Source organism: Sminthopsis crassicaudata, chromosome 3 (genome assembly GCF_048593235.1).
Source record: "Sminthopsis crassicaudata isolate SCR6 chromosome 3, ASM4859323v1, whole genome shotgun sequence".
In the NCBI taxonomy this organism is placed as follows: Eukaryota; Metazoa; Chordata; class Mammalia; order Dasyuromorphia; family Dasyuridae; genus Sminthopsis; species Sminthopsis crassicaudata.
In genome coordinates, this window is record NC_133619.1 from 513,545,423 (window position 1) to 513,689,601 (window position 144,179).

The 144,179-nt window shown below is 36.6% G+C and overlaps 1 protein-coding gene across 2 annotated transcripts; it reads right to left on the bottom strand.

The window, feature by feature from the left end:
• Positions 1-6,586: 6,586 nt before the first annotated feature.
• MAP6 (microtubule associated protein 6) lies at positions 6,587-85,929 on the bottom strand. 2 transcript variants are annotated; one of them, XM_074304100.1, is made up of 4 exons: positions 84,268-85,929; positions 31,433-31,646; positions 24,116-24,318; positions 6,587-6,911 (listed from the first exon to the last, which is right to left on the bottom strand). In XM_074304100.1, exons 1-4 carry the CDS (start codon positions 85,176-85,178, stop codon positions 6,665-6,667), a joined length of 1,575 nt encoding a protein of 524 aa, XP_074160201.1. In that variant the 5' UTR covers positions 85,179-85,929; the 3' UTR covers positions 6,587-6,664. The 2 variants fall into 2 exon arrangements, with proteins under 2 accessions (XP_074160201.1, XP_074160202.1); XM_074304101.1 differs by lacking the exon at positions 6,587-6,911 and having other exon boundaries at positions 23,981-24,318; positions 84,268-85,922.
• Positions 85,930-144,179: the final 58,250 nt, after the last annotated feature.

A 144,179-nucleotide genomic window follows, 5' to 3' on the forward strand; every position in this document is an offset into this window, starting at 1 on the left:
ACAGGAGCGTCAAATATTTTACAATGCTGTCCAGGGCTAGCCCTGCTGCTACTAATGAAGTGGTTAAAATGACTCATTCTCTTGGGACTTGGGACATATCATGTTAAAATCCTAAAATCTTGAAATCTTATTTTAATTTGATGCCAAGTAATCACGTGGTAGTCATCCAGTCATCCAATCACAATCTCAGAACTTTCCTTGGCTCTTCCATTTCTCTCACCATGCGTAGTTGGTTGCCAAATCTTGTTTCTATTTCTATAATATCTCTCATATTCTCTTTAGGGTTAGTTGGTCTGTTGTTGTCCTTTGCTCTGGAAAGGACCAAAATGACATCACTATGTTACAGTTGAGTTACGGTATATCTAACTGTAGCTGATCAGAACAATATGAGCTCGGAGTGCTCTGCCACAAGTCGGACACAGATAGTCCCTTTGTTTCTTTAGGGTGTATGAGTATTCAAGGAGGACTAGCACCTCAGGGATGATCATCCATCTTTGGTGCCCACTTGTCCCCCACTTTTTAAGTGTAGCTCTGAAGTGCACAATAGCCACACCTGTAATAGCCACATCTATAAAATAAGGGGTTGGACTTGGTGAGATCTAGGATTCCTTTATGTTCCAAATATGGGATCTTATGGTCAACACGAACGTCTTTCTGCATTTTAAAGTGAATAGGTGGTACAATGGATAGTTTTGGATTTGGAGTTAGGAAAACCAGAAGTCCAATCCTCCCTCTTGACACTCAGCTTTGTGAACCTGGACAAGTCCTTTGACTTCAGCCTAAGTTTCCTCATCTGTAAATGGGGATAATGATAGCAAATGATAGCACCTACCTATCAGAGCTACTGTGATAAATGAAATGCCTTTTGCAGAGTGCTCTGCAAACCTTGGAGAGGTGTATAGATGCTGCTAAGTTTATTATGCATCTTGTTAGTAAATGGCATATACCTACACACATATACACCACACATATACACACGTGTGTGATAGCATGTATGGGATAAATGAAGTCCTGAACTGATTTCTGCTTGATTATAGAGGCTAGTGTGGGACAGCAGTTACATAATGGGAAAGTTTAACTTTCTATTCCACATCAGAACTTGGGTTAATACCTTTTATGCCTTAGTTTTCTCAGCCTTAAAATGGGTGTGTGTTCAACAATAATACTGTATGAGGATGTATTCTGATGGAAGTGGATATCTTCAACATAGGGAAGAGCTAATCCAATTCCAACTGATCAATGATGGACAGAATCAGCTACACCCAGAAAAGGAACACTGGGAAATGAGTGTAAACTGTGAGCATTATTATTTTTTTTTTCTTCCCAGATTATTTTTACCTTCCGAATACAATTCTTCCTTTGCAACAACAACAACAACAAAATTCAGTTCTGCACATATATATTGTACCTAGGATATACTAAAAGATATTTAATATGTATGGGAATGTCTGCCATCTAGGGGAGGGGATGGAGGGAAGGAGGGGAAAAATTTGGAACAGAAGGGAGTACAACGGATAATGTTGTAAAAAAAATTACCTATGCATATGTACTGTCAAAAAAATGTTATAATTATAAAAATTAATAAAAAAATGGGTGTGTGAAGGGACTGAAAAAACTGGGTCAAGTAGATTGCCTATGAAATAGCCAGATCCAAGGCCAGGCTGGTGTTCAATAAATGCTTGTTGAATTCAATTGGATTGAACCATGGATATCAAGGAGGAGGCACTTCAGACTTATCAGCCACTAGAGGGCAGCTGTTTCCCAATTATTCCTAGCATTGATTAATTGGGAATAGGGCTGTTTAAAATGGTATCTGGAAAGTTGGGCCAGATACTAGTGATTATTGTGTGGATCCACTGAATTGTGGGGAAGCTGGCATGGTTGACCATTGCAGAGGGTCATGGCTTGGGAGATTAGGACAAGTGTTGGGAATTTCTGTCAATTCAGGACTTCAGAATCATAGTGTCACAGATTTAGAGCCAGAAAGCAACCTCAGAGATTAATTAAATGAACCCCTTCATTTTCTAGATGAGGGAGATGAGGCTAATAAAGGTTAAGTGACTTGGGTAAAGTCATACCGAAGAGCAGGTCGCATAATGGTTAATTCTGCCATTTGCTGAATTACAACAGAGCCTGTGAGCTCCAGGCTCTGGGTTGACTCCATTTTGGGAAGCCAATCACTGATTCCTGAGGACTCAGAGTAAATAAAAGGCTTCCTGGCAGAGGTAAACTTTCAAATTCTCCTTCTCTGCTTCTGTTCTTTGGAGTGCTTGGCCCAATCTGCCTAGGTCTGGGGCTTTTTTCGAATCCCCTAGTCTCTTTGTTGATGGCTTGATGGGAGAATGACCCACTGCTCCATTTTGATAGTTAGTGAATTTCCTTAATGGAGACTTTTAATGAAAACTGGCTGATTGTTGCTCAGGTAGAATGGAAGACTGGCTGATCACAGACATGGCAGAAAGAGTCCAGCCCTTATGGCCATGCAGGGATATGTCCAGGAACAGATTCTCTATCTTCAATTCTTCTTCTAGTTATGAGATATGCTAAGCAGTTTTTGGTCGGCTTTGGTGCCAGGAAGACTAATGATGGAACTAGAGCTTGTGTGCATAGCTGAAGGTACATCTTGACAGTTGTCAGGGAGTGTCCTGGCAACTGGTATGACAGGTAGATCCATCAAGACCATCTGAGGTAGTACCTACGGTTGGGATCCTGGTAGCAGGCGAGTCTGGTGAGGATCTAATTAAACATTGGACAACCTCCTTAATTCAGTTCAGCCTATCAGAAGATTGACCTGAGATGGTGAATCTGACAAGAAACTAACCCAGTTGAACAAGGGAGCGATGAGATGCCAGTCTCAGAAGTGAGCTCAGTGAGCTCTCTAAGAAGAGAGGAAAGATTCCTCAGGCCAGGAGTCTTGAAGTGCTCCCTCCCCATTTCAGACAATGCTTTCTAGGTTGAGCTCAGGCTCCCAGAAGAATTGAGTACATGCAAAGGTAGGGTATGCTTCTGGGTTTGGGGAAGAAATTTTCTTGGCAAATTCCTAGTAAAGACTCATTGAGATCAGACTAATTGAAAATAGTGAGATTGATATTGTTCAGTAATTTCAGTCCTGTCTCTTTGTGAACCCATTGTGGTTTTCCTAGGAAAGATACTGGAGTATGTCATTTCCTTCTCCAGCTCATTTTATAGATGGGGAAGGTGAGGCAGACAGGATTAAGGACAGGGAAATGTCAACTAGTTAATTGATATTATGGAAGAGCACACCAAATGGGAACTCCTGAGGATTATCCTTAGAATGCTGAGGGGAGAAATTGTCAATAGTAGTGTGGATGGTAGTTTGGAGAGTCAGCCTAGAGGGGATACCACTAGGGAAGGTATAGAAAATATTCCTGCTCAGGTCTGTACTAGATGATCTCTAAGGGTCTTTCTGGCTCTGAGATGATTTTGTTCTGTAGCTTTCATATCCATAGCCTTGTTCTGGCTCCTACTCCAATGTTCCTGGCTAGTCACCTATCCTACCTTTTAGCTCTTCCTGGGGGGCAGCAAGGTAATACAGAGCTTAGTGTACTGTGTATAAAGTTAGGAAGACCTGAGTTCAAATCCACTTACTAGTACTGTGACCCTCAGCAAACCACTTAAGCTCTGTGCAGCTCAGTTTCTTTAATTGTAAAATGGAGATCATAATAGCACCTCCCTCTCAGGGTGTTTGTGAGGATCAAATGAGATAATTATTTTTAAAGTGCTTATCACCATGTCTGGCACATAGTAGGTGCTTAATAAATGCTTTATTTCTTTCTTCCTGTGATAAGAGAGGCTCATAATTTTAATAATGTTTTAAAGTTTACAAATACTTTCTTACAACTATGGTAAATAGTTTTATTTCTATTTTACAGAATAGGCTGGGAGAGAAAGACTTGATTTTTGAAGTATCAGAGTTAGGATTTGAACCAGATATTCTAACTCTGTTTAGTGTTCTTCCCCTTCTGTCAGATTGCCCCACAACCCTGGATTTCACCCCATTTCCTCCTTCTGACCCCATTCTCTCATCAAGCTTTGTTTTTTTCCTTCTGTAAAATAGGAATAACTTATCCTACTTATATACCACAGGGATGCCAAAGAAAAAGCATTCTGTAAAACTTAAAGAGCTAAAAAGAAATGTGAATTATTTTTTAAATATGGTTCCCAGGAGTATCAGACAGAAATCAGCAGCTGCTGAGCCCCTCCCTCCTTGGTCCATCCAGGTCATCAATAATGACCAGAAATTCCCTTGGGTCTTCTGTCCATGAATTCTTTGTGAACTTGCCTGATCCAATGGAATGAAGGAAATAAACATTTATTAAGTGTCTACTATGTGCCAGGCACCATACACACTTTATTCACCCTTGAAGTGCCACTGGGAGGTAGGTACTATTACCAATTCCATTTTACAGCTGGGAAACTAAGGAAGACAGAGGTTGTAACATGACTTGCTGAGGGTCATAGAGCTAGAAAAGTGTCTAAGGCTCGATTTGGACTCAGATCTTCTTGACTCCAGGACCACTGCTTTACCCATTGTACCATCCAGGTGCCTCAGTAGGTGGGAAATTCTTTTCTTCTTTTTCTTTCCTTCTTTTTTTCTTCTTCCTATTCTTCTTCTTCTTTATTTTTTTTTCTTTCTTCATCTTCTCCTCCTTTAAATCATACCCAGGAAGGCAGGAAAATTGAGCTGTAGGACAGGAAGGTAACAACTGTTAGCCTTTATGAGGACACCAGTAAGCCTTCCTGTTTGAGGCTTCCTGTAGCTTGCCTGTGAAAAGCAGACTAGTAGTGTTTTTCAATCAGCTCTAATAGACCAGTGTTCACTGAGCCCTCAGGAAGGCAAATGAGAGGAAACAGAAAACCATAAGAGATGAGGCCTCTTTGTAAAATGCAATATAGTTCTGGGGAGCCTGATTACCTATGTAATAGATGGACCCTGGCCAGTAGAGACAAAATCACTTGGGTGTGGGACATAATCTGTAGGACATATTCACCTGGGGAGATTTAAAGATAAACTATATTGGTTAGCATTGGCTGTTGGACTAGTGGTAATAGTGTAGAATTTTCAAGGTGAAACAGAAAATGAGATTATGACAACTAAGTGACAGGCATTTTCCTTGATGCTAGGGATACTATAGATGACTAGCAGATTGCCTCTGAGCTAGTATAGCCTGAAATCTTTTTACCTGTATCTGGTGGGGATGGGATATTGGCATGTATTGGAGTTAAAGATGAATAAAATCTTCTGGGCATAGTACCCAAATAAACGTGCTTTCTTTCTTGCCTACCAGTTTTGTAGACTACAAGATCCAGACTTTTTGTGTCCTAGGAGTTCTTCACACTTGCTGATGTGAAAGGGAATATAAAGAATTAAATGAATGCACTTAAAGAATAGGTAGAAATTTGAGAAGTGGAGAAAAAGAGAGAGAAAAAGAGATAGAGAGAGAAGGGGGGGAGGAGAAAAACAGAAATAGAAAGACAGAGGGACAGAGAGACAAAAATCTCAAATCTAGCTGCAGTTTTCAGTGTCTACATTACCATGTTAGATGCATTCTCTGGGTTCCTGTATCATACCAAGAGACTGAACCACCTGAGAAGTCTGACTGAGTGGAAAAGCTCTGGGATGATTACCTTGCAGATCCCTGTGAGGACAGCTAGAAGGGAAACTGCTCACAGATAAGAGGAGGAGGGGGAGCTATTGTGCTGGGTCATTGATGTTACTTTATTAATTTCTAATACTATGATAAAAATTTCAATAACATTTTTGGCAAGTGAATCAATGAAGCACATACTAATCCCTTCTGTATCTATGTTTCTAGCACTTGTAGTAGGTGCTTAAGAAACACTTGTTGATTGAATGTAATGAAAGGAGGTAGTTGGGGGTTGGGATGGGGGCTGAGCCAAGAGCTTGATCAAGGTTTTTTTATGTGTGAATTACTCAACCTAGAAGACAGATACATCCACAGTAGGGTAGAGCTAAGGAGAAAGAGGCAATCAGGTACCTGAGCATCAGAGAGAGCTGTTATTACTTTAGAATCCCAGCTATGCTGAGTGGTATATTTTTCAAGTAGGGATAATTTTGTTTAATTAATTGATAGCATCAGTGCTTGTTATTGACCATAACACTCCTTGCTGAAACTCCTTGGTAGCTTCCTCTATCTTTCTGTTTGTCCTTTCCTATGTTAGGGAGTCTCATATTGCTCAAGGTCTTAAGGCACAACATATTTGGGTAGTGTTAACTCTCATATTTTAAATGGGTAGTGTTAACTCTCATATTTTAAATATGACGTTCTTTTTTTTTTTTTTTTCTTTTTCTGAGACTGGGTTTAAATGACTTGCCCAGGGTCACACAGCTAGGAAGCGTTAAGTGTCTGAGACCAGATTTGAACTTGGGTCCTCCTGAATTCAGGACTGGTGCTCTATCCACTGTGCCACCTAACTGCCCCCAAATATGACGTTCTTGACAAACAGCCTTTTTGGTCCTTTCTTTCCTCAGGTGGTTCTAAATCAAAGATTGATCCCCTAACCCATAGGAATATCCCATCCTGACCAGACACATTTGAGCCAATTCCATCAATGTCACCAGTTTTATTGGACTCCAGCAAGACAATACAGCACATATTTCATGCAGACTATGAGTGTGTCTTCACAGGCCCTCAGAAGGAAGCTCTTTTGCTGGCAGCTCTTTAGGCGGCAGCTCAGGGACTGAGAGGTTGAGTGGCCCCTCATTATGTTCTGTCCTGGGTACTTCTGGGATCTCAGCCACAGCAGGCGGCTCCTGGCCTATGGGACCTTGATCCTTATCTGAATCCCCAGTGGCGGTGGGTTGAGCTGAGTTGGTGGGTTGGGCTGGGCTGCTGGATTGGGCTGGGCTGCTGGGTTGGGCTGGCGTCCTAGAAAGGAGAGAGAAGTGATCACTATGGGGTCACAGAGGAACAGCCATGACCAGGAACCAAGCACATACTGTCTGATGGGTTGTGGTCTAATGGGAGACACCCCAGGGAAACCCAGGAAAGTGGCCCCTAACTGGAGATCCAATTAGAGAGCTTTTAAGATCAGCATGTTCTCAGGGCTAAAATTGGGATTGGGGCCAAGATTTAGCTGTTTAATGCACTTGCCAATTGATTATAACTTGCCCGTGGCCCACAAGAACAGATTCCCAATGACATGGTGATGATACTGTACCGAGACTCAGCATTCTATGTAGGGTACATCTGGTCTTACCTCTTGGCTTAGGTTACTCCCTCCTGCTTTTCCTTTAAGCTAACTTGGCATATCCCCTTCATGCTGGATCACAAAACTCCAAGCAAGCCTAATACTACTGCTGTTTCCTCATTTTGTCCCACTTTCCAAGGCCACCAGGAACATGTTTTCTGAAGTGGTCTTCTCCCATCTTCTGATGCTTTATTCCTTTCCCTTGCAAAGTGGTGCGCATGGCAAGATCCAACCCTTTCATTTTACTGTTGGGAAAACTGAGCCCCAAAGCAGACAAATGGTTTTTCCAAAGTCACCTGATCTTCACAATAACCCTCAGGGAGTAAATAGAAGAGGTCTAATCATCCCTATATAACAGATAAGGGAACAGAGATTCAGAGTTGGGAATTGACTTTTATGTCATCTGATCTACATAATAATCTCTGGAAGGTGGGTATAGCAGAGGAATTCCCCCAAAGAAGGGAAAGAAATGCCCAAGTTCACACAGCGACTTCTGTACATTTGATGGCTTTGATTCTGGATGAGGTGAGGACTCTGAAATGATGGCGGACATGAGGAATTCCTTACCCCTGCTTTCCCTGACTCCATTGCCCCATTTCTGCGGTCTTTTAGCTACTTCTCCTCTTACCCTCATGTGTATTCCCCATTATAGAAGTCACAGTGCCCAAAGATGGTGTCACATGTCACTAAAGTGGAACCTTATCCATTTTCCCCTGTGAATGCAGAATTTCATAATGGTTTAGCACAGGCTGGGTTGAGATCTGCTTTGGCATGTGATTAAAAAGCACACATTCAACACAGGGATATAAAGACTTGAAGCTGGAACCGATCTGAGGCTAAACTATAAAATTCTATCTAAATATGAGTCATTACTATTGTTATAATATAGGGCATCAAGTCAGGCTTCCTTATTTTACAGATAGGGAAATCAAGGCTCATAGTATAAATGAAATGGGAGTGGGAATTCTTAGCCCCTTAGCAGTGATCTATGGCTTGATCTTTTTTTTTCAAAGCACATTTTCCCCATATATTTTCTCATGTAAAATTTTTCTCTAAAGTTGGAAAGGGGCCTTAGAATATAAAATATTGGAATCAGAATGGACCACAAATACAAAATATCATAACTGGGAAGGATGTTAGAATCCATTTCTTATAGCTTTAAAGTTTCTCTTACAATGACTATGTGGTATGAGTAATGCAAGTATTATTCCCATTTCACAAATGAAGAAATTGAGGGCTGGGGATACTAAATGATCTGCTCAGGGTCTCTCAATAAATGGCAGAGCTAGGATTTAAACCTACCTATTCTGACTCCAGTGTCACATTGTATTACATTCAAACTACCTTTCAACAAACCGCAATTCATCCATCCATCCATCTATACATTCATTCATTCCTTGAACAATTAGCGTGTTTGACTCTTTATTCAGCATTAAAGGAGAAAAAATGGATGAATAAGATGGAATCCTTGACCACAAAGAACTCCCAGTTTCATAGGAGGTGTAAGATACAGATGTGAACAATGACAAAACAGAATGGGATGGAGGGTTCTAAGACAGAGAAAGAATAAGGCATATTCTTATATGAATACATAATGTAGAATATATATGAATATATTAAAATATATTTGAATATAGAATATTCAGAATATTTTATAGAACATAGTATATTAAAGTCATAATGTAATTTATGGTCCAGTATGGTCAAATGATCCAATCACCCCATTTTAGAGTGGAAAATAGAGTCACAAAAATAGGAAGTGCCAAATCTGAAGTCACATACTGAGTTAGTATTAGTGCTTAGATTAGACTCCTGGTCTCCCGCCTCTCAGTCCAGAGCTCATTTTATCTCATTTTTTGATCAACGAGCACTAATTATTAGATATTTCTTTTCTTTAGACTGGAATACAACAGGAATAAGTAAGAGTGCTTTTTAGTTGATAGGATTCTGCACAAAAAGATCATTGATAGAGAACTGAAATCTCAAACCAGAAGCATAATGCTAGGTGAAGAGATCATCGAGGATGGGATGCTCTGAACCAGGTGTCCAAGCTATCCAGTGAATTATTTTACTTATACTTTGGCACAGGGAAAACAACTTATTAGTTATTCCCTCCTCCCCATAAAATTGTAATTCAGTAAGGATGATCAAAGAGAATTTTTCTTTTAGCTTTTGGCAAAAAAATATACATGTAGTATAAAGCTGGAGGAAAGCATCCAGCATTTTGGATGGGTACTTTACAGAAGATTTTTCCAGAAAATGATGAGACAGATGACATGATCTGAATCATTGGAGAGAGCATTTCTCACTGAGAGACACTGTATCCAACTAAGAAAACTAAAGTACTAAGCTATAATGTAAATGAAGTATTTTCTATTTGAAATTTGATATTTTCAAGCATCATATGGAAATTTAAAATACTGAACTCTAAATTCTCATTTTCATATTGGAAAATCTTTCATTTCTTCAAACATGTCTGTGACTCTCTGGATTCTATACATTTTTGTATATTCAATTGTTGTGTTTTGGAGTAGGCTTCTTTATGAGCTTCCTCACTAGAGGTACCTTCAGGAAGGTTGAACCATTAGCCTCATGGCAGTTGTAAAGTATAGTCACTGTTGTTTGGTTATGATTTCAGTCATGTCTGAGTCTTTGTGATCCCATTTTGGGTTTTCTTGGCCAAGATACTAGAGTGATTTGCCATTTCCTTCTCCAGCTCATTGCACGCATGAGAAAACTGAGACAAAGAGGGTTAAGTTATGTGCCTAGGATCATACAGCTAGTAAGAGTCTGAGGCTGATTTGAACTCATCTTTCTGACTCCATACTCTATCTAATGTACCACCTAGTTGCCATAAATTTAGGACAGCCATAGAATCAGTCTCAGAACTGGAAGGGAACTTGAAAATCATATAACCCAATTCATACTTGAGTAGAAATCCCGTCACAATTTCCATGATAATTGTTCCCTTTCTCTTGAAGATTTCCATTAATGAGGAGGCAATCAATTCTATTTCTGTTTGCTCTAAATGTTAGGAAGGCTTTCCTTATATTGACCCTATAACTGCCTCCTTGTAAATACAGTTGAGACATCCAGAAAAACAGAGATCTCCTTAACAGCCTCAACCTTTCTCTTGATCCCCAGTTTCTTATGCTTTTTGACATCTCAAACTACATTCATGAGGGCATCTTAAATTCAACACGTCCAAAACTGAACTTGTTATTTTTTTCCTACAAGCCCTCTTCCATCTTCCTTATTGTTGAGGGTACCACCATCCTCCCTGTCATGCAGACTCACAATCTAGGTGTCATCTTTGAGTCTTTCTCACTCTTCCATAACCAACCATTTGTTTAGTCCCAGCATTTCTATCTTTATAACATCTCTCTTATATTCTCCCTTCTTTTTTCTGACACTGCAACTCCCCACTTCCCAGCAACCCATGTAGACTCTCATCACCTCACACTGAATACTGGTTGATCTCCCTGCCACAAGTCGCCCTACTCCAGACCACCCTTCACTCAGCTGTCAAAGTCATCTTTTTAAATTTTTAGCAAGTCTGATTATATCACATCTTTATTCAGTAAACTTCAGTGGCTTCTTATTACCCCTAGGATCAAATATAAATTTTGTTGTTTGCCTTTTAAAGCCTTTATAATATCCTCTTGTTCCCCTTCTTTCTAGGTTTCTTATAATTTACAACCTCCATTATTCTATGATCCATGATATTGACCTTCTTGTTCAAAAAAATCAACCCATCTTTCAATTCTGACCATTTATTCTGTCATCCCTCCCTTCCTTCCTTCCTTCCTTCCTTCCTTCCTTCCTCCCTCCCTTCCTCCCTTCCTTCCTCCCTCCCTCCCTCTCTTCCTTCCTTCCTTCCTTCCTTCCTTCCTTCCTTCCTTCCTTCCTTCCTTCCTTCCTTCCTTCCTTCCTTCCTTCCTTCCTTCCTTCCTTCCTTCCTTCCTTCCTTCCTTCCTTTTTCTTTATTTCTTCCTTCTTTCCTTCCTTTTAAAAATCTTCCTCCCTTTTAAAATCTCATTTTGGGAATTCCAACTCCCATTTTTGTCTTCTTTTTTTGCTGAGGCAATTGGGGTTAAATGACTTGCCTAGGGTCACACTGTCTTATAATTTTCAACAAACAGAATGTGAGTCCATGGGAGTTTCTTCATCCAGTTGTTTTTCTTCTTATTGGAATTACTTTGTCTCTTCAAAATTTAATTCTTAGATATCCAATTCCTCTACATTCTGAAAGATAATTTTTTTGAAGTTCTTTTTTTGGAAAGAACATAAGCAGATAGATACTCAAGATCTCAATCACTACTCTCATACCATGCCTCTGTATCAGACTTGTAATGTTCCCCAAACTCAAAAAAGAAAGGAGAAAGGAAGGAAGGAAGGAAGGAAGGAAGGAAGGAAGGAAGGAAGGAAGGAAGGAAGGAAGGAAGGAAGGAAGGAAGGAAGGAAGGAGGAAGAGATGACAGAATAAAATGGTCAGAGTTGAGAGATGAATTGACTTTTTTTGAGGAAGATCAGTGTCACTGCTTCTCCTCTGCTTGTCAACCTATAACTTTTATGTTTTTTCCATCCAGAAGCATGGGGAAAAAAAAACAAAAAAACAAAAAAAAACGGCTTTCCCTTATTGCTTTACTCCTCAGTCTTTTGCATTCTGGCTTCTGACTTCATTACTAAACTGAAACTATTTTCCTATCAAATATCATGACCTTTTCTCAGTTTTAATCCTTAATTTACGTGTTGCCTTTCACCCTATTAATCACACTCTTCTCCTGTGTACTCTCTCCTCTCTTCATTTTCTTCCTACTTGATACTTGGCTTATTTCTTTTGATGGTTCATTCATACTATGACTACAACTATGGTTGTTCCCCAAGGTTCTATTCTGGGTTCTCTTCTCTCTCTAAATTCTCTTGATAACCTCATCAGCTCCTATGGGTTTAATTATCATCCTTATTGAGAAGGCTCACATTAATTTCAATTTATTTTGGTGGCTCTCTATTGCACCCCTATGTGTTCTCACCCCCACCCCATTCTTTCCTGTCCCTGCCTCTTTACCTTTTAAAGCTCTTTACAATCCAGGTTCATTTGGATAAAGGTTTTTATATTTCCTATTACAAACTGTTAGCTCTCTCTCCCAATCTTTCTTCTATATCTCTCATTTTTTCCCATTTTTTTCCTCTATCGCTCTCATTTTTAAAAAATCATTCTTGGATTTAGAAGGGATATTAAGAATTGCCTAGTCCAACTGGATCACTTTACAGAGGATGAAGGTAAAGCCTAGAAAGGGAAAATGACCTATCTAAAGTTGGTAGCAAGCCAGTGACTGAGATGGTACTAGAATGCAGTTCAATGCTTTGTTTCTAAACCTGGTGGTCTTTGTTTGTATCTAAGGTTAGACCATTTATTATTTGTTGCTAATGCACTTGTCTCTCTATTCTGTTCCAGTAACGTCTATTACTACCATTCACTTGCCAATCCCAGCTCGTATGGTATATGATAGATCATTTTCTAAAATATTCCTGTGAGGCCCAGAGAATATTTTGTAGCACACAAAAAACCCCAAACAGTTCTCCCTTATTCTTGTTCAGTAACAGAATGTTCTATCAAATATACACACCTCAGGACTGCAAGTGTCTCTTAACATTAACATGTCTCTGCTGTTATGCTTGCCAACCACACTGTTGGCACTGACAAAGTTCTTTCAGGTGAAGCTCCAAAAGATTTCCCTAAAGATTAAACTATTATTACCATATCAATAAGAAGAAACCAAGCAATATCTAAGAAAGCAAAAAGTTGCTATATTTTGAGAAAGAGCTTAAAGGATCAAAGAAGCTTGATTTTTTCCAATTTTCATTGTCATTTTTTGATATTATAGACAATGTAGGAGCTTAAGGGGAGTTTAGAACACAGAACAAGGAATGTTAGAGCTGGAAAGAACCTAAGAATATATCAGAGGTGGAAGGGAATTTAGAATATAGAACAAAGAATGTTAGAATGCATAGATATGTTGCAACACAGAATGTTAAAGATGTGGGTTTAAAATACAGAACAAAAAATATTAGAACTAGTAGAAATCTTAGAACACAGAATGTGAGGATTGGAAAGGAACTTAGAAGACAGAACAAATAATGTTAGATCAAGTATCACTCTTAAGACACAGAATGTTAGAGCTGGATGGGATATTAGAGCATAGAATATTAGAGTAAAATGTCTTAGAGATAATTGAATTCAATCTCCCCATTTTACATGTAAAAATGTGGGAAAGGAATTAAGCTCCCCATTGTTAAAACAGCAGAGATGCATGAGGGAGGATGAGGTAGAAGGTTGATCTTAACTCCTTCATCTAGTAAATAACAGAACAAGGAATCCAACTCTCACAGCTGGGTGTTCTCCATTATCTGATTGCTATCTTTCCTCAGAAACAAAATTTAAAAAATCATTCTATGTCACTGCTTACAATTATGGACCATTGGTTGGGGTAAAAGCTGATGGCTCCTTGTCTCCTTCAACAAACTCTTTAGATGTCTCCTAAGCATTTTGTTCCTTACCCTTGTGCTTGTTCTTTTGCACATGACGTGATATCTCTTTTTGTTCTTGTCTTCTCTTCCTCATGCCCTCGAGGGCATGAACAGGTAAGGGGAAAACTGAATTTGGGGTCAGAGGGTCTGGATTGGAACCTCAACCTTGCAGCTGGGATAAATCACCTCAGTTTCTTTATTTGTAAAATGAGAGCCTAAAAGATTTCTAATCTAAATGATCTAGACTTTTGTGTTTTCACAGCAGTCATTGGAGCAGACATTGACTCACTTCTTTGTGCTAACTCCTCCAGTGAAAAAGAGGATGACAATTAGTCCTTCTACTATGATCCACATGGATCCATTGTGAATTGTGCATGGAAAAACTTGAAATGTGATGGAAATGGAGGTAATTGAGTTAATCCATATGTAAAGTGCTTTGCAAATTTTGATGTGCTATATAAGTGCTAGTGATGGTGCCAGTGGTGATGATAACTTGTAATGATGGCAATCTTTGATGACAATATTTGTCTTTCTTAGTGCTCAGCAGAAACTCTTGAAAATATCAGTCACTTAAATAAATGCTTGTTGAATTGAAATTATTATTCCTCTTTTTTAACTTATTATTTTAACTTAATTCTTTGTGGAGGCATTCAGCCTGAAAAAAAAAAATCTCTTTTTTTTTTTTTTTTTTTTTTTTTTTTGCTGAGACAATTGGGATTAATTGACTTGCCTGGGTTCCCACAGCCAGGAAATGTTAAGTTCTGAATTCAGATTTGAACTCAGGTCCTCCTGACTTCAGGTAGTATCCACTACACTAACTAGCTACCCCCCTCCAAAAAATCATTTTTACAAAACTTTTTGGGGTTGAGCTTTAAAAAGAGAAGGGAAAGGAATAAAGCTTCATATAGAACCTACTATGTTTCAGACACTATTCTAAGCATGCTTTACAAATATTCCATCTGATCCTTATACAATATATAGTGAGGTAGGTGCTATTATCTCCACTTTAGAATTGACCTCTATCTGTCCATTGTACCATAAAAGAACATGATCTATTAATTTTCCACTCATGACATTTTCAGAGTTTGGGTCACATCATTAATGACTGTGGTACTCTTTAGAAGCAAGGAGTTGGAAGAGTGGCTCATGTCTGGTACATCGCTTAAACTTCAGGAATGAGCAGGAGGGAAGATAATTATATATCCAACAAAAAATACATTTGTCTAGAGTCATGTAAATCCAACCAAGAAAAGTTTAAACTAAATTTAAACTTTTTAAATAGATTGGACAACCTTGGAATCTTAAAGACTAGTGAGTATATAACAAAGAAAAAATAATAAAAGAGAGGATCAGTAATTCTTAGTAAACAAGAATCAAGAAGGTATCGGCAATTAAACTTATGGCCATCAATATCTAAAAACAAATGTACCAAGGATGGATATTAAAAATAAGATGAATTGAGATTATAATACAAGGACATACTTTTTATATCAAAGGTTTCTTTGAGACTTGGTGAGATATGACTAACAAATATCTTATTTTTAAAAATGACATTGGGGAGAGGACCATGGTGGAGAGCATTTTACATCAATAGAGATAGAAACTACTGTTATCAGAGTATACCATAAGACATCTGTGCAAAAGGAGGAATTTGAGCATCATGGGGAACATATCACAAACTAGGAATGGAAGCTTGATATAATTGTGATATTTGGGCAGCTAGCTGGTGCAATGAATGATATCAGGAAGACTTATCTTCTTGAGTTCAGATCTGGCTTGAGACACTTATTAGGTGTGTGACCTTGAGTGAGTCATTTAACTCTGCCTAAATTTTTTCATCTGTAAAATTAGCTGAAGGAATGACAAATCATTCTAATACCTTTTGTCAAGAAAATCCCATCTGCGGCACAAAGAGTCAAATACAATTGAAAAAAACGACAGTATATCACCACTTCAAATCTTTTTTTTTTTTTTTTTTTCTGTCTCTGGATGTCTCTGTCTCTGTCTCTTAGTGTATCTGCATCTGTCTCTCACTGTCATATACAGTTTGTGACTTGCTTTATTATTTTTAATGTGAAAGAAGAAACAAAGGGAACTGTTATTCTAGAACTAATGCTTGGGAATGAGATTCTAGAAACTAGCTGTTTTAGGAGAAGGAATAAGGATACCAAGAACAAGTGACTCCTAGTAGAAGTGCTAGACTAAGATAATGGAGGATGGTAAAAAAGCTTAATTAATTGGACTCTTTCCAACCCACCCCCACTGTGTTATCTTACACGGACAATTATCTTTGGACTAGAAAGATTGGGACAAAAATAATGAGCAGGAACTGGAAACTCAAAATAGGTGAGGAGGTGGTTAAAAGGTGGTTAAATAGCAGTCATTAATCCCATATGAGCTACATCTCAAGGTACAGGAAGAACAGTGAACTTAAAGTCTTAGAGAAAGGGAGAGGTACTATAGTACTGGAAAAGGATAACTGTTCCAAGTTTCAAAAAGGGAGAGAAACAGTCTACAAACTATAAGAAAATAAATTGGACTTTAATTCCTGGTTGGCTTCTAGAACACATGATTAAAAAGAGATGATTTGTGGATACTTAGAAAGGGAATCAGTAATTAAGGGCCAATATGGCCTCATTAGGAGTTCATAGTGCTATAAGAGACTCATTTCCAGTCTTGATGGGGTGGTCAGGCTGTTAGGTCACCAGAATGCTGTGTGTAATATAGTTATTAATCATTTGGATAAGGATAGAAGACACATTTACCAAATTTGTAAATGACAGGAGGAATAGTTAACATCTTAGATAAGATTCAAATCCAAAAGGATCTCAATGGATTGTGATGGTGGCTTGAATCTAATAGATGAAATTCATTAAGAACAAATGTAAAGATCTATACTAGAGTTAAAAAAATTAATTTCATAAATATGGATTGGGAAGGGATCATCTAAAAATATGATGTCTGAGAATGGGGTTTGGATTTCTGAACCACAGCTTGAGGTACAGGAATAGGGAATGATGACTAGAGTTGACTTCAAGCTCAATATCCATCAACATGGATATGTTAGCCAAAAAGGTTAATGCTATTTTAGTCTGCATTAATTAGACATAATGTCCAGAATAGAGGAGATAAGTTACATTATATGCTATCCTCATTAAATTGATTTGGGCTCAAAATTAGAGGCAGGACCACAGTGGAATGCCAAGGATGGAATCTAGAAGACCCAAATTACAGCCTTAGATATTTAGTGGCTTTGTGACCCTGGGAAAATTACTGAAACTCTGCCTTAGTTTCCTCATCTGTAAAATGGTAATAATAATAATAATAGCTACTACCTCCCTAGGGTTGTTAAGGGGGGAAAAAAAGTAATCTTGGCATACTTTAAATATAGAAAAGCTATTATTTTATAGGGGAGATTCTTGTCCAAATCTGGCTTAAACTAGGTGGCTTCTGAGCAATTCTTCCAATTCTGAGGTTCTGTACTCAGAAGACCTGGGTTCAAATCCCAACTCTGTTACTACCTGTGTCTATGACTTTGGGTGAACCATTTTTGAGCTAAGCCTTTTAGAACTTCAGTTCCTTCATCTATAAAATGGAGGTTAACATTTAGTTGTTATAAAGAGATTTGAAATATTTAAAGCATTATAGAAATGTAGATCTACCATTTAAAAACAACTTCCTTTTAACTCATAATTCAATAAGCTGAACATGTGCAAAGAAAGCTCTGTGCTGGGTATTTGATAGTCATAAGCTAAGCCATTTTACACTAACCATCATCCTGGCTTTTACCCTGAAAGCAGGGATGGGGAATGTTTGGCCCTTGACATGGCCCATGTCTAAAATTCCATTAGATAATGTCTTTAAAATATCTCAGAATATATATTTGTGAAGATCCTGTCATCTCTAAGTTATAATCCTTCTCTGGGGAGATCTCTTTTCTATAAAATCTTTCTCTAGGTGGGGTTGAAGCTTCTTCAAGAGAATCAGAGTCATCACACCCTAATTCCTCATTTAAATCCCCTTGCCCTTGGGCAAGATCTTGACCTTTCTTTTTTTCCTCACATTTTCTCCTCTGTTCATTTTTAAAACTTTTCCTTCTCCTACAACTTGCTCGATAGTTTAAGACTAATTTAACTACATTGTATATATAAAATACCTCTGTGGAAATTGAATGAGGCCCATTTTTTGTGTGAAATTCTTTCAATTGAAGTCCCATTAGCTTATATATATTATATAATATATATAAAATATCTCAGAAGCTGTGTTCTCAAGATCAATGGCCTTTAAAACTGGGATAACCTTTTCCATTATCAAATGACATGTAACCCTCTCCCAAAAAATCAGAGAGTTAATTTACTTCCAATTGAAAATAATTTCAATATCATCTCTATTCCCTGAATTTAGGTAAGAATTCAAATGCTTTGGCCCATAACTATTTTCTTTTACATTTAAAAGTCTATTTTTAAAGGGATAATTAATTATACTAGATTCCTAGAAATGTGGTATACATCAAAGCAGCATTTTCACAATCAGAGGTATGCTAAATTATGTATAACCAACTTCCTGCATATCATGAGTTATATTTGTTAATAGAACTTTCCACTTTTAAAATCATCTGCTGATTTTGTGTCTTTATTTAAGACACTCCTAGTCTCTGTATTTTTCTGACTCTTTTTATCTTGTTCTTTTTCTGTCTAGTGCTCTCTTTCCTATATCCTCACCTTCCTCCTAACACACACTTAAGGGAAGGTATGTGATACAGATTTATAGACTGTTAAAAGTTGAGAGGTACCTCAGATATAGCACCCAAATTAGAGTCGAGGAAAATGAGCTTTGGAGATGGGGACTTGGTCTGAGACCATAAAGTCAGTGGCCAGAACCAAGTCATAAGTGTTCTGATACCTAAAGTAGTTTTTTATGTCCTGTTTTGGTCTCTTCAATTGTCTCTGACAACTGGAATATGTATATGTAGTCATATAATGTATGGATATTTAAGCTATGTATATAGATACTTGTGACTTGTGTATATATACATTATGTATCCATATAATGTACATTTAAGATATGTCTGTAGATACTTGTAACTGCATACATGTACACAGTGCATATACACATGCACACATGTATATGTATACAGATATATACATGTATATATATACATATACAGACATACATGTACTAAAGTGAGAATTGCAGTCCAAATAAGTTGATTTGATATGTAGCTTTTCCCAGTGATTTTTACCATCTCATGGAATAAAAGCTGGCCATAAAAAACAAGTACTCTAGGATACATGTATATACATATACATACATACAAACATATATATTATACTTGACAAAGAAGTTTCCCCATAACTCCATTAGATAGGTTACTTGGATATTGTTTTTCCTGTTTTACAGATAAAGAAACTGAAGTTTGAAGGGGAAAGCAGCATGTTCTTTTCCCAAACTTCCATAATATTAGTGCCTTTCCTCTAATAGTATTTCCAGCGTAGCCTATATCTTGTTGTATATAATAAGCTTCTTGAGACGTTTTTGTTTTCCCTCTGTTTGTATCCCTAGTACTTGGCACAATGCCTAGCACACAATAGGTGCTTAATAAATGTTTGTTGACTTGTGAATGATCACATGACTAGTAAGCAACTGGATTGAGACTTAGATCCAAGTCTTCTGTCGTCCAAGTCCATTTTACTACACTAAGCTGACTCTTTATTAACACTTGATATTTTGGATATCCTAAAGGAAGTATGTAAGGAATCAGTCATACAGAAGGCAATGTGGTATAACAGAAAACTACCGGATGTAGAAATTCTAGGTTTAATTTATGATCATGGGCAAGTGATTTTTCCCTTTCTGAGTTTCAACTTTTGATCTGTAAAATTGGTATAATTCTCCATGTGCTACCTACCTCATAGACCTGTTGTAGAGAAAATGTTTAAGGTTTATACACCTTGGCATGCAGCATGATGATGAAAGCAGTCATTCCTTTACCAGTATTTGAAATTAAAAAAAAAAAATAAATCACACTACCTGGTCTGGTCAGTGGGCCTCAGGGTCCATCTTCATCTTTCCCAACATAGAGTTAATTCGTACAGCATATGTTTAGGATTTGGGTGTCAATCTACAAGAGGCAAACTGCATCATGATGAACCCGGGCAATATGGCACAGCACAGCTCATGCTGTGGGACAGGGCTCAAACAGAGAAGGTTGGAATCTCCTTCACTTACCCACTGCATCTCATCAACGAAACGAGATCAAGAAAATGGTATTTGTCTTTAGCATTTATTTATCATTGAAAAAAAAATGGTGTGTGTATTTTTTTTTTTTTTTGAGCAAGCAAAGACCACAAGCACGTCACAATCAATTGGCTATACATGGGTACTTTGTGTCATTTTCCTACTAACAGCAAGGACAGAAGGCTCAGCACAGTACATAGATAATCCATGAGAGGTGACAAAACCCAGGCCACAAAATAGTAATTAGATGCTTCCGATCTGGCGCAACAAGGCAAAAGTCCATGGGTCTGATGAAAAGAATGTAGCAAACAGAAAACTGCAGGTAAGCAAGAGCATGGATTTTTATTCAGCAAACTCTCAGGACAAACAAAAGAACAGCTTGAGCATGATATCGCAAAGGGAGGTAGCCAGGTACAAGGACAAAATCCCACATGGTAAAAAGCAGATGGCCAAAGCACCTCCATTTTCACATGGAGGAGATAGTACATTTTACATGGAACTCACATTTATTACAAATTAGCATGGAAGTTAAGCTGGAATGGAACCTGATCTGAGTCATACTGTAACATTTGGAGCATATGTGATTTCATTGGTGTGAACGTTCCCTTCAGTAAGACAGACTGCAACCACTCCACACTTTAGCTAACTCTTTCATGAGTAGCTGTGGCCAATGAAATTCATCATCTGGTGGTCAAACCTCTGGTGAGTTATATTTGGAAATGGGAGAAAGCAAGAGGGAACTGTTTTCCAAAGAAGTCTAAGTTTCAAAGGAAACTCTAAATGGCATGCAGTAAGTATTTAATGCTTGCTGAATGTTGAAGGAATGAATGAATGAGCTTTCTTGATGACACTCCTTAGTTATGTAGCTTTTTAGGGATGGATGCCTACCCCAAGTAACTGGTTGGCTGGCTCCCTTCTCCCTGATCAGTCACGGTACACAGCAAATACTTCTGAACTATCATCACCTAGACTTCCTAGATTGAATCACTTGGGGTTCTGTTCTGGAAGACTCAGGTCTGAATGCATATGAGATTATGTGCAATATCCTCTGCTAAATTCAATGACAAGAGGTCAAATTCTGTCCTTTGCACAGAGCTGCAGAAGCCATCTGTAGCTTCATGTCAAACTGAAGAGTTCATCTTCTATATAGAACACACCTACAATACATTTTAAACCATACCACTGTGCATAGTGACTTCCACAAATATAATCATGTTGTGCACTTGTGTAATAATAATGTTACTACTTATTAATTCCATTGATATAGTGCCATGTGCTCTCAGATAAATTGCTTAACCTTGCTGCGTCTCAATTTCTTCCTCGGTGAGATGGGATGACAGCTTGTAAATTATTTGTAAGCCTTATAATTTGTAAACCATTAGGGTGTTATGGCAACACTGGTAATATTATTTAAGGTTTGCAAAGCACTAACTTGCAAAGCAGTTTTCCTGTAAGGTGTGTTATTACCCATATTTTGCAGATGATGAAACTGCTCCTAAGAGGGAATGTGATTTGCATATTATTAGTAAATATTAGAGTTAGTATGTGAAGCCAGGTTTCCTCACTTCAGGGCTAGAGCTCTGGTTATTATATGATAGACACCATTGCAGATAATAGATATTAATTACCTGGCCCCAAAATCATTTGGTTGACTAAGTTTTCAAAATGGTTTTGTTACCAGGTACATAGAACTACCATGCTGTGGCAAAAAATGGGACCCATTGTTAAAATATCTTCTATGTTATCCATTAAAATATCTTCTATGTTATCCCTATATTGAAATATCAATTTGACATGTTCTAAAGCTTTAAAGGAATTCAAGATGACCTAAAAGTAATTTATATGATTGTTATATTATAGCTAAAATCCAAACTAGCTTGGGTCAACCTGTCTGATAAATGCTGAGTTTTGGAAAGAGTAATAGAAATTTGACTAATGTTAAGATCATCTGGTTCTCTCTTAACATTAATGTCTGGTTAACATTAAGTTTGGCCAGCTAACAGATGAGATTTGGACTTCATCCATAATGCATTTTGAAGTAAAGTTTCTTAAGTAGGAAGACCAGAATTTATGGTCTGATTTTGACAAACACTGTCTATTTACCTACCTCACAATCCTATATCCTGAGATAAAAGATGGATTTGTTGGTCCTTACAGGGCATTATTAAGTGTCACTAGGTATTTTAAGTTAATTTTTGAGGAGTTGAACAATCAGATTTATCATGACCCATAAACACACAAGTATAAACAGAGGCTTTGACTTTAAGGTTAAGAATCCCATAGAATTTTGTGAAGGTCTACTTCCTTGAAATAGGAAGGACCCAAGGATTTATTTGAAATGAGGAAATGAAACTTGAGGACTTTATTCTACTTCCATTAAGACATATCTAAATTTCCCTCATTTGCATAAGAGGGGAAAAAACAAAATAACCAACAGCAGATGCTTGCTGTCAAGCAGTATTAAGGTACTTTCCTTGGTCTGGGTACTTGAAGATTACTATGAGTGAGATCAGTGAGATGGGGGTCCATGCATGTTCAAATAGGTTATGTGCTCAAGTGGTTCCAAGGCCTTGTTTCCCTGGGTGATTTCCATGGTGTCGTCCTAAGTACTGAAGGTATTTTCACACCGACACCCTAACTAGTTCATACTCTAAAGCTAAGCTTGGGAATGATTCCCATTGTGACATCAAAAATGTGACCCTTAGGCCTGGGGCACAAGCCATACAGAAACATTATACAATACACCAAGCCCTTCACTGGGTCATTATTTAGGTCCCAAACTCTTGCTAACCACTTTTATCATACAACTCTCAATCTCCAGCTAAGTCCTAGAAACTTTCTGACAAAGTGATACTTCAGCAATATCCATCCTTCCCTGGGGAAGGGAGAAAAGTTTGGAAAGGAGGAATATTAAAAAAACAAAAAACAAAAAAAACCACCACAAATCTGATTACTATCCTTACATTATATTCTACCTTTTTCTAAGAGGTATGATGATCACTTTCTAAAGGCTCTAAAGCAATGACTTTTGGATTTCTCTTTTAGTTTCATTACTTTTTAAGTTGGTTTTGTCTGCAAAGTCTGAGGCACTGAGCCAAAATAATATCCTGAACTAGGGCAAACATCTGCTTCCATCTCTGTTCCCTAGTGAACTTATACTGACTTCCAGGATATTCTTAAGACATTCTTATATTGGCTCCTTATAATCAATCATTTAGCACATTGTATATTGACACAGAATTTCAAGGGTATTTACAGGAAGCAGACATAACTATCTTTCTAGCAGAGCCTTCTATAAAAACATAATGCATCTTGACATCTGTAACTAATTTAGTTTGATCTATATCAAGGCTGAGATCATTCATTATATTTTCACAATTACTGACACTTGTTGCAACACATGATAATCATCTGAATTTGAGAAATGAATATGTTTTCCATGAAAGATCTTGAAAATGAGCATGAGAAGGAGTTTCTGTGGATACTTTGAAGCAGCACCAGGAGATTTCTACAAGGGCCAAAAAGACCCCTGTGAAATCAGTAAATATTAAGGAATCATAGAAAGTCATACTCTTAAGGGCTTATAGAAATCATCTACTCTAGCTCCCTTATTTAACAGATAAGGCTCTGAAAGAATAAATGACATGTCCAACCTCAAGGTGGAACCAGACTCAAATCCAGGGCAGTGATCTGCCAATGGCACCCTGCCTCTGTGTTCTGTCTCGAACATTTTTTTCCCAACAGGGATGGAAAGTGATGGTTACTGACAGGCTTGCACAGGTAATTAGAGCCCTGTGCCCTTTCTGGTCCTATATGTTTATAGAGTGGATTGGAATGCTAGAAGCATGATGGAATCGGTGATCTTAGCAATGAGGCTTTCTAGCCAGCCATGAGAAAAGAAACCAATAACCCCTCCCCGCCTCATCCTCCCCCCAAAGCTTCTAACAGGTTTGCAACCAAAGCAGATTAGAAGCTCTAATTAATTTTGTGGCCTTTATTAAAAAAATAAAATAAATCAACTACAACAACCAAAAAAGAAAAAGAAAAAAAAAGGAAAAAAAAAAAACCCAAAGGAGAGAAGAGGGGGAAGGAAGGAAGGTGCAAGGAAATTTACTCTTTTGCCTCAGCCAGTTTATTGTTCATCTCTTTACTTTGCTCCTTGTCCTGTGGCCCAGCCCCACTGGCTCCGCTCGCTGTTGGGCCCTTTTTCTTGGTGCTCCGGCCAGATGTCAGCTGCTTCTCTTTGGCCTTTTTCAGCGGTTTATGGCTTGTCGGGGTCTTTTTTGGTTTGGGGGTTGGAGCGCTGGGCTTTTCCACCTAAATGGGTTAATGGACAAATCACATACACAGAGACATGGAAACACAGAAACATGGAAGAGAAAGGCAGGAAAATGGATTGAGAGGAAAGACATTAGACTTGTAATTTTCTTTCTACCTCTTGCCTTCCCATCCCCATTAATTATATCAAGTGTCTTGACTAATTTTTTAAGAAGAATCTGGAAAAACAGTAACAATATTTCACATTTACATAGCATTTCATAATTGATGATGTACTTTGTTTAAGAATAAGAGGGTGAAATAGGTAGTACAGATTTTTTGGCTCATGAGTAACTGGGACTGAATGGATCCATTGTCACCACCCATCAAAGTAGCAAGGACCATATTTTTCAATCCAAGAAGACAGAAGCACTAAATGAAATGTAGCCTGAGGATTCCTAGCTTAGTGAGTGCTGCCTTTGATATACTGTATTCTGCATTTTTCTTCCTTTATTGACTTACAACTATGGACCATATACTGATCTGATTTAGCTGAAGCCCTACTCTGATATTGCTATTTTCGGATAAGGTTGTGTCACATATAACAATCATCATCACTATCAGCAGCACTATTCCACTGCTATGATGCTTCAGGACAATCTTCTTTATTTCCTATATTATAATACCAAGATTCTTCTTTTTGTTGTAGCTTTTAGGTAGTCAAATTATGTTTTCTCTTCTTGATATATTCTCCAGATCTGTTGTTTTTCTTATGAGATATCTCACATTCTTTTCTATTTTTTCATTCTTTGTATTTTGCTTCATTATTTCTTGCTCTCATAATTTTGCTGGCTTTCCCTTGTCCAATTCTAGTTTTCATGGAGTCATTTTTTTTCTTAAGATTCTGAATTTCCTAGAAGTCAGTTGCCTTTCTTTACATAATCTTGTTTTTCTTAGATTGTTTTTTTTTTAAAGTTTTTCCTTAATCTCTTTAATTTTCAAAGTCTTTTTTGAGTTTTTCTATGAAGTTTTTTGGGGCAGGTGACCATTTGTGGTTACTTTTTAGGGTAGGAGGGTTTTTTTTTTTTACTTCAATATCCTCCTATGAAGATAAACCCCAGTCTTCCCTATTCCCATAGTAAGTTTGTATGATTGGGTTCTTCTTTGCCTGGTCACTTTGTAGCAGATTGTGGGTATAATCACCTCTATAATTGGAGTATGAGAGATGGTGCCTCAGGTCTTTTTTCAGGTCTTCCCTCTTGCCTGGAATCCCTCCTGTAAAGCAATCAGCAGTTTCTGCCCCACTGGCTCTGCATTCATCAGACCTGTGCTGGTTTCTTCTCACCCTGGGTTGTCTCTCAACAAAACAGCTGGGCCAAGTGTCCCTTATCAGCAGAGGGTCCTTCAATCTTCTCTACTTACCCCTCAGCCTCCACACTTTCTGGGAGATGAAAATTCCTTGGCTGGAGCAGAGTATCTCTCAGCCCAGCTAGCCCCAGGGCTCACTGTGGCTTGCTGTCTCAGTGGAACTAGTCTGGAGCTGTTTATATTTCCCATCAGTCAAACCTCACTCCTAGGGTCTTTCCTGGGATTTTCTTGGGATTGTCCCAGGAGAACCACTGTTCTGCTCCAACTCTTACTTATTTTTAACTGTTCTACATTCAACCTGAGCCTTGATTTTGTCTTCTTTATGGGGGAAATCTAGAGAGCTTGGAATTTTCTGACCTAATTCACCATCTTCCCGGAATTCTTTCCATAAAGCTAATTTCTAGAAGGTCTTATCAATTTAGGGCTTTCCTTCAACTACCCTGTGAGGTAAGTTAATACCTCCCCTCTTTTTCTTACCTCAAAACATTGTTTTTGAAAGTTAACTGTACATCTTGGCCTCTGGCCCCCCCGTTGCCCAGGGGCTTCTGCTCTCCCTCCAAAGTAGACTCCACAGAAGTCTATTAGTTTCTGTGTCTGGTGAACCCTAGGACGAACTTCAGGGGACACCTATAGTCATTTGGAGAAGTAGTGGCAGAGCCAAGGCAAGGTCTCCTGACTGAGAGAAGTGTTCTGTTCACTACAGACATTAGCTTCTTTAAGGTTCCCTATCTCTAGAGGAGGTCCTTCAGTATAACATACAATTCCACAATTGGACATTTTGGTTGTGAGGATCTGACAAAAACTGTGGACTGTAAACAAAAGGCATTTTTAAAATTGTGATTTGGAGTATATTTTGATAGCTTGAACTTCTTTCCTTGAGAATTGTCTTTTCATATCTTTTGGTCATTTATTGATTGGGGGAATGATTATTTTTATAAGTCTGAGTCAGTTCCATATATATGTACATATATATATATATATGTATATATATATATATACACATAGATAGATAGAATATGTATATATACATATATATATATATATCTTAGAAATTAGATCTTTATCAGAGAAATTTGATGCAAAAGATTTTTTCTTTCTGTTAACTGTTTTGCCTTCTAGTCTTAACTTGTATTAATTTGTATGAATGCTTAATTTGTATGAAAACTTTAATTTTCTGTGATAAAAACTATCCATTTTATCTTCTGTGATCTTCACTATTCTTTGATTGGTCACAAACTCTTCCTCTATCTATATATCCTAAAGCTAATTTCTTTTCTCATTTAATTTGTTTATGATGTAACCCATTATGTTTAAGTCATATATCCATTTGGGGTTTATTTTGTTATGCAGTATGAAAAGCTGGTTTATCCCTAGTTTCTGCAGGGCTACTTCCCAGTTTCCCAAGTAGTTTAGGTCTTTGGGTTTATCAAATTACCCTGTTTACCAAACTATTCTGTTTGCTTCTGTTAAGTTGTAAAACTTATCTATTTCTCTGGTTGACCTCTCTATTTTTTGATCAGTACAAAACTCTTTTGATGATGATTGCTTTGTAGCATATAGTTTGAAATCTACCATTGCTAGGCCTCCTTCCCCCTCCATTATATCTAGTCCATATTTTTGATCTTTGATTCTTCCATATGAATTGCCATTTTTTTTTTTTTTTTACTAGCTCTACAAAGTAATCTTTGGTAGTTTTATTGATATAGCCCTAAGAAAGTTAATTTAGGTAATACTGTCATTTCCAAAAATTATATTGGCTCAGTCTATTAATGAACAATGAACATTTCTCTAATTATTTAAGTCCTTTATTTCTGGAGTGCTTTGTAGTTGCATTCATATAGGTCCTGTTTGAAAGAGAATACTCCAGAGTATTGCTCTACAATGCTATGAATACTACATTCTGTCTTCTTATCCCTTACTCTACTCCATGGATTCTATGATCCAGTATCATTGGCCTCTTTGCTCTTCCTCAAACAAGACCCTCCATCTCCTGATTCCATGAGGGGAAAAAAAAAGCTCTACCCTCTTATTTGCTTATTCCTTATTCTGCCTCCTTCATGAGGGCATATGTTTTAGAGTTACAAATTTGAACACCCATCTTTATTTCCTTTATAATATTGCATTTCTAGGTCTTATCCAATCCTCCCTTTTTTCCCTATTGTGCCTCCTTTATTAATATTAATTCATAAGGAAAGTAGTATCAAAAGGAAGCTGATATGTAGTGAGGAGAGCATTGTATTTGGAGTCACAAGACTTGGTTCTATACTGTCTCTTCCTCATTTTCATCTCTCCTAAAAACAAATGACCTTGACCTTGATGTTAAGTTTTTGCTATCACCCTGGGTGCTATCCAACCCTGGGCACTCAGATGTGTTCTTACATTGGAGGTAGTGCTGGAAGACATCACTCTTTCCAATGTGAGATAGTATCCTAGTAAGCAATTTCCCCAAGACAAAACCCATTATAAAGCTCCCACAGGAGTGTTCCTTAGTAGTAATTATTCCTTTTCTCTTCTAGGAAAAATCCCCCACTACTCTTATCTCAGTCTTTTCCCTCAGATGCTTTTATCTTATTCTTCCACAACCCCCTCCTTCATTGAGAGATTAAAGGAATTCTTTTTCTTTTCATTTAGGGGATGGGTGTGGATATGTCAGCTTCTCACCTTATCTAGCCCTCAAAAGATATTGACTCACTTATAAAGGATTCTAGGATTTAGTTCAGAGAGTGTTAATTTAGCTCTCCTTTCCTTCTGTGTTTCTTTAAGTGTCCCTTAAGAGCTTTTTGTCCCTTGATAATATATGTTCTTTATATATTGCCCCTTGAGTTTTCTTTTTCTTTAACATCCATTAAACATGAGGAAATTGATTTTATTTCAAATGAAATAACTTTTCTTAATAATCATATTTATCTCTCGTGTTCCTCCCTGGTATGTTTATAAGATGCATATTCTGCTTGCCTTTATGGCGTAATTATTACTATATATTTTTCCTTCTGGGAATGTCTCATATATGTTTCAATGAAAGCCCACCATTTTTTTTTTCCTGTTGGATAATTGGGTTTAGCTTTATGGGATATATTATTGTAGAATGTGTGACTTTTGACTTTCTTTCCTTTTTAGAAATACTATTTCATTCTTTCCTTTTATTTCTCACAACCACAGAGCAATTCTAGTTATTTGAATTCACCTTCACATCTAAGGTATTTCCTCTGACTGCTTACAAAATATTTTGCTCATTTAGCCTTGGCGTTTTGAACAGGGAATAAAATTTTTCCTCTAATACCAACATAGAGATTTGCTCTAGTAGTACTCTGTCATTTCTATTAAATAGTTCTGCCCAAGTTTTTTATTTTTTTTCTTGCAATATGATGGATTTTGTAATTTGTCATTCTCCACACCCACCCTGGGAGAACTACGATCCTTACATTCTCTTTGTACCTATTGTCAGTTCCTTTGGCTTGTATAGAATTCTTGATTTTAATTTCTCTTCCTTCCTTCCTTCATCCCTCCCTCCCTTTTGTCCTTCCTTTCCTTTCCTTTCCTTTCATTTCATTTCTCTTCCTTCCTTTCCTTTCTTCCTTCCTTTCCTTTCTTCCTTTCCTTCCTTCCTTCCTTCCTTCCTTCCTTCCTTCCTTCCTTCCTTCCTTCCTTCCTTCCTTCCTTCCTTCCTTCCTTCCTTCCTTCCTTCCTTCCTTCCTTCCTTCCTTCCTTCCTTCCTTCCTTTTTTTGCAAGGCAATTGAGATTCAGTGACTTGTCCAGGATCACATAGCTAGAAAGTGTTAGGGTTTCTAAGGCTGGGTTTAGACTCAGGTTCTCCTATTTCAAATGTGTCAGAATCCCTAATTCTGTGGAGGTTCTCCACTATGTCTTCTAACTTTTGTACCTTGTTTGAAAAAAATGTTTTCCTTTGGGAGCTCTGATTTTTCACCTTATTTAATTCCTAGGGCCTCTTTTTTTAAAGTTTTAGTAGTATTTTGAACCATTCTAGAATTTCTTGTCATTTTGTGACCTCTGGAGAATTCATATAATTCTTTTTTCCTTGAGGATTTTTGATTAATTTTCCTTTGCAATGTAATGGTTTTTCTCCGCTTATGTTCTGGCCTCTCTTTGAATTCTGTCTCATTTCCTTTGTCTTTATGAATTATTCTGTTGGTTTATCTGCTTGTGAGTTAAGTTTGTATTCAGGTTTCCTCCTTTGCAATTGTGGTCTTTCAGCCTTTCTTTTTATATTACTACTTGCTTCTTTCTGTTCTCTCTCTTCACTCTTTGGCCTTTATCTTTTCTATTTATTCATAGGTTGTATGTTCTTAGGCTCCCTAGTACTGGGATGTGTGAATTTTAGAAGACAAAAGGCATGTGTGTCTGCCCTTATCTCATAGAATATTGTGGGAATAATTCAGTCCAAGTCACTGATGTGGGATGCCTGGGCAGGGATCTTTGCAAATAACCCCTGAAGTACATGCCTACAAGACAGAACAAGTATACACATAGGTGGGCATTTGGAATAGGGATATTGAATGAAACCTTAAGTATTTCAGTTTCCAGTGTTATTTTATGAGGTCTTTTTTTTTTACCTTATGTAATATATTTTCTTACCTGGTAGATTCAGCTCTATTAATATACAGATACACTGTATATTCCTTTTTTGAGGACTTCAGGTTTATGGGAAACAACTACTCCACCATTTTGCAATATGAATTCTTTTAAAGGGATTCTTGTATGGCATATTCTCCAGCCTTCTCGTCTTCATTCTGGTTGTCTTCTGGCTGGGTTCAGTTTATTACTGTCCCTACCAAGATGTGTCATTTTGCAATATGAAAAGAATAAGGATACCTAGAGCATTATGTTATTAACAGTAAGATATGGAATGCAATGTAAGAATGCAAATGTAAATTCAAGACCTATGAAGAAATAGAAAGGTTAAGACTAGAAATCCCATTACTATGAAAATTTCTGTATAAAGAAATAATTTCCTTTAAGTAATATTCAAGACATCTCTAGAATAGTCACAAAAATTCAAAATTTCCTTGTGGATCTTTGTAACAGAACTTAACAGATATGTTGTTCAGTTTTGATGGAATGAAATCAGTAGTTTTGGAGGGAAATTCTGGATCTAGTGTTCATATAATCAGGGAGCCAGAAGAGTAAAATTATGGGAAAGAGAATGCTACAACTGTGGCCAAGAGCTCCAATGAGAGTGTCTCCTTTTCTTCTGTCAGGCCAGAAAGTTTTATGTTGGATCTATGCTGCTTTATTGGGTCCTATACTGGGACTGTAATGACTAAGGGAAAGAGCCAGAATGGCAGGTGAGCCCTGATTGTAGCAACGCACTATCAGCTCTTGGGAGTCTGATGAGCTGGGAACCAATCCTGGTGTATCTAAATCTGTATTTCTTTGAGGACAGAGAAAATTGTGCCTTGAGCTCTGCTGCTAGCTGCCTAGGTTCTTAACCATTCAAGGTAAAGGAAAGGGCTAGGAAGGGATTACTTTGTGTCACAGACATTTCTTAGCTGTGTATCCCAGGCAGTCCTTCACTTTCTCCTGACCACCCTGTCCTCCTCATTCATTTAATGGACACTGGTGTAACAACACTTGCACTTTTCACAGGACAGGGTTGTTTAGAAAGCACTGTGCAAATCTTAGAAGTGCTACATCAGGATGAGCTATACAATTATTGTTACTGTTACAGCTGCATCTTTGGCAACATCTGTTGGGGCTTTCCTTTAGGGTAGGCCTGGGTTCTTGTGCCCTGAGAGTATAGGAAAATGTCGGTGTGTTCCCCCATGTTGGCTTTGCTATGCAGCTCACCTTGGATGATTCCTTGAAAGGTTCACTATAAAGGCTGCGGATTCTTCTGCGATCAATGACTTTATTCTCTGCTGGTGTGGGCTTGTTTGGCTCACCCTTGAACTGGGAACTATAGCTGGTTTCGTGAACCATCTTGTCCTCTGGGGGCTTATACTGGGACTTGGCTCGGATAGGTTTCACGGGCTTAATATCCGTCCACGCTCTGAATTCATTTCTGCAATTCAAAAAGATTGCATGTAGATCAAAGCTTACTATTTTCACTTTTTTTTTTCTTGTGGTTTTTTTCCTTTTGTTCTAATTTTTCTTTCACAATATGATTAATATGAAAATATATTTGTATATGTATAACCTATATCAGATTGCTTGCTGTCTTAGGGAGGAGAGTGGTATGGGAGGGAGGAAGACAAACATTTTGGAACTTAAAATCTTAAAAAAAAAAAAAAAAAAAGTAAATGTTGAGAACTATCTTTACATGTAATTGGAAAAAGAAAATACTATTGAAAAATTTTTTTAAAGCAAGCGAGAGAGAAAATACAGACAGACCGACAGACAGACATAAGGAAGAAAAATGGGGGAGGGATCGAGGGAAAGAGATTGACTCAGGGCTGGCTTAGCTTACTATTTAAAGGCTGTCAGGGGTGTGGATGATTCTTTAGTCAATTAAAGTGATTATGATGTCATGAGAGACAGAGAACAGAGCTTGGTGAAAGAAAGGACCTAAGTTTGAACTTTGTCTCAGACACTGGGTAGCTGTGTGATGTTGGCAAATTACTTTTTTTCTCTCTAAACCTGTTTCCTCATCAATAAAATGAGGATAAAATAGCACCCACCTCATAGAGTTGTTTTAAGGATCAAATAAGATGGTAGATGTTAAGTGCTTTGTAAACATTAGAACTGTATATAAATACTAGCTATTATTATCCAATGGATAACCCCATATAATTCCACAAAGTTTGAATGAAGAAATTATTCATATATCCTGAAAGGGTTACCTTAAAGGACCCTATTCTACTTCCTTTTGAAAGCTCAGAATGGGCCACTCGCCACTTTGTACCCTATACAATCAATATACAGAAAGGTCACTTGAAGTATAACACCTTAATTTCAGACCTTTGTTGTTATTGTTGAATCATTTGTCCAACTCTTTACGACCTCATCTGAAGTTTTCTCAGCAGAGATGCTGGGGTGGATTGTCATTTTCTTCTCCAGCTTATTTTATAGATGAGGAAACTGAGACAAACAGGGTCAAGGGACTTGTCCAGAGTCACACAGCTCATGTCTGAGGCTGAATTAAACTCAGATCCTCTGACTTCAGGCACAGCACTACACCACCTAACTGCCAAAAAGAACAGCCATAGAATCACTCCGGAATATCATCCTAGATGCAGGATCCCTCACTGATCCATCTTGAATCTGTGACCTGGAACTGGGAGATGACCCACAGAGTTGCCAGTTGGCTCCTGCTCCCATACCCTATGCATATTTAAGCCCTTCTATGTAGGATCAGAGATCTCATTTTGCTTTGTGTAAACTCTTCCTGATCTAAAAGTTTTTATGTGATATACTCTAGGTTAGACCCACTCCTATTGCTTATAAACCCTATCTCCCTGGACTAAAAAAATTAAATCATGATTTTTTTTTTCTTGGATTTGCTAATTAGGATTTTTGTTGTTGTTGTTGACAAAAACACTCCTCAGGATTTGGTCTGGCACATTTTTGAGATCTGAGCTCACTATACTTCTTTTTGTTATTCTGCTGTTTGGACTCTGCCTTCTTTGACATTTAAAAATCTTTCACAGCCTGGCCCCAGCCAATATACTTCAGCCCCACTGTGGTCTAGCCAAGCTAGCCTTCTTTCTTTTCCTTACATACTCCATTTCCTTTCTCAGTGCCCAGCATGCATTCTTCCTCACCTTTGTCTCACAAAATCACTCAGTCCTTCATGATTTAGTTGGAGGATGACTTTCTTTAGCAGCTCTTTCTGGATCTCAACTGCCAACATCCTCTGCCACAATTTGTAGGTAACCTATTCTATTACTCACATATATATTTATATATATAATCATAGTATTATAGCTTTCTAATACTGTTGTATTATAGATTTCTATGTTCTGTACCATGTTGTCTTCCCTAATAAAATATAAGATCCTTCTGAGGAGAGAAACACAGATTTAGGGCTGAATAGGACTTTTTTCATTTTTTACATTTTGTATCCCCAGTGCTTAGTATGGTGCCTGATACATATAAATGCTTGTTATTGATTGGCAAGCACCCTAGGTTTCAGGAAAGCAGATTTCAAAGGCTTTTGAGCAGAGTTTTTTAACCTCTTTTATATCATAGACCCCTATGAACCTTTTGTCTGAATGATATATTTAAATACATAAAATATTACACATGAAATGCATGGAATTTATGTTGAAATACAATTATAAAAATCTATAAAATACACATTCACAGACCTCAGGTTAAGAACTTCTGGCTTAGAGAAAGGATAGACAGGATTCTTTGAGTCTCAAGTATAAAATTTTGAAGAATCAAAGCGGAAGAATGTCAATGACCATGAAAAATGCGAGTTGTCAAAAGAAATAGGTATGGAATTCATTGACCGGCTTAGATTTATTTTGCCTTAAATTTCAAAGGCATGTAGAAGAAAAGAAGGGAGTTGGTGATAACTAGAAAATATGACATGATGTTAAAAAAAAATAGTGACAGTTCAGAATGAACTGAGATTGGTAAGGAAAGCCAGGGATAATAAAAAGGATAGATAGGTTTTTAAAAGCCATATTAGGGAAAAGAAGAAGAAAGAAATTAAATTTAGATTAATGAAGGGATGTCACCTCTGCTGGAGGTGAATAGGAACACAGTAAGGTACGAATGATTTTTGGATTGAAAAAATAGAAGAAAAGTGGCTAAGGGAGGAGCTGATCCTCTACACAATTCAGGAGATAATAAGAAAGCAACTAGTTATTCTTGATGAATAGAAGTCTCCAGACCTAAAAATTATATCCTTAGCTACTGAGAGAATTGGCAGATGTGATTGTCAAGTGACTGACAGTGATATTTGAGAGACAATGGTGTTACAAAATTACATAGGAATGGAGAAAAGCTATTGTGCTCACTCAGTGAGCACTTATTAAGTCCCTACTGTGTTCCTGAAACCATGTTAAGCACTGAGGATACAAAGAAATTTTAAAAAGAGTCCCTTGTTCTCAAGTATGGGCAGCTAGATGAGACAGTGGATAGAGCATTGGACCTAGAAGCAGAAAGATACTTCCTAGCTATGTACCCTGAACAAGTCACTTGACCCTGTTTGCCTTAGTTTCCTCATCTGTGAAATGACCTGGAGAAGAAAATGGCAAATCGCTCCAGTATCTCTGCCAAGAAAGTCTTGAATCAGGTCATGAAGAATTGAACATGACAGATATAAGCAAACAGTCCTCATGAACTCAAGTAGTTTATAATCAAATGGAGGAGACAATAAACAGAAAACTATGTACAAATAAGCTTTTTACAGGATAAATTTGAAATAATCCAAAGACTGAAAGCACTAATATTGAGGGAGATTAAGGATTTCTTGAATAAAATAGGACTTTAATTAAATCAATTAATAAGGCCTGATGAATGAAGTCAGTCTTGATTTTCAAAAAAGAGGAGAAAGTCAAGTCTGTAAACCAAAGTACTTCCATTCACCTTGATTTCAAGGCGATTTCTAAGACATTGCAGCTATGCCTTTCACAAGTCTTAATTTTATTGTTTGAGTTTTGATGGCAAATTGGAGGAAAGACTGATTTGATTGGATGTTCAAGTAGCTAATCTTATGCTGAGAACTTGAATAGGACAGTGACATGGTCAAAGTTACATTTAAAAAATATTAATTTGGCAGGTGTGCGGAGGATAGATTGGAGAAGAAAGATAATGGAAACATGGTGACCATTTAGTATTTCAATAGTATGGGCAAGAGATTATAAGGGCTTGAATTAGAGAAGTGGTTGCATAAGTGGGGAAAAAAGATATGGAAATTAAAAACATTATGAGGGCAAAATGGCAAGATTTGACAAGTGATTAGATATGGGAGTAAGAGAGAAGAAAGAATCAAGGATGACTTTGAGGTTGTGAATCAGGGTGACTGAATGATGGATGGTGGTTCCCTTCAACAGAAATAGGGAGTGAACACTGGAGAATGAGTGGGTGTGGGGGAAGAACCAGTGCATTCTATTTTGAATATGTTAAGTTTGGAAACAGGAATTCATGATTCATTTCCCTAAGTTGACTAACTTAACATACAAAAAGAAATGGGAAGGAAATTCCAGGTGGTACTATAAGTGGGTAGAGTACTGGGTAAAGGAATCAGAGTTCAAATCCAGCCTCAGACATTTACTTGGCTGATCTTTAGTAAGTCACTTAATCTCTTTATGCCTCAATTTTCTTATCTGTAAAATGTGAAAAATAATAGAACCTGCCTCTCAGGGTCAAATGAAATAATATTTGTAAAAGCTGCTAGCATAATGCCTGGCACATAGCCTGCAAGAAACTGAACTGAACTCTCCTGGTCACTTTTGGTGAGCCATGTGTCTTTTGGCTCAACAATGAAGGACTTGGTGGTTTGCAATAAATAATGCAGTTAATTCTAGGCTAATGTTTCATGTTTTAAATCTTCATCAGCATGCATTATGAATCTTTCATGCATTAAGCATTCCTTTTGTGTGGACAAAATAAATAGCAGCCTTATACCTATTCAACATTGTAACCCAGAAACCCTAGATATAAGCCATATTTCTGCCAAGGTTCTGGGATTGGGAAATAATGACAACCCCAGAGGCAATGATGAAGCCCAATTTCTCTATGATAGGTCAGGCTCCCAGTCTGAGTGTGAGCTTGAAGCTAGAGCCCCTTAGTATTTTGTAAACTTTCAAGGGCAATAGATATTTGAATTGTTTTTAATAGTACTGGAGCACCTACTCACATATGAGCAGCTATGTGGTGCAGTGGATAGAGTTCTAGCCCTGGAGTCAGAAGAATTTGAGTTCAAATCTAGCTTCAAACCTCCTACAAACTGTGTGACCCTGGACGAGTCACTTAATCCTGTTTGCCTCAGTTTCCTCATCTGTAAGATCAACAAGTGGGAGAAAGTGTTCTGAGTCTTATCCCCCATCTGTCATTACACCTCAGTGCTAAATGCCGTGCAGACCCAATTGGCCCAAACTATATGAAGTGATTTCTTTGAGTCTCCTTTCTAGTTCCTAGGTCAGCCACTGTCAGTCCAGTGTGCTTTCCAATACGGTGCTACAAAGGTGCCAAGGTCTTTAGGCTAACTATAGAAAGGGATGAGAAAGATTTGAGAATTTTCACTTGTGCATGAGTAACATGTTTTCTGAAAAAGCAGACTTGACTGAAAAGCAACAGATAAAGCTGCAGATACAGAAAGAATGTGCAGAATGTCTTTAGACTCGACACTTTTAGACAGTACCAAATGCACAGATGGTCCTATGGGAGTAGCACCATCTACTCACACATGACATGTCTCCCACAGCTCAGAAAAGGGCAACAACAAATTGCCTTCTAATATATTTTATTTCGTGAAAAATGTATGTGCTTTGTGTGGGAAGAAGACAGAGACAAAGACAGACAGACAGACAGAGACACAGAAGAGAGACAGAGGAAACAAAGAATAAAAGAGAAAGACAGAGACAGAGACAGACAGAGAGAAGAGAGAAAAGAAATGTAGAAAACAGAAAGAGTGAAAGAGAAAGACAGAAACAGAGACAGAGAGAAGAGAGAAGAGAGGTATAAAGGAGAAGAGACAGGAGAGAGGAGTGAGAAGGGAGGAAGGGAGGGAGACAGAGAGCGAGGGATAGAGAAAGTAAGTGCAAGAAAGAGAGAGAGGGAGGAAAAGACACAGAGGACGAGACAGACAGAGACAGAGAGACAGAGAGAAACAGAGAGGAGGAGAAGGGGGAGGAATTTTTTTTTTTTTTTTTTTTTTTTTTTTAACCATGCACAAAACTACATCAATTGAAACCTGCTTTATGTGGGACCTGGGTTTGACTGTGGGAGGGGAGATTTACAATTCATTCTGGTTTGTCTTCAAACACAGTTAGAAGGAAATTCAGTCTCGCTTTACAAATGAAACTAAAACTTCCCCAAATTATGCTTACTTTATTTCAATAAACATCATGTCTCAGCTGCCTTCTCATCCTAGAAGATCCCTCCATCTCCCAAGAGTGAGCTGCAGTTATTCTCTCTGAAGCAGACTGAAGTACGGGCTACACCATTAGTGATTTACTTAAGACTTTCTCATTCAGCAATGCTACAAAACAGCTAAGAGTAGGGTTATTTCCCACAGTGAGGATGTGAGAATAGCACAAGGATGTGTTCAATAAATAGTTACTCATTTAATTTTCAAGGATTTTGCCCTCAGGCATGCTGCAAGTAAACTATGAGGCCAGAAAAGTGGATTTCTAACTTCTGAGTCATTAAGAATGTAAAAAAGGACTATATTTTGAATCAGAGGATCTGGGTTCCAATTCTGCTGCTGCTACCTACTAAAACTAAAAATTCATATGGCTTTGGGACAATCATTCCCATTCTACAACTCACTTTGTTTATATAATAAGTCAACTGCACCAGACCTTGACACTCATAGAAGCAAGTTCTTTGAGGCTGGGCAATGAGAAAAAGCTTTCATAGCTGCCAGAAAATCTATTATTTTCATCCTCAGCGCAAGATGACTATTTCTATGTTGCTTTAAGGTTTTTCATGCCCATTTCACTCAATAACCTCAAGAGAGAGGCTATCACTATGGAAACTGAACTCTCCAGGAAATAGTCTGCTGCTGAATCTTGGCAGAGCACCAAGCGGGAGGCAACACTCACATTGCCATGGCAGCCTTCCCTAGTGCCATCCTTAAACAAGTAAAAATATTCATAGCCTATGACTAGTTTTTCCCTAGTTGCCTCCATATCTCTCTTTCATGTTCATATATTATGATTTTTTACAAAACATTCCTCACAATAACCCAATGTGGAAGGTACTATTACCACTATCAGGTTGTAAATTTCTTGAAAGGGCTATCTTTTGCCTCTTTTTGTATGTCCAGTTTCTGGAACATTTGTTATTGTTCAGTCATGTACAACTCTTTGTGACCCTGTATGGGGTTTTCTGGACAGGGATACTGGAGTGGTTTTTATTTCCTTTTCCAGCTCATTTTACACATGAGCAACTAAGGCAAAACAGAATTAAATGTCCTGGGTCACAAAGCTTTTGAGTATCTGAGGCTGGTTTTGAACTCAGATCTTCCTGATTCCAGACGTTATGTTCTAGCCACTGTGTCACTCCGCTGCCTCCATTTGGCAAACAGTATGTTCTTAATAAATGCATATTGATTGGTTATTTTATCTCTGTGTGCCTTTTCCTTCTACAAATGTATGTATAGACATACAATTTATGTCTATAAATTACATAAGAGCAAAGCCTATCTTAAATAAACTTTGAAATATTTCCTAGCCTAATGTTCTGCATCAAGAAGGCATTTAATGTTTGTTGAAATTAATTAAATGGCAGTTGAAGTGAAGATGACTTAGGAGCCATTATAATAGTTGGGAAGAGAATGGGAGATGAGGGCTGGATTGCAGTGGGATTACAGAGTAATTGTAGTAGGAAAACAGGAGAGATGTATATGAATAAAACCATGTAGAAGGAAGACACCTGCATGTTGGCCAGGTTATGGCGCACAGTTATGTATGGAACCCACTGAATTATTAGACCATTGACATAGAGGAAGGAGGAGAAGAGAAAGAGGAGGAAGAGGAAGAGGAGGAGGAGAAGGAATAGAAGAAAGAAAAAAGTGAAGATGATGAAGATGAAGAAAGAGGAGGAGGAGAAGGAAAAGGTAGAAAGATAAGAAGAAGAAGGAGAAGGCTGGGAATTGTGACATTTCCAGACCTTCAATAAGCCCTAGCTGCTAAAATTTCAAAATAATCTATTACTTTGTCACCAATATATTTCCAAAGATATTTAATTGAAAATGAAAGGACACTATATAGTCTAATAAGAAGATGAATGGTGAGTATGGACAGGCTGCAGAATATCATTCATAATTAATGGATGGAAAATGATTATCAGACATATATTGTAACTGAAGGCAGAAGGATGGTCCCAGAAACTAGATAGCTGTCACTGGAGTGAATAAAATTTATAGCTAGTAATTTATGCTAAATTATACCTTAATGCTATTGAGATATTTTGATTTGCATTTCTCTTATTATTTGTGATTTAGAACAATCCTTCACTTGGTTACGCATGGTTTGCAATTCTTTTGAGTAGCCTGCAAGATCTTTTGTGGTCCTTTTCCTTGAGATAGGCTCCTATAGTAAGACCTCTGAACGGACTCCTCTATTTGCTTATGGCATGGTCTCCTATTCTCTCATCATTTTGGAGGAAAAAATATTTGGAGAGGTGGGGTGAGAGCTGTGTTCACACATATAAAAAATTATACTTGTTGTATTTGGTCCAAAACATTGAACTAAATGTAATTGGGTGGGAATTGAAGACAGGAAATCTGGGGCTTGGTGGAAAGATTTCCAATTGTAAAAGTGATCAAGAAATGGAATGTGCTGCATTGTCAGTTCCTCGTACCTTTCCATTGGTTTCTTCGTGTGGAGTTTGGAATTCTCACTCATTGAAGATGTTACAGAGGGATTTCTTTTTCAGATATAGGTTGGATAAATAGTGGCTGAGGTCTTTCTCAGCTCTTGAGTTTCTGTTTCCCTGACTTTTAAAAGAAAATCTACCTTAAAACAAATAACTCACCATTTTTTTTCAAATGCCAAGAGAGGGATTATTCCATCCTTTATAAAGATAATATTATTTAGTGATTGCTTGGTTTTGTGCCCAAGAACCTAAAGAACCAGAAAAATTGGAAGGAAAGATTTAAGAAGGAGAAGTGGAAAAGAAGAGAAAACTCTTGGGTGAGCATCAAATCCCAGAATTTTAGAGGAAAAGAAACTCTCAATAGCTAACCGGCATAATTGGCATCCAAACTTCAGTTAGATATATGACATCCCTCCTTGAGGTTTTTGAATGGTTCATTTCTGTTTAAAACCAAGTGGAATTAGATAACCTCAGAGATCCTTTTTTAATGAATTCTATAATATCTGGAGTGACTTGCTCCAAATACCACCAGTAACTTGTCAATATAGTTATATTGTTCTTTATTGCTGCCTGTAGTTGTACACAACAATCTTCCCCAAAGTTATTGTTTTCTAGCACTTTTATTCTCTGTTTTCAAGACAAATTTGTCCCGAAATGAGATAGACCATGGAAAAGAACAGCTCATAGCCGTTCCTCAAGATCACATTCAAGAGAAGGATATGCATAATACCATTCACTAGAAAGACTTCCAGGAATGCTAGACCCCAAAGCTACAATATATTGTCATGAGAAAATCTCACTTGGTTCTTTTGTTCCTCTTCTTTCAACACAGGCAACTGGGAGGTACAGTGGATAGAGAGCCTGGCTTGGAATTTGGAAGAGCCGAGTTCAAATCCAGCCTTCCACACTTATTAGCTGTGTGATTCTGGGTAAGTCATTTAACCCTGATTGCCTCAGTTTCTCAATCTGTCTCTTTTTAAGATTCCCTAAGGATTTTGCTAATATCTCCAATGGTCAGTGATGCAGAATGACAGTGATAATTCTGTTGTTTAGAAAGCAATTTCAAGGGTCTTCTTTATGAAATAATAATTAGCAAATTATTTTTCAACCTCTTATTATACTGTCCTATAATTGCTATAATGCTGTCAATCTTTGTTGTTAAGCTGTTAAGCTGTTAAGATGCTGAGGCATATATTTTTATATGTATTTGTCATTTTTATGACAAATGTCTTTTTATATTTTTTATTAAGGAATCCACTTTTAAATCATGTGTCTATTAACTTAGGTGTTGGTACTCTTACTATGAAATAATTGATTTATATTGAAGAGGATTAAGAGATAACTAGAATCATGAGATCAAGCAAGTGATGCCTCAGAGAAATGCTTACTATGCTAGAGTTGGCAAAAGTATATGCACATGTACAAAAATGTTTTGTTGTGGCAAGGAATTGGAAACTGAGTGGCTGCCCATCAGTTAGAGAATGGCTATAAAAAATAATCAGCAGTATGATTTCTGAAAAGCCTGGAGAGAACATGAACTGAAGCTAAGTGAGTTGAGCAGAATCAAGAGAACAATGTACACAGCAAGATTATGCAATGATCAATTCTGATGGACATGGCTCTTTTCAACAGGGAGGTGCTTCAGGACAGTTCCAATGGTCTTGTAATGGAGAAAGCCATCTGCATCCAGAGAGGGGAATGTGGGGACTGAGTATGGATCACAACATAGCATTCTCTCTCACTCTTTTTGTTATTGTTTGCTTGCCTTTTGTTTTCTTTTTCATTTTTTTCCTTTTTGATCTGATTTTTCTTGTGCAGCATGATCAACGTGGAAATATGTACAGAAGAACTGCACATGTTTAACATATATTGGAGTATTTGCTGTATGGGGAGGGAGTGGGAGAAGAGAGGGAGAAAAAAGTTTTGAAAGGGTAAATATTGAAAACTATCTTTGCATATATTTTGAAAATAAAAAGCTATTATTAAAAAAGTATGTGCCCATTAATAAGGGTCTGTTTTAAAGCTCCCCTATTTAACAAAGATATTACAGGGAATATTTTGTAAGTCATATTACTTCAAAACAACAAAAAAAAATTATTCAAACAGTTCAATGAATAATGTATCAAGGAAAACATCTGTGTACCAATAGGATATCTTCTTCCACAAATGACCACACATGCTGAGAAGACATATGACTTGTTAACACACATGAAAAAGCACATTCCTGGAATTTATGTGATGGGGTCACAGATGGAGAGGACACACACATAAGGGACATATATGCACTGATCAAGGTGACACACCTGTAATGCTACAGACACGTGATGTTTTTTGGTGATAGACTACTAAACACTAGGCTTCAAGTCTCTGATCTTGGGAACCTGTCTCTGCTCTATATTATAATCCCATTCTTTTCTGTTTATGTTGTCTAGCTTTTCTTTATTATCAGATTCTGTATTTCACCTCTTTGGGGTCATCTAAGGCTGACAGCTGATTCTGTTCACAGCCACTGGATCTGTGAAACACCACACCTCAATAAGGAAAAAAACCCAATTAGGGCAAATCAAGGTCAACTCCTTTTTTGGAGACTGGTTGTATGTGGTGTTACTTCACTGTACACTGTCCTAAACCACTATTTCACTTATGGAAAGAAATTACTTGTAACTCAAATTTAAGCCCTTATGGGGATCCTATGTAGATAAAATCCATGTCCTGGGAGAGGAGCTATAATTATTATTATTATTATGTCCAGATACATGTCCCTATATTAGCCACTGTATTTCAGGGGGAACAGAGCTAAAACCATAAAGGTTCTTTTTTGTTTTAGTATTTCTTAATGTTCCATATGGAAAAAATTTTGGGGAGGGAATTTATTTTCCTTCTTCCCATTTCCTCTCTCCACTGGCATTCATATGACATATGTTCATAGGAACCATTGTGTATAACCTGTGGCAGAGCATTCTGAGCTCAAATTGGTCTAATCACCCAGATTGATCACACTAGCTTGTCTCTATACAGTGATGTCATTTTGGTCCTCTTTTAGAACAAAGAACAACAATCAAACATAACCACCATGATATGGAGGTGATTCTGAGCTGTTGAAGACTATCCCAGTGAAACAAAATCTCTGGCATTTCCCATAAAGATGGAAAGTCCAAGTCCAATGACAGACTGACAATGCTAACAAAAGGCAGAGGCAAGACTTCAATTGATAAAATTGTGACATCTCAGAATTAGCTAGAATTTCAGAAGCCATAAAGCCTAATAAACATCAATCCTCTCTACAACAACCCTGATAAAAGATCAAGCAACCTCAAAATCATTTTATTTTCAGATAACAATTATATGCACATTTTTAACTCATATCAAATCAAATTCTGCAACCTAAGGAAGAACTACTCTCTGGAATCCAGCAAAACCAGTTTGCTTCTCCTTTTGGTGACAATCTAAAATGATCAAAGAAAACTTTCTGTGTCTTAAGAATTGTCTTTTTTTAAGATAAACATTCCAAGTTCTTCAACCACTCTGGATCTGGTATTATAATAAAAGTTGTGTTTTCCATGGAGACTCTTCATTCTGATTAGGATAGATGATTATGATTATGAGAGTGGAAGGAAGGTCAAGCCTCCAGTATCACTAAAGGACATTAAATAAATGAAAGGTCCTTATTGTGGGATCATTAACTATATAATGCTCTGTAGAAATCAAAATAAAATTATTTTCCAAGTATTGAAGCCTAACATATATTTCCTTTGATGATTCAAGGATTTATTGATCTTTCCAATGATTTTTAGACTTCTGAAATTTGCTTAAGCAATTATGTAAACATTAATAATTTTATTTGATACAACTATCGAATATCAGCCAGAAAAGGCCTCAGAAACTATTAATTCTATCCCCATTAATTTTGTTTTTAAAATTTTGAGTTTTTAAAGTTAATAATTAACAATTATACACTTCAATAGACAAAGAACAACAACAACAAAAAAGAAATGTGAACTTATGGGCAGTTTGTTTTAAAAAAATAGCATATATAAACATATATATATATGCTAACTATATCAAGATAATAACAAAATTGTTTTATTAGTTTGTGTACACTTCTATAGTTCTTCTTAATTCCAAATAACAAGGAGGAATCAGTTGGTGTTCTGAAATTCACTTTATGAAAGTGAATATGTTTTTATTAAAATTCATTATAGCAAGGAAAGACAAAATATGCATAGCCAGAAGTGTATACTTGATTTTATGAAATTTTTTTTATTTTGAAAAACCAGAGCTAGAATTTTGAAAGGGAATATGGCTCAAGAAAGGTGAGTTGTCTTTAGAAACAAAATTCTAACTATATAATCACAAATTATTCCAGTAAGGAAGAAAATATTAGGCATTCAAAGAAATCAATGGAATTGCACAAGGAGATTTCTTATAAGTTCTGATTTTAAAAGAGAATGAATAAAGAATGGGAGGAAAAAATTGGAGATCCAAAATTCACTTTATCTGGGCCAGTGCCTGGGATTCTGAGTGCTGCATATGATTAAAAACTGCAATGGAAAGCTCATTAAAAATACTAAAACTGTGATGAGGAAAAAAAAAAAAAAAAAAAAAAAAAAAAAGGATGGAAGGATGATCAAAAAAAGGCAAATGCAGAAGAGCACAGATTTTTAAGTATGTCAGTAAGGTTAAACCAAGAAGGAGTTAAAGCTAGAGGCAAAAAGGAACTAATGCCTAGAATTAAAAAATAGTAATAATAGAAAGGCACAGTCCCACTTTTTCCTTCTTCTCCATCAAAGCTAAAGATGGGGAAGGTTAGAGCCAACATGATTGTGGGAGAACTGAAGACCATAGTAAGTATGGTGATAGCAAGAGAACATTAAGCCACCTGAAATGAGTTCAGATTTCAGATGAATTTTATCCTATCTAACGTGAAAATATAACAACAGAAACATTTTCCATAATTTTCATTAATTAATGAAAAAATTATACCAAATGTAAATGAAAGAAGATGGGATACAAGCACATGTATTGATTTTTAAAAGTGAAAAAAAAAGTTAGATATTAGAAACTACAAATTGTTAAATTTGAAGTCAATCAGGCAAAATTCTAGAAAGGGATATTAAACAGTTTGTGAGCAGAAAGGAAAAAGCAATGCTCACTAAAAGTTAACAAATGTTTGTTAGGATCAGGTCATGTTAAATTAATCTTATTTCCTTTTTTCACGTGACTAGTAGGTTGAATAAGCTGGATTATACTAACAACACACTAATTCTTGTAGACTACAAGATAAAATAACACATCGTTTTTTTAGGCAAAACAGAGAAACATAAGTTTAAGGACAGAAGAATCAAGTAGATTTAATGACTCCTTACAAATAAAAACAATAAATGGATCAGTGTCAGGAGGAAGGTAGGTCTTTGCTGACATGTTTCATGACTCTGTACTTAGCAATTACGCTATTCAGTATTTTAAATAAATTACTTCAATAAGAATATCAACAATGAAGTGAGCATAGATGGTCTAAATACTGCTTCTTTAATAATATATACATACATAAAGATATGAAGTAAGAATGTGAAACACTGTATCGCAGGCTCTATCATTCAGAGCATATCCTCACAACCCTTGGAGGTCTCTGGGTTGGGAAAGGTACTGTAGTCACACTGGAAGTTTTAAGAGACAGACAGCCTTTGGGAAAGCAGACTACAAGGAAGAAGTAGGGAGATGACCTCCTTAGCCCCACCTGAGAATTAACAAGTCATGTGGAAACACAGAAGCAGCAAAAGACAGAGGAAGTTGAGCACAGAAAGGAGAGGTTGAGGTGGGCCATTGGTCACTTGGGCTGAAACTACAAGTTGTACTTCCCTCTTCAAAAATTGAATGAAGTTTAAAAGAAAAATAAAAAGTCTGTTTTTCCTCAACTTCACTTCTCTATACTTTCCCAGTAACAGATATTGGAATAAACTCCTCTTACCTCTTTTACCTAAACATTTCCTTTATTCTGATCCTTGGGTAAGCAAAGGAGGGCAATGATACAATGCCTCAAAGATGTAAAAACTCTGGATTTAGTATCTTGGTTCATTCATGGCTTAGAAGAGTAGAACATGGGATCTGGTGCAAGCTGCAACGCCATAGTGTTGGCCCATCTTCAGTTTTAGTTACCTGTGACTTTGATGCTAACCCATCAGTGAGTGTAGTAAGAACAATAGGCAGGAATTCTAGAGAAAAGCCCTACTATCTCTCACTGAATGTTCTTGCATCCTTTTTACTTTGATCTTGACTACTGGACCCTTGCTACTGCCACTGCATCAGGATGCTACTCCCTACCTCCATCCTTACCACTGACAACTCCCACTCTGACTCTCTCAGGTAGGCTGATGGAGGATTACCATGACTTAGAGAAATATAAGCTTAAAATGGATCTTTATTAATGAAAGATATATATTTTTACCAGTTCTGCATAGTAAGCATTTCTCACTTTCTCATTTGTATCACTCATCTTTTGACTTCATGACTCTAGTTACCTCTTAATCCCATTCAATATAAAACAATTATGTCAGTAAGTTAAAAGACATAGATGTTTTAAAAAATGATTCCTTAATAAAAATATTAAAAGATATGTCTATCTTTATATACATTATTATAAATAAATATACAAGGATATATCTCAGCACTAATTAACAGGGAAAGAGTGACAGCAGAAGCAATAATTATAGAACAGTATGAGGCTGAAAAATAATTTGCTTGCTCATAATTATTTCATAAAGACCCTCCTTGTAATTACTTTCTAAACAACAGAATTAGCACTGTCATTCTGCATCAGTGAACATTAGAGATATCAGCAAAATCCCTTGGGGAACCTTGAAAAAAGACAGTTGAAAATCCATCTGCAGATAGGCATTGTATACAACCACTTCCTAATCAGGAAGCAACAAAGAACAATATAACTATATTGACAAATTATTAGTGGTATTTGGAGCAAGTCACCCCAGATATTATATTATTTCCGTTAAAAAGGATCTCTGAAGTTATTTAGTTCAACTTGGTTCTAAACAGGAATCAACCATTCAACAACTTCAACAAGGGATTCATATATATAACTGAAGATCAGATGGTGCCAATTATGCCAGTTAGCTACTGAGAGTTTCTTCCACCTCTAAAATTCTGAGATTTGATACTCATGTAAGAATTTTCTTTTCTTTTTCATTCCTTCCCTCTTAAATCTTTGCTTCCAATTTTCCTGGCTCTTTAGGTCCTTGGACATAAAATCAAGCAATCCAATCATAAGCAATTTTCTTCCTAAGGAATGGGAAAATCCCTTTCTTTGCATTTGAAAAATTTGATGAAATTTTGGGTTTGTTTTAGGCATATTTTCTTTTAAAAGCTAGGTATGGTTGGGAAATAGAAACTCAAAGCTGAGAGAAACCTCAGACACTATTTAACCCAACCTATATCTGAAAAAAATATTTCTTTAACATCTTTCACTTTTGGGAATTCCAGATTCCATATGACCCCACCAATGAAAAGATAACCAGGACCTGAGAGGGCAGCTCATTCCATTTCTGGACCACTCTAATAGCTGGAAATCCTTCCACCATGTTTTAGATTTTTTTCTCTGTAGCTCCCGTGCATTGCATCTAGTTCTGTCTTTTGGGGTCAAGGAGAACAAGTATAATCCCTCTTTCACTTGACAATCTCTTATATGTGTGAGCACAACTCTCACCACCCCTCCCCAAGTATTTTCTTCTCCAGGATGATGAGAGGATAGAATGAATAGGCAAACAAAGGAGCTTATTCAGAAATCTTATTACTATAGCGGGGTATGCCATGGAAAGGGACTACAAAAAGTCTTGATTGGAAACAGTTCTCAAAAAAGTTGCAAAATATGAGTAACCAAGTGAAGGACTGCTCCAAATCATAAATAACATGAGAAATGCAAATCAAAATAATTCTAAGCTCTTGCCTCATACTCAGCAAATGGACAAAGATGAAAAAAATATAGAAATCGTCCATGTTGGAAGAACTGTAGCAAGTAGGAAGACAAATATGCTAATACATTGTTGGTAGAACTGTAAATTGGTCTAACCATTCTAGAAAACAATTTGTTATATTTTATTATTGTTCTATTTTATTGTTTATATTATAGTTTTACTATAGCATAATATATGTAATATATTATATTATTATTATATAATATATATAACACAAAGAATGTTAAGTTTTCTAAACAAAATGTGGGACATAGAATGGTACAGTAGAAAGAGCACTGGCTTTGGAGTCAAGAGGACCTGGGTGACAATTATACCTCTGTGCCAGTTGAGGATAGTTATTTAACCTCTTTCAATTTCAGTTTTTCCATCTGTAAAGTAAGACTCTTGCACCATATGGATTTCTATCGATATATGTATCTAATCACATTCTCCATTCCCTCTTCCAATTCAATGAACTCCTGTTTCCCTATTAATTTCAGGATTAAATATACAATCTCTTGTTTGCCCATTAAAATTCTTGATAATTTGGTCCCTTCTTCCTTATATTTTGCTTCTTTCTATATACTCTACAACCCAGGTACCTTGTTGTTTTTCAAACAAGACGCTCCATCTCCTGTCTCTGTTCCCTCAAATTACCTTGTATGAACTGTTTCCCATGAGTGGAATGCTCTCCCTCCTAAACTCTGGCTCTTAGAATCCCTGGTTTCCTTTAAAACTTAGCTTGAGTCAAGTAGAACAGAGTTCAGATATGACCATTTACTTGCTGTATGCAGTCACTTAACCTCCCTTCATCTCAGTTCCTTCATCTAAAAGGAAGGGGGAAGAGAGCAATGATAAAAATAGCTTCCTCTTCCCAAGGTTGTTATGTGGATCAAAAAAGACAGTATTTGCAAAGTGCTTATCATAGTGTCTAGCACATAGTAGTACTTAATAAATGCATGTTTTCTTCTTCCTTTTTCAAGTTTCCCAGGAGTATTTTCTTATTCCTCCTGTTAGTGACATATTTCAAAGTTATAGTCCACCTATTTGGTGTTTATCCTGTATGTTCTGATTTCTGTATGTTGTTTCCATTGCTAGAATGAAAATTTCTTGAAGGTAAGCTGTTTTTGCTTTTTGTTTATATCCCCAAGGCTTGCCACGTAGTAAACATTTAATAAATGCTTGATTGATTGAATTGTATGGTTCTACAATCCATCTTTCTTCTCTGCGGTGTTTCTTAGCTTGAAATACTCTGTCTCCTCACCTTGGCTTCCTTCAAGATACAGCTGAAATACTTCCTCAAGCAAGGAGCCTTTCTTGGTCCATTTCTTCTCCCCTTTCCCTTCCCTCCATAACTGCTTGTGTCTTTTCCTGGAGAATACCTTTTTCTATGTGTCTCTCTCATTCGAATGGATTATCTTTAAGAGTAAAGTTGGATACTAGATGGCACAGTAAAGAAAATACTAGACCTGTGGTCAGGAAGAACTGAATTCAAATTCCATCTCTAATCCTTATTAGCTCTGTGATAAATCACTTGACTCCACTTGCCTCAATAATCTCATTTGTAAAATGAGCTGGAGAAGGAAATGGCAAAGGACCCCAATATCTTTTCTAAGAAAACCCAAATGGGGTCAAAGAGTTAAGATACAACTCAAGCAGCTCAACATGTTTGGGTTTTTTTTTGTTTTGTTTTTTTGCCTTTCTTTGTATCCTATGTCTTAGCATAGTTCCAGACCCATAGTATGATCCTATATTTGAGGAATAGCTAAACAACTATGGTCCACAAATATAAGGGAACACTATTAAACTACAAGGAAAAAAAAACAGATATGAGGAAGTTAAAGAAACCTGAGAAAATTGTATGAATTGATGCAAAGTGAAGTAAATAGAAACAGGAAAACAATTTATACAATGACTACAACAATGTAAACAAAAAATAACAATACACTGAAGTTGAATACTATGTAATTCTAATGGCCAGGCTTAGCTCCAGAAATCCAGAAATTCTTTTGTTAAGAAAAGTGAGATACTATAGGTGATGAATGCTTCATACAAAGTGAGATGGGGTTCATGTGTCAACTGGTTTTGTTTAACTAGGTGTATGTGGAGTGGGTAGAGCAGAGGAGTTGTATCTAGAAATCCTTACTATAATGTTAAATCAAAAAACCCTCAATAAAACTTAAAAAAAAAAAAAAAACCCTATCTTAGAATGAAAAGCCTCAGTTGCTGGCAGCACTGTTGAAACCTTGCTTCAAAGGATGGTGAGCTTTGAATTAATTTTGCTTGCAGCTTTTCAATAGCGATTTACTGACAAAGGATAACAGGCTTTACTATAAATACTAAGCCGTACAAAATATACCATTTATTCTGACACCAAAGGGACTGAAATGAAAAGAGCTTATTTCTTAGTTGCTATCACTAGCCTTCCATCAAAGAATTCATTATAGCATTATGTAGTGAAAACAGGGCCGCCTTCCTTGCTTTGTAAACTAGCTCTATGACCCTGGGGATAATAAAGCATTTTGCAAATTTAACGCTTGAGTTTTCTCACTATATCCCAGTTCTAGACACCTTAGTTGCTCCCACTCTACCCCTTCTTACTGCTTTTCAGTTTCTTTTTTTTTTGTCATTGTCTTCTCTATTAGAATGTAAGTTCCCTGAGGGCAGGGGTTAATTTTTTTCCTTCTTGTATTTGTATTCCCCAAATTTGGCACAATATGGGACACAGCCCTTAAAAAAATGCTTGTTGACTAATCCAAAAAAAAAAAAAAAAAGAATTTAAGTGCTATGTTAAGTCCTGAGTTTAATCAACCAACAAGCATTTTTTAAGTGCCTATCAGGTGATTGGCATTATACTAGGTATTGGATATACAAAAACTATTGCAATCGTCCCTCTGGAAGGTGAGGAGGGCAGGATCTAGAGTAGGTGGTTGAATGAGTAGAGAGAAATGGGGAAAGATATAGGACAATATCTCGAGGAGATGGAAGGATCAAGTGAGAGGATTTTAAGGACAGGAAAGACCTACATGCATGTAGGTTGGAGATAAGACACTAATACATAGAGGAAAACTGAAGTAAGAGGGAAAAATGAGATGATTATGAAGGTCATAAACTAGAAAAAGTGATTGGATCTAGCTACATGTAGAAGGACACAGCCTTGGCCAGAAAAAGGGCCACTTCTTCCTCAAAGACTGGAGGAAAGGAGGAGAGAATGATGATGATGATATAAAGGGGTTTTTGAGGTGTAAGTAGGAAAGAAAAGGGGAGTTCACAGGGAATAACCTCTTTTTTTTTTTTTTCAATAAAGTATGAGATTAATTCCTCTGCTAAAAGTTGGGGAATGGGAAAGCAATGAGAAGTCTGACCAGATAAAAGATAGCTGAAGATAGCTGCCATGGGGAGGAGAATAAAGAACCAGTCTTGAGTGTGATAAAAGGAATAGTTAGGGACAGTGTAGGCCCAATTAAGACTAAATAATATACACTAGTAATGAACCAATCAGTACAGTTTTGTGATTTTTCTCTTTTGCTTTGCAGCACATGATTAGGAATGGAAGAGAAGAATGTTGGGATTAATGGATAAGACTAGTAGGCAAAAGATTCAAGAGTAAAGAATAGTGTTCAGTTGAACTGGTTAACCATGGATCCTAAGATTGTGAAGCAGAGAAAATGAAGCTCAAACAGGGAAGATGGCCTAGGAGAGTTCTGTGGACTGGTGAGACTGGAGGTCACAGAAAGGATGAAAAATAATGTTTAGGAAGCTTACAGCATAGCAAGATGATAAGAAATTATGATAGATAATGGTTAAGGAATTTCAAGAACTCTTGATCATAGTAATGGAATACATGTGGGAGATGTTAAGATCATGGATTATGACCACTGTGGTGTGTGATTAAACTGTACTGACTAAAATTTAATGGATACTGGATTATTGACTTCAGTTGTTTCTTCCTAATCTAGTCTTTCTACTGATCTACTTTTCAATATTTTTTAGCTGATAACAAATAGTTTTGAACATTACTGCTTTATTGTATCATTTGATATCTAGAAGTCTCATTCCCTTTCATTCTAACTTTTTCCCTTAATATTTTCTTTGAAATTTGTTTCTTGAAAAGAATTTTGCTATTATTTTGCCTAATTCTATAAAGCATCTCCTATGTAGTTTCACTGACATGGTAGCAAATGAATTTTAATAGAGTTGTCATTCTTATTATGTTGGTATGGCCCAATTGTGAGCACTAAGTGACCCTTCATTTGCTTTTAAGACATTCTTTATTTCTTTAGGGGAAGTTATTTTTATTTTATCTGTGTAGGTATTGAGTTGTGCCATGGTAAAGTGACTCCCACAAATTTTGTGCATTTTTTAGATATTTTAAAAGAAATCTCTGTTATTTTCTCCTGGATTTTATTGTGCTCTATAGATAAGCTACCAATTTTTTTTAGTTTATTTTGTGTACTATTATTCTGATAAAGCTATTTATTGTCCCTTGAAGGCATATTAGAATAAAGGTACCTTTCTCTAACACAATAATATCTATCTAAATCCAAGAGCAAACTTTATATGTACTGGAGAAAATTAAAGAGGCCTTTCCAATAAGAGCATAGGTAAAGCAAGGATGCCCATTAATACCATTATTTAACACAGTTAAATTAGTGCTACTAATGCTAGCTGTAGTGATAAGAGAAAGAAGAAAAATAAATATAATTAACACAGGCCAAGAAGAAATAAAATGATCACTTTTTTTTCAGATAATATAATGGTTTACTTCAAAAAAAAACCCAAGAGTTAAACAAAATTTATTGAACAAATTAAGATATTTAGCAAAATTGCAAGATGCAAAATAAAGTAAATCACCAGCATTGTTATCCAAAAACCCAGGAAGAAGAGCTAGATAAAGCAATTACAATCAAAATAATTACAGTAATTATAAAAAGTTTGGAAGTTTATCTATCAGGATTTATTTTGGAGTTATATGATTCCAACTATGAAAAACTCTTTGCAGAAATAAAGGCAGATTTAATAATTAGAGAAACATTAAGTGCTCAAGAATAGGTCAATCCCAATATAATAAAAATTAGAATACTACCTACATTAATTTATATGTTCAGTATCATAATCAAATTAGCAAGGTAATATTTTATGGAGCTAGTAAAAATCATAATGAAATTAATATGGAGGTACAAAAGGGTGACAAATTTTAAGAGAAACGAAAAATATGGGAAGGAGACAGTTCTATCAATGCCAAATCACAAACTAGACTACAAAACAGTTATTAAGGCTGGTTAAAATATAGTGAGTTTAATAGTGGAACAAATTTTATACACAACATACTGAAGTGAATAAAATAGCATAGTGTTTGTTAAACCCAAACATCCCAGAAAGACCCACTATTTGACAAAAAATTGTTATGAAAGCTAGAAAGCCTGGCTAAAGAAATTAGGTTTAGATTAATACCTCGAATCATATATCAAGCTAAGTTCCAAAGAATACCTGACATAGATATAAAAGATCAGATCATCAACAAATTAGAGGAGCAAGAAATTAGAAGAAAATAACTTTCAGATCAATGGACAGGGTATGAGGTCATAGCAAACATTTGACAGAGGGGATCACATAAGATAAAATGGATAACTGATTATATAAAATTAAAAAGGTTTTGCACAAACAAATCTAATGGACAATAGTTTAAATTAGCAGAGATAACCAATAAATGAGAAAAAATTTTCTTTAAGCAAATTTCTCTGACAAAAGTCTCCTATCCAAAGAATAAATTAAATCAGTGCTGTTTAGCTGCAAGAAACATTTCCCCACAGATAATTGGCCATAAGAGAGATAAGCCATTAACAACAATATGGAGAAATAATCTAAATTACTATTAACCAGAGAAGTATAAATTAAAGCATTCCATCTCACATTCATAAGAAAGGTAAAGAAAATAAAAGATGATGATGATGGATATTGACAAGGCTGCAAGAAAAAGGACACATTAATATACTGTTGGTGAGATTATAAAGAAATGGCAGCTGAGTGGCTCAATGAATAGAACCCCGATCTTGGAATCAAGGAGATTCTTTTTCTTTGAGTTAAAATCAAGCTTCAGAAACTTTCTAGCTGTGTCACCCTAGGCAAGTCACTAAACTTTATCTGTCACAGTTCTTCATCTGTAAAACAGGTTGGAGAAGGATCTATTTCTGTACTTTATGCTCTTTGATTCAGCTATATTACTACTAGGCCTATATTTAAAGAGATAAAAGAAATAATTTTTACAAGATTTTATTTACAAAAATGCTTATAGCAGTTATGGTATTTTTCATGGTAGCCAAAAATTGGAAATTAAAGGGATGAATGGGTAATAACTAAACAAATTGTGGTATGTCCCTTTGATCCAGCAGTGTTACTATTGGGCTTATAACCCAAAAAAGTATTAAAAAAGGGAAAGGGACTTATATGTGCAAAAATGTTTGTTGCAGTCCTTTTTGTAGTGGCTAGAAACTGGAAATTGAACAGATGCCCATCAATTGGAGAATGGTTGGGTAAATTATGGTATATGAACATTATGGAATATTATTGCTCTGTAAGAAATTACCAGCAGGATGAATACAGAGAGACTTGGAGAGACTTACATGAACTGATGCTAACTGAGATGAGCAGAACTAGGAGATCATTATACACTTCAACAACAATACTGTATGAGGATGTATTCTGATGGAAGTGGATATCTTTGACAAAGAGAAGATCTAATTCAGTTCCAATTGATGAATGATGGACAGATCAGCTACACACAGAGAAGGAACACTGAGAAATTCTTGTGCAACAAGAGAACTGTATGGATCTGCACACATATATTGTATTTAGGATATTCTTTATCATGTTTAACATGTATAATACCTGGGAAGAAAAATAAAAATGCAAGGAGTCTACATTCATTTCCCAGTGTTCCTTTTCTGGGTGTGGCTGATTCTGTCTATCATTGATCAATTGGAACTGAATTGGATCTTCTCTTAGGGACAGATTTAAAAAAAAAATATAATAATAATAATAAAATGAGTGGTAATCTCACAAAAAGGTAACTTTTCACTTTGTATCTAGAATTTAAAAACTACTAGTATATAAAGACCTTATTTGTTGTTATTATTGTTCAATTGTTTCCATCATGTCTGAATCTTCCTCACCCCATTCAGGATTTTTTTGGCAAAGATGCTAAAGTGGTTTGTTAATTTCTGCTCCAGCTCATTTTACAGAAGAGCAAACTGAGACAAACAGGTTAAGTGACTTGCCCAGTATCACACAGCTAGCAAGTGTCTGAGGCCAGATTTAAACTCATAAAAATGAGTCTTTCTGAGTTCAAGCCCAGTGCTCTATCTACCGTGCCACCTGGCTGCCCCTTAGAAATAACCCTACCATCTTAAATGATAGTTAAAGAAACTGCTGCCTCCCCAGGGTTGAAAGTTAGTGTCCCTTACTAATTCTAAAAGGGAATTCTAATATGCTGAGACACTCTGAATAGCCCCCTTGACTTATACTCAAGGTTTTTTTTAAGTTAGAAAATGCTTGACCTCTTAAAGAAAAGCAAAATAATTAATATATATGCTGGCTTTTTTTTTTTCCAGAGTACCACAAACACTTTTAATGAATGGTTAGAGCTTTGAAAACTTTTCATTTATAAACTTAGTCACAAACATTCCTTTTTATCTATCTTCTATTGGGCTTTCCATGCCCAAGTTACTAATGGTGTAATTACCAGCATACTAATTACAATATAGTAAATTACTAGCAGAATGGGAGTGTGCACTGAGAACAAGCAGCTTAGAATTCAGATGTATTAAGCACTAGGTATTGCTCAGAATTTTGCAGCTAGTGAAGTGCTGCAGTGAATGGTAGATCTAATTTCAAATTTGATCTCAAACACGTATTAGTTGTGTGACTATGACACAAACAAGAATAATGGACTTTCAAGTCCATTTTAAGTTAGGAGAGATACAGGTGAGAAAAAAAAATCCTTGAAGCAAATTTCTCTGGTAAAGGTCTCCTATACAAAATCTTTCATAATTTTCCCAATTGTAAAATGAAGAATAACAATGGTTTTGAACCAAATTGGATTAGATAACAGCAATAAAAAAGGTATAGATAAAGCACTAGGGTAGCTCTTAAGAGGCAGAGATCAGTGTAGAGGGATGTGGGATGAAAAGGGGGAGGGGGGAATTAATGGAACAATAGAACTAGGCTTTGAAGGATGTGGTAGTAATTGGATAGGTGGAAATGGGACCTGGGAGAAGGATAACTATTCCAGTATCTTTGCCAAGAAAACCCCAAATGGGGTCATGAAGAGTTGGACACCACTGAAAAAATGCCTGAGCAACAATGAAAATTCAGCAATAAGATAGGAACCTTTCCAGGTCTTTTGTAATTGTCTGCAATGCTCTCTATCTCCCACTTTCCCATTCTAGTCATTGAGTATTTATTTTGCATATCTCTAGCCTTTTCTCATCTATTACTGGGTCACTTTCTACCCAGGAGAATGTAAATTCCTGGAGGGTATTTATGTCTTATCTTTTGTATTTCTATCACCCATACTGATTGCCTAATATAATTTCACTTGAATCTTGCACAGTGCCTGGCTCTGGATTAAAAGATGATTAATTATCAATTGAATAAGGTATTGTGAAGAATTAGTAGGCAATTCTTTAAAGAGCTATGACTCTTTTTTCTCTTTTAATTTTTAAAATGGAGATAAAAATATTTATCTCACAGGGTTGTTTTGAGCCTCAAATGAAATAACATTTTGCAAACCTTAAAAGTGCTATGTAAATGTGATCTGGAAGAAGATAATGAGTGTTTCTTCAGTGAATCAATCAATAAACTACTTAGATCCATGACTGTCAAAAGCGGGAAGAAACATGGGACATAGAACATAAAATTTTAGAGCTGAAAGGGACCTTATAAATCATCCTGTGTGTAAATACTGAACAAATTGCTTCAGGGAACAAATATAGCTCACTTCACACTAGAAAATATCCCACCTAAGATGTTTTGCTAATTTCTTTTTACTTAATTAACTAGCTTACCAGTACTGGTAGTTTAAAAGGGGATCATCCAAATACACATGCATACACATCTACCCCTCCCTGTTGTCTGCTTCTACTCTAGAGTAACTATCAATTGTTGGATGATATGCTAACAAGCAAGGATCAATTTATAATTGTAAACTTAATTTAATATAAATAAATTAAATATAATGTTATAGCCTAAATCTAGCTTAATTTCTGATCACGTGGTCCACTAATGAAAAAATCTGGATCTAGTCCACCCATTTCCCTTTATTTTTACAGATAAACAAACTAAGCTTTGGAGAGTCTGAAGATTTAATAGCTTAAAGTTGAGTAAAGACTTTTAGGATACTCTTGACTAATTTGCCCAAGATCAATTAATCAGCAAATATTAATTAAAGCTATTGGTACTATGTTCAGGTATTTCAAAGCAAGGCGGTCCTTGCTCTCAAGCACCTTATATTCTTTTTCTTTTTCTTTTTTTTTTTTAAACATATTACATTATAATATGGGAGACAACATATAGATATATACAAAGTAGAGATGAGGTACCTATGAAGGATTGCTAGGTGGTGCTGAGGATAGAGTGCTAGGTTTGGAGTTAGGAAGATACAAGTTTAAATGTCACCTCAGATACAAAGCTGTGTGACCCAGGCAAATCACTTAACTTTTCTCAGGTTACTTAGCTATAAAATGTGGGTACCCACCTCCCAGGATTGTTGTGAGATATTATTTGAAAAATCTTCATCCATAGTAAGTGAACTATAAATATTAGCTTCTATTATTATTTTTTTTATTACTAACTTTGGAGAGGAAAGCATTAGCAGCTGACAGGAGGAGGACTAGCAAACACCTCTTGCAGAAAGTTGTGCTTGAACTGAGTCTTGAAAGAAAGAAAGAAATCAGGAGTTGAAAAGAAAGAACATTCTGGGCCCACCTAAAAGGGCAGAGAGATGTAAGGAACAGTAATGGGTCAGCATGATTGGTGTGCAGAATCTAGGATAAGGAGGAATGCATAGAAAGACTGGAAAAGCAGGACTTTATGAAGAGCTTTAAATGACAAATAAAGGACTTTCTATTTTCTCTTAGAAGTAATAGGGAGCCACTGGAGCTTACTGAGTAGAAGGAAGACAGAAACAGATCTTGATCACTTTAGTGGCTGAGTGAGACGTGAACTACATAGAGACAGTCAGTCGGTATTAGATGTGCACTTTGGGAGCTAATGAGGTCACTGAATGAGAGGATATAGAGAGAAAAGTGTGTCTACAACAGGGCCTTGGGGGATACCCACAGTTAGAGGGAATGAACATAATGTCAAATGCTGCAGAAAGGTCAAGAAAGATGGGGCTTTAAAAAAGAACATTAGGTATAGACATTGGAAGATCATTAGTAATTTTTTAAAGAGCAGTTGAAATTGAGGGATGATCTAAGAAATCAGAATGCATATGATATTTAGGGGAGAGGAAAAGGAGAAAAAATGGAGGCACTGAATGTAGGTAGCTTTTTTTCAAGGAGTTTAACCCAAAAAAGGGAAGAGATATAGGATAAAAGTTAGCAGGAATGAATGGTAGGATCTAGTGAGGGTTTTTTTTTTTTTTTTTTTTTTTTTTTTTTTTTTTAAGGATGAGGGAGAGTTGGTGTATTTGTGGGAAGCAGAAAAAGAACCAGTAGATAATGAAAATTAGAAAGAGAGTAGAGATGTCAAGGGAAATAATTTTCTGGAGAGGATGAAGATCGATTATAAGCAGACTGGTTGACTTTGTCAGAGAAGGGTCTTTCTCCTCTTCTTCAAAAGACTGTGGATATTCTTTTTTTAGATGAGTGAGGACCACTGAGGTCTTTAATTTTTCTTTAAGAAAATCCTTCAGAATTACAATTATCTTTGAGGTTACTAGCTTACCTTCTATGTAGCTCCTGCTGCTAATGTAGTGTAGTATAGTGTAGATAACAATTAACTCGAGGTCAGGAGATATAAGTTAGAATCTGAATCTGACGTAAAAAAAGATAGTGAGAATAATGATGTTGGGATGAGAAGGAAGAAGAAGCTTTCATAGCCTTGAATCTCTCAGTAAAATATAAAGTACAGTCCTCAGTGGGTTGTGGGTTGTGCAAGGCATGCTCTGGAAGGCTTAAGGAGAGAAGGCAACATCTGGAACAGCTGCCCTAGTGAGTGGAGTAGAGAATCATTTGGGGAGGAAGAGGTAATGTTTGGCTGTTGTCCTTCATTCTTGAAGAGGACCTAAATGACAACCCTATGTCAGAGTCAAGTTATAGTATATCCAACTATGGCTGATCAGATCAATACAAGCTCCGAGTACTCTGCCACAGATCGGGCACAAGTAGTCCCTATGAACATTTGGGGTAGCTTCTTTAATTTTGCACATCTCATTTTTCTTTTGGGTTGATTCAATTTTATTTCTCTGATTAGAGCACACTGTGCTTGGGTGACCCTATGCCAATGTCTCCTATATCATACAATCCATTCTGAAGTTCTCCAGAGATTCCTTGAGACTGTCCTTGTATCGCTTTTCCTGACCACCTTGTAGGCACTTGTCCTATGTGAATTCTCCATAAAATAATTTTTTTGGCAAGTGTACATTTGGCAATCAAACAATGTGGAGGACGATGATGGTCTTGCTGTTAGAAGGGTTCAGTTGAGTTCAGATAACATCTCCTGTATCAAATCTCTCCTTACGTACCTTGAGGGAACCCTCAGAACAAAGCTCCTCATTTAAATTTGTGCTTTGTACAAAAAAGGTATTTCTTAAATCTATTTTTGAGATGGAGACAATTTAATCATTTTATTAAGAAGGCCAACAGTTATAAAAAAGAATGGTCATTTGTCTATCCCTTTTAGACCCACAACACTTTATCGAGGGTTTCTTGGGACTGGGGGAGACAACATGAAAGGAAAGGCTGAATCTATTTTAAAGGGGCAAAATTGGAGTTTAAATCCAGATTCTGACTTCAAATCCATACTCTTGTTTACTGCAATGCTCCCCCCGGGGACTAGTTTTCATTCCAAACCCCAAGATATATCTCTTCTGCAGTGCAAACTCCCAGTGCCAAGGAGCGCCCTGGCAAACAAGCATGGCTGCCCTCCTCTGCTTGACCTCAGCACCAGTTTGCCGGCTGCTCCAATCTGGAGCAGCAGGTGCTGGGTCTGCTTTATTGCACTCCCCAGCAGTCACAGAGCACGGTTTCACTTTTACTTTCTTCCAATTCTCCGCTCTGGCAGGCAGCCAAAGAGCTCTCCAACTGCAGTGTTCCCATGGATACTTGCCTCTCTCCCAGACAGTCTCCATCACTCAGTGCAGATGGTCAAAGACTGTCACATTTATTCACTGGGCATTGAACAGAATCGGCTGCTGTGATCGTGCCCTGATCATATTTGCAGTCAGATTCTCAGTCCGGATCCTTTCTTGCTTTTCCTCAGCCTACAGGGAAATCTGTGCTTCTACCTATATGTTTGCCTAAAAACAGGGGACAGAAGGATTTCTCAAGCCTCATTTCAACTCCAAGATAACATTTCCTGACCAAATTCAGATATAGCTTTTTTTTTTTTTTTTTTTTTTTTTTAATGATCGCCTTCTTGTTTTCCTCTTACAGGAGTGTTCTAAGACATAAAAAGTCACAACCAAAAGGGACACAAAAGGTCAAAGATGATTTGGTTCTCAAATGTCCAACCAGAGGTCCGAAGGGCCAAATGAAGCCCCCCTTGAAAATTTAGTATTTTTTTTTGCCTTATTAGTACACATGAACATGACTAATCCTCTGCTATAATTATGTAAATGATGTCCACGAGATCATAGATCAAAAATTTTTAATTGTAACTGTAAACAACCCAAGTGGCTCCAAAGACACACTTTCTAGTTAGGTGATCCAATATTAAAAAGAGAAAGAAATAAATAAGTAAGTGACGTTAATTTAATTTCACTTAGTGGCAGAATTAATGGTAGGAGGCATGGGGATGAATCTTGGTCACAGCATATTAGGGTTTGAAGAGACCTTAGAAATAATTTACTCCTATTCCTTAATTGAACAGAACAAGAAACTGAGGCACAGAAAGGGAAAAGTCTCACCATTAGCAAGAGGTAGAACTGTGACTAATTGCAAACCCGGGTTTTTTGCCACACTAGTGCACTGCATCCTTTAAGTTTCTTTTCTTTTATAGAAGCACTTGTCCCTGGATAGTGCTGGAGAGGATGAAATCACAAGTAGTTGTCCCTGGATAACTACCTGTGGCCACATATGTTATTTACAGTGGAGATTCTTTTTTTTGGATGAGTGAGGATCACTGAAGTCTTTAATTTTCCTTTAAGAAAATCCTTCAGGGTTATGGAATATTATTGCTCTGTAAGAAATGACCAGCAGGAGGAATACAGAGAGGCTTGGAGAGACTTAAATCAACTGTTGCCGAGTGAAATGAGCAGAACCAGAAGATCACTGTACACTTCAACAACAATACTGTATGAGGATGTATTCTGATGGAAGTGGAAATCTTCAACATAAAGAAAAGCCAACTCACTTCCAGTTGATCAATGATGGACAGAGGTAGCTACACCCAGAGAAGAAATACAGGGAAGTGAATGTAAATTGTTAGCACTAATATCTGTCTGCCCAGGTTACATGTACCTTCGGAATCTAATGCTTATTGTGCAACAAGAAAATGATATTCACACACATGTATTGTATCTAGGTTATATTGTAACACATGTAAAATGTATGGGATTGCCTGTCATCGGGGGGAGGGAATAGAGGGAGGGGGGGATAATTTGGAAAAATGAATACAAGGGATAATATTATAAATATATATATATATAATAAAAAAAAAAAAAAGAAAAAAAGAAAATCCTTCAGGATTACAATTACTTTTGAAGTTACTGGGTTAACTCCTGTGTTGTTCCTGCTGCTAGTGTGGTAAAGATAACAACCAACTCTAGGTCAGGGTTAGGCTTAGAATCTGAATGTTGACGTCTGACAAATTTCTCTAACATGGCAAACCTGTTTCTTCTGAAAAATGTCAATCATTACATAAATCTTCCTTATTATTCATAATACTCATGTAACTTTAGCATTTGAAAGTTGATAAGATCTCTTTCTTCATCACACATTTGTAAGATAATGTGTGTAAGTACTATCACTTCATAATATTGTAATTCAATAACCTAGGGTTTCATCAGCATGACTGCTCCTTGCCTATGGACTCATGAAATTGCTAAGCAGTCTTCAAGATTGGTTATGATTGAGTGAGCAGAATCAGAAGACTATGTACATAGTTACAACAAGATTAAATGATCAACTGTGATGGATTTGGCTCTTCTCAACAATAATGTGGTGAGTCAAGATGGGATGGAAGACGCCAATCACATCCAGAGAGAGAACTATGGCGACTGTTGAATATGAGTCAAAGCTTAATATTTTCACCTTTTTGTTTGCTTATTTTTTCTTTCTCATGGTTTTTTCTCCCTTTTGGTCTGATTTTTCTTGCACAACATGTCAAATATGAAAATATGTTAAAAGGATTGCACATATTTAACATATATAAGATTGCTTACTGTCTTGGAGACAAGAAAGGTAAAGGGGGAAAAGGGAGAAAAAAAATGAGAACACAAAGTTTTATAAATTGAATGTTGAAAACTATCTTCACATATATTTAGAAAAAATAAAGTCCTAGTTTTAAAAATAGATTATGGGGGCAGCTAGGTGGCGCAGTGGATAGAGCACCAGCCCTGAATTCAGGAGGATCCAAGTTCAAATCTGATCTCAGACACTTAACACTTCCTAGCTGTGTGATCCTGGGCAAGTCACTTAACCCCAGCCTCAGGAGGAAAAAAAATAGATTACGACTGAAAAATCATCACTCTATAGAACTAACCTGGTGATGAGCCTTTCCAAACTTCACTCTCCTGGTTCTTGGACAATAGACCCACTGTCCATCACTGAATCCAGAGCAAGAATTTTTATCCCCATTTAATCTTGCTCCTTCTCTTCCTTCTACAAATATTTGCATCAATTGTAGTTTGCAAACCTTAAAATAATATAGGAATATGAGTTATTGTTATTATTGCTACTATATCAGTTCCCAGGGACTTATAACAATTTTCCCTCATTGATTGTCAGTATCTGCTAACAACTAATACTACACAATGGGGCTTCCAGTGCCGGCATACTCTTCCTTGCCATCAGACACTGGTTTATAACCCATTATCTGTGAATACAAAGAAGGTTCTCACACTGGAATTAGCTTCCATCCCCCCATTTCAGATGTAAAGAAACAAGTGGCCCACTAGATGGTCTCTGAGAGCCCTTTCAGTTCTAAATTCTTTGGTCCTATTTTGGTCTGAGGGGGAGAATCAATATTGTGCAGAATTAGGCAGACGACAAGCTGGGGTCCTCTGGTGTTTAGTCAACTAGGCTGATCTAGCAGACAAGCTAATTTGTCTCTTGGAAGAATCAGAACAGTATTATTTTAGAGTTATGCTTTCTAGGCTATTTGCCTATTTCCTTAATTACTGTTTTGTTGTTTAGTCATTTCAGTCATGTCTAACTCTTCATAAGTTTGGGGTTTTCCTGGCAAAAGCACTAGATTGCTTTGCCATTTCCTTCTCTAGCTTATTTTACAGATGAGGGAATGGAAGCAAACAAGATTATGTGATTTACCCAAAATCACACAGCTACTAAATATCTGAGGTCAAATTTGAACTCGGGAAGATGAGAATTCCTGACTCCAAAGGAGCACTCTGTGCACAATGGCATCACCTAGTGCAGCATTTACTTAATATGGACATTAAATGGGAAAAGGTGGGAATTCTGTAACCAATCTAAGTTCTAATTACAATTTTTCTACTGTGCCCTTGGCCACAACACTTCTCAGGCAAGTCATCTTTCCTCAGTCTGGGCCTGTAATTTTATCTTCAATAAAAAACAATGAATTGGATTAGCAGATCTCTATGGTCCCTTCCAGCTGAGCTATTCTACGGCATTAAATTCTAAGTACAAAGCATCTTTCAGAGCAACTTAAAAACTGACCTAACAAATGACCATCATCTTGTCTTGATGAGACTCCCTGTGCAATGCCAGCTCCCAGAAGAATTACTAGCTGTGTGTTGCTGGGCAAATCAGCTTCTGCTAAAACGGTTTCTGCTGTCTCCTTTGGAAAATGTGGATAGTAATACTCGTGCCCTTTATCTTACAGGAATCTTATGAAGAAAGTGCTTTTTATGTCTTGAAGCATTAAATAAATGTGAATGATCATAATATGACTGGAAAAGTAGATTGGAGCTAGGCTATAGGAGGCCTTGGATACCAGGAAGAATTTGTATAATAATTTTGGGGCAATAAAGATTTCTGAGTCAAGAAAAAAGACGCTCAGACCTTTGCTGTTTGGTTAATATTTCCAGATTGCAGTTTCTTTTTATATTAAATGTAGGGTTTGGACAAAGGTTCTCTCTAGCTGTATAGTTTATGATCCTAGTCTCTGCTCTATTCTACATCTGTAACAACCTAAGGAGAAGCTCCTTAACCTTCTTAAGGTAAGTTGTTTCCTTAAAAGAAAAAAAAAAAAAAAACAGGAATAGTTAATATATATCTTTCATATTTCAGAGGGTTGTTATGAAGAAAATGTATTGAAAATGATAAAACTTAGATAGTGAACTTAGTGACTTACCTCAGTCCACTGTGGGACTCGAAAAATGCACAGTGGTTACAAAGTGTTCAGTTAAAAATATAAGTTGTTTTTGTTATTTCTATTACGTAGAACATGAAATTCTAGAGATGCTATGAAGTAAATTGCAGATTTTTCTGCAACATATGAAAGCTCAGAAAAGTCATAGCAAACATATCCAATTCTTGAAAGGCTATGGAATCTTTCAGCAAAAAAGCAATGAAATTTCTGCCAATTCAGCCCAAAAATCTGGCTCAAGTTCTGGAGATTCTAGGGTAGAAACATCTATATTTTGCATATAGTCAATCTACTTTCTAGAAGGTGGCATCAAAATTTAAAAAAAAAAAAAAAAAGTGATTCAATGGATTTGGATAAATTACTTAATACTCACTTAAAAGGTCATTCCTAATTCCAACCTAGGTCTTATGCCAGCTTGGCTGTTTATCAGCAGAGCGGGTAAACTGCCATTGCTCTCTGAGACTTTTTATTGCTTTTGTAAAATGGGAATGATACTGCTCATTCCAGAGACATAAAGATTCTTAGAGCTGCAAGAAATCTAACAAGTCATTCTAGTCTAACTTCATGATTTTTTAGAGAAGGAAACTAGATCCAAAGAGGTTTGCTCATGTTCTCAACTTTGTACAGTCTTAAATGCAATTAACTTGCAAATCAAAACATCACTCTGCAAATATCATTGCTTTTCTTCAAAAACAAAGGACCAACAACAAGAACAACTCTGTATCTCCTGGCACTTAGGATGGTGCTACTCTCCAAAGTGTTGTGAAGCTCAAACAAAACAATGAATATACAATATGATACAATCATAAGACACTATATTAAAGTTTTTTCTTGAAAGAAAAAACTTTAATCTTTCAAGAGTCACTTCAGGCAGGAATGCTATGCTTTTGTAGATATGAACTGATAGGCAGAAAATCCAAATTCTATATACAATAAAAGTTGGCATATTGCCAACAGAGCTTAGACTTCCCAGATGGCTGCTAATCTAAAAATGCAAATTAGAAAAAAAAATTATATATACATTTTTATGTTTGTTTCTCCAGGGTGAAAATGCTTGTTCCTGAGGGACTTGGATCCTATGGTTAATATAACACATGATAGGCACCATGATTTGTGTATATTTGTGTGTATAATATAAACAACAATTCTTGGTTTTTAATCTATTTGTGTGTATATAGTAGACAGAAAAATGATACAAGCAAGAACACTCTCAAGGTCTCTCTTAAGAATTTGGAATTTATTGTGCATGGGAGACACTGACCCAGCATGGTGTGCTTTCATCAGAGATGGTGATGTGCTCTGTAAGTAAAACAGAACTGAAGTAATCCAAAAGAAATATGGGATATGCAGATTTGGGAAATCTACCCCAAGTGTTCACATAGATAATTTTTACCTGACCTGTGTAGAGAATTCCAAGTTGATATTAGTCTGATTAGCCACGGTCGGACACACCATAACTTGTCTCTAATATAGTGATGTCATTTTTGAGTTCTCTTTGAGAACAAAGGACAACAAATAATCAACATATACATATATATACAAATATATGTATACGCACACGTCTCCAAGTCCAGTGTTCTTTCCCCTATACCAGATCTGTTATTCAAGTCTTAAATTTATACCAGAATGCCCATTATGTATTGTATTATATATGTATATATAACAAGATATTCTAATTCTTGAACATAATATATATATATATACACACAAATATATGCATGAAATATACATACATTATACATACATATATATACATATATATATACATATATATATATATATATATATATATATATATATATATATATATATATATATATATATATATATATATATATATATATAAATACAAATTTAAGATTTGAGAATACTAAGTCCGGTATATATTGTATAGTAGGAAGAAAAATACAATGTACACTGTAGGTACTTAATAAATGTTCATGGGGTTTTTTATTTTGTTTTTTGAACTGAATAGAATGAAGGGAATGGTTTTAAGAAAACCTGGGAAATTGATGCATATATGAATGATGCAAAATGAAGTAAGCAGAATCAGAAGAACATTTTATACATTAACAGCAATAGTGTAAAACTAATCAACTTTGAAAATCTTAGTTCTATATATAGGAAAAGAACAATGATATTTTGGTCATGACCCTCTATTCTAGTTGGAAAGTTTGTAGTTTGCTTTCATCCTAGTGGCTACCTGATTTAAAAACAAAACAAAACAAAACAAAAAACTCCTATGTTTTAAACTTCTCTGTTTCTCTCAATTCTATAACCATATTGAAACAAACTAAAATTAAATTACCTTTGACACATATGATCAGACACAACGTTTCCAACAACCTGGCCATTCTTTACTGACAAAACTAAGTATGTTATATTTAGTAAGGAAGTAAACTTTGGTCATACCGATTGCTAGTGCCAAAGCTCCTGGCTACTGAGGAGAATAATAGTCTTGGCCAAATACTTTCAGATACCTAAGAATCTCTGATTAGCAGAGTATTAAAGAGAACAGAGCTTTAGTTCAGTACCTTCAAGTTAAAGATTAGAAACCAAGACCTGGAGAGATTTAATGACTTCACCCAAAATACTACAGATACTGGGAAACAGAATTGGGATTTGGACATGACTCCAAATGGAGGACAATTTTCACTGACCAGTACTTGAGAGGCCTAAACCTTGTGCGAAGAAAGCACTTTGTAAAACATAAAGTTGCACATATGCTCCTAGGAGCATAGAATCATGGATTTTGAGCTGAAAGAGCTTTTTGAAAGTAATCAAGTCTTCCATGAACTGATGCTGAGTGAAATGAGCAGGACCAGGAGATCATTATACACTTCAACAACAATACCATATGATGATCAATTCTGATGGACATGGATATCTTCGACAAAGAGAAGATCCAATTCAGTTCAAATTGATGAATGATGGACAGAATCAGCTACACTCAGAGAAGGAACACTGGGAAATGAATATGGACTACTTGAATTTTTGTTTTTCTTTCCAGGTTATTTTTACCTTCTGAATCCAATTCTTCCTGTGCAACAAGAAATTCGGTTCTGCACACATATATTGTATCTAAGATATGCTTAAACATGTTTAACATGTATAAGACTGCCTGCCATCTAGAGGAGAGGGTGGAGGGAGAGAAGGGAAAAGTGGAACAGAAGTGAGTGCAAGGGAGAATGTTGTAAAAATTACCCATGCATATGTTCTGACAGTAAAAAGCTATAATTAATTATTTAAATAAACAAATAAATAAATAGTAATCAAGTCTGATTCAAACTAGTTCCACTTGTGCAGTGATGAAGAGAGCCATCTACACCCAGAGAGAGAACCATGGAAAAGAAAAGGGGAAGGGATGGGGGAAGGAGGTAAAAATTTGCAGCAAAAAGTTATGCAAGGGTCAATGTTGGAAAAATTGCCCATGCATATGCTTTGTAAATAAAAAGTTTTAATAAAAATTTTTTTTAAAAAGAAAGTAATCAAGTCCTGCTCCTCATTTTACAAATGAAGAAATTGTTGCTTAGTGTTGAGGAGTAACTTGTGTAGGGTCATAGAATAAGTGTCTGAAAAAGGATTTGAACTCAGGTCTGCCTCCAAATCCAGATCTCTTTTCATTACACTATGCTGCCTCTCTTAAATGAGAATGCAACAGCACTAAGATAAGTAAGGCAGGCTAACAATTTTGCTCTGTGCTCTAAATGAAAGAAATGGTTGCTAAACAAAATGCATTTAAGCATTTATTATATATGCTGAACACTGCACAAAAACTGGAAACAAAAGAGGTTATACAGAAATACAGCCCTTGCTCTCGGGGTTTGCAATTTATTTCAGATAACACATATATACTGGTTGATAAAACAAATTTGAGAACATGAGGTATGCAAAATATTGTGAGACTAATGAAATAGAGGTCAGTCTGGGCTTTGTGAAGGGAAAGGAGGGTAGAAGTGTAGGGATCAAAGAGGTTTCATGAATGATGTAGTAGTTGTTCCAGTTAATGAACATCATTTATATTAAAGTTTAATCTTGCAATTAAATTTTTTTTCATTAAAAAAACATGATTTCTAATTATAAACATAACTTTCTCAATTGGTTGGTTGTTGTCTGTTCTTTAAGACCAAAATGGTATCACTATGTTGGAATCAAGGTACAATGTGTCCGACTGTGGTTGATGAAACCAGTAAGAGCTCAGAAGGCTCTATCACAGGCCAGGCACACATAGTCCACATGAACATTTGGAGTGGAGACTTCTCTAAATATGCACATCTCGCATTTCTTTTGAGCTACTACAACTCTGCTTTGCTCAGAGAATACAGCATTTGCTTTAACATGGGCATGCCATGCATCTTCAATGTCACACAATCTATTCCAAAGTTCTATAGAGAGACCTTAAGAGTGTCCTAATGTTGCTTCTTCTGAGCTCCATGTGAATGCTTGCTTTGGTTGAGTTTTCTCTAAAAGTTTTAAAGACATATGTGTTTTGGCATTCAAACAACATGGTCAGCACTTCGGTTTCAAAACATATCCTTTCTATCTTGTAAGGTGATCTTCAGAATCTTCCTAAGACATATTCTGTTTCCTGGCTAGATTTCACAGGCATGTAACAATGAAGTCAGCACAATGGCTCTGTGAATGCTCAATCTGGTAGGCAGCTTAATACCTCTTCTCTTTCACACTTGCCTTTGGAGCCTCTCAACAATAAGCTAACTCTGGCAATGTATACACCAACCTCATCATTTATGTGTATATCCCTGGAAAGTACACTACTAAGATAAGTGAACTTATCAACTATTCAAAATCTCCCCATTTCTAAAACCAATGCCATGGATGGCAGGTGCTAGCTAATGGACCACCTTCGTTTCCTTGCTTGTCGGGCCAAAATTGTCAGACAGCAAACATCATATTGAATGAGATGAGGTGAGATCTTTCAAGACAGTTGTGAAAATCGAGTAAGGCTTCATCTACTTCAGAGTTCGAGTAGGCCTGAAGGACTCTGAAGGGCATTGCCTTCCCCTCCTATGACATCTCCCTATTTCATCCAAATATGGGCAACTATGTACTTATTGGTCAAGTTCAATTTCATGGGTAGATCTCGCGTTTAGAATGTAAGACTCTCAGCCAATGAGGATGAGGGTCAGTGGTGGGAGGGGGCGTTTTGCGTTAGGGATTAAAGGTGCTGTCCTGTCCACAGGAGGCGCTTCCTCTCTTCGATAGTCTACTCGAAGAGTGGGACGCCCTTCTCGCGAGAATGTACAATAAACTTTGCTTTTCTCTAGAGCTCTCTCCAGCTTTTTTATTAAATGGTGTTCCCTCACCATTTCCGTACCACACAATATCAACTATTCTTTAACCCTTTCTAAAGCCACATTAGTTCTCAGATAAATGACTGAGTTCCAGGGAAAGGATCAGCCTAGTAAAGAGGACTCTATGATAAGAATCTTAGCAACTCTGCCTAGAGATAAATTCCCCTCCAATCCTAGCCCCACGATTGTTTCAGGATAATCTATTTCCTTTACTTTTATAGAAATGGATAATGGAGGCATCCTGGATAACCTCCTCTTGCCAAAATTTTACTCAGCTTTTGTGAGAGCAGTGGGAGTAAAATCAACCCCAGGAAAGGAAGTGAATCACATTCGAAACTCTTCATTGGAAATTCAACTAGAGAGAAACTGGCTTCAATCTGAGGTATATGGTCAATGGTTTCAGTATTGATTGGTGATGATCTGTTGAGAACACTTGAAAATGTTCAACCCTTCTCTTCTGGCTCATGTCTTTATCATAACATCAGTGTGTCTGCATCATCTGAGTATTTGAGATGCACCATCTATCTTCAGGGCATCATAAAAGCACTTTGGATTAATACTATCAGATTAAAACTGACTATCTTCTTACTGAGCTAAGAATCCTGTGCCTGTTTAAGATTTGCTTGTACTTTGTTTTTGATGGAATTATATGATGCCTTCTTAGAGACAAATAAACTATGTTGCAGGTAAATTCTGTGGAGTTCTAGATTTTTGCTTATCAGCTTCTGAATTTCCTCACCATTTTTATCAAACCAATCTTGATAATTTGAAAGTCCTGGCCCAGATAAGCAAATGCAGTGCTTTACAACAAATCTCTGAAAGCAGCCCACTCCTTTTCTGCTTCCCTACTGCCAACCCTATGTTGGCTGATCTTTCACTCTAAATTAGAAGTGAATTTTTTGTACACAAAGAACTCTAATTTGTTGACGTTAAATACTCAAGTAGCTGTTTTGCCTTGGAGCCATCTCTTTGGTTAAATTTGACTATTTAGATTGGAGAGGATAAGTCTAGCACTAGTTCAGCACTCTGCCATATAGTGAAAAAGGTAGCTCTCTTCTCTCTCTCTCTCCTCTTGTTGAGGGCGGTAGCCCCTTGGTATTCCTTGTTTTGATCTACAACTTCCTTTGGGACTTGGACTTTTGATACAAGAGCTGGTCAAACTAGTTTGGGCTTGTACCCAGCCCCCACTGGATCTGAGCTGGCCTTGGATAAAGCCCGCCAAAAATCTGACCTTCTAGGAATTAACCTGAGCTCCGCCCATTACTTCTTCAAGCAGATAAAAAGAGCAAAGCTAGAACCATCTTTGGTTCAGAGATTTGAAAGATGCCAGCTAAGATGCTTGCATCAGAGATTCTCTATCCCCACCGCTTTCGGTGTGTATCTTCCTCTATCTAATGCCTTTTACTAACCAGACCTTAACCTTGCTTCCAAACCCTGCAATAAACATCTTTTACACATGTAGGTTTTCGGGCCTGTAAATTCATTTACAGGGGACTCTCGCCACCACTAGACCTGATTTAACTTTGTATCCTTGCGCTGAATCCTAAGGGGGTTGCAGGGAAGCTCCATGTGACTCCCTGTACCCCGAATCCTGCCATTAGACCTCACTTAATCCTATTGAGGTATATACCTCATTATTAGGTATTTATCTCATGATTTGGTTCAAGTTACCTCATCATTTTGAGATTCCCTATTACCTCATCACTCTCTCTCTCTCTCTCACTATATATATATATATATATATATATATATATATATATATATATATATATATATACACATATATACACATATATATTTCCTCTTTCTTGAGATATATATACATAATTCTCTCTATATAGTATATGTATGTATATATGTACATATACATATGTCTGTATATATGTATATGTGTATTTACCAAAGAAAAAAATGGCAAAATCTTCCAGTATCCTTGCTAAGAAAACCCTACGCTTCATGAAGTCATGGACATGACTAGATGACTGGATAACAACATGCCTATATGTATATATGTAAATCTATCTATCTACCTATGTATAGCCCATCTCCTCTTTTACCTAGAGTTATTTTTTGTAACAAAGAATGAGAGAAAAACCCCAAAAAGAATTGGTAAAATTAACCAAATTAATTTAATCAATTCATTAATCAAATGACAATCAATAAGCGTGTATCAAGTACCTACTCTGTGCCAGGCACTGTGCTAATAGTAGATAACATTTTCTACATCCATAGAACCTGAGCTTTGCAAAGCAGGAAGGAGGTACATTTTTCTCTTCTCATATTTTCCTCACTTTTAGTCATTAAAATCATATAGGATTCAGTTTTGTCAGCAGTTTGTTCCTTTCTATTTACCTTGCTATAATTAATGTGAGTGCTTTCACCCCCATTTCTGCCTTTGTTCTTAGCTTTTTGATCTCTATATAGCATTTGACACCTTCTATTATCTTCTTCTTCTGAATTCTCTCCTTCTCCAAGTCTTTGGGATACTGCTCTTTTCTGGTTCTCTTGCTAACTGTCTGACTCCTACTCACCTATCCCCTACCCCAATACCCAAGCCACTGGCTTCTCTCTTCCCTCTAATATTACCTTCCATTTACTCTGTATGTATCTTGTATTTTACATAGTTGTTTGCATGTTGTCTTCCCCATTAGAATGTTGACTTCAAGAAAACACTGTACATAGCAATGATAAGATTACATGATGATCAACTCTAATGGATGTGGCTCTTTTCAACAATGAGATAATTCAGGTCAATCCCAATAGACTTGAGGAGAGATCCATCTGTATCCAGAAAGAGGACTATGGGGATTGAATATGGATCACTTTTTGTGTAGTTTGCTTGCTTTTTTTCCTTTCTTTTTTTTCCCTTTTTGATTTTTCTTATGCAGCATGATCAATATAGAAATATGTTTAAAAGAATTTCACATGTTTAACATATATTGGATTACTTGCTGTCTAGGGGTAGGAGAGAAGGTCAGGAGTAAAATCTGCAACACAATGTTTTGCAAGGGTGAATGTTAAAAATTATTTTTACATATTTTGAAAATAAAAAGCTATTCTTTAAAAATGTGAGGTTATTGAGAGCAGGGACATGTCTTTGCCTACCTTTGTATCTGTAGCACTTCCACATTTTATATATATTTATATCTTTCCATACTTTTCTGTGTTCTTCATATTCATTATTATGTTTCTAGAATATTTATGTACCTGCTATGTTATTTTAATGGACTTTTTCTGAAATTCATAAGGCATCACAGAATCTTAAAAGTCTCAAAAGGTAGATGCTACCTCAGGGTCGCAAAAAGATCACAGTTACAGTATCCCTAACATGTGGCCATCCTACCTTCAGTCGCTTCCTTTTACCCCTGACAAATTAATTTTCTTTATGGATGGAGATAGGCATATCACTAATTACATGGCCCTAAAATATCCAGTGGCTCCCTATTGCAGAATGTTAGAAATCTAAAAGGCCTTATAAATCATTTTATAGATGAGGCTGAGAAAGGTGAAGAAATTTATTCAAAGTCATGTACCTGTTAAGCAGCAGAGCTAGAACTCAAACTCCAGCCTTCTAATTCCAAGCTCAGTATTCCTTCACTTATAACATGATCATTCCTTGTCGCCATGTGTTTATAACCTGTTTGCTTGCCATTCAAAATACTTCACACTAACTGATCTTTTCAGCCTCATCAGCCTCATGTAAATCCATGCATTTTACACTTCATCCCAACAGGACAGAGGTACCCTGGACTTATGTATTTGGTCCATGATCCTTTTATCTACTTTTCTATTAAACTGAATAGCCCCTAACATCCCTATTCTGACACAAGTCCTCCTTGGCCTGGATAGTTAACATGTATGGGCTCCCTTTCTTAGAGCCCAAACAAGATCCTGGAAACCAAAGAAGATGATGGAACAAAAACTTATGTTTTTGTATTCTTTTTATGTGATTGAGTATTCTACCAGTGGTCTGAATGCTATCAATAAAAACCTTAAGATGGAAGAGACCATGTACTTTGAAATCCCAGACAAAAATAATGGGAGATCTCTCCATTTAGGAGACTGTGAGTGCAGGAAATGTGTCATATCTAGCCTTTGTATCTCCTTCAGCCCTAGCATACACAGGGCACATCAAACCATAGATTTAATAGACATTTGCTGAATTGTAGCACTTCAATCAATTGATCAACATTTAAGTACCTCCTATGTGCCAAGAACTGTGCTAAGTGCCAAGCATACAAAAAAGCAGCAAAAGACAAGTCTCTGACCTTGAAAAGCTCACAATTTAATGGGGAAGAGAATAAGCAAATATGTATAAACAAGCTATATTAGGGATAAATAGGAAATACTTAACAGAGGGAAAGCATTAGAATTAAGAAGGTTGGGAAAGGCTTCCAGTAGAAGGTAGGATTTTAGTTGGCACTTAAAAGAAAATCAAGGAAGCCAGTAGACAGATGAAAAGAGCACACTAGTCATGCTGACCTGAGATATAGAGAGTCTTCTAAAGACCAGTAAGACTGGTCTACTAAAGACCAGTAAGGAGGTCAGTGTCATTGGATCAAAGAGTATGTAATGGGGAATGAGGTATAAGGAGTTTGGAAAGGTAGAAAGGTTGAGTTCTGAAGGACTTTGAATGACAAAAAGACTTAATTCTGGGGGTGATAGGGATCCAAGACTTTTCTCAAATTCCTCATCTATTTCCTTTCTGTCTAGGTAGTCTTTAGCACTATATTTAAATCTGCTTCTGTGGCTCTCTACCTAAATTACCCTTTCCACCATGCCTCCCTCTTTCTTTCCCTAAATCTCACTGAGAACCATCTCCAATCATCCTGATTTTTTATATGGACCCAGATAGCTCTGGAGGCTCTTGCACAGCCCTTCTTCACTTAAATCCAATTCACCTGCATATCATGGCGTCACCTCCTTGATGTCACGGTTCTTTATGAGAATGAACAAACAACAGATCTTACTTGAGGGACAATAAGTGATCTTCTCATCAATCCCACTCAATCTATATCTAACCTCTGGGACAAAAAGAACAAGTCATTAGACACATAAATCATTTGGTCCAACACCTAAATGTACATCAATTATATCCTTTAGGCTCATCTACAAAATAAAAATAATGGCTCCAAAATAATTTAAAGAGTACAGTCAATACTGAGGCATGGAGAAAATATCGAGCCCTCAGAGGGTACTTAATGTTTATTGATTGACTCCCACAAAACCTATAGAGAAGAAGGAGAGTGATGATTATTCTCATTATCATCTCCAGGCTTCCCCAAACTCAACTGAAATCCCAACTTCTGCAAGAAGTGTTTTCTCCTTTCTTCCTGACATTACCCCTAATTTTTCATATATATTTGCTTGCATCTTCTCTCTGTACCCCTCTCCTACATCCCTGACCCTAAATTAAAATGTGAGTTTTTTGAAAGCAAGGAATACTTTTAGCCTTTTTTTTTTTTTTTAAAAATCATTATATCTGCCTTATGCATCAGATAATAAGCCCCCAAAACTGAAGTGATTAAGATATGTTTACAAAGCTAAAATTATTCTATATAGACAATCAAGACATATTAACACATTGGGTATGCCTAAGAATACATATCTCATTCTCTGGAGATCACTTCTCTAACAGGACATAGGGAGATTATGCATTATCATCAGTCTTTTAAAGTCATGATTGCTTTGGTCAGAGTTCTGAGGTCCTTCAAAGTTGTTTCCTTCATATTTTTATTATGGTCATAATATAAATTCTCATTTTTCTCAAAATATTCTGTACCAGTTCATATAAGTCTTTCCACATTTTTGTGAAATTGTCATATTCTCTATTTCTGACCATGAAATTCCATTATATTTATATACCACAATAAATTCAGCTATTCCTCAATTGATGGACACCTATTTTGTTTCTAGTTTGGGGGGGATTTTTTTATGAAAAAAAAAAAAAAGTTCTGTAATAAATGTTATGGATTCTTAGATCTATCCTTCTCATTCTTGGGGCATATATCCAATAGCAGTATCACTGGAAAAATGTACGGTTTACGAAAATTTGGGGGTATAGCTCCAAGTTATTTTTCAGAAAGGTTGAATCATTGACAGCTCAATTGACTGTATGTTGCTATGCTCATCTTCCCATTATACTTCCAAATTTTTTCATTTTCCCCTTTTGTCATCTATGCCAATATGATAAATGTGAGGTGAAATCTCAGAGTTATTTTAATTTACATTGATTTTAGTCTTAGTAACTTGAAGCATTTTATATAGTTTACATGTTGATAGCTTACTGTTTTCAGTCAATTTAGCCATGTCCAACTCCTTGTACTATATTGTCCATGGGATTTTCTTGGCAAAGATACCAAAGTGGTTTGCCATTTCCTTCTCCAGTGGCTTAGATTGAGATAAAAAAGATTAAATGACTTATCACAGTAACATATCTATTTGTGTGTGAGATCACATTTGAACTCAGGTCTTCCTATTCCAGGCCCAGAACTTTCTCCACTGAATCACCTAGCTGCCTCCTGTTGGTAGCTCATATTTTTTCATTTGAGACTTCCCTATTTCTATTTAATTACTTATCTTTTTACAAATGAACCTTACTCTTATATAGTTGCATCAATTCTTTATATATATAGGATATTAAACCTTTATTATAGAAATTGGCTGTGAAGATTTTCCCCCTATTATTTGTTTCCCTTATCATTCTAACTGCATTTTTTTGCTTGTGCAGAAACTTGACTTTATATAATTGAAATTTTATGAACAAGAGATTCATTTTTTTTATGATCATTTTTATTCCTTGTTTAGAGGGGGAATTCTCCCCCATCACAGTTGTGAAAGGTAACTACTTTCTCTAATTTTAATTTTATTTACCTTTTAACTTTAGATCACATGCTAATTTGCTTACTGTGTATTGTGGTATATCTTACTCTAAGCTCATTTTCTGCCAAACGATTTTCTACTTTTCTCAGTTTTTGTCAGATTGGAAGTACTCATTTCAGTAATAAGTATTCCTTTTTTTCCCCCCTGAGGCAATTGGGGTTAAGTGACTTGCCCAGGGAAACATTGCTAGGAAGTGTTAATTATCTAAGACTAGATTTGAACTCAGATCCTCCTGAATTCAGGGCTGGTGCTCTATCTACTGCACTACCTGCCTCCCCCAGTAGTAAGTATTAGATTTACTGAACATAGTGTTATTATATTCAGTTTCTTCTGAGTCTTACCCTACTTTGTTTCATTGATTAACTTTTTAATCAATACCAAGTAGTTTTGATGAGCACTGATTTGTCACATAGTTTGAAATTTGGTACTGCTAAACACCTTCATTCCCACTCCCCCCACCCCATTTCCCTTGAGATGCTTGAACTTTTATTTCTTCAGTTTGTTTTTTTTCTACTAACTGAAGACCTAAAATCATTTCACTACACCATATTGTCACAACCTTTCCATCTTTTGAAAATAAGCTTAAGTGTTAATATCTCTGTAAAGCCTTCAATGATCCTGGAAGTTAATTGTGATCTTTCCCTCAAGTGAATACAGAAAACTTTTACTTTTCCTATGTCTTTATTCTTTTCTAAATTGTATTGTATTTCCTGATCTACATGGTTTATCACCTTTAGCAGATTAAAAAATCCATAGCAGAGGCTCTGTTTTTTAAAAATATATATATTACTATTTATCTGAGTACTGAGCACAGTGTAAAATATGTAAAAATAGGCACTTAATACAAAATGGTTGAATGCTTTTGAAAGTGAAAGAGTAGAATTTCTATAAAAATTGAATATAGATAACTACTTTTAACTTAACATTAAAATTGTTAGTAGGAGGGATATCAAGGGAAGGAGAAAAATATTAAGTTTTATCAATATTTCCACACAACTCAATGCAAAACCACAGAGCTAGCTAGCTGACCCTCCAATGCTTTCCTTTCCAGCCAAACAATTAAAACTAGAAATTTGGGAGAAATACCAGAACTATCTCAGGACTGCAGACAAAAAAAGAGGGGAAGGCTAGGCAGAAGGATGATTAGATTTGGAGTCAAGTTGGGTTTGAATCCTAATCTACCTGCAGGACTTGGCAAATCATGTAACCTCGGGGCTTCAGTTTTCTCATTCACAAAAGGAAAGTATTAGATGAGATCATCTCCATTGTCTTTCCCATAGACATATCTAATAGTGCCAGGTTAAACCGTCTAAATTTTGAAAGGGCATATTTCAAAGAGATCAGAGCAAGGACAGATGGGAAAATTGGCCATGGACAAAAAATTCCACTGGAAAACTTGACAAAGAGGTATCAGGAGTTCTCAAGAAGGAAATACCAATGATCCAAATACAAATGCTTCTGTTGAGAAAGAAAAAGGAGAGCTAAGATATATTCTAAAGATGAAAACAAGGATAGATTAACTGTGAGTTGAAAATGAAATCCTGAAAGGATGTTAGTAGTTTTAATAAGCTAGTAGTAGTAATAAATGCTAAAAAATGAGATCCAAGAGATCTTTTGTTTCTTAGCTTGGAGAAGTTTGTGTTTCTTAGCTTGCTTCTATGTTTTCTCTATCAAAAATGATGACCAACAGATTTGAAAATTATAGAACAAAAATGATTAAAAAGGAATTTGGAAACCTAAAGTAGATGAAGAATTGCTCAGAGTTCGATTAATCACTCTCAAGGGACCAGGTCTAGACAAACAGAAAGAACAGGTAGGAATGATTACTGAGCAATTTCTCAAAAAAGAAAATGGGTTCTTCAGTAGCCCATGGATCTTCAGTTTTTAACAAAATTCTAAAATAAATCATTAAAGGAATAGTTTGTGAATGAATGATTGTGAAGGGATGCTACTGACATCTGGAATTCAGGCAGATGTTTTCTAAAGTGTCTTCTGATATCATTATGAGCCAAATTAAGAGAGGTAATCTAGTTCACAGCACAGTTATATAGATCTAGATCTGTCTGAAAGATTGAAACCAAAGAACACTGATTGATTGGTAAAAATCTAGAAAGAAGCAATTTCTAAAATAGTTCCTAATGAGGTACCCTAAGGATCTCTGTCTTTGTGCAGACTACAAACTCAATATAAATCAACTGTTTGACATGGCAGTTAAAAAAAAAGCTAATGCATCATTAGATGACATGAATAGAAGCATCATGTCCAGAATGAAGGAAATAATAGCTTCAATGTCATCTGTCTTAGCCAGACCATATCTGGAGCATTGTCTTGACTTCTAGGATCACATTTTAAAAAGACATTGATAGCTACTATATATGAGAGGGAAAATGAGATAGAGAACTAGATGATGAAGAGAATCTGAAACACCATTCAAGTATACATTGATTATTCAGCTTAGGAAAAAGAAATTTTAAGGGGAGCACATGATTCAATACAACTATCATTTAAATCCCTACCATCAACAATGAACCATGCTAGATCTAGGTACATGTGTAACTGTGTATGCGTTTGTGGGTATGTGTATATATATATATATATACACATATACACAATAAACTTCCTGAAAAATGCTTAGGTTCTAACAGCATTTTTCAAACATTTAAAGGGCTAGTGATTACAGCTGGTATTACACTTGTTTTGTTTATTCTCATTGGACAGAATTAGGAGCAATGAACAGAAATCTCAGAGATTGATTCCAATTCAATATAAGAAAAAACTTCCTAATAGATCCAAGTGGATTGGGTCACCTCAGAAATAATAGGTTCCTGATTACTGGAAGTCTTGAAGTGGAGCCTGAATAACCACTTCACAAGATGTTAGCTTGAAAAGGCCCTTAGAGAACATCTAGTCTAGAACTCTTTATTTTACAAACTAAGAAACTACAGAATAGAATAGAAGAAAACTAATGTGAGGTCCAAATTAAAGTCAGAACATGGCTTTGAACCCAAGCCAATGTTTTTTCCACTGAATCTATATTATCAAAAGGTCTCCTGTTTGGGTAGAAGTTGGACTAATCAATTTAATAATAATTCTCTAATTCTATGAAAAGAAAAGAGGAAAATAACTGTTTTCTTTCCTGTTGTCCATATCAAATATGACTTTTACCTGACACTAAACATGGGGCTTTTCCCCTTTCCCCAGCCTTCCTGGGATAGCCCTAGAGTATTATACTCAACATTCCTTTTTTCAAATATCCATGTCACTTTCTTCCTTCCTGAAATTCTCTCTCCTTGGTTGATAGAATCTGTCTCCCAGAGCATCAGCTGCCTTCTGCCATGAAAGGTTTCTCCCATTAGCATTCCTATGGGAAGCACCTGCTACCCTCATTCATCCCTATTAACTTACTGCAAGGGCAGAGAGGTTGATTGGAAGGGTAATTTTACTTCTCCCTCCCCTACCTCCCTTGACAGAGCATTGTTCCTTCACCCAATGACAAATTGATGTCCTAAACAAGTGTGTCTGCTAAATCTGTTACAAAAGTCTGCCCAGTAAAATGCAACTTTTAAGATTATAAACAATGACAGACTTGACAGTGTCACAGTTCATTGCATTAATTCAACATTGTGTGTCAACTCAAAATCACACTTCAGATAGCACTTGATGGCAAAATCCTATGATGATATGAGAAGTTTGCTAAATAGGGGTCTCTCAAAATCTTCATGTTATTAATAATGTATTTCTATTTCTAGAATAACTACATTTCCCTAGTAAAGATAACTTATTATCATTTATGACTTTAATCTGGATATGAAACTACAGATGTATTAAAATGGTAAATTATGTGAGCTTTTTCTGTGTAAGTGAACTATTAACATTAATATCATGCAGCAGATGCCATCTTTAAAGCCCATGGGATTAACTAATTAGTCATTGTGCCCTGAACACATTGTGATTTACTCTGAAAGGGATAAGGAATAATAAATCAAATTGTCATTGAAGTGGGACCAATATGGCCTCTCAAATCCATTTGAAACAGATGAGGGATATATTTGAATCAGAGAAATGCCTAGAAAACACAAGAGGGCAAAAAGTATGAAACAAACTGAGGGCACTGAGAAATCAATGTTTCAGGGTAGATCATTTCCAGTTGTTTTTTCCCTCTATAATGTATCCAATTTCTTCGTAACTGCTTTTTTCCACAGTATATAGTTGTTAGTCAACCTTCCTTCTGAATAAAAAAAAATGTTAAGTTTCATATCAACTGTTATATCCTTTAATTGTCCATTAAAGAAATGAAACCCTATCCAATATGCTTCTTGGATCATCAAGGTCATTAAAAATTTCCTCCATATTTAAATGGGTCAATTCATTAACTTGCTAAAAACCAATCATCTGTGTAATAAATTTGCATATAAAAAGATATTTTAAAATGATGAATAATATGGATGTTGATAGCTCTAAAATCACTTCTCATCAACCCTCATTACTATATGCAAGAATATTTGTAAAACATTTTCCTATGTACATAAACACATATATAACAAGATAATGCAATAGATTAAAATACATGAAGCTAAATTTCTAAATGATTGTAGACTTTTGGCAACACATAACAAACCTGTAGTCTTCCTTGTTGAATTGCCATGAGAAAGAGGCAGGTGGCTATAGCCCTCAATGTAGGACTTAGGGCCATACACTAGACACCTTGTCTAATTATTCATTGTACACATTTGGATTCTCCAGAGACCTTAAGCCTAGTATTTCATATTCAGTTTCTCCAGAATAACCTAAAGCACAATCTATTTACTCATTAGCTTGGAATTAAAGTTCAAAGTAAGAGTGGGAAAAAAGCATGGTAGAAAAGGCCAGAAGGATGGTGAGAGCATGGAATGAATAGCCAGAGAAAGGGGTTATTAAAAATGTGGGGAACAGAGCATTTACTTGAAAATTTTGATGTAATGAGGACAGGGTTATTCTGATATGTTCAAATAAATAGCAGTAAATAATAAGATAAATGAAGAGCATTTATTAAATGTTTGTTATGTACCAAATCCTGTACTATGTACAGAAAAATGCAAATGCAAAATTAAGATTATACCTTTCTTTAATTAATTTATGTTCTAATAGGAGTGGTGGTGGTCAGGGAAGAGAATTTGACTCTTGGAAATGATAGCAAAATGGTGAAAGAAGGATGACTCTTGGGTGAGAACTTTTGGTCGAAATAGGTAAGTTAGGAAGAGTTCAATGACTCCCTTTTCTCCCAGGACAGAAAGGTACCAGTCTAGGCGATAAGGAAATGGAAGAGAACATGAAGGAAAGGGAAGGTGAAAGCAGCAATAGAGAAAGAAGGCCATAGGTTTGAAGTGGAAATGAGGGAAGGAGTAGTTGAGGCAGCTTGGAGAGAAAAAGCAAAGGTGCTTAGAAAAGAGGTGTGATGATGGGTAACAAGAAGAGATGACATTATTTGTTGTTTGTCTTTCATCCTCCAAGAGAACCATGACATCAGGAAGATTTCATGACATCTGAGTGAAGCGGATTTAAGTGAGGGAGAACTGTGCAAAGTCACCTGCCTCACTTTCTCCTTTCAGAGTCAACTTGGTCCAGTGACAAGATATAGATCAGGATAGTTGGAAATGGCTCTAGATGCAGTGGGAATCCTGGGCCTTTTTGAACATAGATCTTTCCCAGATCTCAGAGACAATGCTCATTCAAGGATTAAGCCTAAATAAAAATGAGGCAAAGAATGGCCTCTTTTACCTAGTCAAAAAAAAAAAAATAATAATTAATCTGAGGGGGCAAGATCCTTAGGGTTTCTGGCCAAAACAGAAATAATTGCTATTTATACTCACTCTGATCCATCAGAATCCAAACAATGACCAACTGCTAGGACCAAGTATTGATCAATCAATGAGAGCCATAGTGATGTGGGTTTAAGGCATGATCGATTAAAAAAAAGAAATCTAGTTAGAAAACTCTAGTATGTCTTGCTAAGTTTAAACAATTAAAATTTAAATTCATTTGGGCAAAGCACTTCCTTCCCCATAAAGGTGTGATTAACTAGGCAAATAGAGGGAAACAAGGGAAGGAAGGGAGAGAGGGAAGGAGGGAAGAAAGGGAAAGAAGGAATGGAAGAAGGGAGGGAGGGAGAGCAAGAAGGATGGGAAGAAGGGGAGAAAAGGATGGAGGGAGAGAGAGGGGGGAGGAAGGAAGAAAAGGAGGGAATGGGAGGGACAGAGAAAAGGGAAGGGAAGGGAGGAAGGGAAGAATGGGAAGTTTAGAGGGGAGGGAGAAGAGGGAACTGTCTTGCCAATTGGACTGGTCAGCTGTATCCCCAGTGGGGTGGCTACTGCTACTTGCAGTTTTCAAAGCTTTGGAAAGATGTCACAACATTCAAGTGAATTGGATTTATGAGAGAGGCCTGTGCAAAGTCATCAACCTCACTCTGTCCTCCACAGTCATCTGGCTCCAGTGGAAAGATATAGACCAGGACGACTGGAGATGGCCCTGGATGCAATGGGAGCCCTTGGCAATTTTTTTTTTCCTTATGATGAAAGGATGAAGGATAGATTAAAAGGAGAATGTGAATAGAGAACAAGAGGATGACAACAGTACTGGGATGTCAAAGTTGTCAAAAGTATAGGAAAATGTTATGTGAAAATGGGGCTCTAGGAAGAAGGATGAGAGGGGATAACTCACACAAAGGTTGGTGGGTAGCAATTAACCATCAGGATAGAGAAGGGAGCACTAATGAGAAGAGACAACGGTAAGACTAAGTGGACCTTGAAAAGAGTAAGGGTGGAGAGGAATGATGTGGGTGAAGCCAAATATGGAAGGAGAAGAGCAGGTTGAAGAGAAGGTATTGTAGTTTTGGAGGGGCAGAGCCAGATTTGGGTGGGGTCATGGACAGCAAGTAGTTAGCCAAGTATCATTTATTAAGCTCCTTCTAAGTTTCGAACTCGGTGCTAAGCTCTGCGGTCGGAAGGGAGGGTGGGGTGGGGTGGGGGGGTGGAGACCGGGACTATCCCGGAAAGTAGCCCCCGAGGAGGGAAGAGTTACAGCCACAGGGCGGAGTCTAACTCCACGTCTAGAGCCGGAGGAGAAGTTAGAGGTTACCTAACAGTTACCTAGTCCCACCCCTCCATTTTACACCTGGGGAAACTAAGGTCCCGGGAGTTGGAGTAATTGGTGCAAGGTCATGGAAAGAGTAAGAGGCGGAGATGAAATAGGGCACCGGATGCTGTGGCACTAGCGGCGCCTCTCCCTCCTTCTTCCCTCATCTTCCCTAGCTCTGCCTCACCTGTACGAGCTGCTCACAGCGCTCGCCACCTCCTCGCGGATCTGCCGATTGAGGGCGTCGGCCGCCGCCCTCCCTTTGCCGCCTCCGGCCTCGGGGGGCTGCTGCTCGAACCCCTGCAGCCCCTGGCCCTCTGCCCGCCGCAGCATCCACGCGGGCCCCGCCTTCTTGCGCACCTCCCACCAGTCTGGTCCGGACGCCTTCCCAGCCGCGGGCTCTCTTCCTCCTCCTCCGCCCCCCTCCTCATCTCCTGGAGCTTGAGCCTGGGCAGGAGCCTCGGCGGACTTCCGCTCCTGGCTCTGCTGCCGCCGCCGCCGACGTTCCTCGGCCTTGGGCGGGCCCAGGGAGGCCGAGGCCGGGGCGGGCAGCGACTGCGGCGGGGGCGGCGGGGCCGCCTTGGGGATCCAGGGGTGGTCCCCGCGCCGGGGCAACGGCCACGCCCGGAAATCCTTCTGGTACTGGGTTTCCTTCTCGAAGGGCGTGTCTGAGGGTTGGTACTCGCTCCGCGGCTTGCAGCTAGGCTCGGGTCGTTGAACCTTCCACGCCCGATAGTCCTGCCGCATCACTGAGTCCGCCGCGCCCAGGCCGTGGCTCGGACCCGGGCCGGCGGCTGCCTTGGCCTGGGCCTGGGCACTGGGAGGCCCAGGCTCCCGCTCCCCGCTGGGCCCTGTTGCCCGGGCAACAGCATCCAGGTCGCCTGGGGCCGGCTGCGTTTCTATGGCAACAGAGCGCGCCGAGGGGGGAGCATGCTGCGGCTGCGCCGCCGGGGGCTGCTGCGGTTGCGGCGGGGCACCCGGGTGGTCTGTGGCCTCCGAGTACTTGGTGAAGACCAGGGGTACCGCGATGTCCGCCTTATCCAGCTGGTTCCAGAAGCGAGCGATGCAGCAGGCACGGGTGATGCACGGCCAAGCCATGATGCTTGTGTTCAAGGACCCTTCCTCGTGCCTGCCTTTTCTCTTCCCACCTAAGCGAGCTAAGCTGCACGATCTTGCTCCTTTGAAGGAGCTAGCCTCCTGCTCCTGCCTGTGCTGCCCCTTGCTCACTCACTACCCGCTAAGTTTTTATTTATTGAAAAGCACTCACCCACCCTATTTAACCAGACCCAAGGTTCGAGGTCAGTGCTGTTCTTTGGGATGAAAAAGTCTGCAAGTGTGCAACCTGCCCTGCAAGGGTGCAAATTCTGCTTTGCAAAAAAAGGCTGCAATTGCAGTACAAAGGTGCAAGATCTTCTCCCGGGCTCGCCTCTCCCGTCAGCCCTGAGTAGAACCCATAGAGGATACTGCAGCCTTAAGCCATGCTGCAGAGACGGGCGGGGCTGTCTGTCAGTCTGCAGGGCTCAGGGAGGGGTGACAGACTCCGGACTTCTCGGTTTTCCCGCCCTATGCGGTGCGGTTCTCCAGTTCCTGCTCCCCACTCTCCGCTCCCCGCTCCCCGCTCCCCGCTCCCCGCTTGGGCTACTTAGCTCTTCCCGGCTGGTAAGGCCAGGAGAGAGGACAGCGTGACCTGCCCAGAGGCGATCATCTGCCGGGAACCCGGAGCATCGCTGAAGCTGCTGTCACTGCCGCTGCCGCCGCTGCTACTGCTGCAGGGGAAGCGACCCCACCCACTATCAGCAAGGAGGAAAAAAAGTCCACACCAGGAAAGATGCTGAGGGAGAGAGCTTTGCGGAGAAATCACCTGCTTTCGTCAGCGCGCAGCGTCTGTGAGCTCGTCTCCCTCTCCCCTCCCTTCCTCCCCTTTGTAACTCCTTCCTTCTCAGCTGGGAACCAGGCCTTGGAGCAGCTGCTCTTCTCTGAAAGGATGCAGAAGGGAAAGAAACGGTTAAAGTGGCTGACCCTTTTCAAAGGTCTTCCCCCTCCCCAACCCATCCCAGGCAGTTAAGCCGCGCCCTGAAAACACCAAATCCCCTCTTGGGAATTCAATTTGATGCAAATCATAAATGTTTATTACCACCTTCTGTGTGTCCAGTTCGGTGAGAAACACACAGTAGGCTGACGAGGTAAACACAATTGTGGGATGGGAAAGATGATTGATTGCATGTTTTTATTACAGATAGGGAGAAGAGAAATTTCTCCTGTTTGGTAGGGAACGTATTTTAGTCAACCTCAAGGCTGATTTACTTGAGGGGGAGCCCTAGGAGACAGTATTTTTCCTGATATTGATCTTAGGGGAGTCTGCTCTTCAATCCCCACCCCAGCAAACTAATGCTATGGAGTGTACAGACTCCAGCTATTCAACACCAAAGAAAAGACAGCCTCAGAATCCAGAATCTCACACCCTACAACCAAAGGACTAGAGGTCAATGTCAGTGACTGGACAAATAACATATTCTTCCCTCTTCCCTTCAATTTTTTAATCTTTTTATTTACACTTTTGAGTTCCAAATTCTACCCCTCCTCTTTTCCTCCCTTTCTGAAAAGGGTAAGCAATCAGATATGGGTTATACATATACAATTATGTAAAACATTTCCATATTAGTCATTTTGTGCAAGAAGATGAACAAAGAAAAATGCAAGAAATAAAGTAGTGTATGTTCAATCAATATCTGTTCTTTCTCTGGAGTCAGTATGCATCATCTTTAATTCTTTCGAATTTTCTGGGATCATTGTATTGCTAAATCATTCATAGTTCTTCATCAAGCAATATTGCTGTCACTATAACGTTGAACTGCTTCTGTTCCCTTTGCACCAGTTCATGCCTGATATGCCGTTTCTTTTCAGATTTTTCTGAAATCATCCTGCTTGTCATTTCTTTTTCTTTTTTCTTTTTGGCCGAGGCAATTGGGGTTAAGTAATTTACCCAAGGTCACAGCCAAAAAGTGTTATGTGTCTAAGGTCAGATTTGAACTCAAGTCCATACACCACAGTTTGTTTAGCCATTCTCCATTTAATGGGCATCCCTTTGATTTCCAATTTTTAGCTATCACAAATTTTTGTACAAATAGGTTCCTTTCCTTTTTTTTAGATGTCTAGGATGCTACACTACTAATGGTTTTGCTGGATCAAAGGGTTTACACAGGTTTATAGCCCAAAGGTTTATAGTTTCAAACTACTCTCCAGAATAGTTGGATCAGTTTACAACTCCACCAACAAAGCATTAGTGTTCCATACTTTCATATCACTTTATATATATATATATATATATATATATATATATATATATATATATATATATATATATATATATATATATATATATATATATATATATATATATATATATATATTTTTTTTTTTTTTTTTTTTCTTTTAATCATCACTACCCAGACCTTTAAAGTGGATTGAAGTTCAGAAATGATTTGTCCCTGAAGTCCTACAACTAGTAAGTGCCAGTGCTGGGACTTGAATTTAGATTTTCTAATTCCCAATTTAGGCACTTCTGCACTTTATCTTACCTCTCAAAGTAAAATTCTCTGAGTCTCTTCAGACTGAAATTAGCAAATTAGTGGGTTTATTTATTTTTTCCTTAACCACAACAGCCTAGATGAGGTCACAAAGGGAGAAAGCCACAAGATCAGAAGCAGCATGGTATATTGAAAGAATGCTAGGTTTTTTTGTCAGTGGAGTTTGACTTGATTGTGTAATTATGAGAAGTCATTTGGACTTTGTGATCCTCAGTTTCCTCATCTATAAAATTATGGGGTTGCTCCCCATTCTAAATCTGTTATCTTAATTTTTAGGCACTTTACACACCTAAATACACCTGAAAATGATTTAATGAACTTAAAAGTAACAATCAAAGTCATTAAATGGTATGCTTAAAAGGTTCTTTTGAGATCATCTAAATTTAATGGTCTCTTTTTACAGAGGAAGAAACAGGCCTAGAGAAGAAAAATAATGACTAAAGTCATAAAAAAAGGTAAATGGCATAGAATCCAGGTATCCACACAATGAATATAAAATGAGTTGATTGCATATTAGTGTATGGAAAAGGCAAATTAATGGATGCTGGGAGAGGGAGGTGGTGGGAGGAGAGACTGAGTGCTTCTTGTGACTGTCAGTGATTTGATATATGACTTTGGACAAGTCATTTTTCTTGCTAAATTACAATTCCCAACCATTAAGATGGAGAGGTTGAACTAAATGGTCTTTAAGATCCCTTTGGGCTCTAATATTCTATATCCTAAGGTCCCTACTATCTCTAACATTATCCTATGTTCTAAGGAACTTTGCTGCTTCATTGTTCTGTGATTTCAATATAAAAATAACCATCCAGGACCAGGTTTGGGGACAGATCCCTTCCCCTAAGTCAAGAGTGAAGGGAGAGAGTATCTGGGGAAAGAACTTTCAGCTCAGAAGGATATGGGAATAAATGCATTTCAAAGAAACTTTCCCTCCTGTCTCTGATTTATAGGTCTTCTGGGGAAGTTCTAAGCATAATCCCCAGAACTTTGGCAACTTCCCAGAGAATCTACTCTTATACATGGAGAATCTACTATAATAACTTTTGAGGTTGCCTATTCCAAATTAGAATAAATTCTAATTTTTAGAAAATATTTCTTCACCTTAAGCTGAAATCTTTCTTAATGTTAAATGTCTCAGCTCTATTCTTGTTCTGTTCTTTGTAGGCTAACAGAATAAGTACTATGTATCTTATTACAGAAGTCAGTAGGCAAAGACTAGGGGGGGAGGACATTCCAGGCTGGAATGTTAAGGCAGAGAACGCAAAATGTATTTGGGGCAACACTTTTCACTTTTATCTGGAACATATATTGAAGGGATGAACATAAGATAAGGCTGAAAGGGCAGGTTATATTTTTCTAATTATAGAAAGCTTTGAATGCCAGGTCAAAGAATTTGAAGTTTACTTGGGAGGCAATAATAAGACATTAAAGCTATGGAGGTAAAAAAATAGTGTGAAATGCTGTGTGTATACACTATAATACATAAAGAATCTTCAAATTGGAAGGATCTCGTAAATCATCAACCAATACCAATCTAAGCTTCTTCTGTATAATATTTTGTCCCCAAGTAATTATCCAGTGGTTCATGATACTTTTAGATAGTTCTAATTGTTTAGATATATTCCCTTATACCAAACAGAGCTCTATCTTCATCTTCCATTCATTGTTCCATCTGGGGGCAATTAAAATAAACTCAATCTCTCTTCTTTCTTATTTTAATTACTTAAAGATAGCCATCATGATCCTCTAAGCTTTCTCTTCTCTAAGATAAACACCATATCATCATATAGCATGTTCTCCAGTCTCCTTACTATTCTAGACAGATTTCAAAATGTTCTCTAGATTCTTTCTGTCCTTCCCGAGGTGGTAGGACTCTGAATGGGTCTAATTGAACATAGAACTCTGGATGGGTCTGATCATTATGAGTTTGCATTTTAACAATTTTGTTATTGATAATCAACAGAATAGTTGTCTCTCTTAGAAAGAGAAACAGTGTCTATCATTCTAAAGACGAATTTGTTGGCCAGGAATGGCTGTTAAAAACTGTTTCAGTGGTAAAATATTATTGTTTGACCCACTTATTTTTTAATTAGATTATTTAATCTCCAGTTGGTTTTTAGTTTATCTTTCCCTGTCCTTTTATTGAATATAATTTTTATTGCATTGTGGTCTGAAAATGAAGCATTTACTATTTATGCCTTTCTACACTTGATCATGAGATTTTTAATGCCCTAAAATATGGTCAATTTTTATGTAAGTGCCGGGTACTACTGAGAAAAAGGTGCATTCCCTTCTGTCCCTAATTCGATTTTCTCCAAACATCATATCTAGCTTTTCTAGGATTCTATTAACCTCCCTAGTTTCTTTCTTATTTATTTTGTAATTAGATTTGTCTGATTCTGAGAGGAAAAGTTTGAGATCCCTCATTAATATAGTTTTGTTATCTGTTTCTTCCTGTAACTGGTTTAAAATCTTTAGGAATTTGGCTGCTCTACCACTTGGTGTATATACATTTAGTATCCTTATTACTTCATTGTTTATGGTACCCTTTATCAAGATGTACTTTCTTTCCTTATCTATTTTAATAAGATCTATTTTTACTTTGCTTTGTCTGAGATCAGAATTGTTACCCCTGCTTTTTATACTTCATCTGAAGCATAATAAATTCTGTTCCAGCCTTTTTACCTTTACTCTGTATGTGTTTCTCTGTGTCAAATGTGTTTCTTGTAAACAACATATTTTAGAATTCTGATTTTTTTAATCCACTGTGCTGTTTGCTTCCATTTTATGGGAGAGTTCATCCCATTAACTTTCACGTGATTACCAGCTCTATATTTCCCTATTCTTCCCTGTATATACTTTTGTTCTCTCTTTCCATCCTGTCCTTAGTAGTGTTTTTTTTTTTACCAACTCCACCCATTAACTTATTTCCTATCACTCCTCCCCTCTTCTCTTAGTAGTGTTTTTTAACCTATCTTACCCATTACCTTATCTTCTATCACTCCTTCCTTCCTTTTTCCCTAGTATTTCTGGCCTCTCTTCTATCCTGCCCCTCCCTTTTCTTTTCTCTTTCTCCTCATATTTCTTTTTAGGATTAGATAAAGTTCTATATCCAACTGAATATTAAGTTATTCCATCTTAGAGCCAAAAATTATGAGATCAAGTTTCAGACAATCTTCATCTCTCTCTCTTCTTTCCCTCAATTGTAATAGGTCTTTTCCATCTCTTTATGTGATGTAATTTGTCCCATTATACCTCCCCTTTTCTCTTTTTTCCAGTACAGACCTTTTTCCACCCTTAATGTCTTTTTCTTTGATATCATCAAGAGTCCATTCACAACCCCACAACCATATCCTCTGTCCATGTGATGCTCCCCTGTGTCTGCCCAAGTGACAAATACAATTCTCAAGAGTTACAGATATCATTTTCCCTTCTAGGGATGTAAACAGTTTAACCTTTAAATAATATCTATTTTCCCCATTTACCTTTCAATGGTTCTCTTGAGTCCTGCATTTGTAGATTAAATTTTCAATAGAAATGATTGACATTCTTTTACTTCATTGAAGAACCATCACTTCCTCTGAAAGATGATGCTATCTCACTGGTTAGTTAATTCTTGGTTGCAACCCTAAGTCCTTTGCCTTTTGGAATATGGTATTCCAAGCCGTCTGATCCTTTATTATAGAAGCTGCCAGATCCTGGATAATCCTGACTGTTGTGCCTTGATATTTCAATTGTTTTTGTCTAGCAGCTTGCTGTATTTCTTTTCTTAAAATTGTAGTTCTACATGTTTAACATATTGGATTAACTAGGGGAGGGGGGGGATGAAGGGAGAAATTTGGAACACAAGGTTTTACAAGGGTCAGTGTTGAAAAATTATCTATGCATGTGTTTTGAAAATAAAAAGCTTTAATAAAAATTTTTTTAAAAAAAGATTATAGTTTTAGAGTTTCACAACAATGTTCCTTAGGTTTTCCTTTAGGGATCTCTTCTGAAGGTGATCCATAACTTCTTTCAATGTGTATTCCCCTCCCCCTCCCATTTCTAGAATTTCAGGATAGTTTTCCTTAATAATCTCTTGAAGAATGTTTTCAGGATAGTTTTCCTTAATAATCTCTTGAAGAATGTTATCCAGGCTCCTTTTCAGTAAGGCCAATAATTTTTAAATTATCTCTTTTGGATCTATTTTCCAGATCAGCTATTTTTCCAATGAGGTAAAAAATCCTTGCTGTCTCATAGAATTATTAGCTTCAATTTGCTCCATTCTAGTTTTTAATGTGTGCTTTTCTTCAGTTAGCTTTTGTATCTCTTTTTCCATTTTGTTACTTCTACTTTTGAAGGTAGTGTTTTCTTCAGTGGATTTTTTTCCCCATTTGGTCAACTGTATTTTTAAAGGAATTATTTTCTTAGGCCTGGAGAGACTTACATGTACTGATGCTGAGTGAAATGAGCAGGACCAGGAGATCATTATATACTTCAACAAAAATATTATATGATGATCAATTCTGATGGACATGGCCCTCTTCAACAATGAGATGAACCAAATCAGTTCCAATAGTGCAGTAATGAACTAAACCAGCTACACCTAGCAAAAGAACTCTGGAAGATGACTATGAACCACTACATAGAATTCCCAATACCCCTATTTTTGATTTCCTTCACAGGCTAATTGTACACTATTTCAAAGTCTGATTCTTTTTGTACAGCAAAATAACTGTTTGGACATGTATACATATATAGTATTTAATTTATACTGTTATCATATGTAACATGGATTGGTCAACCTGCCATCTGGGGGAGGGAGGTGGGGGGAAGGAGGGGAAAAATTGAAACAAAAGGTTTGGCAGTTGTCAGTGCTGTAAAATTATCCATGCATATATCTTGTAAATAAAAAGGTACAATAAATAAATAAATAAATGAAAGGAATTATTTCCTTCCATCAATTTTTTTTCCCTTCCTTTTCCAAGCTGCTGACTCTCTCTTGCATACCTCTTATTTCTTTTCTCATTTCTTCGAATACCTTTTAAAGTCTTTCATGAGCACTTCCAAGAAGCCTCTTTAGGCTTGACACCAAATCATATCACCCTTTGAGATTTCCTTTGTGGGCATTAGTATTTTGATCTTCCTTGTCACCATAGTGGCATTCTGTGGTCAAGGTTCTTTTCTGTTTCTTGCTCATTTATTTTCTTTTGGTATTTCTTCTTTTTTACTTTTGTGATTGAGCTCTACTCAAGGAGTAAAGAGTGCACTATTCCAAGCTTTTTATGTTTCTCTGAACCTTGACATTGAGCACAGGGGTCCCTTGTATTTGCAGAGGGCAGCTTTACCTAATCTTTTCAGAAAATAGCCTGGTTTCCTAGAGTTTACCTTCTGATCCAGCACTTGAAATTGCCCCATTGATCCTCCTCTAATGAGCCTGGACAGAGGGTCTTAGTTGTTGATTTGCTGTGATTAAGACTCTCTCACTGGCTTTTCCAGAGTCTATCTCAGCTGGGCTGAACAACCTTTTCACCCCAGTGAGACTGACCTTTCTTGAAATTGTTTCAGTCTATTTTGAGCGGGAGAGTGGTTTTATTCTGTCAGATTTTGTTCAGAAGCTTACATGTGGTTTTTGAGGGAAACTGAGAGAGCTGGAGCAATTTTCTGGCTCTACTCTGCAATCTTGGCTTCACCTCTGGAAGTCCCCAGGAGTAAAATATTATCAGAGGGGAGATAGGCTCTAGGAAAAGAGATTTGTGTTTATTTTGTCTACAGGAACAGGGTAACAGATTCCTGAGAAATGGAAACTTAAGCAAAACTCAAGGCATGAAGGTAACAACTGCATAGCAGATATGATGTTAGTACAGAATTTGGGTTTTTGAGTAAATTTGCAAGCAAAAAAAAAAGTAATATTTTTCTTTCATATTATTATCATCCTCTTCATCATCATCATCTTCATCTTGTTCTCTTCTTCATATTCTAATATATTTTTATCCTCCTTCCCTTCTAAAGGCTTTCTTTGACCTTAAACTTTCTTATTGTCTCTTCTTTCCCCTTTATAATTAAACTATGCAAAGAATGGTCTCTCTGTGAAGCAGCTAGGTAGCTTTGTGAATAGAACACTGGTCCAAAGTCAGGAAGACCCATCTTCTTGAATTCAAATCTGTTCTAAGACATTTATTAGCTATGTGACCTTGAACAAGTCACTTAACCTTGTTTATGTCACTTTATTTATCTGCAAAATGAGCTGGAGAGGGAAATGATTGATCACTCCAGTATCTCTACTAAGAGAACTCCAAATGGTAATAAGAAAGAGTTGGATACCATGAAATAACAAAACCAACAAAATTTGTGGTATACTGATAGATTTGGAATTAGGAAGACCTGAATTTGAATCTAGCCTCAGACAATCTATAATCTTGATGACCTTTGACCCAGAGGACAAGTCACTTATCCTATTCTTTGGAGCATATAAAATGGGGACAATAATAACACATCCCCCATGGTTGTTGTGTTATTTTATTCTTTAGCACAGAGGATAAAATGAGATAATATTTGTTTAAAAATAATTGTAAAATGTAAAATACTGTAAAAAGCAGAGTTGGCACATAATAAGCACTTAATAAATACTTATTAAATCTAAAAATCCAGAGAATTAAAGTTATGCCTCCCCAAAATGACAATGGAGAGGCACCTGCTGAGCATGAGTATGCTATTTTGTAGTAGATATTAAAGAATTATTCAAGAGAAGTCTCCTAAAGGGTACCAGCAGAGAGATGTGTAATGAGAAAGAATATGGGATGGTAAGGCAGCCATAATCATAGAGAGCAGCCTATGTGCTTCTTTCTTGTGAATACTATAATCAATAAATCAGCAAGCATTTATTAAATACTTACTGTGCACCAAGCCCTAGACTAGGTGCTGGAGGTACAAGAAAAAAAAAAAAAAAAGAAAAGAAAAAGAAAAAAAAGTCTTGTCCTCAAGGAGTTAACTATCTTCTGGGGAGTCATCATGTACATATAAAAGCTTGTCAATAATATAGGGATTAGGGACTGAATTTCATTGTTGCAGAGAATCCCTTCATAAAGAAACTGCCTCTATTAATCTAGGTCAGCACTTTCTCTGCAATATATAGGCTTAGAGGCTAGAGAGACTAGAGTTCAGAAAGATTGAAAGTGATTTACTCAAAATTACATAACCAGTATGTCAGAAGCATGATTTAAATCCATAACTTCCTGGCTTTGAGGCAGGAAGGATAGTCACTATGCACCCTATTATATTGTCTCTCATGACCTGCTTAAAGACCTTAGCTTAAGAAGGTCTGGGTCTCCCTCTACATCCAAGGCCACCTCCAGTGATCTATATTTCCAGATCTATAGCTGAACCCAGATAGTTCTGGAGGAGAGAGTGAGACTCATGACCTTGCCCAGGTCCCCCTCACTTAAATAGAATTCACTTGCCTGTCATAGCATCATTATCTCCCTCATGTCAGGATCCTCTCTGTGAATGAAGGACAACAGTGGACTTGTATGGAGAGAGTCATCTGCATCCAGAAAGAGAATTGTTGGGAGTGAATGTGGATCACAAAATAATGTTTTCAATTTTTTTAATTTGCTTTTTTCTCATTTTTTCCCTTTTTGATTTGATTTTTTTGCGCAGCATAATTGTGGAAATATGTATAGAAGAAAGCACATGTTTAACATGTATTGGATTACTTGTTTTATAGAGGAGGGGGGAGAAAGGGAGAAAAATTTGGAACATAAGGTTTTGCAAGGGTAAATGTTGAAAACTATCTTCACATGTATTTTGAAAATAAAAAGCTATTTTTAAAAAAAAGAAAATGAAGGACAAACAACAATAACTGTCTCATATAAGCTATGCTCAAAATGAATAAAATTAAATTTTTTTCATGGGCAGTTAAATGTAATAGTGGATAGAGTGTCAGGCCTGGAGTCAGAAAAACTCATCTTCATGTTCCAATCCAGTCTCAGACACTTCCTAGGTTTGTGAGCCTGGGCAATTCACTTAACCCTGTTTGCCTCAGTTTCTCCATCTGCAAAATGAGCTGGAGAAGGAAATGACAAACTATTCAAGTATCTCTGCCAAGAAAATCCCAAATGGGGTCATGGAGTCAGCCATGACTGAAAAATGATTGAACAACAAATTTTTTATTTCTCTACTCAAGAAATCTAGTGGAAATTTCTTGTGAGACCTGTGCTGATTTATGGAAAGACATGGACAAGAAGTTCTGAGGTGAGAAGGCATGGTAGTTGTGTTTGATAGTCATTTTCAGAGTGACTAGAGCTATATGAACCAGATAAGAGATCCATAGCTTCCCCAAGGACCAGTGCAATGAATTTGCACATAGTGTAGTTGTTTTCAGTTATGTATGACTTTTTATGGCCCCTTTTCGGGTTTTCTTGGCAAACTTCAGTAGTTTGCCTTTTCTTTCTCCAGCTCATCTTTCAGATAAAGAAGCTGAGGCAGACTTTGCAGACCCCTGACTTGCCCAAAATCATAGAGCTAGTACATATCTGAAGTTGGATTTGAATCCTTGTCTTTTTGATTCTATCCAGTGTCACCTAGCTACCTTTACACATATAGGCACATAAGTGTTTCTTGAATTGAATTGATTTATTCAAAGTCACACATGAGATTACAACCTAGCTGGCTTGCTTGAAATTTACTCCCTCTTCACCTTGGTCTCTTAGCTTCCCAGGCTTCCTTCAAGGCTTAAATTAAATCCCACTTTTTTCTACCAACAATTCCTACTTTCTCCCAGTAGTGCCTAGAGATTTAGTCTCTAAGATTATCTTGATCTACTTTGTTTTTATTTTCTTTATGTTCTTAGTTATTTCCATATTCCAAAGACTATAAGTTCCTAAGATCTAAACAATTAAAAAAATATTAATTGCTTATAGATGAGCTGAACCAATAAATATCATAATTCTACTTAAATTAATCTACTAATTTAGTGCCATATCAATCAACTGCCAGAAATTAATTTATAGACCCAAAAAAAAAAAACAAAATTTATCTGGAAGAACAAAAGGTCAAGAATAACAAGGCAATTAATGAAAAAATATGAAGGAAGTTGGCAATAGCAGTGCCAAATTATATTGTAGCAATAATCATCAAAATAATCTGATACTGGCTAAAGAATAGAGAAGTAGTTCCATGGAATAAACATTGTAATTAATGACCATAGTAATTTAGTGTTTGATAAACTCGAAGATCCAAACTTTCCAGGCAAAAACTCATTATTTGAGAAAATCTGGGAAAATTGGAAAACAGTATGACAGAAACTAAGTATAGGCCAACATCTTACACATATCCTAAGATAAGGTCAAAATGGGAACATGATCTAGATATAAAGAGTGATACCATAAGGACATTATGGAATTTACCATTATGAACAGTTTACCTGTAAGAGCTATGGATAAGAGAAGAATTTGGAACCTAACAAGATAGCAAGAGCATTATAAAATGTAAAGTGAATAACTTTGATTTTATAAAATTAAAAAAACAATGTAACCAAGATTAGAAAGCAGAAAACTGACAAAACATTTTATAGCAAAATCTCTGATAAAGATCTCATTTCTCAAATATATATAGAGAACATATATATGCTCAAGTTTATAAGAATAAAAGTCATTCCCAATTGATAAATGATGAAAGGATATGAGCAGGCAGTTTTCAAACAAAGAAATCAAAGCTATAATTATATGAAAAAATGCTCTAAATCACTATTGATTAGAGAAATGCAATTAAAACAACTCTGAGGGGCCACCTCACACTTATCAGATTGGCTAATATGACAAAAAAAGGAAAATGATAAATATTGGAGGAAATGTGGGAAAATGGGACACTAATGCAAGGTTGCTAGAGTTGTGAACTGATCCAACCATTCAGGGGAGCAGAACTGTGACCAAAGGGCTAGAAAACTATGCATATCTTTGATCCAACAATATCACTACTAAATCTATATTCCAAATATGTGATGTTCTGTTTCTCTAAAATGTAGTCTTTCTCTTGGGGGCAGGTGTCTTGTAGAGCTTCTGGAGGCAGCCTTAGTTTCAGTTCAGTTCCAATAATCACCTCAAATTTAGCCAGGAGCAGTCCTTTACTGTCTCTTTCCAAATCTTATCTCTAGATCCTTTATTTTCTCCTTCAAGTCTTGTCTCCTTCACTTGGGACTTGGCTAGCTTTCTGTAGGCCTTCCTCTCTCTTTGGTTCCCCATGAGCTTTTGTCAGAATGTCGCCAGCCGGCATGAATGTTGAAGTGGCAATGAAATCTTGACTCCTCCTCCCTGAATCCTGGCTCCTTATATCCTCCCAGAGATTGGGCTTGTGGGTACTCCCTGGGCTTGTGGGAGCTCCTTAAAAATATGCTCTCTTAAAGGTGTGAAAGGTGTGAACTCTGAACTAGAGAATTGTTAAGCACCATGCTAAATTAGATAACTATATCCATTCCAGTGACTTAGCACCTTGTAAGAATCCTAACACAAAGAGATTTTAAAAGAGGGAAGGGGAAAAGAATTAATTTTACAAAAATATTTATAACATCTTTTTATGATGGCTAAGAATTGGAAATTAAGGGGATGTCCATCAATTGGGGGATGGCTGAAATATGATTTTGATGGAATAATATTGCATTGTAAAAAAATTACAAGGGAGGTGATGTCAGAAAAATCTAGGAAGATCTATATTAACTGATATAAACAAGTGAGGCAAACTAGGAAAACACTGTACATAGTAACAGCAATATTGTATGATGAACAACTGTGAAAAACATATATTCTCAGCAGTATAATGATCCAAGACAATCCCAAAGGACTTATGATGAAAAATATTATCTACCTTCACTGAAAAACTGATGTTTAAATACAAACCAAAACATAATCTCTCTGTGTGTCTTTTTCTTCCACAAAATGATTAATATGGAAATTTTTACATGATTGCACATGTATAACCTATATTGGGTTGCTTATTGCCTTAAGGAGAGGTATGGGAAGGAAGGAAAAAATTTGGAGTTCAAAACTTAAAAAAAAAAAGTTTAAAATTATTTTTTACATATAATTAGGAAAAGTGAAATATCAATATAAAAGAAATAAAGGAGTTTTAGAGCAGGGCCCAATTTTGCCTTCCTTTGTATCCCCAACACTTAGTGCCATGCACATTTAGTCCTTTTGGGGTAAATTTTTTTTGTATTTGTGTAGGAGTATATATGCCCATGTTTATAGATAACTATGTATATGTGTGTGTACACACACACATATACATTAACTATAGCCTTCTTTAGTTAGGGGAGAGGAGGGAGAAAATAAAGCAAAAAGTACACAGTAAAGAACAAATGAAAATTTACAAGGAAGCAAAGAAAAGCTTTGAAAAAATGTGTAGTATTTATTATATAGTTTTCTTGAAATGGAAATGTATTGTTTTATATTGAAACTTCTTTTATGCTCTACTATGGACATGGCAATGTTTTGTTTTGATTTTTTTTTTCTTTTCTCATTTTGTATTTAAATGTAACATAAACATTTTTTTAAAGTTAAAAATTAGCACTTAATAAATACTTCTTTCTTGACTGACTGATTCGCCTATTCCACCAATGGTTTTTAGAATCTGACATACATACATATATGCATATATATGCACATACATAAAACTAATATGTGTGTATGTATTTTTTTCCTATTTCTCCTCTTAGGACTGCCAGAGACCCCCAGAGGCCATTTAGTTTAACCCAAATCTGAACAGCTTATCTGTTTACCTGTCTCTGTTTAGAACTCACCCAACCAGGCTCAGTAAGTCTTTAAGCTTCCATTGAAGGTCTCCAGTGACAGGAAACTTACCACTTGTGGAGGTGGTGCATTCTATTGTTAGTTCTGGTTGTTAGGAATAACAATTGTTATTTGTAAAGAGTTTTTCACTACCAGTAATAACAAATACTTCTGGGAGAGGAAAAAAAAATCATCTTGTATGTTTCAAAATTAGAATTGATTGTCAAACATAGTCATTCCTTGCTTGGACAATCATAGGGTTTGAAAGAGTTGCTTAGATTTAAGTCAATTATTTATGAAACTTCCTTGGGCTTAGATCATGCTCCTTAGTGTTATAATTTTATTTCCATAAATGAAATTGCATCTCAGCCATTATTATCTCATCACCAGGAAACACATTTCTGATAAACACCATAATCCAATCTGACTGCCCTTATTAGGAAGACATTGTGCCAGGTGCTGTGATCTCAGGGCTGTCTTCTCCTTAGAATACCTACAGCAATTTTGAGCTGTATCCAAATGGAATGAGCTACATGTTCCCATCACTGGAGGGCTTTCAACAGAGGCTATAAAATGTCATAATATTTAGAGCTCTCATAATAATGAGGGAGCTTAGAGATCATCTGTTATAACACTTTATTTTACAGATGAGGAAACAGACTTAGGGAAGAAAAGTAACAGAGACAAAAGTAACAGTCACATCATAAGGAGTTCACTCAAAATGCTGAAAGTCTTTTACCAATATAGGGGTACTCTGAAGCACATAGGTTGTCCATAAGTTATCCTTCATTTCCTTTTATGATCCTAAATCTCTTTAAGTTATATCTTTTATACCCTCTACATATCACTTCATTTCCCTTTGGGTCATTTACAATTGCTATTCTTTGGCTATTGGTAGGTCTTATTAGCTGTCAACTGGACCAGAATTAAACTCTTAACTATAAGTGGCTAGAACTACACAAAGCAGGCTAGAGAAAGTAGAATCAAGACACAAAGAGAAGTTTAATTAATTTCAGAGTAAGAAAAATAGCATTTATAAATGGAAATCCCTTCATCCTAAAAAAACAAGGTTTAACATGGTGGACCAAAGGCAGGTTTATATACTGCAAATGGGATGGATTATTATGTAATCATTTTTAGATCTTGAGTTACTGTTCCCCCAGATTCTGTGAGAACAATATTGTTTCAAGTCTTTAGGGGAGGGGGCTGTGGTAACTCCAGAGGGCATAGAACCAGAGTTCTGCAGTGGAAACAGCAGTGCAGTACCTGTCAATGACAAGGAACAGGGATTGTGAACATGTGATGGATGGTCCTGGGAAACAAGGAGAGCTAAATCCCTCAGTGAACACCTGGTGCTAGTCCAAGCAATATACTTTGCCAGAGGGTGATATCATCCCAAGCGCGAAGGATTTTTGTTATGCCAAACTCAGGACACAGCAAGCTTTCTGGGCTGAACACTGAGAAACAGAGTATCTGCAAAATATCTGTCAAAGCCATAGCCAGGTAGTATCACTGGAAGAACACTGATATTGAAAGAAAAGATTCTTTGTTTCTGGGAGCAATTTGGAATCTTTAAAGGTGCTTAAAATTTCTCAAAATTGATCTAGTCTACTCTCTTCCTCCCAATCTTTTTTTTTTTTTTTTTTTGCCATGCTCATTGTCCATCCACCTTGAGATGTAATGATGGAATCGTTTATCTTTCTCAACTTTCTGGGAAAGTATAACAGTAATTTTAAGTTGCTTAAAATATGAATGTGGTTAAAATTTAAATCAGTGCTTAGGAGAGTTTATAGTTATCCATCTAGTTGCATGCAGTTTTCTGGTTTTTTTCCAATGTGGATCCTATAGTATTTCTAGGCTTGTTGCAATCAACTCAATGTTAAAAAGAGAGGAAAACTATTTGGTACTGGCTAAAAATGGGGAGATTGCTCAGTGAAGAGATTAAGTAGAAAATATACAGAAGCAAGTGAATATAGTGGTGCATGTTCAATGATCCCAATGATTCCAACAGCTAGGGAAAAGTTCATAATTTAACAAAAACTACTCAGAAAATAAAAAAGAAGGCAAGTAGAAATTGTGTACAGTCCAACATCTTATGCCATATATCAAGATAAGTTCCAAATGGATAAGATATAAAATGTCATGTCATAAATAAATTAAAGGAATAAAGATTAATTTTCATTACTATTATAAAAAAATTCATGACCAGAGAAGGGATAGAGAGAATAAAATGGACAACTTTTGTCAATACAATTGAATAGATTTGTGGCAAAAATATCAGTGCAGTGAAAATTAGAGTGGAAAATTTGAGGTTAACTGATAGCAGGGGAGGGGGGTACTTTGCAATACATTTCTCTGATAAAGTTCTGAAATATATAAGATATTTAAAGAAATTATTAAACTATGTAAGAATGACAGCCATTCCTTAATAGACAAAGTCAAAGAATAAAACAAACAAACAAACAAAAAAAACAACAGTTCTCAATAAAAGATTGATTTATCATGGTATTAAAAAAATAAAATCTATTGGTATTATACAATACTATGCATGTATTTTATGCATTTCTGAGTTTCTAAATTTTTTTTCTGTATCATTTCCTGGCCTTCATATGCCATCTGCAGTTTCTGCAAAATTCCCCAAAAATTCCTTTTAAATTTCTTATCCTTATCCATTTTATAGCAAAACTGTGATGGAGAAAGTTGTGATATGGAAGGGATAATTGTAATAACATTGAATTTATTATATGCCTTTTCAAAAAAGTAAACTATGTAATAGAGATCTGTTTCCATCCCTACTGATATTTTCCTGTTGTATTTTGTATACGGAAATGTTCTTGGGAGGAGTGCTCATTAAATTAAGAACAAGAAATAAGATTTTTCCTTTCCTGAGAATTATAAATTAATAAGCTTTATTTAATCCAAACTTAAATAATCATTTATTAATTGCCTATTCTATGCAGTCCTTGTGCTCAGCATTAAGGATGTTACCTTTTTCAAAATTTCTATTTCATTTTATTTTAGGTCTGCATTTTCTCCATCTCCCTGATTCTTCCACACCCACTCCAAGATGTGGAGAGAGCAAGAAAAACAAAATCCTTTATAGACATGAATAGTCAAGCAAAAAAAAAAAAAAATCCCACATTGGCCTTGTAATATCTATATGGGTAAACACCCAAATAAATTATCTACAAATATGTGTATTTAGATATGTATATTTGTGTATATATACATGTGTGTGTATCTATGTACATATATATTAGCCAGTAATCTGTACTCTTGGTCCATCACTTCTTTAACTGAAGATGGGTAGCATATTTCATCTATAAGTTGAGGAAATTCCCTAATAAGGAGTTATATAAATAGCAATGCTAAAAATCTTCTGAATGTGGTAGGAACAAAGGAGAGATCCAGGCAATGTGTTTCAGGAAAACTAGGGGATAAAGAGGTTACTTACCCATGGGGAAAATCATGCAAGAATTCATGGAAAATGAGGTATTTAAAGTGAATGCTGGAAGGAAGGAATTGAACAGCCAGTGACAGGATGGCTGTACAGTGGAGTGAGGAAGAGAGAGCTATTTGTTCCATTGGACATGCAAAATTATAAATCACAGAGAATTATAGACTTTAAAGCCAGAAGAGACCTTGGAAATCATCTGATTCAATTCATTTTATAAATGAGAAACTGAGACCTAACAAGGTTAAGTGCTTTTGCCAAGATCCATTAACAAATGCTTCTTGAGGGAAAATATAGAGATGAAATTAGGGCGGATCCCTCGGTTTGTCTAGAACAAAGACTGTGTAAAAGTGAGTCCTGTGAAGCAGGAAAGGTAGGTAGGACTGAGCTAATAATAAAGGACTTTAAATGCCAGGGAAAAGAATTTGTATTTTTCTCTAGGGAGGAATGGGGAGTCAGTAAAGCTTTAATTGTGACTATGAGGAGATTGCATTACTGTGTGTAAGGAAGATGTTAGAAGAGAGAACATGGAGTCTTAAAGCTGGAAGAAATGTTAGAATATTCATTTTCTATTGGTAATAACTGATCTTTATATGACATTTTAAAGTATGCAACGGCATTATAAAAATCTGATGAGGTAGGTACTCCAGCTTTTATCATTTATATTTTATATATGAAGAAACAGAGTCTTAGAGTGATTAAGTGCCCAGCCACTATTATGGGATTTGAAATAACTAGAAAAATATATTGTCCCTCATTTTTAATGATATAAAAAACTCCAAACATACTTTTGTCCTTTTTTATTTGATTCTAAATATATAGTTTGCATTTTATATAATTGGTTAACAAGCATTAAATGGATTGTAGTTTGCCAGACACTGTGTTTAGATAGAAATGTAGCAACACTGAATACATAAGGCATTTTCAAAACAGAACTGGAAGGAACTGGGGAATATAGACTGTGAAAACTGGTGGTAGAAGAGTGGGGAACCTTTTTTTAATTAAAGCTTTTTATTTTCAAAACATCTGCATGACTAATTTTTCAACATTGACCTCTGAAAAACCTTATGTTCCAAATTTTCCCCTCCTTCCTCCCATGCTCTCCTCTAGAGGGCAGGTAATCCAATATATGTTAAACATGTTAAAATGTTGAATCCAATATATGTATACATATTTATACCATTATCTTGATGCACAAGAAAAATCAGATCAAAAAAAAAAGAGAGAGAAAATAAAAACTAAACAACAGCAAAAAGAGTAAAAATGCTATGTTGTGTCCGAGGGTAGGGAACCTTAAAACACAGAAGATTATAGGGTGCATTACAGTGGGAGAGGCTGGAGCCTTGAACAACAATTAGAAAGTTTCAAGAAAGAGAAAGGAGGTGAGATGTGGGATGTGGGAAAGAGGTTAATCTGAGAGATATTTTGCAGGGGGGAAATGGACAGGACCTGTTGACAGAAACAGGCTACAGGCTTCATTTATTAGACAGTGTCAGATCTAGGCCTCCAGTGGGAGTCTTTCAACATATTAATAAGCCAGGGGATTCTGGTAAGGGGGAATGAGATAGTAAGAGAGAAACTCTCCCTCCTGCAGAAAAACTGCAGATTCATTTTGCAGATTAATTGTAAACCCCAAGATCTGAACCAATCTTTTTTTTTTTTTTTTTTTTTTTTTTTTTTTTTTTTAAAGGGCATTGGCTGCAATTGACTCAATGGGTTTGCTGGCGTGGAATCTTCCCCGTTGTCAGAGAAAAATGAGTGAATACATTTTTTAAAAGTTGCCTGGCTGGCTTTAAATTGTGAGGTCCCTGGCAGTCAGCTTTCATTTTACATCAATCATGTCATAATTAAAATGGAGAGTGGCTGCTCTGCACGAAGGCAAACGTGAGCTGAATTTTACCTGTTTCTTCTCAACATGGAAAGGGTGACTAAAGCAGAAAACTCCTGGAAGCTGGTGGTGGGGCTTAGAATCTTGGATCACAGAATTTTGGAGATGGAAGAGGCCTTAAAACAGAAACTGTTAGAGACAGAAGGAGCCTTAGAATAAAAAACTTTAGATAGGAATGAGATTGTGGAATGCAAGATACAAACTGTTAAAACAAAAAATGTGAAATGACTCTTAATATACAGGATATAGAATGTTCAATCTTCAAAATTATCTATGAATGAAAAAGCATAACTGACTGAGGGATAAGCACTGGGGATACACAGAAAATTCTAGATAGTCCCTACTCTCAACAAGCTTATACTCTATCTGGGAGACAAAACACATCAATTAGTCTATTAGTAATGATTAACACTAATCTGGCTAAGAAATAAGTAGTCAATTGATGGAATAAGTTAGACTGACAAGATACAATAATCAGTGACTATAGTAATCTAGTGTTTGATAAACCCAAAGACTAGCACTGTACTAGGTAATAGGGATACAAGTGGAAACAAAGTTAAACCGTGTATGTGTATATACATATTTAAGGAGATACATTAAAATATAAATAGATATAAATGTATACAAAAATGCACACAGATATTTATAGGTACAGTGAAGAGAGTGAGTGCTTAATCTTTTTTTTATTTATTTAAACTGTTGGTGTAATTTTTATAATTATAACATTTTCTTTGACAGTACATATTCATAGATAATTTTTTTTTTTTTTTTACAACATTATCCCTTGTACTCCATTCTGTTCCAAATTTTTCCCCTCCTTCCCTCCACCTCCTCCCCTAGATGGCAGGCATTCCCATACATATTAAATATTTTATAGTATATCCTAGGTACAATATATATGTGCAGAACCGAATTTTGTTGTTGTTGTTGTTGCAAAGGAAGAATTGTATTCAGAAGCTAAAGATAATCTGGGAAGAAAAACTAAACTAAACAGTGCTCACAGTTTATACCCATTTCCCAGTGTTCCTTTTCTGGATGTAGCTGATTCTGTCCATCACTGATCAACTGGAATTGGATTAGCTCTTCTCTATGTTGAAGATATCCACTTCCATCAGAATGCATCCTCATACAGTATCATTGTTGAAGTGTATAATGATCTTCTGGTTCTGCTCGTTTCACTTAGCATCAGTTGATGTAAGTCTCTCCAAGCCTCTCTATATTCCTCCTGTGGGTCATTTCTTACAGAACAATAATATTCCATAACATTCATATACCATAATTTACCCAAGCATTCTCCAATTGATGGACATCCATTCATCTTCCAGTTTCTAGCCACTATGAAAAGGGCTGCCACAAACATTTTGTCACATACAGGTCCCTTTCCCTTCTTTAATATTTCCTTGGGATTTAAGCCCAGGAGTAGCACTGATGGATCAAAGGGTATGCACATTTTGATAACTTTTTGGGCATAATTCCAGATTGCTCTCCAGAATGGTTGGATTCTTTCACAACTCCACCAACAATGCATCAGTGTCCCAGTTTTCCCACATCCCCTCCAACATTCATCATTATTTGTTCCTGTCATCTTAGCCAATCTGACAGGTGTGTAATGATATCTCAGAGTTGTCTTAATTTGCATTTCTCTGATCAATAGTGATTTGGAATACTCTTTCATTTGAGTGGAAATAGTTTCAATTTCATCATCTGAAAATTGTCTGTTCATATCCTTTGACCATTTATCAATTGGAGAATGGCTTGATTTCTTATAAATTAAAGTCAATTATCTGTATATTTTGGAGATGAGGCCTTTATCAGAACTTTTACTTTTAAAAATATTTTCCCAATTTGTTACTTCCCTTCTAATCTTGTTTGCATTAGTTTTGTTTGTGCAGAAACTTTTTAATTTGGTGTAATCAAAATGTTCTATTTTGTGATCAATAATGGTCTCTAGTTCTCTCTTGGACACAAACTCCTTCCTCCTCCACAAGTCTGAGAGGTAAACCATCCCATGTTCCTCCAATTTATTTATGATTTCGTTCTTTATGCCTAAATCTTGGACCCATTTTGATCTTATCTTAGTATGTGGTGTTAAATGTGGGTCCATGCCTAGTTTCTGCCATACTAATTTCCAGTTTTCCCAGCAGTTTTTGTCAAATAATGAATTCTTATCCCAAAAGTTGGGATGTTTGGGTTTGTCAAACCCTAGATTGCTATTTTTATTCACTATCTTGCCCTGTAAACCTAACCTATGCCACTGATCAACTAGTCTATTTCTTAGCCAATACCAAATGGTTTTGGTGACTATTGCTTTATAATATAGTTCTAGATCAGGTACAGCTAGACCACCTTCATTTCATTTTTTTTTTCATTACTTCCCTTGAAATTCTCGACCTTTTGTTGTTCCATATGAATTTTGTTGTTATTTTTTCTAGGTCATTAAAATAGTTTCTTGGGAACCTGATTGGTATAGCACTAAATAAATAGGTTAGTTTAGGGAGTATTGTCATCTTGATTATATTCGCTCAGCCTATCCAAGAGCACTTAATGTCTTTCCAATTATTTAAATCTGACTTTATTTTTGTGGCAAGTGTTTTGTAGTTTTTCTCATATAATTCCTGACTTTCCTTTTGTATATATATTCCCAAATATTTTATACTATCAACCGTTATTTTGAATGGAATTTCTCTTTGTATCTCTTGCTGTTGGATTGTGTTGGTAATGTATAAAAATGCTGAGGATTTATGTGGATTTATTTTGTATCCTGCAACTTTGCTAAAATTCTGAATTATTTCTAATAGCTTTTTAGTGGAGTCTTTGGGGTTCTCTAAGTATACCATCATGTCATCGAGTGAGTGCTTAATCTAGATTCAATAGACACTTACTAGCTGTATGACCCTTCATTTAACTTCCAATTGTTATGTGTAAAGTGGGACTAATAAAAGAACTTTCCTCCCAGGGTTGTTATGAGTCAAAGGATAATAATTATAAAGTTCTTAGCACATGGCAAGCACTATATAAAGTTTTGTTATTATATGTGATTATATATGTATATATACACATATACATACACACATACATTCACAAACAACAAATACATGAGATTTCAAAACTGAACTGAAAAGAACTATAGAACATAGATTGACAAAAGTGGTAGAAGTGGAAACATCTTATCTATGTTGTTGTTCAGTTATTTAGCTGTGTATGACTCTTTGTGATTCCATAGATCAAAGAACACCAATATTGTTCGTGGGTTTGTTTTTGGTTTTTTTTTTGGCAAAGAAATTGGAATGGTTCACCATTTCCTTATCCAGTACATTAAATCAAACAGGGTTAAATGACTTGCCCAGGGTTACACAGCTAAGTGTCTAAGATCAAATTTGAACTCAGGCTTTTCTGACTCTAGGCTCAATACTACATCCATCTGTCTGCCTTAATTTATCTATATACCCAAATATCTATCTAAATATATGTATGTATATGTATTATATATAATGTCACAGTGTATATGTATATACACATGAAACCACATCTATGTGTGTATGTGTGTGTGTATATATATGTATGTATATATATATACATACACACACACACACACACACACACACACACACATATATGTATGTGCACTATGTGTACTCTTACTGAAGAGGGCAATGCTGTATCAGGTTGGTGGTATTGAATAAGCTATTAATCAACCCCCTAAGAAAAAATCTCCAGGGTCAGATGGATTTATAAGTGAATTCTACCAAACATTTAAAGAACAATTAATTCCAATATTATACAAACTATTTGGAGAAATTGAGTACTATCAAATTGCTTTTTTGACACAGATATGGTGCTGATACCTAAACCTGGAAAAATCAAAACAGAGAAAGAAAATTTTAGAACAAATTCCTTTATGAATATTGATGCAAAAATATTAAATAAAAATATTAGCAAAGAGATTACAGCAACTTATCACTAGGATAACACACTATGGCCAAGTAGGATTTCTATCAGGAACATAGGGCTGTTTCAATATCAGGAAAGCTATTAACAAAATTATACATCAAAAACCAAACTAACAGAAATCATGTGATTATATTAAATGCATTTGACAAAATATAACACTTATTCCTATTAAAAAGCACTAGAGAGCAAAGAAATAAATGGAGTTTTCCTTAAAATCATCAGTAGCATCTACCTAAAAGCGTCAGCAAGTATCATATGTAATGGAGATAAACTAGAAGTCCTCCCAGTAAGATCAGGGATGAAACAAGGCTGCCCACTGCCACCATTACTATTCAATATTGCATTAGAAATGTCAGATTTAGCAATAAGAGAAGAAAAAGAAATGGAAGGAATTAGAATAGGTAATGAGGAAACAAAATTATCATTTTTTGCAGATGATATGATGGTATACTTAGAGAATCCTAGAAACTCAACTAAAAAACTACTAGAAACAATTAACAATTTTAACAAAGTTGCAGAATATAAAAAAATGCACATAAATCATCAGCATTTCTATATATTCCAAAATTCAGCAGCAAGAGATAAAGAGAAAATTCCATTTAAAATAACTGTAGATAATATAAAATATTTGGGAGTCAACCTGTCAAGATAAAGCCAGGGACTATATGAACAAATTACAAAACACTTTCCACACAAATAAAATTAGATCCAAACAACTGGAAGAAAATCAAGTGCTCATGGGTAGACTGAACTAATATAATAAAAATTACATTTCTATCTAAATTAATTTACTTATTCAGTGCCAAACCAATGAAAATGACAAGAAATTACTTTATAGAGCTAGAAAAAAAATAATAACAAAGTACATTTGGAAGAACAAAAAATCAAGAATTTCAAAGGAATTAATGAAAAAAAAATGTAATTGATGATGGCCTAGTTTTACCAGATTTAAAACTATATTATAAAGCAGTAGTCATCAAAATCATTTGGTGCTGGCTTAGAAATAAGTAGCCAATTGATGGAATAAGTTAGATTCACAAGATACAATAGTCAATGACTATAGTAATCTAGTGTTTGATAAACCCAAAGACTCCAGCTTCTGGGAAAAGACTCATATTTGGCAAAAATTAATGGGAAATTGGAAAATTGGATGGCAGAAATTAGGCATTAACCAATACCTAACACTCTATACCAAGATAAGGTATAATGGGTTCATGATTTAGACACAAAAGATAATACTATAAGCAAATTAGGAGAACAAGGAATAGTCTACCTCTCAGATCTATGGAGAAGGAAGGAATTTATGACCAAAGAACTAGAAAACATTATGAAATGCAAAATGGATAATTATGGTTATATTAAATTTAAAAGGTTTTGTACAAACAAAACCAATGCAGCCAAGATTAGAAGGGAAGCAGAAAACTGGGGGAGGGGAGAGGGGATTTACTTCCAAGAGTTCTGATAAATAAGTTATGCTATATAAATGTAATGGAATATTATTGCTCACTAAGAAATGATAAGTAGGCTTGTCAAGGTCTGGGCTAGCTCCTCTGAAGGGCTCAGAATAAGTCCTTGCCCCATGTTGTGGTTGCCAAAATGTAAAGTCCTGTCATCTCTCAATTGTAATCCTTCTCTGGGATGAGGTCTCTTTTCTGTATAATCTTTTCTCTGTGAGCAGGTTTCTTGGGAGCTCTGAATCTCCTCCATCTCTTGTCCTTCTCCAATCCAAACTGCTCCTCTAGGCTGCAGTCCCAACTCTGGCCCAGACTAGACTAACTCCTTGCTCAATGTTGTCTTCTTTTATCCTCCCAGAGAATGGGTGTGAGAGAACTCAAGGGCTTGTGGGAAAATTACTTCAATGAATGAACTTGTTCCTTTTAAAAGTTGTGTAAACTTTTTTTCATATGTAAACTCCTCCTCAGAAGTTCAAAGGGGTAAACTCCTCTTAAAGGCCAGAACCAAAGGTGTGAACTAAAGAATTGTTAAGTGTCCACTTAGCACTTAGTAAGAACCTAACATAAGCTGATTTCAGAAAGACTTGGAGAAACTCACATGAACTGATGCTAAGAGAAGTGAGTAGAACCAACAGAACATTGTACACAGCAACAAGATTATATGATAAACAACTGTAATGGACTTGATTCTTTTCAACAATGAGGTGATTCAGGCCAATTTCAATAGATTTGTGAGGGAGAGTCATCTGCATTCAGAAAGAGGACTATAGGAACTGAATGTGGATCAAAACATAATATTTTCACCTTTTTCTTGTTGTTATTTGCTTGCTTGTTTCGTTCTTTCTCATTTTTTCCTCCTTTTTTGATCTGATTTTTCTTGTGTGGCATGATAAATGTGGAAATATATAGAAGAATTGCACATATTTGACCTATAATGGATTGCTTGCTATCAAGGGTAGGAGGATGGGGAAGAGAGAGAAAATTTTTAGAACACGAGGTTTTGCAGGGGTGAATGTTAAAAACTCCATGTATTTTGATTGAATATTTTTTCTTTTTTTTTTTGCTGAGACAATTGGGATTAAGTGACTTGCCCAGGATCACACAGCCAGGAACTGTTAAGTATCTGAACTCAAGTCTTCCTGACTTCAAGGCTAGTGCTCTATCCATTGCACCACCTAGCTGCCCATTTCCATATATTTTGAAAAATAAAAACTATCATTATTTTTTAAATAAATAAATAAATTGGACCGTTTAAAAAAAAAAAAAAACCAAAAAAAAACAGTCCCTGTCTTCAAGGAACTTGAAATCTAATGAGACAGACAGCAAATAAACAAGTATACATAAACAAGCTATATACAGGATAAATAGGAAATAATTAACAGAACAAAAGGACTGAAAGAATGAAGAACAGCCTGGGTAGTTTCACCAAATGGAGGCTCTGGAAGGAATTCACTAATGAGTATAGGACATAGCCTTAGAGAAGGATGTTGCAGATTGGGAAAGGGCCCAGGACAGGAAAGTTCATGGATGAGATAAGATTGTTTGGAAGTCCAGGAATAGGGAATTGAAGTATAATGATTCAGGAAGAGTAATCACTGCTTCTCTTGAGCTCAAGTCAATGTGTCAGTTCTAAACCTGGCCCACTGAGTGAGACTTAAATGTCTTTCAAGATCCCACTCCAGAATATGTCCAAAAAACTATCTTTAGTGACATAGTATTGAGAAAATACTACTGTGGAACTGCCTATGTCAAACTCTTTTGTGGTGAAACTCCACCTGAGCCTCTGTCATGTTCATCTACCCATACCAATAGAAGCATCTTCTTTCCAAGCCTAGGATGGAAGCTGGTAACTGTAACTCATGAATGTAGGTCAGGGATTGTCAGAGCCTTTCAGGTCATGTGACTTACAAGACAAGACCCCTCCCTCACCACTCCCTACAGTTTGCAAGTTTGATTACACCACCTGAACTACAAGTTTACAGGATCCTATTTAGCCCCAAGTGCTGCAGAAATTTAAAAAAAAAAAAAGACAGAAGTTTGCTTAAGCGGGGACAGCTTTATGCCCCAAGAGAATTCAGCCAGAGAATTGGGGCAGGACACATATGTGTGACTATATTCTACTCCACTAAGCCTGAGGAAAAATGTTCAGCATCTATCTTGGTCCACTTCCATCCCTCCCATAAGCCAGTTGGAACATAGATTTAGGTTTGTGAAGATGAAGTGCCTATCATAGGAAGAAGGAGCTGAGATAGGCTTAAGATATAGCTTCTTGGAAGCCATCATCAAAGGGGAGGGAGTCAGAAAATGAGCAATAGAAGGGGAAGTGAACATAAGGGCAAAAAAGAATGAAATAATCAAAGACCTCAGAAGAAAGAAAGCTAAATTTAAAATTTTAGATATAAATGGATAAACCAACAAAGGAAAAATGGCCTTTAGATAAAATGAATGAGCAGGTATCCATGAATAAATATTGCAAGACAGAAAAATGAATCAACACCTAATAAGACAAAATGCCCTGTATATCCCCAAAAGAACATGGAAGTAATGTTCCTGAATGGGTTAATAGAGAAATAAAACTTATGAAGCAGTATTTATGGTCTGAATAGCAGAAATAATTAGCAGAAAAGAAAAAAAAAAAAAAAAAAAAAAGCAAAAACCTACTCTGCAAACTCCAATAGATATGGTGGTTAAATTTAACAATGCCATCAACAAATTCTGCAGATGACTAAGAGAAAATCCTTTAGATAATCAGGTCATTAGAACAACAGGAAATTATTCTGCACCCATAAGAAATTACAGGGTGGAATGTAATAATGAGTTCCAATAGATCAAGATGCAACTCAAGGTAACTGCAATGTGAACCTATTATTGTTTGTTTTTTTTTTTTTGTTTGTTTTTGTTTTTGTTTTTAAAGGACATTTATTTATTTATTTAGTTAGTTAGTTTTTTTGTGGGGGGGTATTTTTTTTTTTTTGTTTTGATAATCATATCATTATTTGAAATTAATCTAAGGGGAAAATCTTTTTTTTTTTTTTTTTTTTTTTTTTTTTGCTTTTTATTTACAAGGTATATGCATGGGTAATTTTTCAGCATTGACAATTGCAAAACCTTTTGTTCCAATTTCTCCCCTCCTTCCCCCCCCCAAATGGCAGGTTGACCAATACATGTTAAATATGTTAAAGTTGGAGGGGCTGTGGGAAAACTGGGACACTGATGCATTGTTGGTGGAGTTGTGAAAGAATCCAACCATTCTGGAGAGCAATCTGGAATTATGCCCCAAAAGTTATCAAAATGTGCATACCCTTTGACCCAGCCATACTACTACTGGGCTTATACCCCAAGGAACTACTAAAGAAGGGAAAGGGTCCTGTATGTGCCAAAATGTTTGTGGCAGCCCTTTTCATAGTGGCTAGAAGCTGGAAGATGAATGGATGTCCATCAATTGGAGAATGGTTGGGTAAACTATGGTATATGAATGTTATGGAATATTATTGTTCTATAAGAAATGACCAACAGGAGAAATACAGAGAGGATTGGAGAGACTTACATCAACTGATGCTAAGTGAAACGAGCAGAACCAGAAGATCATTATACACTTCAACAATGATACTGTACAAGGATGTATGCTGATGGAAGTGGATATCTTCAACATAGAGAAGAGCTAATCCAATTGCAATTGATTAATGATGGACAGAACCAGCTACATCCAGAAAAGGAACACTGGGAAATGAATGTAAACTGTTATTTTTACCTTCTGAATCCAATTCTTCCTGTGCAACAAAAAATTCGGTTCTACACACATATATTGTATCTAGAATATACTGTAATATATTTAACATATATAAGACTGCTTGCCATCTGGGGGAGGGGGTTGGGGGAGGAAGGGAAAAAATCTGAATAGAAGTAAGTGCAAGGGATAATATTGTAAAAAATTACCCATGCATATGTACTGTCAAAAAAATGTTATAATTATAAAATAAAATAAAAAAATAAAATAAAATAAAATAAAAAAAGAAAAAAAGAAAAAAAGAAAAAAGAAAATAAAAAAAACATAAAAAAAATATGTTAAAGTATAAGTTAAAAACAATATATGCATGCATGTCCATACAGTTATTTTGCTGTACAAAAAGAATTGGACTTTCAAATAATGTGCAATTAACCTGTGAAGAAAATAAAAAATACAGGCAGACAAAAATAGAGGGATTGGGAATTCTATGAAATGGTTCATACTCATTTCCCAGAGTTTTTTTTTTTACTAGGTGTAGCTGGTTCAATTCACTATTGCTCTATTGGAACTGATTTGGTTCATTTCATTGTTGAAGAGGGCCACATCCATCAGAATTGATCATCATATAGTATTGTTGTTGAAGTATATAATGATCTCCTGGTCCTGCTCATTTCACTCAGAGTCAGTTCATGTAAGTCTCTCCAGGCCTTTCTGAAATTGACCTGTTGGTCATTTTTTATAGAACAATAATATTTCATAATATTCATATATCATAGTTTATTCAGCCATTTTCCTATTCATGGGCATCCACTCAGTTTTCAGTTTCTGGCCACTACAAAGAGGGCTGCCACAAACATTCTTGAACGTACAGGTCTCTTTCCTTTTTTTAAGAGTTCTTTGGGATATAAGCCCAGTAGTAGCACTGCTGGATCAAAGGGTATGCACAGTCTGATAACTTTTTGACCTTAGTTCCAAATCACTCTCCAAAATGGCTGGATGAATTCACAATTCCACCAACAATGTATTAGTGTCCCTGTTTTCCCACATCTCCTCCAACATTCTGCATTATCTTTCGCTGTCATTCTAGCCAATCTGACAGGTGTGTAGTGATATCTCAGAGTTGTTTTAATTTGCATTTCTCTGATTAATAATGACTTGGAGCATCTTTTCATATGGCTAGAAATAGTTTCAATTTCTTCGTCTGAGAATTGTCTGCTCATATCCTTTAACCACTTATCAATTGGATAATGGCTTGATTTCTTATAAATTAGAGTCAATTCTCTATATATTTTAGAAATGAGGCCTTTATCAGAACCTTTAACTGTAAAAATGTTTTCCCAGTTTATTGTTTCCCTTCTAATCTTGTCTGCATTAGTTTTGTTTGTACAAAAACTTTTTAATTTGATGTAATCAAAATTTTCTATTTTGTGATCAATAATGATCTCTAATTTTTCTTTGGTCATATTATTTGTGTTTTGTAGTTTTGCTCATATAGTTCCTGATTTTTCCTTGGCAGATAGATTCCTAAATATTTTATACTATCAGTAGTTACTTTAAATGGAATTTCTCTTTGTAACTCTGTTAGATTTTGTTAGTGATATATAAGAATGCTGATGACTTATGTGGGTTTATTTTGTAACCTGTAACTTTTCTAAAGGTGTGGATTATTTCTAAAAGCTTTTTAGTAGAATCGCTGGGGTTCTCTAAGTATTCCATCATATCGTCAGCAAAGAGTGATAATTTTGTTTCCTCATTACCTACTCTAATTCCTTTAATCTCTTTCTCAACTCTTATTGCTAAGGCAAGCATTTCTAATACAATATTGAATAATAATGGTGATGGTGGGCAACCTTGTTTCACTCCTGATCTTATTGGGAATGGTTCCAGTTTATCCCCATTACATATGATGCTTACTGATGGTTTTAAATAGATGCTACTGATTATTTTAAGGAAAAGTCCATTTATTCCTATACTCTCAAGTGTTTTTTATAAGAATGGATGTTGGATTTTATCAAATGCTTTTTTTGCATCTATTGAGATGATCATATGGTTTTTGTTAATTTGATTATTGATATGGTCAATTATACTAATAGTTTTCTTTTTTAAATTAATTTTATAATTATAATTTTTGACAGTACATATGCATGAGTAATTTTTTTTATAACATTATCCCTTGTATTCATTTTTCCAAATTTTCCCCTCCCTCCCTCTACTCCCTTCCCTAGATGACAGGCAATCCCATACGTATTAAATGTGTTACAATATAACCTAAATACAATATATCTATGTAAATCCAATTTTCTTATTGCACAGTAAGAATTGGATTCCGAAGGTATAAGTAACTTGGGTAGAAAGACAGTAGTGCAAACAGTTTACATTCAATCCCCCAGTGTTCCTTTTCTGGGTGTAGCTGTTTCTGTCCATCACTGATCAACTGGAATTGGATTAGCTCTTCTCTATGTTGAAGATATCCATTTCCATCAGAATATATCTTCATAAAGTATTGTTGTTGAAGTGTATAGTGATCTCCTGGTTCTGCTCATTTCACTCAGCATCAGTTTATGTAAGTCTCTCCAAACTCTCTGTATTCATCCTGCTGGTCATTTCTTACAGAGCAATAATATTCCATAATGTTCATATACCATAATTTACCCAAGCATTCTCCAATTGATGGACATCTATTCATTTTCCAGTTTCTAGCCACTACAAAAAGAGCTGTCACAAACATTTTGGCACATACCGATCCCTTTCCCCTCTTTAGTATTTTTTTGGGATATAAGCCCAGTAGTAGCACTGCTAGATCAAAGGGTATGCACAGTTTGATAACTTTTTGGCCATTGTTCCAAATTGCTCTCCAGAATGGCTGGATTCTTTCACAACTCCACCAACAATGCATTAGTGTCCCAGTTTTCCCACATCCCCTCCAACATTCATCATTATCTTTTCCTGTCATCTTAGCCAATCTGACAGGTGTGTAGTGTATCTCAGAGTTGTCTTAATTTGCATTTCTCTGATCAGTAGTGATTTGGAACACTCTTTCATATGAGTGGAAATAGTTTCAATTTCATCATCTGAAAATTGTCTGTTCATATCCTTTGACCATTTATCAATTGGAGAATGGTTTGATTTCTTATAAATTAGAGTCAGTTCTTTATATATTTTGCAAATGAGGCCTTTATCAGAACCTTTAACTGTAAAATATTTTCCCAATTTGCTACTTCCTTCTAATCTTGTTTGCATTAGTTTTGTTTTTATAAAAGCTTTTTAATTTAATGTAATAAAAGTCTTCTATTTTGTGATCAATAATGATATCTAGTTCTCCTTTGGTCATAAATTCCTTCCTCCTCCACAGGTCTGAGAAGTAGATTATCCTCTGTTCCTCTAATCTATTTATGATCTCATTCTTTATGCCTAAATCTTGGACCAATTTTTATCTTATCTTAGTATGTGGTGTTAAATGTGGGTCCATGCCTAGTTTCTGTCATACTAATTTCCAATTTTCCCTGCAGTTTTTATCAAATGATGAATTCTTATCCCAGAAGTTGGGATCTTTGGGTTTGTCAAATACTAGATTGCTATTTTTATTCACTATCTTGCCCTGTGAACCTAACCTATTCCATTGATCAACTAATTTATTTCTTAGCCAATACCAGATGGTTTTGGTGACTGCTGTTTTATAATGTAGTTTTAGATCAGGTACAGCTAGACCACCTTCATCTGATTTTTTTTTTTCATTAATTCCCTTGAAATTCTCTACCTTTTATTGTTCCATATAAATTTTGTTGTTATTTTTTCTAGGTCATTAAAATAGTTTCTTGGGAGTCTGATTGGCATAGCACTAAATAAATAGATTAGCTTGGGGAGTATTGTCATCTTAATTATATTCTCTCAGCCTATCCAAGAGCACTTAATGTCTTTCCAATTATTTAAATCTGACTTTATTTTTGTGGCAAGTGTTTTGTAGTTTTGCTCATATAATTCCTGACTTTCCTTTGGTAGATATATTCCCAAATATTTTATACTATCGACAGTTGTTTTGAATGGAATTTCTCTTTGTATCTCTTGCTGTTGCATTTTGTTGGTGATGTATAAAAATGCTGAGGATTTATGTGGATTTATTTTGTATCCAGCAACTTTGCTAAAGTTGTGAATTATTTCTAATAACTTTTTATTAGAATCTCTGGGGTTCTCTAAGTATACCATCATATCATCTGCAAAGAGTGATAGTTTGATTTCCTCATTACCTACTCTTATTCCTTTAATCTCTTTGTCGACTCTTATTGCCGAGGCTAGCATTTCTAATACAATATTGAATAGTAATGGTGATAGTGGGCAACCTTGTTTCACCCCTGGGTGATCTTACTGGGAAAGGTTCCAGTTTATTTCCATTACATATTATGCTTACTGACAGTCTTAGATATATGCTCCTGACTATTTTAAGGAATAGTCCATTTAATCCTATATTCTCAAGTGTTTTTAATAGGAATAAATGTTGTATTTTATCAAATGCTTTTTCTGCGTCTATTGAGATGATCATATGGTTTTTATGAATTTGATTATTAATATGGTCAATTATACTAATAGTTTTCCTAATATTAAATCAGCCCTGCATTCCTGGTATAAATCCTACTTAGTCATGATGTATTATCCTGGGGATGATTTTCTGTAGTCTTTTTGCTAATATCTAATTTAAGATTTTAGCATCAATATTCGTTAGGGAAATTGGTCTATAATTTTCTTTCTCTGTTTTCAACCTACCTAGTTTAGGTATCAGAACCATGTCTGTGTCATAAAAGGAATTTGGTAAGACTCCTTCATTCCCTATTTTTTCACATTGGAGTTAATTGTTCTTTAAATGTTTGGAGTAGAATGTCATATGTAAATCCATCTGGGCCTGGGGATTTTTTTCTTAGGGAGTTGATTAATAGCTTGTTCTATTTCTTTTTCCGAAATGGGACTATTTAAGCAATTTACTTCCTCCTCTGTTAATCTGGGAAGCCTATATTTTTGGAGGTAGTCATGTATTTCACTTAGGTTATCAAATTTATTGGCATAAAGTTGGGTAAAGTAACTCCTTATTTTGCTCTAATTAAGGACATTCATTTTAAAAGAGGCATTCAAAACATTCCTAAAAATAAAATCAGATCTGAAGAAAGTATTTACTTATCAAATATTATAGACAACATAAATATGAGAAGGATATACAAATGCAGGGCCAAGGACAACAAACAAGATAATAATAATGGAGAGATCATTAATACATTTTTTTCTAAGTGTACACAAGGACACAGATGAAAATCAAAATCAACTGGGAGCGGTGGAGAAGAAACAAACTAATAACAACATCAATGAAACTTCATAATATCCTGCTTATATGTGAAACATTTTTATGAGACTATAATACAGAATTGAAGGGCACATAAAAGGAGGGAAGGAAGGAAGTTGAGGGTAATACGTGATGTACAATCAATCATAAATAAAGTCAATCTTAATCAAGTTAACAGCTAACAATGAAAAAAAAAATTCCTGAAGTCTCTCCATAAGAAGAAAGCTTGTAGGATAATAGGAAAGGATGCAAAGGGAAGGAGTGAAAAAGGAGGAAATAAACTGATAAGTTTTATTTCATTTGTAGGAGGGAGGCATCACTGATAAATTATTTCTATAGGAGAAAAGAGACACACTATAAAGGAAAATCTGGACCCTAGGACTAGGCATAATATGTAGCTGTTTGTTTCCTAGAGAGGCTACTCATCCTGCCTCAGAAGAAGGAGAATCAATGATTCTGGAGAAATTGACACCCTTAAAACTGAGGGCCTCCTTCCATGGCAGCTGGGGGAAAATATCCATGAGGAAGACAAAAGTAAATAGTGAACTACACTGTTAGAAACATAGGAAAATTGCTACCTAGAGCAATGTCCTATCATCTGTAAACATAAATATTTCTATGATTGATGGAAAAAAAAAAAAAAGAAGGTAGAAGCATGGGGAAGAGGAGAGCAGATCAAAATGGAAATATCTTAGAAACTATTCAAAAGAAGGAACCATTGCAATGAATAATTGGAAATGAAGGTGGCCCTTGTAGAAGTGACCTTTACTTTTGTATCACCTGCCTGGGGTAATTGTCATGGGTGCCATGGAGTATGTGATATCCTGTCTCTTTGGACTAGCTTGAACCCAGACATCTACACTAATAAGTCTGGGTTTCTAGAAAAGTACTACTATGTAGCTACCTCAAAAGCATTCTCAGGGACCAAAGAGTAATCTTGATGTAGGAAGATATGGTTCCTGAGCCACCACTAGTGTGTTTTCCATCTTCACAAAATCAGTCATTCATAATAATGATATCATTAACTCAAACATAAACCATTTACTTCATAAGTCAAAAGCAAAGAATAATTATGACATCACAATTACTAAGTGTAAAGCAATGCAGTAATAAAATATCAGAGTTAACACATTAACATGAATCACACACACATTAACACGTTATCCATGGAGAGAATGGATACATACTGTTAGAATCCCAAGGAGTGAAGGCAAGTTATATGTTCAGGGCAATTCATAAGTCTGTACTTTAGGTTTTCATATCCTTGGGCTCCTAATAAACAATATGCACCATATCACTCTGCTTCTATGTTCACTGAGGCTCTTCTGATCTTCACAGAGAAGTATAAAGTTCTTCAGATTGGCTTTCTGATCAATGCAGACAAGCCCAGCTAGCTTTTCGCACCATAGTTATCCAATCAATTTTAAATCTTTTGAAGCAGTGACAAAGCCTTACTTTTTCCCCCTCTACTTTTTTTTTCATAAATAGTGTAGGCATAGAGCAATCAAGTATTTCTTTTCTTAATAATAGCTTTTTATTTTCAAAATATATGTAAAGATAGTTTTCAACATTCACCCTTGCAAAACCTTGTGTTCCAAATTTTTTTTCCCTCCTTTCTTCTATCCCCTCCTCTAGAGAACAAGTAATCCAATAGATGTTAAACATGTGCAATTCTATTATCCTCATGCAGTATAGGTCAAATAAGATCAAAAAGGTAAAAAATGGGAAAAAGAAAAAAAAAAGCAAACAAATAACAAAAATAGTGAAAATACTATGTTGCAATCCACATTTAGTGGTCTTTTTTCTGGATGTAGATAGCTCTCTCCATCACAAGTCTATTGGAATTAGCCTAAATCACCTCATTGTTGAATAGAACCATGTCCAACAGAGTTGATCATCACATAATCTTTTTTTAAATAGCTTTTTATTTATTAGATATAGGCATGGGTAATTTTTCAGCATTGACCCTTGCAAAACCTTCTGTTCCAATTTTTCCACTCCTTTCCCTCCCCCCTCCCCCAGACCAATACATGTTAAATAGATCATCACATAATATTGTTGCCATGTATAATACTCTCTTGGTTCTACTCACTTTATTTAGCATCAGTTCATGTAAGTCTATTCAGTCCTTTCTGAAATCATCCTGCTGAGTGTTTCTTATGGAACAATAATATTCCATAATATTCATATACCATTACTGTAAAGGGCTGAAACTCTGAGTTGATGCATGGAGGTGGGATTACCGAGCACTTAAGGCTAACTACCAATTGGACAGTACTCTATTAGCATATTCTTGGAAAATGGCCCTTCCCACTATTCTGTGCTGGTTCAATCATTTAGTGTATACAGAGAACTGTAGGAGGGACTAGTGGATGGAGTAAGACTAGCCAGAGTCAATTTGGGCAGTAGTAGAGGAAGAAGAAGGTCACAGAGATCCTGTGTCCATTCCCTTCACTTCTACCCCTAAAGACCAAAAATAAAGACCAAGAACTTTTGCTTATCCTGACTCTGGCTAATTCTAAAGTATCCAGAGTGCTAAGGCAGTCATCACAATAACTTATTCAGCCATTCATATATCATAACTTATTCAGCCATTCTCCAACTGATGGGCATCCCCTCAGATTCCAGTTTCTTGCCACTTACAAAAAGGAGTACTACAACATTTTTGCACATGTAAGTCCTCTTCCATTTTTTATGATATCTTTTGGATACAGACCCAGTAGAGACATTGCTGGATTAAAAGGTGTACACAACTGAGCACACCTTTGAGTATACTTCCAAGTTGCTCTCCAGAATGGTTGGATCAGTTCACAACTCCACTTACAATGTATTACTGTCCCAGTTTTCCCACACCCCCTTCAACATTTATCATTATCTTTTCCTGTCATCTTAGCCAATCTGAGAGGTGTGTAATGGTACCTCAGAGTTGTCTTAATTTGCATTTTTTCATATGATTAAAAATGGCTTTAATTTCTTCATCTGAAAATTGTCTGTCCATGTCCTTTGACCATTTATCAATTGAAGAATGCTTATATGTTTATAAATTTTAGTCAGTTCTATATACATTTTAGAAATAAGGCCTTTCTCAGAACCTTTGGATTTAAAAACTTTCTCCCAGTTTTCTGCTTCCTTTCTAATCTTGTGTGTAGTTTTGTTTGTACAAAACCTTTTTAATTTAATATAACCAAAATCATCCATTTTGCATTTTATAATTATTCTCTAGTTCTTCTTTGGCAATAATTTTTTTTTTTCTCTACAGATCTAAGAGGTAAACTATCCTTTGTTCTTCTAATTTGCTTAAACTATCACTCTTTATGTCTGAATCATGAACCCACTTCAACCTTATCTTAGTACAGATACAACTTCTGAAGCAGGGAGGGATTAATATTATATGTGAAGAAATCAATGTCAGGAGAGAGGGAGGAGAAGTATTTATGTTGACATGACAACAAGGCTGTGAGAACATCTTCTACCCTTGCAGAAGAAGCCACAACAGAGTCAAAACCCTCTGGCAGTAGGGACAAAGGTGAAAGAAGACAGGATGAAGCTATTATATTATTATTATGTCCCTCAATCTGGACCCCAGGAACTCAGAGGACAGAAAGTTAATTCTACTAGAAACACTCCAAGCTATTTATTTTAGGTTGGGCCACTCCTGAGAAAAGTAGGTTATAGGGCAAGTTGTTCATTCACTTACACAGTCTATTAATTTAAGAAGGGTTTGCTGAAAGACAGTGTGATATAATGAAAAAAATACTAGATTGACATCATCAGGGACCTGGGTGTGAATCCCAGTATTGACAATTGCTTATACAGACAAATTATTTGAACCCTTTTGGATTGTATGTTAAATGGGGGTAATTAGTTCCCACATTACAGTGCTGTTGTTAGTTTGATGACATGATGTGTATGAAGTATTCTGCAAATGTGTAACTATTTTATAATTGTCAGCTAATATTATCGTTAATAACTGTGCAGAGAAGCTCTACTTGGAGAGGGGGGTAATAATTCGGACAATAGTTAGGTAAATAGTAGATAATTTGAAAAAGAGCACCTGATTCCAAGGAAAGAATGAATAGGAAACACATGTTAGGCTTAAGAGAATGACTGTAAGAAAGAGATCAATGATCTTGGAGAAAAGCAAGTAATATTTAACAGCCCTTAAGTATGTTAAACCCTTTACAAACATTATCTCATTTGATCCCCTACAAGTCTGGGAGATGGGTATTATTATTATTACTATTATTTTGCTGAGGCAATTGGGGTTAAATGAATTGCCCAGGGTCACACAGCTAGGAAGTGTTAAGTGTCTGAGACCACATTTGAACTTGGGTCCTCCTGACTTCAGGGCTGGTGCTCTATCCACTGCGCCATCTAGCTGCCCTGGCATTATTACTATCCCAGTTTTACAGGTAAAGAAACTGAGGTTAAAAAGAGGTTATGTAACTTGATTAAGAAAACATAGTCATTAAATATCTGAGCACAGCCTTCAATTCATGTCTTCCTGATTCCAGATCTCTAAGAAGTTATAATCCTGGCCTCACCTCTGGAATCTAACTTCCTAGCCACTAAAACATGCTGATTCTAGTTACACCAATATCCCTACCAAAAACTTGGACTCTGCTCTAGGGATTACCCTGGATTTTTGCCTTATCTTACAGGAAATCAGACCTACATCCCATGTCCTGGTTACTAGCTCCAAACCATCTCTATTTCTCTTCTGCCATCTTTTTCTACTCTTCCCACCCCAGAAAACCATTTTTCACACACCTTACTTTCCAAGTCCTTTTAATGTGTTGTTGGTTTTTTTTTTTTTTTCTTATTAAAATATAAGCTTCTTGAGAGCAGGAACTGTCTTGATTGCTTGGATGTATCTCTTTATCACTTAGGACATATTAATACCCACCACTTAAGCACTTAATAAATGCTCTATCTAGGGGGCAGCTAGGTGGCAGCTTGGTGGCACAGTGGATAGAAAATTTGCCCTGAAGTCAAGAGGATCTGAGTTCAAATATGATCTCAGACACTTAACACTTCCTAGCTGTGTGACTCTGGGCAAGTCACTTAACCCCAATTGCATCAGGAAAAAAAAAAAAAAAAAAAAAAAAAAGCTCTATTTATAATGTTTCTTCCTTCTTCCCTTCCTCCTTCCTCTCCTTTTTTCCTTGATTATTTCCTCTGTCCATCTCTCTCCCCTTCTTTCTCTCTTTCTCTCTATCTATTTATCCTCTTTCCCTGCTCTCCTGTTGTTCTCTCTCTTCCCAAGAGTTTACCTATCTTTTTGCAGATGACTCCCAGACCTACAGAAAGCTAGGTAATGCAGCAAATAGGGTGTTCCTGCTCTATCAGGGAGAGATCCCTGTCTACTGGCCCTCTGGATCCAAACGTACCAGTAGCAGGGTGAAATTTTGAATTCCTCTTGATAGTTTGATGGGGCAGCTAGATGGCACAGCAGACAGAATACTGGCCCTGGAGTCAGGAGAACCTGAGTTCAAATATGACCCCAAACACTTACTAGCTGTGTGACTCTGGGCAAGACATTTAACCCTTTTTTTTCTCAGTTCTTCATCTATAAAATGAGCTAGAGAAGGAAATGGCAAACTACTTTGGTATTCTTATCAAAACAACTTCAAACAGAGTCATGAAGAAATGGACATGACAGGCCAAAAACAAATGCTACCTTGATACTTTACACAAGTATAGAGATTAATATCAAGCTGGTCCCTTTCTCATCCTTGATTTTGCAACATGATTTCGGCCCTGTGAAGAGAGTTACCAGGGATTATTAGTTCCAGTTTGACAAATGAGGATACTCCTGATCAATGGGGGTCAAATAATTTACTGAGATGCCTACCCGGAAACAGATGTTAAGACTTGGCAACTGATTAAATAACAGAGATAAGGAGTCCAGGATGATTCCAAAGTTAGCAACTTGAGAGAATGAAAGGATGGTGGTAGCTTAACAGGAAAGGGGGTAGCTTGGAGAGAGAAGAAAGATAAATTTGATTTTGGACATTTGAGTTTGAGATTCCTATAAGCCACCCATTTATAAATATCAAGTAGGAACTTGATGATATGGGACTTGAGAATTAGTTCCAAGATGAACCTCTGGCTGGATCTGTAGATCTGGATTGCTATGGAATCTTTTCAGTCCTGTCTGGAGTGGTTTGCCATTTCTTTCTACAGCTCATTTTACAGATAAATTGCTCAGGTTTGTAATGTGCTGTTGTCTCCAGAAGCTGCCCGATCGCTCTCTGGGAGGAGATCTGCTGTGTCAACTCAAATCTCTCGAACAGATTCTTCTTCCTGTAGAGAGCGGACTTCCCTTCCTGCAGAGAGCAGCCTCAAGTCTGGTCCAGAAAACAACTCCCTTTTTCCTTCAGAGCTGCCCTCTTTATCCTCCCAGAGAATGGGCGTGAGATAATGCAAGGGCTTCTGGGAAGAATTACCTCAACCAATGAACTTGCTCCTCCTAAGCATGCAAGCTCTTCCCCAGGAAAGGCTGGAACTATAGAATTGTCAAGTACCTTCTTAGCACTTATTAAGAACCTAATATCTCATTATCTCATTAGCACTTAGTAAAAATCTAACACAGGGTCACATATCTAGTAAGTGTTGCAGGTCAGATATGAACTCTGGGATTCTTGATTCTGGGCCCAGTTCCCTAGTTTCTGCATTACCTAGCTTTCTGTAGATCTGAGAGTTATCTACAAAAAGATAGTTAAAGCCATGGGAAGAGAGAGAACAATAGGAGAGGAGGGAAAGAGGAGAAAGGAAAGAACATGAGCCAGGAAAGCACACATAGGGATGGAACTTGTATGAAGATTTGGCAATGTAGACTGAGTGACCATATAGATAGCTTTACTAAAAAAACCAAAGCAAAAAAAGAAATAAAAGAAATTGAATGTGTTTTATCTTATGCACTTAAAAGCATTATCATGAGAATGAATAGACTTTGAGTCTTCTAAAATAGTCTATGACACAAAGTGAATTAAGAACACCTGCCCTTAATTAGTTCTCAATTCCCCAGCAGGCACTCTGATTAATAAGACATTGAATATAGGATAGAGTTTGTTGAACCCAACTGAAAATGTGAAATATACTTGCATTCAAGCCCTTGGACTATTATTCTGTCCTTTCTAGAGGGCTTCAAGCAACTCTCTTTGTAGTTCCTTGATAACATTATTTCTTCTCCCTCTTTGGAATTAAACAGGTTGCTTGTTGGAGTCTCTTCAAGTCCACTTAAATCTGGACATCTTGACTTTCTCTGTCAACTTCTTTCATTAAGGTTTCTCTTTTTCCCAAACATCATCTCTCTGCATCTATATCTGGTACTAACTCCTAGGTTAAGGTTCCATATGGAAGTCATACATGGATATATACAAACATTTCTCTAATTCATACGCAACCTATTTAAATCATCATAAAAAGAAAGGATGAGGATGGTTCTGGGAAGATATCAAGTAATACCCCCTCCATCATCAGCAAATATTTATTAAGCATCTTGGCATTAAGAGAAATATAAGATTTAGATAAGGGATAGTCCCTGTCGACTTGACTTACTGTCACTGAGAGGTGGGTTTTGGAGCCATCTCAAGCACAGCACAGACCTGCAGGGGCTCAAATTGTGCTTGTGCATCTGGAAATTGGTGTGAGTTCTAATTCTTGCCACTTTTATTACAGAGGCTGGGAGTAGATGCATGGGTAGATTTTTTTTTTTCCACAATGGACTACAAGGCTAAGTGCCTCACATTCCTCAGCTCAAGCTAGCACTAGTCAGAGCCTGTCAGCTCTACTGATGTGGCAGACCCACCTGACAGACCACTATACCAGACATCCTTCTACTCTGTTCTCACTCTGCAGAGTTGCTCTCACTAAGTCAGCTCTCATGTAGCAGATTTTATTTTTTCTCTATGTCAGGGGGACCAGTTATTTAGCTTAGTCCATTTGGAATAAGTCTCTCAGTGAGTTTTTTGTTTGTTTGTTTGTTTTAACCAGCTGGAAAAAAAATACACCTCCATTACTTAGAAGCACCTTTTTTGTACATATCTTTTTTAGCCTTAGCCTTCAAATCTAGTGGTTGTCTTCCTGAAGAAGTGGAGGCCTGTAGCAAACTTTCTTGTATTCCTCAAGTGAATCTCTTTCTTCAACTCCACAGAGGCTTATGGGAAGCCTTTACTGCCTGATGCTTCTTTTATCAAGGCAACTTATGTGCCACTTATGCCAGCATTCCTTACTGAGTTTTACCACTCCCATCTTTTCAATTGTTCATTCATTTCCCATCTTCTCCTGGGAGAAGTTGACTAAATCACCCAAATATCCAATGAGTACTTCTAGAAAGAAGATATACTACCTGCATCTTGAAGTTCCTTCTCCTTTCCCAGTTATCCTTAGGATCTTTCCCCTACCCTCAAGCATCTCTTTATATGTTATCTTCTCTGATTAGAATATAAACTTCTTGAAAACCGAAAGTGTCTTATTGGCATCTATATGTATCTCTAGAGCTTAGTAAAGTGCCTCTCACATAGTGAGGAATTAAAAAATTGTCTATTTTTCTGTCTGTCTATCCTATGTTTATGTGTATAAGTATTTTTTCTGCCATCTTTATGCCTATTATGTCTGTCATCTACCTACCTGTCTAGCTATCCCAAAAGTCATGACTTCCTTCTTTTCTCTCTCTCTCTTACCATACACTCCAGAATATGAAAGTGAAGTTTAGGGCATTTATTAATCAGGAAAACAATATGCATGTAGCAAGAAGGGAAGATAGTTGATCAGGATACCCCTGATCAATTGATTTCTCCTTCGCCCAACCAGCCCACTTGATAAAATCATAAAAGACAAGGAATAGGGAATAGATGATGAAGTATTGAAGTATCAACAAAGTATAAAGAAGGGATTATAATATTATAAATTGTGAATAAGTTCTCTGCCTACTCATTAACTAGTCAAGAGGTGACAATGATGCTAATGGACCTTTTAAAAGGGAGTCATGTTCCCAAGGAGACAGTCAAGACAAGAGATAACAGGAATATGGTCTCTGGCTTTTTAAAGGACTTCTAGATACTAGTTCAGAAATAATATATAACATAAGCAATAAATAAAGTTATTCTTAATATGAATATAACATAGTACAAAGCTGAATTACTCCTTAGCTTTCTAGTCTGTCTTAAGTAAAGCTCACCAAGTATAATCTTTCTTATGAACCTCGATAAGCCCCACACCATGCTCTTATCTATTAATAATAATAGTAATAATAATAATAGCAGCTAATTTTATATAGTACCTATTATATTCCAAGTACTTTGCTAAACTCACAACCCTGGGAGATAAGTGCTATTTTCCCTCATTTTACAGATGAGAAAACTGAGGCAGAGAGGCTTGCCCTGAATCACACAGCTAGTAAATGTCAAAGGCTTGATTGGAACTCAGGTCTTTCTTACTGACTCAAGGCCTAGTATTCTATCCACCATGCCACAATATCTAGATGCCCCAATATAGCACTTATAGATTTTCAGAGTACTTTATGTACATAATTTATTTGGATCCTAACAATAACCTGATGAGGCAGGTATAATGGTTATCCTAAGATGAGGAAATTGAGGCTCAGTAAGTAAACTGAGGCTCATGGTCACATAGCTAATAAGTATCTGAAGCAGGATACTTCTTTTATATAGGTTCAATGTCACTCAAGAGATCCTCAATGGAGTAGTCTAGGAATCTATAATTAACCCTGACTTGTTTACCATTTTTATCAATGACTTATATGAAGGTTCAGATCAGATAGATGCTCAATAAATTTTCAGATGGCACTAAACTGGGAGAGAGAGCTAACACTCTGGATTAAAGAATCAGTATTCTTAAAAGGATCTTGATAGCTAGAGCATTGGGTTCAGTAAAGTAAGATGAAACCAAATAGGGTTAAATGTAAAGCCTTGTACTTAGGTGCAATCATCTTCATGAGGTAAGGCAAGGATTGATAGTGGGTGTTTCTGAAAAGAGTAGGGGGAGTTATAGTGGGCTGCAAGACCAAAAGAGGTCAGCAATAAGATGTAACAGCCAAGAAAACTAATGGTAGAATAAATTAATTAATGAACAAAGCATTAAGCATATGCCAAACATTAAGTGTTGAGGAGACAATGGTTAAATCTAGTAGAGCGTTGATTTAATCCTACAACAAATAATGGTTTCCTAGTGATAATAATGATTGGTGTGTACTCAGTGTGGAGCATATAAACTAGGAGCTTTAGCCAGGATTGGATATTCAGAGAGAAGGCAAAGGACTGGAGGCAGCAACTTAAGCCAAGGGGAGAAATTCAATTCAATCTTCCATCTTCCTGCTGGCTGGCCTGGACTCCTCCACTTCCCCCACTAAGACCAAGGCCAGACTGAAAGGCTCTCCAGAAAACTGCCCAGCCCCAGGAAGGAGATAATAAAGGATCTGGACTCTAAGAAAGCTAACCAGGTCCCATAAAAGGAGACAAGACTTTGAAAGAGACAATAAAGGATTTAGACTTTAACACCTGGTTGTACTTGTGGTGATTACTGAACTGAAACGAAGGCTGTTCCCAGAGACCCCAAGAAAGCCTCAACAGAGAATGTTACATTTTGGGGAGAACATTACAGCTAAACCCTTGGGAAATGAGACAATCTCACCTCTCAAGGGGCTCAGGGGTTTAATTGACAGAGACTATTCATTCAGGAGAGTTCACATAGGCACATAGAAAGTTTTGAAAGTCTGAAGGGTGAAGAGATTGGATGAATGGCAAGTGTGAAGGGTACTTAGAGCATATCAGCAATCTAGATTACAACATTTAGGGATCTGGGAAGACAGAGGATATGGTTAGGCTTAGAAAATTTTAGGAAGCAATAATAAGACAAATGTTATGGTCTGATGGTCCTCCACCACATGATGATTCCCAGCTTATTCCAGTGGTATCAACAGCCATGTTGTTCTTCCTTTCTAGGCAGCCTTGTGTGTTATAGACTGCAGCAGGAAAAGGGTAGGCAAAGTATTAGGGAGGAGATAGTCCCATTGTACTCTGCCCTCCTTGGACCTCATCTAGAATGTTGGTTGGGCACCTCAGTTTAAGAAGGTTATAATAAGCTAGAGCATGTCCAGAGGAGGACAAGGGCCAAAGGTAGAGAAGAGTTTTGAGTCTATATACTATGAGACAGTTAATCAATAAATATTTAAGAGGATTAGTTGAGGGAATTGGGAATATTTTGTCTGAAGAAGTTAAGACTTGGAGGACTGTTGTTGTTCAATCATTTCAGTAGTGTCCTCTTTATGATCCTATTTGGGTTTTCTTGGCAAAAACAGTGGAATAGTTTGCCATTTCCTTCTCTAACTTATTTTACAGATGAGGAAGCTGAGACAAACAGGGATACATGACTTGTCCAAGGTCACATAGCTAGTAAGTATTTGAGCCAGCCTTGAACTCAGAAAGATGTCTTCCTGACTATAAACAGGCATTCTATCCCTTATGCCAACTATCATAATGCTTGAGTTGCCCTCAAGCATTTAAAAAGCTGCCATATGGAAGACAGATTAGATTAGTTTTGCTTTCTCTCAGATCAGAATTAGAAATAATGGTGGGAATTGCAAAGAGATAAATTTAGACCTGACAAGAGGAAACACTTCCTAACAATTCAAGCTGTCCAAGAGGTGAATGGGCTACATTTAGAGGTGGAGGGTTCCATTTTCTTGGAGGTCTTCAAGCAGACAAGCACTTGATTCCATGTGGTTGTTATAATAAAAAAATTCCTTTTGAATATGGATCGAACTGGTAGTAGCTGAGGTTCCTCCTGAAAATATGTCTGACCAAATCACCACCTACTTAAACTCCAGTGCCTCTCTATCATCTCCAGGATCAAATTCTGTTTGCCATTTAACACCCTTCCAAAGCTGACCTTTCCCCAGATTTTCAGTCTTCTTACACCTTACCCTCATATACTCTGTGATTCAATGACACTGGCTTCCTTGAACATAATCCGCCATCTACTTCTCCTAGCATTTTCATTTCCAGACTGACTGTCCCCCATGTCTAAAATTCTCTTTCTCTGAAATCTCTTAGATTTCTTGGTTTCCTTTAAGTCCCAACCGAAATCCCTCTGTAAAAAGTCTTTGTCAATCCTCTTTTAATGCTAGTAGCTTTACTCTGAGATGATCTCAAATCTATCTTGTATGTGTCTTGTTTGAACATTGTCTCAACATGTGAGTGACTTTGGCAACAATGTTTGTCTTTTACCTTTCTTTCTTTTCCTAGCACTAACCACAGTACAAGGTACATAATAGGTACTTGATACATGTTTATTGACATCTAGACCAAAACCCATGTTACTACTATTCAGTCAAGTGTATAGAGCTCCTTGGGGAATGGAAAAAAAGGGAGCAGCCCTAACTTGGAGAGCACTCTCATCTCTAATAATCTCCTGTGGCCAATTCTCCGACCAGCTACATCATGTCTGTCAATCACTATGTACTACAATGATTATGGATTAAATGATGATTGTGTACTTAAAGATATTAAATTTAAACATATTAAATTATATTTTGTAATTTATATATTGAATTGAATGAGTAAAAGTTGAGTTTCTTTTCATTAATTCAGAGGATGTATTTTTCTTATAGTAATGAAATGTTTTGAATGCATGAATCAACCTAATTCTTACAAAAGGTCTTAGGATTCTTGGACTTAAAAAATTAATAACCTCATTTAAATATAATTGACTTCCTTGATAACCTTTTTTATATTAAACATTTAAAAACATGTTTTATATTTATATGTTTTATGTTTATACTTATATATGTGTGTGTGTGTATATTTATAGATTTAAAAAGAGGGGCAATACCCCATTAGCAGACCACTAAAGGAGCTCATGATACAAAAAGGGTTAGGAACACTTGCCTTATATATTGTAATCCTTAGGAAAGTTATTTCTATTGTCTTATATATTGTAGTCAGTACTTCAGGAATGTTATTCCTTTTTTTTTTTTTTTTTTTTATTATATATATATATATATATATTTTATAATATTATCCCTTGTATTCATTTTTCCAATTTACCCCCCCTCCCTCTATTCCCTCCCCCCGACGACAGGCAATACCATACATTTTACATGTGTTACAATATAGTCTAGGTACAATACATGTGTGCGAATATCACTTTCTTGTTGCACAATAAACATTAGAATCCGAAGGTACATGCAACCTGGGCAGACAGATATTAGTGCTAACAATTTTCATTCCCCTCCCAGTGTTTCTTCTCTGGGTGCAGCTACCTCTGTCCATCATTGATCAACTGGAAGTGAGTTGGATCTTCTTTATGTTGAAGATTTCCACTTCCATCAGAATACATCCTCATACAGCATTGTTGTTGAAGTGTACAGTGATCTTCTGGTTCTGCTCATTTCACTCAGCATCAGTTGATTTAAGTCTCTCCAGGCCTCTCTATATTCCTCCTGCTGGTCATTTCTTACCGAGCAATAATATTCCATAACCTTCATATACCACAATTTACCCAACCATTCTCCAACTGATGGACATCCATTCATCCTCCAGTTTCTAGCTACAACAAAAAGAGCTGCCACAAACATTTTGGCACATATATGTCTCTTTCCGCTCTTTAGTATTTCTTTGGGATATAATCCCAGTAGTAGCGCTGCTGGGTCAAAGGGTATGCACAGTTTGATAACTTTTTGGGCATAATTCCAGATTGCTCTCCAGAATGGCTGGATTCTTTCACAACTCCACCAGCAATGTATTAGTGTCCCAGTTTCCCCACATCCCCTCCAACATTTGTCATTATTTGTTCCTGTCATCTTAGCCAATCTGACAGGTGTGTAGTGGTATCTCAGAGTGGTCTTAATTTGCATTTCTCTGATCAGTAGTGATTTGGAACACTCTTTCATGTGAGTGGATATAGTTTCAATTTCTTCCTCTGAGAATTGTCTGTTCATATCCTTTGACCATTTATCAATTGGAGAATGGTTCGGTTTCTTATAAATTTGGGTCAGTTCTCTATATATTTTGGAAATGAGACCTTTGTCAGAACCTTTGTTTTTAAAAATATTTTCCCAATTTGTTACTTCCCTTCTAATCTTGTTTGCATTAGTATTATTTGTACAGGAATGTTATTCCTATCATCTTTCTATGATCCTTCAAAGTATCTCAGGTCCAGAATTTACCTCAGAGTCTAACCTGAAGCTGATCAAAAGTGCTCTCTGCAATACAAGCCAACAAGCAGTCATTCAATCTCTGCTTGAAGATCTTCAATAAGAGGGAACTCATTACCTTCTAAGGTTCCCAGAGGCATAGCTCTCATCGCTAGGAAGATTTTCTTTGTTTTCAGCTTAAACTTGCCTTTTTGTAACTTTCACCTATGGCTTTATAGTTCTGATTTCTGGAGCCAAGCAGAACAAACCAAAATTACCAAATCTGAGAGTTGGAAGGACCTTCAGTGATCTTCATCTAATTCATACACAAAAGGAATCTCCACTGTAACATACTAGACAACTTGAAGATTTCCATAAAGGAAGAATCCACTAACTTCCAAGGTAATCCATTTTACCTTTGGATAACTCTAATTGTTGAGGAAGGTTTTCCTAACATCAAGCATAAATATAGCCTCTTTACAAATTTCACCCATAACCCCTGGTTCTGCCTTCTAGAGTCCTAAATCCCAACACCATTCATTCTTCCACACAACAGACCTTGAAATAATTGAAGACACTATGGTATTCCCTGAAGTCTTTTATTTATTCTGGGGGCTAAACATCTCCATATCCTTCAACTGATGCTTCTTTAGGATCTCAAGTTCTTTCAGCATCCTGGTTCTCCTTCTTCGAAAGCTATACAGTTTGTTAATGTCCTCTCTAAAATATGGTATCCACTTTTTATAAGTATTATAAAATAAGAAACAGATGCCTAGAAATTGGATAATGGCTAGACATATTATGGTGGATGAAGATAATAGAATTTAGAGAAACATGAGAAGACTTATGAAATTTGCCTTTGGAACAACATCAAATTAAAGAGGTCTATCTGTTGGAGGACAACAACCTTTCTCCCCGATTTCCTAAGATCATTTATCTTATGGTCATACTACCAGATTGCTACTGTATCTGGCCTTGGGGAAGGGAATTTATGTCATAAGAATCCAGAAGCCAACTAAGATGGAGCAATAAGAAAGGAAAGTAAATAGTTGAAGGAGGAAGTCATCGAAAGTGGTGCATCAGCCACAGTTTAGAGTAACTAACTCCTGAAAGAGAAATCATATGGATCTGTTTGGAAGTGAGATTGATCTAGTACTGTGATCTTATTCCATTGAATAAGTAGAAGTGGGCAAGAAGGGATGTGACAGTACTGATCTTATTAGTCCTTTTACTTTCTGGTAAAGTTGTTTGTCATGTGTGAACTTATTTGCTCTTTAAAACTTATGAAATCTGCCTTTGGAACACTATCAAATTAAAAGAGGTCTATCTGTTGGAAGACAACAACCTTTCTCCCCGTATTTCCTAAGATCATTTATCTTATGGCCATACTATCAGATTGCCACTGTACCTGGCCTTGGGTGAGGGAATTGTATGTCATAATGATGAGAGTGAATTCTCTATAAAGTGAGTGAGCCCTGTAAAATCACAAAAAAAAACATGTCTCCTTTGATCTCAAACCCAACTGGTCTTGCATCCTCTCAGAATAAGATAAGCTTTCCTGGGGGAAGTCATAACCTCAGGCAAGATTTCACATTTACTTGAGACTTCCCTTAGACTCATACATAAAATGGTCATCAAAAAATGACTTTTTGCAGATCACTTCTTCCTTGAGAATGATATGCTGGCCAAGAGAATCCCTCTTGGTGTTTAACAATAAAGCTTTTTTGTACTATAGCCTGTGGGTTTAGTGAATTCTTTCACTCAGAAATCAGCTTTGAAGAGAAGGAACCCCACCCATGCCTGCCTAACCTCTTCATCCCTACTCTCATCCCTCAACAATAAGAATCCAGAAACCAACCAAGATGGAGCAATGAGAAAGGAAAGTAAATAGGCTGAAGGAGAAAGTCATCGAAAGTGGTGCATCAGCTACAGTTTAGAGTAACTCACTGATGAAAAACAAATTATATGGACATGTTTGGAGGTGAGATTGATCTAGCACTGTGACATTCCATTGAATAAGCAGAAGTAGGCAGGAAGGGATGTGACAGTTCTGATCCTGAGTCCTTTTACCTTCTGGTAAAGTTGCTTGTCATGTGTGAACTTATTTGCTCCTTATTTACTTAAAATTTTTTTAAAAAAATTTCTATTTAACCCTTTTGGCCTCCAGAAATACTAAGCTATATATTTTTTAAATTTAAGATTTGCATATAGGGAGACAATAAGAGAGAAAAGCACGTGCTGATAGTAACTCCTGGAAGTAAACAAAACATTGTTTTCTTTCCTCTTTTTTTCCCTTTAGAGACAGCCATGTGATGTGGCACAAAGAAAGATATGTCCCTCAAAGAGAGAGGGAAAGTAAAAGCCAATCCTCAGAAAAGAGGTGTTCCTGAAAGAAAGTCCCACCCACTAGAAAGATAGGAAAGTTATTTGAGCATGCTTAAATGGGTCCTGTGACTCAGGAGATGATTGACAGCTCAGCCTGCCTTACTCACCAATGCCACCTGGTGGGTAATACTTTTATGAACTGAAGCAGAATGAAGTGAGAAGAAAAGGAAAAATAATATCTACAATTATTTCAACACTGTAAATGAAAAAACAAAACAAAACAAAACAAAACAAAAAATCCAGAATTGAGTGCTATGTAATGGTATTGGTAAAGCTGACCCCAAAGAAAGATGCCCTTACTCCCTTTCTTTCTTGAAGTGGTAAACTATGGGTGTGGAATAATAGTGCATACACTATCAAACCCAGTTATTGGCTGGGTTTTAAAATATAATTATAATTAAATATAGTTTTTTAATAGGGAAAAAATGTGGTTCCAAAAACTGAACATAATATTCCACATGTGGTCTGAAAAGAACTTAGTTTTTTGATGCCATTATTGGGCTGCCAAGTTAGAGGACATCACTGGAATATGAAGGAAATTTGCCTTTCTCTTTACAGAGGTGTCTTGCTGGTAAACTCATCAGCTCTTACATCAAATCTTTTGAAAACCTAATCTTTAATAAAAAACATCTAAGCAAAATCTGCATGACTGGGAACTTTTGTTCTGAAGCCCACCCAAAGCCGAGGTTTTGTGTTCTGTGATGTCTCTCCTGCTTCCTACCTTCCATTAACCTCATAGTGCTTTTGTCAACAAATCATTTCTATGGATCACTGAATCCCAGAATGCAAGAGAGGGAAGGGACCTGAGAAGATAGAATGTCAGAACTACGATGGACTTTGTATCATAGTATGTCTGGGCTAGGAGGCATTGTGGAATATAAAATGTTAGAGCTATAAAAAACTTTAGAATGTGCAATGTCTGAAGTGAGAAGGACCTTAGGATCTAAAATACCATAGCTGAATAGAATCCCAGAGCTAGAACTCTCACATTAGGGTAAACTGATCTCTAAGGTAAAGCTTTTTAAACTATAAGGATTACAAAATTATGATTTATTATCAGTAAATGTATGACTTGCATATCTATTTTAAATACTTATATGCCCGGGGGTTGCATAAAAATTTCTTGAGTGAAAAGAGTTTGCAAGTAGAAAAACTTAAGAAGGTTTGGCTAAGATACCTGCCATTCCTGTGTCTATGATCTTATGAGGGAGGGTATTGTAAATATCATCCAATCTATTTCATAAATTAAAATGAAAAGCAACCTGAGTTTCAAAGAGGGTTAGTAACTTCACTAGGATTATATGGAAAAATCAGAATTTGCAATCATGTCTCCTTCCTGACTCCAAGTTTTTTCTTTCTACTAAACTACACTAATCTTCTGTTCTGATTTTTTACCATCTATTCCTAAGCCCTCATTTAAATGGGGTCTGAGCTTTTAAAGGCCCTGAAGTCTCAGCCCTGGAAGAAGTTCTAAGCTCAGAGTAAATGGTGATATTATTAAATGCAAACAAAGGCCCCAGTTTTGGCAGACTCTTTCCCCCAAAGTCAGAGAGAGAGGAGAGAGGAGAGAGGAGAGAGGAGAGAGGAGAGAGGAGAGAGGAGAGAGGAGAGAGGAGAGAGAGAGGAGAGAGGAGAGAGGAGAGAGGAGGAGAGAGGAGAGAGGAGAAAGAGGAGAGGAGGAGAGAGGAGGGAGGAGAGAGGAGAGAGGAGAGAGGAGAGAGGAGAGAGAGAGAGAGAGAGAGAGAGAGAGGAGAAAGGGGGAGAAAGGGGGAGAAAAGGGGGAGAAAAGGGGAGGAGAGAGAGGAGAGAGATCTTTTCTAGATCTTTATTTCTCTGTCAGGACCTGCCACTAAAGAAGTCAGCCTGCAAAAGCTGACTTCTCAGTTCTAATAATAAACTTCTTTTGCCAGTTTAACTTTTTAGGTTCATAAATTCACTTACAAAGGACCTGCACTGACCAGAATGGGATTCCCACAACTCCCTGCCCTGAGTCAAATCTCATCATAACTGAACATTTTATAATCTTCAAGATTAATTGAATTTGGTCATATTTGGATTAATTATTCTTGATCAGTCTTTCTGTATTTTGAGGTGACAGAATTCCTGTATTTTTCCAAATAAGTATTCAGATATTTCCTTTGGAAATTTTGCTTTCTGATTACAGAGGGAAAATATAATTAAATGATCTATCAAGTTTTACTTGAAATTACTTTGTAAATGGTTTAGCCAACTTTACTTTTAAATGGTTCATAAATTAGAATTACCTTCCCGATTTTTCCCTTTAAATAAAAAAGCTTTTTTTTAATTAACTAAAAAAAAAAAAAAAAAAAAAAAAAGAATGAAGAACAAACAACAACACATTATGCTACTTCCTCTGGGGCTATTATCATCATCCCCATGTAAGAATTTTGGATTTCATGCCTGGAGCCATATTAGTCTCTTATAGGTGAATTTTTACTTCGTCTTTCCCCAAATCAGACCTCTCCCTTATTTCTGGTTCAGTTTTAAACTATGTCAACTCCACTCTGGTCATGCCATTTTCATCTCTTTCACTCTCTCCTCTCCTAGACTTTAAACTTGGCCCTAGGATACAGAGTTCTGATTGGCAAACTTTGACTTATATTTCCCAAAACAAAGTCTCTACTCCACTTCCCAGGTATCTTCACAACATAGTCTCTTCCCCCAAACCCTTTCCAGCTCTATCCATCTATTTTGCAAGGCAATCAGGGTTAATTGATTTGCCCAGGGTCACAATGTTAGGGTCAAGTGTCTGAAGCTGAATTTGAACTAGGGTCATCCTGACTGCAAGGGTGGTGCTCTATCCCCTGCACCACCTAGCTGCCCTTCAGCTCTTTCTTTATATGTTGTCTTCCCCTATTCTAATATAAACTATTTGAGAGCAGGAACTGTCTTGCTTGCTTATATGTCTGTATCCCCAGCACTTAACATAATGCTTAATACAAAATAAATGTTTCAATTATCTATTTACCTATCTACTTATCCATCCAACCATCTACCCCCCCTCCCATCAAGTAACTCACAATCTAGTATAGATAACTATCCACTCTCACTCTCCAGACAATTTTATCTTCTTCACAGTAGCCTTGGTTCTCACCCCTTACTCCCTACTTTCTAATTCCCTTGTATGTGTTGTCTTTCCTCATCAGAATGTCGGCTACTTTATTTGTGATTATGGAAAAATGTATGTGGGACAAAATAACAATCTTCATTATTAATACTTTCTGAATAATTTTATTAAGTCTAGACAACCAATAAAACAATAAATTAACCCTCATTTATAATGCTTGCTGATTCCTGACGTATAAATTCTCACACTGAAAATTTAATAATTTTGGCACACATATATTGTATCTAGGATATACTATAACATATTCAACATGTATAAGACTGCCTGCCATTTAGAGGAAGGGGTGGAGGGAAGGAAGGGAAAAATCAGAACAGAAATGAGTGCAAGGGATAATGTTGTAAAAAATTACATGCATATGTATTGTCAAAAAAAAGTTATAATTTTTATAAATAAAAAAATTAAATTAATTAAAAAAAAAAAGAAAATAGTTTTGGAGACTGTTTGAACTGATTCCAATATATTCTTGTGCCAAATAAGATGAATAGGAAACCTGGAAAGATCAGGATAATTTAAAAAGCAATTTAAATGATAACAACAACATTATAAATAAAAGCTTCTTTGAATGATTTAAAAACTCAAATCACTGCAATAACCAACCATGATTCCATTCTCCTAACAAAAGCTGACAGAGTCAGAGTGCAAAATGAAACATGGTTGGATGTGGCTGTAGTGCTACAGTTCTCTTTTAATGTCCTGACCCAATTTCCCTAATTGTCCTATTCAGTTACTCTGCTTCAGATTATAATTATTCCCTCTTAATGTTTGATAGGATAAAGGTCTTTATCCATTTTAGATATCATTAGAATATCAGGAGCCTCTCCAGTACCTCCCATTATGTCATCCTAAGTGCCTCCCCCCATTAGATCATCCTCATCCAGGTACCTCCCCCAATATGTCACTGAATCAGACATTCACAGCTGGATTTTTGGAGACCATAGTCTCATTCAGTTCTGAGACCAAACCATGGATCCATTTGGTCCCAGTAAATCTCTCCCACTTAATAAATTATTAAATACTCTCTAAACTCTATCTTGCTCAGTTTTTCTGGTATAACATGGCCATTGTGGAAATTTGTTTTGCTTGACAACATATGCTTGTGAGGAGGGATCTTTTTCTCATCTTCCTCCCCACCCCCAACTGGGAGAGAAAGGGTAAAAGAAATTAATGCCTGTTAACTTCTTTAAAATCAAATTAATTTTTTTGTGAGCGATGCCAAAAATAAAATTAAAAGAAGAAACTAGTTAGAAGTCTACAAGACAAGGAGATACGGAATTGAAAAGGAAACAGGGAACCAAATAATTGAGGTAAATACCTAATGATGAGGTATATACCTCAATAGGATTAATTGAGGTCTAGTGGCAGGATTGGGGTGCAGGGAGTCACACGGAGCTCCCCTGCAACCCCTTAGGATTCGGTGCAAGGATACAAAGTTAAATCAGGTCTAGTGGCAGCAAGAGTCCCCTGTAAATGAATTTACAGGCCCGAAAACCTAGATGGGTAAAAAGATGTTTATTGCAAGGTTTGGAAGCAAGGTTCTGGTTAGTAAAAAGCATTAGATAGAAGAAGATACACACTGAAAGCAGCGGGGACAGAGAGTCTCTGATGCAAAGCATATAGCTTGCATATTTCAACTCTCTGACAAAGGATGATTCCACCTCTGCTGTTTTATCTGCTTCAAGAAGCCTAGGGCAGTGGCCAAATTCTTGGCAGGCTTTTCAGATAAGGAAGAAACTGTTTTGGGGAAACCTGAGCAGATAGTTGGGGGTTGGGTTATCTGAGCAGATCATTAGAATGGGGACTGAAAACCCAAGCCAGCTCAGGTACAAGCTAGGTACAAGCCAGCCCAAACTGGCTCAGATACAGCTCTCTCCCCTTGGGGTTTTGACCAGATCTTGTAAATCAAAGGTCAGTCCCAAAAGAAATTGGACTCAATCTCAAAGGGGCTACCGCCCACATCAGAATGACATGGTATTATTATCAGATAGAGTAATAGCAGAATGTTTGATTATGGAACAACTTGTGAGTGTTGATGAGAACTCAAGGATAGTCATTCCTGTGTATAGCTGAGGTGGAATAGAGGAGATCATGCAATTTGTGAAAATTGAGGAACTCAATTTAGGGTTGAAGGAGCATCAATCTAAATATGAAAGTCTCCTTTTTAAGAGCAGAAATTGGAGAGAAAAGGAAGACAGTGATTTAGATAGTGAACTTTTTGAGAAAGGAACATTAATAAATTGATATATGGTAAACAGCAGACATAATGATCTAGACCAGATGGTAGATTTTGAAGGAGTGAACTTCAAAGGAGAAAATATGGTGGCAAAGGGAAAGTGTGGAAGTGACTGTGGTAAACAAGGAGTATTTTAACTCCCCCACTAGAGCAGTATATTTATGTGAGAAAGCGAGTGAAAGTTTAAAGAGAATAGCCAAATATGCAATGTTATCCAGGAAAAGTCAGGTTTCAGTGAATGTTAATGAGAGAATTGAACTCACTGGGAAAAACTCTGATGTTGGAAAAGATTAAAGACAAAAGGAAAAGTAGAGGATGAAATGAACAATGTCATGGAAACAATGAACGTGAATTTGGACAGACTTTGAGAGATAATGGAGGATAGGACTTGATGTGTCCATGGGTTCACAAAGAGTTGGACATGAACAACTGAACAAAAACAAAAATAATGAATATTAATAAATGAAGACAAGTCCAAAATGAAGTCATTTCTTAGATATAGATTAGTAACTTCAAAGGGCACAGTAGAAAGGAGAGTTGGAGTAGAACAAAGGAGTGGTGGAGTTGAGGATTGACATGAGAGAAAACCTCTCAGATTGGTTAAGATGAAAGGAAAAGATAATGATAAATGTTGGAGGGAATGTGGGAAAACTGGGTCACTAATGCATTGTTAGTGGCTTTGTAAACAGATGCAACCATTCTAGAGAGCAATTTGGAGCTATGCGCAAAAGGCTATCAAATTATGTAAACCTTGATCCAGCAGTGTCTCTACTGGGTCTTTATCTCAGAAATCATAAAAAAAAGGGAAAAGACCCACATGTGCAAAAATGTTTCTAGCAATCCTTTTTTATAGGCAAGGAATTGGAAATTGAGTGGAAGCCCATCCATTGGGAAATGACTGAATAAGCTGTGGTATGTGAATGTTATGGAATATTATTGTTCTGTAAGAAATGATCAGCAGGATGACTTCAGAAAGGCCTAGAGAGATTTACATGAACTGATGCTAAGTGAAGTTGATGTGAGTTGTGCTCCCTTTAAGAAACTAATCCTTTCAGAATGATTTATTTCTTTCTGATTCCCAGCCTCTCCTAGTTGATGCATTATCAATTCAAGAAGCTAGGACCTTTGATTCACAAATCCTGTTAAAAGCACCCTTTTGAATTCCAATAGGAGATCTAGGCCTGTCCCAGCCCCCACTGGATCTGAGCCAACTTGGGACACTACCCACAGGCCCTTTTAGCTAAATCTCTCATTAGAAAAGACCCAAACTGGAGCTCTCTCTTTGCCTAACATGTTAGGTTCCTAACATGGCAGCCTTATGCCTGGCATGCCAAGGATCTCTGTCCACTGGAATCCTATTTCTGATGCCCTCTTACCTCTACCTTCACCTTTTACTAACTAGACTTTAACTTTACTTCTAAACCCCATAATAAACCTCCTTTATCAATCTAGGTTTTCGGGTCTGTAAATTCCTTTACAGGGGACTCTGTGCTGCCACTAGACCTCATTTAACTCTGTGTTCTTGCGCCGAATCTGAAGGGGTTTCAGGGGAGCTCTATTTGACTCCCTGTACCTCAAATCTGCCACTAGACCTCAATTAAAACTAATTTCATTCTAAACCTCATCATTTGGTTCCCTGACCAAAATCCTAGAAAACTAGACATAATTTGACTACCAAACAGAACCATAATCTTTTCAGGGCACTCAGAACCAATCTGGATTTTGAGCTGTTCATGCAGTATTCTTCCAGGAAGAATATCTGCGTTCCTTCTTTCATCTCAGCCTATCGCTAAAGGTAGTGGGCACCCAGATCAGGGTCTGGGCTGTGGGCAGTAATCTCCTGAGGAGAGTATTTGCATTTCAGGCAAAAAGGCCTCTTTTTGTCATACTCTATTTTTCAGAGATAGCAGGACTAGGAAATCCAGAACTCTGGACATGATAAAAGACTTTTTTTTCTTTCTCTATCTTGCAGTGGACATCCAAGCCACTTCAGGCTTGGGGAGTTGTTAGGCTCGGGATTGACAAAAGGCCTCCTTTTGTCTCACTCTCTGTCTCTAGAGATAAGAGAGAGGCTTCAAGAATTTGGAAAACTAAAAGGTCCAAATCCTTCCAGAGACAAAGGACCTTCTTTTGCATCTCAGGGCATTTCTAATCTTTTTTCTCCCACCAGAAAGATCTGCCCTCAGGCAGGAACACTGAGACAAGAGAGGAAGTGTCTCTTTAACACAGCCCCCAGACCAAGGAGACACATGGCCATTCTGGGGACCCCACCCTTCTCAGGGGTCCCAGGCCACACTCCCTTTGATCTGTTCTGGGGAAATAACTAGAGAAACTTAAGAGAATCTGTGTTTGGGCCCTTCTCCCATTCCACTGTTAAATACAATGGAGTCTGTAATGGTCAGGCTGTAGCCACGAGGAGAAAGGTCACTGAATTGGGGTGAGCTTGGAGATATGTCTCTACCCGGTGGCTCCTTGGACAGGGATGAGTGGTCTCTTTTTCAGGTCTTGCTGTCTGAGCAAGGTTTGGGGGCTTGGATGAGCTACCCTGCCCTCCCAAGTTCCATCGTGAAAGGAGCCCTCAACATTGTGGATGCATCAGGTAAAATGGCATCTCTTTCTCCCTCACCCCCCCCTCCCTGCTCTGGCCTTTCCTCCCCCTCCCCCATGGAGTAGGGATGAACTCAAGGCTTTTTCAGACTTCTCCCCTATGGCTTGGTTACCTGTCATTTAAATGCTCCTATCCTATACCCTTCTTGGGGTACTATACAGTGGGGAGATTGGGAACTCAATCTTAATCTTCTCAAATCTCTGAAAAAGTTTCCCCATCAACTAAAACTTTAAACTTTAAACTTTGCCAGCAATCTGGACAAGCAGGCCACGCCCATCCCAGAGATTTTACCTGGCTCTTAAAGGAGCCAAAGCTTCCAGTCCTCTCAGAAAGCTTGTCCCATACATTTTAAAACGGGGCTCGTTTCCCTGATTTGGTCATTCTGCATTAGAAGTGCCTCCTATCACAGCCTTTGTAAAAG

Coding starts and splice junctions, on each gene's coding strand:
- MAP6 (XM_074304100.1), bottom strand. CDS start 85,178: ATGGCTTGGCCGTGCATCACCCGTGCCTGCTGCATCGCTCGCTTCTGG. Junction 24,319..31,432: donor CTTTCAAGGAATCATCCAAG/GTGAGCTGCATA, acceptor TAACCCATTTAG/GTGGAAAAGCCCAGCGCTCC. Junction 6,912..24,115: donor AAACTGGCTGAGGCAAAAGA/GTAAATTTCCTT, acceptor TCTCCTTTCTAG/GACGCCAGCCCAACCCAGCA.